Source organism: Cupressus sempervirens, chromosome 3 (genome assembly GCF_028749045.1).
Source record: "Cupressus sempervirens isolate cs-2001-9-10 chromosome 3, ASM2874904v1, whole genome shotgun sequence".
Classification (NCBI taxonomy): domain Eukaryota; kingdom Viridiplantae; phylum Streptophyta; class Pinopsida; order Cupressales; family Cupressaceae; genus Cupressus; species Cupressus sempervirens.
In genome coordinates this window covers 1,118,637,055-1,118,781,233 of record NC_143120.1, presented here as the reverse complement: position 1 = coordinate 1,118,781,233, position 144,179 = coordinate 1,118,637,055, and the positions used below count along the sequence as shown (strand labels likewise).

General features: G+C 37.5%; 1 protein-coding gene across 2 annotated transcripts; it reads left to right on the top strand.

The window, feature by feature from the left end:
• Nucleotides 1-26,831: 26,831 nt before the first annotated feature.
• LOC149570722 (uncharacterized) lies at nucleotides 26,832-129,430 on the top strand. 2 transcript variants are annotated; one of them, XM_089823256.1, is made up of 9 exons: nucleotides 26,883-27,123; nucleotides 57,426-58,142; nucleotides 59,023-59,220; nucleotides 59,360-59,671; nucleotides 126,395-126,603; nucleotides 126,698-126,746; nucleotides 126,863-126,952; nucleotides 127,110-127,172; nucleotides 127,298-129,430. In XM_089823256.1, exons 3-9 carry the CDS (start codon nucleotides 59,053-59,055, stop codon nucleotides 129,023-129,025), a joined length of 2,619 nt encoding a protein of 872 aa, XP_089679382.1. In that variant the 5' UTR covers nucleotides 26,883-27,123; nucleotides 57,426-58,142; nucleotides 59,023-59,052; the 3' UTR covers nucleotides 129,026-129,430. The 2 variants fall into 2 exon arrangements, with proteins under 2 accessions (XP_089679381.1, XP_089679382.1); XM_089823255.1 differs by lacking the exon at nucleotides 57,426-58,142 and having other exon boundaries at nucleotides 26,832-27,123.
• Nucleotides 129,431-144,179: the final 14,749 nt, after the last annotated feature.

Below are 144,179 nucleotides of genomic sequence, written 5' to 3'. Positions count from 1 at the left end.
CCATTTCGATGTCATCAAACTTTCCTTTTAGGTTTTCTCTCTTTACTCTCTAGACATTATGATCTCCTCCATAGATATCTGATAAGTCTTTCCACATCTTGAATGCAATGTCACAATCTTTGATGTCATCATATTCCGCATGAATAAGTGTAGAGGCAATCTCTAGCATTGCTTGATTGTGCTCCTTCCTTTTGCTCAAATCATCTGTCGTAAGAAGTCCTATTGAATTTACAAGTTTTGTTCCAATTGAGGTTTGTGCATAGTCACCTATTGATCCAAGGTGAAATTTCATCAGACTCTGCCATGCAGAAAAGTTGTCTTTGTTGAGCTTGGGAACTTCTCTCTTGGACATCTTGGTCTTCTTGCTTCTAGTACCTTGAAACTAAATCAGCAGATGCCTCTGATACCAATTGTTAGAAATGCTTTAGAATAACTGAGAGGGGGGGGGGTTGAATTAGTTATTCAAGATCCAAATGTCCTATTCAAACTTTTCACTAAGTATAGTGAGCCCATTCAACCATTCATTCATCCAAGCTTTAACTTTTCTAACCAGCACGTTACTATAAATCAACATGCAAGCATAACAAATAAGAAATCAACACATAACATAGTGATTTACGTGGAAACCCAATTTGGGAAAAACCACCAGTAACATGCTACTCAATTCTCACTCTTCTGAAGTGATGCCATGTGAAAGGCCTGCCCTATTAAAGGCTTACAACACACTATTAAATGTGACCTTGTTAGAGGATTTAACCACCCTGTTAGAAGTGGACCTAGTTAGAGGACTTTATAACATTCACTTGGAATGCCACCCATTGCATGGCCTTCAATCTTTGCAACTCTAACACCTTGACCTCCTTTCAAGCTTAGTCTCCTTAAGTCTCCATGCTCAATGTACTAGTGCAATCATCTCTTCTTGACCACTTGTAGAAGCAAGGCCTCTATGCTCTTCCTTCTTCTAGATGTCTCCTCCTTGACACCCTTCTAACCACTTCGCAATTTTGGCTCTTTGGTAGCAGCAACATCAGCAACATTTGCTTCTTAGTCCATGACTCCTTAAATAAAAGTCTTGGAGTTCTTTTCCCACTCGATTCTTCCTTTCTTTTGATTTCATTTCATATGGGTTAGGTAGGATTCATTGTATATAACCCATATTTTGTTTCCTCTAGAAGCTTCTTGAATAATCTTCTTGAATTCGCCTAAAAATGGTTTACATAGAATTCTATGCCACTAGCTCATCATCCTTATCTTCCAACTAGTTCACAAATTTCAAGGTAACCACTTTGTTAGCTTAGATTTAGTGAATCTTCATTATTTAAAATAATGCAGTAGCTCGGCACTATTAAAATATTAGTGCTCGGCACATATTGTGTTACTCGGCATCAATTGTGTTTTTTCTGATGCTCGGCATCTGAAGATCACTCGGCACCAACTAAAATTTTCTGATGCTCGACACCTAAACTTCACTCGACACCTAAAGATCACTCGGCACACACTAAAATTTCTTGTTATTCGGCTCCAACTAAGAATTTTCTCGGCTTCAACTAACTTGCTTGGCACCCACTAATGATCTTAGTTTAAGCTTTGTAGTCAACCTTGTTACAACTTGTTCCTTCAATTTTTCTAATTGTGACCAACCTTTGTATCTTTGGGTATGTTATTAATACATCATTTAATCATCGTCTTAACTGATCCTTTCACTTCATTACAACATCATAACTCAACCTTTCCCTTAGGTAGTCTTGTTACATCTTGTTGATCAAATCCTCTTCATCAATCAATTAAGTGATAGTACTTGGATCTTATAAGCAAATGTCATTCCTACAAATAGAAGGTTTGACATCAATGATGATCTGTAAACTAGGATTTACAAGTTTTATAACTTAATCCAAAATACAAATTTAAATTCCTGATCCTTGTAGTAAATGTGTGGTTATATATCTTAAACCGTTGAAATTACAAGGAGATTTATGCATTAAACACTTAAAATTAACAATGTGTTTAATAACATAAAACAAAGAACATAACTAAAAATGAAATGAGAGAAATAAGAAAGAGATGGAAGAGACACAAACAATTTGATATGGAGTTCGTCCGGGTAGGACTACGTCTCTAGGTCCGCTTCTCAATCGGGGGACTGCTCTATTAATTCTGCCAAGAATAATACTTTGTTACAGAATCCAAGCTTCAAACATTCACAGACTATTCCATGCACTTGAAAGCACTATACAATGCCTTTGTGTTACAATTTCTCTCACAAGGAAAACTATTCCTTTACAAAAAAAAATCTCCCTGCAAAAATTCTCCAAGACTAATATTTTTCTTGCCACAAAATAATTCCCTTCCCAAGAATTTACAAAATTTCTCCCCAAGAATTTACACAAATTCTCTAATACTCATTGTCATTGCAAGAGAGAAATAACCCCCTTTTATACAAGCTTATTTTCCTATTATGGTTAAAACCATAATATTTGACAAATCTCCCGTTTTTACACAAAAATCTCTCCGTTATAACAAATTCTTACAAAATAATATAATTCCCAAGGAATGAATGATTTATAAGTAGATCATGAAATCCTTCTTGGATTTATCTACAACAATTATAAATCATTTTAATATTTGATTGGCTACTTAATATTTTAAGGATTTGTATCCTTAATTATAGTGGAGAATAAAGCTTGCTATTTTATAGGGGTTCATAATCCAACCCTTTAAACTAGGGATGGTAAACGACATTTTTTTAAAAAAAAGTTTGTGGCTAATTTCTTAGAAAATATAAACCCACAAAAATTGGGGCACTTGAACATAGGTAGCTCCTTTTTCTAAGGTAAAAGTAATTCTGCAATATCTTCCACATTTTATCTCAGATTTTGATGAAATAAAAACCGTTGAAAAGCTCTTAAAAAAATCTTCACAATGATACCAATATTGACCATTTTCCATGACTTTATCTTTTTCACCTTCTTCTGAGCCCTCTAATTTGTCGATTTCACCAAACCTTTGACTGACCATAACTTCTACATATGAGCTCCTTTTGACTCATTCCAAGTTATGTCGGGTCTATTTTTTTTGAGATCTTTAGAATGATGTTGAATTTGAGAGATTTTGAGACTATGAAAATTTTAGTCTTGCTAGATCCACCTGGATCATTCCTCCCCACTGAGAAGCTTTTGGACCTCCAAACGTTTATTTTTACATAGAATGAAAGTGAGGGCATGTTTGTCTCACTTGTCCAGTATCACTTGTACAACCTGTAGGAAGTCTGAATATCTGACTCATCACAAACATAATTAAAAATGAGATATTATTGTTGACACAGTTAACCATACATCCACCAAGATTCATTGTTGCATCCATCACCCACATAGTACCAACTAGTAGAAAAAGAAGCAACAACACTGAATAAACTGATGAAAAATGAAAAGTATCAACTCTTTGGATCCCTTGCATAGGAATGTCATTTTAAACTGATGAAAAATGAAAAGTATCAACTCTTTGGATCCCTTGCATAGGAATGTCATTAGAAAATGAATCATCCAAACCCTCTTTTACCATCACTGGTTGAAGACTTGATTCTACTTGCATCTGATCCTCACTTGTTGTGGCAGACATGAGAGTTAGTCTACTGCTTGCATTTACAATCATTTTCAAATGTGCTGTATTTACAATTGATCCTTCATTCTTCATGTGATGAGCCTTTACAATATATTCAATTCCATCCTTAAACAAATGATACTTATTATGCTCCCTATAGAAGATAGTTTTTCTATCATATAAGCATGGGCTACCCAACACAATCCCATAGATGTCAAGTGGAACCACATCAAAGTCAACCTCATCTATGTATTTGGATGTAATTGCAAATCTTAACCTACATTGCTTAGTTACTTGCAATCTATTATCATTGCACACCCAACCTAAAGGATAAGGTCTCTTATGTGGCTTAGTTTCCAATCCCAATTGTTTAACAACTTCCTCTGAAATTAAATTAACTTGGGACCCACTATCTATCAATGTGTCAATTTTAGTGTTCTTTGAAATCACCCTTATATGAAATAATTCACTTCTCTTACTATCTTCAGGAACATCATGACTTTTGGAAGAAGAACATCAAACATTAGTTGAATAATCAGCAAAAGTTTTACCTTTTAAACCTACAACTGATATCTTTGTTTCATCATCAAAATATGATCCAAGATCCTGAACAACAGTCGTAGTCTTTTGCTTTCCTTTGTTATTATTCTTAAACCACTTTGGTTTTAACTCAGGATGCAGTTTCCAACACTTTGCATCCACATGCCCTTTCTTTTGACAATGTGAACAAGTAGGCTTTTCACTTTCCTCTTTTTTCACTGTGGCTGCTTTCTTTCCCTTCTTGTTGCCTTCAAGAGGAACAAATTCCCTCTTTGAACTGAAACTTGTGTTTCCTCCACCTGCTTCAATATGGGTTGCTTGAACACACACTTCATCAAAGTTAGAAGGACTAAACATCAATATTGTATGTTTCAAATAAGAATTCATTCCACCTATATACTTTAACAAAGTATCTTGCGTGTAAAGAGGAATTCCAAGAGTTAGTGCCTTCTTCCTAAACACCTGTGTATACTCTTGTATAGACTGTCCTTTACCTTGCCTTAGATTTTGCCAATCCATAATTACTTGTTGCATATGACCCAAAGGATAAAACTGTTTCTTCAAAGCAGAAGTAAATTCATACCAAGATGAAATGATTTTACCATGTGTAGCAAGATCATCTTGGATCTTTGTCTCCCACCAGACTAATGCAGTGCCTCCCATTTTGAGAGTAGCTAGCTCGATTTTGGAAGAATCATCCAAAATATTTTGAACCCTGCAGTACACTTCAATCTACTTAAGCCAATTATCCAATTTTTTGGCATCTAATTCACCATTATATATAGGCAAATCAAACTTTACATCAAGCTTTAACAAGGGTGTCTTCACAGAATGTTTCTTTTTAGAAGAAGTAGATAGAGAAGAAGAAGACGATGAAGAAGATGAAGAAGATGGGGATGGAGGTTCAAGAGGGCCACTACCACCTTCTACTCCTTTGCCTTTGTCATCTTTTGATGAAGATTTAGCTTCTTCCTTCTTCCTAGCCTTGTATGCCTTTCTCAACTGTCGTTCATGCCTTTCTTGAAGAAGAATGTCCACCAAAGCCTTCAATTCCACAAAAGCTCTATGGAAGGCTTCTACATCAAACTCAGGAAGATTTTTTTCAATTTCCATGATTCATGGAAAAGATCTTCTTTTTCCAATCTCTAGGTTGAATTTTGCAAGTTCACCTTCTCCTTGCTTTAACCTCAACCTGGTTAACATTCACCACCTGCAATTTCTTTGCAAAAAGAGGCTCTGATACCAACTTGATCTGTAAACTAGGATTTACAAGTTTTATAACTTAATCCAAAATACAGATTTAAATTCCTGATCCTTGTAGTAAATGCGTGGTTATATATCTTAAACCGTTGAAATTACAAGGAGATTTATGCATTAGACACTTAAAATTAACAATGTGTTTAATAACATAAAACAAAGAACATAACTAAAAATGAAATGAGAGAAATAAGAAAGAGATGGAAGAGACACAAACAATTTGATATGGAGTTCGTCTGGGTAGGACTACGTCTCCGGGTTTGCTTCTCAATTGGGAGACCGCTCTATTAATTCTGCCAAGAATAATACTTTGTTACAGAATCCAAGCTTCAAACATTCACAGTCTATTCCATGCACTTGAAAGCACTATACAATGCATTTGTGCTTACAATTTCTCTCACAAGGAAAACTATTCCTTTACAAAAAAAAATCTCCCTGCAAAAATTCTCCTAGACTATTATTTTTCTTGCCACAAAATAATTCCCTTCCCAAGAATTTACAAAATTTCTCCCCAAGAATTTACACAAATTCTCTAATACTCATTGTCATTGCAAGAGAGAAATAACCCCCTTTTATACAAGCTTATTTGCCTATTATGGTTAAAACCATAATATTTGACAAATCTCCCATTTTTACACAAAATTCTCTTCGTTACAACAAATTCTTACAAAATAATATAATTCCCAAGGAATGAATGATTTATAAGTAGATCATGAAATCCTTCTTGGATTTATCTACAACAATTATAAATCATTTTAATATTTGATTGGCTACTTAATATTTTAAGGATTTGTATCCTTAATTATAGTGGAGAATAAAGCTTGCTATTTTATAGGGGTTCATAATCCAACCCTTTAAACTAGGGATGGTAAACGACATTTTAAAAAAAAAAAGTTTGTGGCTAATTTCTTAGAAAATATAAACCCACAAAAATTGGGGCACTTGAACATAGGTAGCTCCTTTTTCTAAGGTAAAAGTAATTCTGCAATATCTTCCACATTTTATCTCAAATTTTGATGAAATAAAAACCATTGGAAAGCTCTTAAAAAACTCTTCACAATGATACCAATATTGACCATTTTCCATGACTTTATTTTTTTTACCTTCTTTTGAGCCCTCTGATTTGTTAATTTCACCAAACCTTTGACTGACCATAACTTCTACATACGAGCTCCTTTTGACTCATTCCAAGTTATGTCGGGTCTATTTTTTTTGAGATCTTTAGAATGATGTTGAATTTGAGAGATTTTGAGACTATGAAAATTTTAGTCTTGCTAGATCCACCTGGATCAAATGACAAAACAATGATTGAAAACAATAATCTTCCTTCTTTGCAACAATCTCCCTTTTTGATCTTCAACAATGAGTTTTTCGATCAGATTTCCAACAGATCCTTCTTCAATTGTTGTAAGGGAACACCCTAACCCTCATGATTCTTTACTTGATCTTTCTTTTAAATTTGACATGATTGTGGATATTTTCTTACAAAATTTGCAGGAGGTCCCTTTCACTTCAAAGATGACATTTGAGTCTTTGGACATTGCTTTACATGAATCTCAAACTTCACTTGAGATGTCAGATTGAATGGTTGATCATACTCATGTGTTGCAAATTCCTATGAAATTTCCTAAGAAAAATTACATTCTAAGAGTTCTTCCTATTGATTGGGAAGGATTCTTTTGTACACCCATGCCACCATTTCTTCCTCGAGGGAGAAATATCATTTGGTTTTCATGGTGCAGCTTCTACATTGATCCTGGAGCATATTTCATAGGTGTAGAATTTACATTGAGGGGGGGCTTCTTTGTTTCTCTTCCTACTTTTGTTGAGGAGGCATCTTGGTCTTTGGAGTTTGATCCACATTCCTATATGAAGCATTTACCATTGGTTCCTTGTCTATCACCTTCTTCTATTGGACTTGATCTTGATTGGTTCCTGACATCTACAATATCCAAGGACATGGTGACACATCTTTAGACTTCAGAGACAACATACTTCATATGGATTCCCCTTCCATCTTCCTATCCACTGTAATGTCGCCATCATAAAATAAATGTTTGGTAATGGGCTGATTGATTTAATATATCTCAAACCCATTTTATTTTGTTTCCATAGTTTGTATCACCATCGGCTATCTTTGTACACCCTCATAAAGTTTCCTGATGGGTATTTAAGCATGGCTTGTAGGTAGTCTTTAGGTATGCATTTTGGATTATTTTCTCTATATTGCAAATTCTTGTTGGGATTCTCTATTGTTCACCATTTTGGAAGTGAAAGATCTTCCCTATTTGGTCATCTCGATTTCTATGGGAATCAACCCTCACCCTATTTCGTCGCCTATAATACTTCGCTTGGATCTGGCAAATTGGAGCATCATTTTTGGCAAATATTAATCAAAGGATTATTTGTATTCAAGTCTCTATTATTGTCTAGAGTTCATTTAAATTTGTTATTATTTTTGTATGAGCGAGATCCCCATCATAGTTGTGGTTGTATCACTTCTAACACAAATACTCACTAATAATTTTCCTCCAATATTTTGTACTGCCCTTCATTGCACCATACAACCTTTGATCTCTATCGTACAACCTTTGATCTCTACCATATCGGAGTCACCTTGACACACCCATCGTACAGCTCCTACTCCTTCACCGTATGACCCTTTTGTGGATACCGTACGACCTCTCCTACACCTTGCTCTGGCATTGTATGAACTTCTCAGACAACAACTCTGTACTGTCTCCTCTTTTCTCCACTATACGGACGCCCATTGCATTGTATGACTGATCTTTTCATATGTGTATGGGTTATCTGAGCTTCATCTCCACCACTTGTCCAATCCTCTATACTTGGGAACATTATAGTGGTATCAGAGCTTTTGATCCTGCCTGCCTATGGAAGTGAATGCAAGTTTATACTCGAAGGAGAAGGTGAAATAACCCTACTGATAGAATGGTAGATCATTAGGATTCCACGACATAACTCATGAATCTTTTAAGTGAGCTAAATAGAAACCAAATACAAATCAACAAAACCCAAAGGCTTATGTAGTAAACTCTACAAAAATTGGTTGAGAGAAAGACAACAGGTGAACAAAATAGGCATAGTGACAATTCTATTTTGGGAAGGACAAACTTTCAACCCTCTCGCTCTCGACCGTCAATACCCATCTTCCTTCCAAGGATGGAAGCACCACGCAAAGGAAGAGAGCCCACTTTTGAGGAAATGCAAGAAAAACTTTGGGAAGATTGGAAGAACGCGAATATGGAAGGTGATATATCTTATAGAGACTATGTTGATCTAAGAATGAGATATTTTGGTGGGGGAAATCATAGTTATTTTAATGATGATCTTAGGAGAAAGATCATAAAGGTAAACTTATTGCCATTTGATGGATTTGGAGTCATTACCGCACTGTTATGGGTTCTAAAGGCAGATACCTATTTCCAACTCAATCCAACGCCCAAAGAGGAAGCAATCAAGTTCACAATACTTCATCTAGAAGGAGTGGTGGCATCATGGATTAGTCACCCTCGGTCATGATCAAGTGACCTCTTATGTCGAGTTCACTGAGAGACTCATTGACCATTTCGATGGGAAGGATCTTGAGCTAAATTTCAAAGATCTAGCTCAGCTAAAGCAAATGGGCATAATAGATAACTACATCATTGAATTCCAAAAGCTATTAGTACTAGTCATAGACATTTCTGAAAGATGTTGAATTGTGTTATTCATGGATGGGCTGAGAGAGCCTTTGAGAGGTTGGATCAAAGGGTTTAACCCATGTGCACTCAATGAAGCTATTAAGAAGGTGCGTGACATGGCTACATCTTTCTCCAAACCTCACACAACTAAACCAACACCATCCCTACAAGAAGACAAGGACAAGGAGACAGTTCAGAAAAAACCTCAGATTGATGAAGATTCTTGGCAAGAACTCTAGAGGAAAAAAGCTCTATTTCACATGCAAAGAACCATGGGGATCTGGTCATCGTTGCCTTGGGAATAGAAAGATTCATTACATTGTGGTGATGCCTAATGATGACGAAGGATAGATACTTGTAGCAACTGATGAAGACATTACCCAGCAAGAGGGAATAAATGCCCTTATACAAAAAGGGGGTTCCATTGCTACCCTCACTACATCTATTAGAGGTAGTATCTTTAGGGTTTGCGACACACTTCACAGAAAATGAGTCCCAATCATGATTGGTAGTGGTGCCACACTCAATTTTGTCAATTCATCTTTGGTCACTAGTAAAGGCCTCTACGTAGTTGAGCATGAAAGATTTGAGGTTAAGGTTGCAGGAGGAACCTTTTTACCTTGCACTCATGTGATCCCATGACTATAAATTACCATGGGAAACTCTACCATGGCAGATGATTTCTTTGTCATAGATTTGGTTGATACTGATATCATTTTGGGCATCTAGTGGTTGGAAACTCTTGATCAGTACACCCAAAGTTTCAAAAGGATGGACTTTTCATTCAAGATGGATGGAAAGAAGGTGTTGTTAAGAGGAATGTCAAATAAAGGATCGAGGGAAGTCACAATCAAGAAGATGGAGGCAATTTTTAAACAAGATTTGGCCCTAGATGTTGCAAGTAAAAACAAGATAGTCAACACCTCACCACATTCCTTGGATAATTGGCGGGCCCATCTATTGGTTGAGTATTCCAAGAACATTTTTGTATGTGAGTTGATGGATGGTTATGCATGCGATGAAAGATACAAAGTTATTGATGACATCATTTACTTCGGCAAGAAGATCTACTTAATGCCTGACTTAAAACTAAAGGAGCTGATTTCGAAAGGTTTCTTAGAATTGGATTTGCATTTTCTTGAGGACAATAAAATTTGGGACGAAAGGATTATAATGTCCTCGTCATAAAATAAATGTATTTAATTAAACCTTGTTAATGGGTTGATTGATTTAATATATCTCGAACCCATTTTATTTTGTTTCTGTAGTTTGTGTCACTATCAGCTGTCTTTGTACACCCTCGAAAAGTTTTTCGACAGGTATTTAAGCACGGCTTGTAGGTAGTCTTTAGGTATGCAATTTGGATTTTTTTCTCTATACTGTGAATTCTTGTTGGGATTCTTTATTGTTTTCCATTTCGAAAGTGAAAGATCTTCCCTATTTGGTCATCTCGATTTTGGTGGGAATCAACCCTCACCCTATTCCATCACCTATAATACTTTGCTCAGATCTGGCAAATCAAAGCATCTTCTTTGGAAAATATTAATCAAAGAATTATTTGTATTCAAGTCTCTATTATTTTTTGGAGTTCATCTAATTTTTTTGTTATTTTTGTATGAGTGAGATCACCATTGTAGTTGTGGTTGTATCACTTCCAGCACAAATACTAACTGACAATTTTCCTCCTCCAACATTCCATACTGCCCTTTATTACACTGTACGACCTACCAATTCCATCGTACGACCTAAAACATACCTTCACCATACAACCTTTGATCTCCACCGTATGACCCTTTGATCTCTACCATACAGGAGTCATCTAGACATACCCACCATAGGACTCCTGCTCCTTCACCGTATGACCCTCCTATGGATACCATATGACCTCTACTGCACCTTGCTCCAGCATGTACAAACTTCTTGGACAACAACTCTATACTTCCTCCTCTTTTCTCCACTGTACAGACCCCTGTTGCATTGTATGGCTTATCTTTTCACATGTGTACGGGTTATCTAAGCTTCATCTCCACCAGTTATCCAGTCCTCTACACTTGGGAACATTACATCCACAATGGGAAGTCTTCTTGCATTTGTATTTGGTGTATCTTCTTCCTAAAGGGAGAGATGTTTTTTGTAGGCATTGGATTCTCTTTTGTCTTCAAGAAATCATCATTCTTGTAGGAGATCATTCACTATGGGGAAAATTTCATTTCTCCTTATTTCCTTCTTATGGAGGGATTCTCTATTATGTATGCATGATGTATATCATAATAGGGGGGTCTTGATTACTCCATCCATACATGCATCTTACTTTATTTTTCTTCTCTCTTTTTGGGAGAGGGTTTTTCCCATGTGGTTTTCTCTCTATCTCCGCTTTATGAGAGATTGCATTGCATATCATTTGCACTTGCAGTTTGTACACGAGTACCTAACATGGCCTAGTAGCCGGGACCCATCTTACATTATCATCTAGCTTTTGTGAGCTTAAGTGCATTCCCCTAAGTTGCACTTAAGGGGGGGTGTTGGTGTAAATAAGTATTTACTATTTACACTTTACTAAAGTTTACTTAGGTTAATGCATTAGCATATTAGGTGTCATGTAGACACCTAGGAGTTTGTATATTCACATGAGTTGTCACGTTGACAACATAATAGTTTGTACTCCAATTGAGTATATGTTGTCTACTACATCTCTTTATGAGATACACCTTTGCATTCTTATGCTCTCATTATTGCACGTACATTCATGAACAATGGAGAATAATCTACTCTTGGTGGACATGCACTTAGTTGTTATTCTTATCTCTTTGTTGATTCCTAGTCATATCAGTTGCCTTTATATACAAGGCACTTCTATAATGTATTCATCCAATTATCTGATATCCATTCTCATTTGATCATCATTTGTCTCTCTTTTGCCATCTATTGAGCCTCTTGATCTTGGCATTGGATTATTGCCTTAGACAAATTTTTACATGGTATTAGAGCTATACCAAATTTTTACACCTTCCAACTGTCATAGTTGGCCCCATCGAATCTTGGACTATCCTTCTTGAACATATTCGCCATTGATCTCCCAAAACTGTTAAGTTTTTCCTTCAAGAACCTAAAGTTCTAATACTGATTGTTAGAATATATAGTCCACTGAGGGGGAATCAATTATACAACTATTATCACAAATAACAACTTTAAACAATCTTAACCATATGAGTAATATAAACTAAAACCACAACAAGATACTCATACACAATAACACAAGATATGTTAACTAGGGAAACCCTTGATCAGAGGAAAAACCCCGATGGGAATGGTACCCACAAGATGATGCACTAATATAAATATTCCTTGTAAGATGATAGACCCTATTAGGAGTCTGTTACAACATTCAATACATATGAGTCCCTGTTAGGATGTTGGAATATTCAAATATGGAAAGAGTACTTATGAGAGGCGGGGGGGGTGAATCAGAAGTATCACACTTTAGCCAATAAAACTTTTAGGTGGAAGTAAATTGCATACATGTAAATACATCAAGTAAACATGAAACTAAACACATGCATCAACAACACATAACACTGGAATTTGGTAACCCAGAAACCCTCCAGGAATAAGAAGGTAAAACTGGAGTGGGGATGATACCCACAAAAATTACTGCAGCAATATTGTTCAACCACTTTTGATGGTCTGCCCTGTTAAAGGCTTTACACTGTGTCAATAGTGACCTAGTTAAAGGATTTCAAACACTTAACATGAAGTGTCACCTTGTTAAAGGATTTAATCACCTTTTGATAAGGATCTAAAAATAGTTGTTAAGCCAACCTATCTACATAAGATTTTCTTTCTAATACAATGGTAAGAGAGTATTAGGTATTATAAACCTGATTGTTTGCAATCCTTGATTACTAAATGTAGGAACTTGTTCTGGCTCTTTCTCTGATTTCGATCCTCTGAGATCTGATTTTTGTTTGTCTACCTTGCTTTTCTCTGATCAACTGATTAATGAATTGCTGCTCTTACTTTCTAAGTCTCCTCTCATTTTTTTAATGAACCTTTCGTCTTCCTTAAAAATACTTCAAAGACTTAGGGTTGGATATGGATCTATGATCCACATTGAATCTCAATTTTTCGCTCAATACTTGTCTTTTGTTGATTGGTTGCATGCCTTTCCAAGTTTTCCAATTGGTTGCATGCAAATTGCATAGGAAATGTAAAAGATTCGTTCTTATCTCTATATCTTTCGAGATTTATCTTATGTCGGCTACAAAAATAGTTTACATCATAGTTTGTGCAATCACAAACTCTTATGCTGATATCCTGAGTTACTCGGCTCCTGAAGCATTGCTGATGCTCAGCACATGTTGTTTCCTGGATAGCTCAGCACCTAAACAAAACTGTATCACTCGGCACCTACTGTTACTCGGCACTTGTTAACACTCGACACTTGTTAACACTCGACACCTACTGTTACTACTCGGCACTTCATATTACTCGGTACCTACTCTTTGTTCGGCATTGTTTAGTGGAAAAATGGTTAAGTGTATTAACACTCAGTTGTCAAAATTATTCTTTAAACTAACAATCTCCCCCTTTGACATGAGTGGCAAAAACACTTAACTAAGATCCTTATGACTCCTTGTTAGTTGATCCTGTATGTACACTCAGTGATTTCTGTCCTGTTTCTGCATTCTAACTAATCAAAATTTGTCAAAAAAAAAGTCTCCCAAAATTTACTATCTCCACCTTTTATCATACTTATCATTTCATTCCTGTACTTAACTCCCCCATACTTAATCTCTTCTTATCACTCCCCCATACTTATTCTCCCCCTTTTTGACACTTATGTCAAAGGTCTTACAAGGAAATGCCATACTTGGCCAAAAATGTACTATTTACTTCAAGGAGTACCTTCAGAGCTACATCCCAATTTGCTAGTGCAACATCCAATGACTTATGCTGGATGGCAATCTTTGCTGCTAGGTTTACAAGTCCATCAGATGAAGAAAGATTGGGGTCTTTCTTGAGGACTGTCTTTGCATTTATCTACTCCTTGTGAAGTAGTTCCAAATGAGGATTTATTGAGGATTGAATTTGCATCAATTTAGCTTTTGTGGTTGCCTCCTCTACTGCTAAGACAACTAACTCTCTTTGTGTGTGAAGCGATTGGGAAAAATGCTTCTCACTCTGAGCTGGATTTGTGGGGAGTTGCATGCTAGAAATCTTCAGATTGCTCTCCAAGCTTAGTATTTTTCGGCTAGTGTCCTATGTGAATGTGGAAAAATCACACAACTTGTTGTACAGGGAAAAGATGTTTCCTAGTACAGTTTTAACTGTTTTAATTTTCTTTGCCAGTTCTACTTGTGACAGTGTTATATCACCGAATATTTTATAATTTACCTTGCCTTGGAACTTCCTTTCTGACCATTCGAGCAATTTGGCGTTTGTTTCCTGGTCTTCACTAGTCACCTGGTCAACTATATCAGATAGTTGCTCTGTTAGAAGTTGTAATCTTTCCTTGGTGTATTTATAAACCAAGGTTAGACCTCCTTTATTTATTATTATAATTTATTAGGATATAAGCCAAGGTATCCTAATATATTTCTTTTTTGTCCTTTTTCCACTACATCTTATTTTGTCATCTTGTGGAATATGTGAGGACAAATATATATTGTAATTTCTAATTTTAGATTATTCCTCCTTAAGAGGAATCTCACACTTGGCCTCACACACATATGAATGGTGGCATTCATAGACATGGGAGTTACATTCTAACTCCTCTCTCTCATCTCTATTTAAGAGATGACCCTCCTCTCTCATTCAACAACAATGAGGTTTCTTCCTCTTCTCAATTATTGTATGAGCATTGCTCTCTATCTCTCTCTCTCTTCCTTCTTAGGCTTTTTATGCCTCATTCATAATGTCACAAGGGGTTTTCTTTGCTTTCCCCTTTCCAAATATCTTGTCTCATGGTGTTGGAGCTTGAAGCTTTCTCTCTCCTATTTTATGGTAATATCTTTTCATGCATGTACTCACTTAGATTCTTTCCTGGTATTGTTTATTTACAGATTTCTTTTTCCATTTCTAACATGGTATTAGAGCAGTTTAATCTTTGTTTTGAGTGTTTGCATGAAGGTACGATTCGAAGGAGACTCTTGAGAGAGATTTCATTAATTTCTTCTTTAATCTTCTTAAGATGGAAGAAATTGAATTTTTTTTAGATTTGGCTGGTTTACCGCCAAATCCGATTAACTTTTGTTTGCTCTAATTTGTGCAAGTTACTTCTTATTTTCTATTAGTTTTTATCTAACCCCCTTTGGAAGGCTTGCCGCCAAAGGGTTTTCCTATCTTTTTCAAATTCATATCTTAGTCTACTCATATTTTAAAATATTTTTAATCCATTTCATTTCTTGAATTTAATTTTTTTAATATATCTATACCTCACTTGAAAATCTGTTGCAAATAAGAGCTATTTCATTGTCTTTAACCAAAGATATCCTCTATGATATCTTGCATGAAATAAGAGAAATCTGTCATAGAGGATATCAAAAAGACTATGCTTTTTTGTCTTTTCATGTCTGCACGTTTTAAGTTTCTAATTTTGTCTCTTGCATGTTTAGAATATTCTCTGTGCAATTATTATTCTCTATCTTTTTAAAAAAAACAGATCATTGCTCATCTTTTCTTGTCTTTACATGCAAGATTCTTTTTCTTTTTTAAGCTCGTGACAGAAGCATCATTTACTTTTATTATTGCCTCTTGTCAACCTATTTTTGGCATGTAATCATTCATTGTCAGACAAGTGCAATATTCTATCATTACAAGCTTTTATTCAAACTTTTTTTAGAAAAGTTTCTTAACTTTTTTTAGTATATTCTTATCTGCCAGATCTGACCTCTATCATTAATTACTAAGTTTTTTTAGTTATATCTTTCTTAATGTTTTATTTCAAAAAAAAATTCTTTTTGAATCTCTTCCAATCTTGAAGGCATAGTATGAGAAAAATGGGGAGATCTTTTCTTGCCCCATGATTTTATGTTCTTATTACCTTGAGGTTATATTTTTCAACCAAGGTAAATATTGTGATTTTTTATAAATTGTGACTTTCCAAAATATTAAGTATGGAAAGGTGATTATTTTCTTTAACCAATCTATTTTCGTATATTTATTTGAGTATATATGGGGGCCCACATATATGCCCAGATAAATATATAATTTATGACTATAATATTTCAAAAATTAATATATACCTTTGCAAAATGAATTAAATACTCATGTTTACACTCAATGGAGTTTTATACCTGATATCTATATTTAGTTGATCTTCCTTAAATCATTTTACTTAATTGGATTATGAGTAATCTTACACTATTGCCTTCATTATTTAATGATTTGATTTTATTGATCTATCTGCACATGGTTGCACTTTTATGCTTTTATAGCATTGTTCTATGCCCGTGTTGGCACTTTATGGTTTTATACCATTGATCTACATGATTTAAATAATATTTTGAGTTGCATAGGGAGCTTAATATTTTTTCAAGGTTAACTATGTAGGTCCCCTCAGTATAACTGATACATAGTTTCCTTATCTGGCCCATGGAGTATTCCTCCATCCTATATTGGTATGCACTCATTTTATATGGAGTTTCCCTCCATTTGATCCTATCTGTTCCATTTTGATAGGATAATATTTTTTATGGAGTTTCCCTCCATTTGGTTCTATTGGTTCCATTTTGAAAGATTATTATTTATGGAGTTTCCCTCCATGATTTTGTTCCTCAATGAAGAGGATGTTATTATTGAAATTTTCTCTCCAAATTCAGATGATTTGATCCAATTTGAAGGCAATATGTTGTTATATCCTCATAATCCATTCTTTTGATTATCCTAACAAATCATGATAATTCTACTTTGATCAGCGTGTCTCTCCTTTACTTTATTTTCATATATTAATGTGATAATGATCTGCATACTTTATTGCTTAGATCATGAGTCATGCAAGTTATGGTGTTGCAGCCCATTAACTTGCAGTGAGATGATTCATTAAGTGGACTGTCTATATCCACATGATTGATGCAATGTTGATGCACGTATCATTAGTTGGCCTTGTCTGTGGTCATTTGTGCATTAGTATAATATTCTTTTCATGAGAGCATTGATCAAGTTTTTTTTACTCAATTTGTCCTTGTTGACAATTTTTTTGAGCATATACTTTATCTTGATATCAGGTTATATTATCTCCATTGTTTTGTGGTCACATGTTTTACTCATTGTTTCTCTATGAGAGTTTTATTATCCTTATTCAAAAGGATTTCGAATTTGCATATATGATGGCATTCTACTTGTGGATATTTGTCTTGTCGTTCTCTTTTTTTCGGATGATCCATCAAGGAACCTTCTTGGTTTTCCACATATGAAGAGGTGTCTATGCTTCCACATGATCACATTCAAAGGACTCATGTACTTCCCTTGGATCTACAAATGTTCCATATGGCTTGAAGACAATCAAATTACTTCATATTGAAGATTAAGTTGCAAATTTTTGTAAAAATTATGGGTTTAATACCCTTTGATGTAATTACCCCAAGTAAAGATTAAAGGGGGGTGTTAGAAGTTGTAATCTTTCCTTGGTGTATTTATAAACCAAGGTTAGACCTCCTTTATTTATTATTATAATTTATTAGGATATAAGCCAAGGTATCCTAATATATTTCTTTTTTGTCCTTTTTCCACTACATCTTATTTTGTCATCTAGTGGAATATGTGAGGACAAATATATATTGTAATTTCTAATTTTAGATTATTCCTCCTTAAGAGGAATCTCACACTTGGCCTCACACACATATGAATGGTGGCATTCATAGACATGGGAGTTACATTCTAACTCCTCTCTCTCATCTCTATTTAAGAGATGACCCTCCTCTCTCATTCAACAACAATGAGGTTTCTTCCTCTTCTCAATTATTGTATGAGCATTGCTCTCTATCTCTCTCTCTCTTCCTTCTTAGGCTTTTCATGCCTCATTCATAATGTCACAAGGGGTTTTCTTTGCTTTCCCCTTTCCAAATATCTTGTCTCATGGTGTTGGAGCTTGAAGCTTTCTCTCTCCTATTTTATGGTAATATCTTTTCATGCATGTACTCACTTAGATTCTTTCCTGGTATTGTTTATTTACAGATTTATTTTTCCATTTCTAACATGCTCTATAATTGGTCTTGACTCATCTGGAGACTGTAAGCAGAAAGCTTCTGTGAATATGTCTTTGATTTCATTCAAGGTAAGCTTATGCTTGTGTTCTTTTCTTAGTGCTTCTTGTCTCCTTCTTCTGTCCAATGCACTCTGAATTTCATTGATCTTCTCTTTAGTGAGAGTGCTAGATTCATAATATGGGATCTTTATTTCTTCATCAAGCTCAGGAACTCCATAGTGAAGTTTCCTGACTGCCTTTGATGAGCTCGAGCTTGGTGTCCTGATTTGTAGTTGTAACCCATCAATGCTCGACTGCTGAAGAGTATGTGTTGGAGTACCAGATTTTGGTAATGCAACCAGTGTTTGTATTGCAGACTCCTCCTTCTTCTTTGTCTCATCTTTTTCTTCAGCTTGAGTATCCCTTTTATGATCACTAGGTGGGGTTGAACTTGTTTGTTGTTCAGATGTTTCTTTTATTTCCCCTACTGCTGTACTCGGCATTTGAAGTGTATAAGTGACTACACTTGGTGGAGGTGGTGGTGGAAGAAATAGAATACCAGTAGTTTGTGTGGTCGAGGGTGGCACTTGTGCTTTTACCTTGACTATCTTTGTTTTAACTTCTGGATTCTATAATTCATCAACACTGACCAATACAGGATTTGAACTTAATTTTGCTACTAGTGATGATTGGTCAAGGATTTCTAAATCCTCTGCAGTTAACGGATTGATGTTTGGATTTGAAGTGTCTGTAGCATCTTTTATTTTTATAATATCTGTAGGTGTGATGGTGGCATGAGGAGGACTAGGAGGAGATACCTGGGTGTCTTGCACACTTTGTTCTTGTGGCTCGGCTGTATCTTTCTCTTCCTCTTTCTCCTCTGTATGTGCCTTTTCTTCGTTTTCTTCTTCACTCTTCTTCTCCACTTGTTCCTTCTCTTTTTCCTTGGTTCCTGACACCTTCTTTTCCCTTATCTTTGCACTTGCCTCTGCCTTATATTCTTCGTTATACACATCTTCTATTTTCTTGTAAACTATTTTTCCACAATCTTGTGGATTTTGTAACTACCTCTTCAATTTTATTCTGTAATATGCTGAATGCTCTATGCTTGGGAGTGAATCTATTATTGTGCCTTTTTACTGCATTTGTTACTTGATCTCTAGACAAATCAGGCGACAATCTAGCTAATGTTGACTCCCTTATCTCCCTTTCCATTTGTAAACAAAAATGCCATTTATCCTCTACAATTTTGTACAATTCTTTAGGCATATGATTCATCTAATTTTAGAGGTGCGTGTTTATATTCAGCCATCATAGCATACACAGATTTCTCTAATTTATTTTTCTCTTCTTTGGTGAGCTTAGAAAAATTCAGGTTCTTTAAACCTTTCAAATCATCATTCCTAATTTTTGAACATAATCTATCAACAACAGTCTAAGGTTTGTGTCTTACCACTTGAAATTGACTGTTGTCCTCTAACTCTGTCTTCTCCTCATCTGTTTCAAGCTGGGCAACAAATTTTCTTTTCTTAGACTTGGCAGCAGTCTTCTTTAAGTCTTTCTTCTTTCCTTTTTCCTCCTCTTGGGCTTTTTGTGCTGCAGCCCTTGTGGTAGATCTCTTTGGTGCAAGAGCAGCTACTTTCTTTCCCTTGGATTGAGGAGCAGCAGGAGTTGTGGCCTTTCTTTTAACTTGTGCTTCCTCGGCTTCTTCTTCCTCAACACTTTCCTCTTTATCTTCTCCTAACCCTTGAGTCAGACCTTGAGATTTATCTCCCTCTTCTTCAATGTCTTCTCCTTCCTCTTCTGTTGTTCCTTCTTCTTCAACACCAAATTTTCTCTTGATTTGTCTCACAATTTTTTCTTTCTTCTTTACTGTAGAAGTAGTCTTCAAATCTGTTATAACCCTTGATTTAACAACATCATAGGTTCCAAAAGCTTTTACATTTTTATCAGCTTCTTCTACAAGGAGGGCTGTTATCGCCATAGAAGCTTGATCAATATCAAGTTCATAACCTAGTGGCCTAAGCCATCTTACTCTAGGTATAACTGCTTGTATATAGGTATAATCTATATCTACAAGAAAACAAATGTCCTTTTCAAATTTCTCAGTCAATGAGATTGGAATCCTCATTCTTTGTTTCATGGACTTTTTGAAGTCCTCAAAGTAACTAGTCATTTGGGCATCAAAATTTTCACCCATCTGTTCAATGTATCCATTGATTTGTTCAACAATTGTTTTGTCTGGACTCCATCTTACCTTACCCACAGAAGGGAATTCTTTCATTAGATAGAAAAATATGCACACCAAAACTGATCCAAATTTGCACTGAGCTCCCTTGCTCTTCCTTATAGCTCCTAGATTCTCATTAATTTGTTGAAACATAAGCTTTGCTAGATCATAAGTGTGATCCTTTTTAATTATCTTGTATGCAACATCAACTGCTATACAAGGTACATTGTTTAACCTTCTTAATTGATAGAATTTGTGTGAAATGATTCTCACAACAAAATCTAGTAGGGGATCTGTGACTATGTCAATAGTCATTCCTCTATTATTCCATTTAGCACTTGTGTTTTTCTCTATTACTTCCCTTTTGTCACTTCGCAGGGTCTTTGGCCGATCTAGGGTTGGAATACCAGTAACCCTATGAACAGTTTTCTTGGTAAATTTTACTGGCCCTGACTCTAACCAAAAGGCTCCATCATGTATTCTGCTCAAAACTATCTGTACCCATTCAATTTTGAAAACAATAGGAAATTCTAGGGTTTTGGTTAATCCTTTTCTTTCTATTATTGAGAACTCATCTTTCAGTCTTTTGTTCTCACATAGCTTGTCATATGCATTTTAGATCTCTAAATCTCCTATGGCTCCAATTTTGCAGTTATAACATCTGTGAACATCTTGGACCATAACAACTTTATCAAGAATAACTGATCATTCTTGTATGCTACTTCTGGAATGGGCTTGAATTCAGGTTGTTTAACTTCATTGCTAACCAGCTATATTTCATGACTCTCTCTACCCTTAGTGGTTCCTAACCTAGATGCCATTGTTTTCCAAACTAGGATTTATGATTTAAACAAGTTTATAAATTCTACGTAGCTCGGCACTTAAGTAAAATACCTCAAATCGATGGAACTTGTCCTAAATCGCTGTTGAAATCTTCACAAATGACTTCTGAGCTGACCTTGATCTTCTCCGCTCTTCTCGACTTTGCTTCTCATTTGAATGGTGGGAAAATGATCAAAAATCAAATTTATGTACCTTTCAAAATAGAGTAATTAATGCTTAGTGCACTGACAACTGTCTACTCGGCACCTGAAGGGTTTCAACATGACTCAGCACCCATTGTGTTTCACTTTGCTCGGCTCCTATTGATATTTCACAGCTCGGAATCATCTATCAACTCAGTTGCTGTTAGCAACTCGGCACCTGAAGACAACTTTGACAGATCTTGCAAAAACTCTCAATTTTGACTTAGCATCTTTGCTTATGCTGATTTTTTCTTTGCAGTTCTTCTATGTCTTGGAACTGATGTACGATGTAACTTGGTTTATTAATCCCACACACCTATTCTTTCTTAATTTGATGAAGTGTGATCACTTGACCTATTAGGTGAAGTGATCTCTGCACTTGATGTGCTATACTCATCTTTCTTCTTCCATGTCTTATTCATTTCACTTCTGATATATCCAACATCTATCTTTGCCTTTCCATTGCTGAACTCAGAACTTGATGCCTTTGACCTTGTTGGGCAATTCCTACTGACATGACCAATTTTTAAGCAACTGAAACATGTAGTTTGACTCAACCATCTTTTATAGTTTCCCTTAAAATGTGTTCTTATGCAATTTTGGGGTGTATGTCCATATTCTTGACAATAGTGACAACTGTACCTGGTGTTGTAATCCCAAAATTCATGGTTTGATGTCTTTGCTGGTTGATTTAATGTCCACATAGGCTTTGATCTACATTCAAAAGCTCTATGTCCATATTTTTTGCAATTACGACAGTGACCCTCAAATCTTGATGTCTTAGTAGTTTTGGTTCTGCATTCATATGCTTGATGACCTTGCTTCTTGCATTTATGACAATGGTTTATACTTTTAGGTTTATCATGCTTATGGGCATTCTTGCTTCTACATACATTAGATGTATGTCCTTTCTTTCCACAAAAATGACATGTAGGTTTAACATCTTTACCTTTATCGCTTCTTTGTTCTGCACTCTTTGATGATTCTCCAACTTCAGTGCTGTTGTATCCAAGTCCTGATGTATCATGGGTTGATCTTGGGGATTTTAGTAATTGCTCAAAATATTTGTTGGCTTCACTTGACTTGTTGAGATTCTCTGCCACCTCTTTTTCTCTGTTCAATTCATTCTGCATTTGTTCATTTTGCATCTTCAAAGTAGAGATCTCAATATCTTTCATATTGAGTTTATGATGAAGGTTCATCATTTGGGCAAGTGTATCCATCTGCATGTTTGAGATCCTTGTCAATTCAGTACATTTTTCTTCAAGTCTGTTTGCAAGATTTCTTTTGTCATTTTCCATCATGACCTTATCATCAACTGCTCTTTTCTTTTGTTAAGTAATTTCACATATCATTATGGCCTGTGATTCATGTTCCATCTTGAGAGATCTTATCTCCTCTGTTTGAACTTTGTTTTTCTCCATCAGTTTTGCTATTGCTGCATCAAACTCTTTAGTGTCTCCGTTGGAAAATATGTTGGTGGTATCAATCTCCTTGTAGTTTATCTCATTTTCGGTAATGCCTAGATCCTTCATTTTTTTTAATGAATTTCTCAACTTGTTTCTAAATTCCTCCAAGCTATGCAGAGCAAGTTGCACATCTATCACCCGATTTTCAATGATCTTTCCAAGTTTGAAAGCTTCCATCTTTAGATCTTTTCCTCCAAGCTGTTAGGCTTTTCCTTGTGAGAACCTGGATTCTCTCTGATACCAACTGTTGGAATATTCAAATATGGAAAGAGTACTTATGAGGGGGGGTGGGCGGTGGTGTGGGGGTTTGAATCAGAAGTATCACACTTTAGCCAATAAAACTTTTAGGTGAAAGTAAATTGCATACATGTAAATACATCAAGTAAACATGAAACTAAACACATGCATCAACAACACATAACACTAGAATTTGGTAACCCAGAAATCCTCTAGGAATAAGAAGGTAAAATTGGAGTGGGGATGATACCCACAAAAATTACTACAGCAATATTGTTCAACCACTTCTGATGGTTTGCCCTGTTAAAGGCTTTACACTATGTCAATAGTGACCTGGTTAAAGGATTTCAAACACTTAACATGAAGTGTTACCCTGTTAAAGGATTTAATCACCTTTTGATAAGGATCTACAAATAGCTGTTAAGCCAACCTATCTACATAGGATTTTCTTTCTAATACAATGGTAAGAGAGTATTAGGTATTATAAACCTGATTGTTTGCAATCCTTGATTACTGAATGCAAGAACTTGTTCTGGCTCTTTCTCTGATTTCGATCCTCTGAGATCTGATTTCTGTTTGTCTACCTTGCTTTGCTCTGATCAACTGATTAATGAATTGCTGCTCTTACTTTCTAAGTCTCCTCTCATTTTTTTAATGAACCTTTCGTCTTCCTTAAAAAGACTTCGAAGACTTAGGGTTAGATATGGATCTACGATCCACATTGAATCTCAATTTCCCGCTCAATACTTGTCTTTTGCTGATTGGTTGCATGCATTTCCAAGTTTTCCAATTGGCTGCATGCAAATTGCATAGGAAATGTAAAAGATTCGTTCTTATCTCTATATCTTTCGAGATTTATCTTATGTCGGCTACAAAAATAGTTTACATCATAGTTTGTGCAATCAAAAACTCTTATGTTGATATCCTGAGTTACTCGGCTCCTGAAGCATTGCTGATGCTCGGCACATGCTGTTTCCTGGATAGGTCAGCACCTAAACAAAATTGTATCACTCGGCACCTACTGTTACTCGGCACTTGTTAACACTCGGCACCTACTGTTACTCGACACTTGTTAACACTCGACACCTACTGTTACTCGGCACTTGTTAACACTCGACACCTACTGTTACTGCTCGACACTTGATATAGCTCGACACTTCATATTACTTGGCACCTACTCTTTGTTTGGCATTGTTTAGTGGAAAAATGGTTAAGTGTATTGACACTTAGTTGTCAAAATGATTCTTTAAACTAACATAGGAGACTTTGAATCCTTGTTAGGAGATTCCAAACTTGTTAGGAGTTTTGGAAGCTAGCTGGACCCACTGCGCAAACAACTTTGAGGGCAAGACCAATGAACCCACTATCCAAATGATCTATGTATTATTCCTTGCAGAATAATAGAACTGAATTGTACTTCTTTCCTCTGTCTCTTTCCTGTCAACTGAACTTTTGTTCTTTCGAATCTTGTAACTAGATCTCTAATTGCGCATCCAATAATCACTTGGACCGCTTACACGCATTCAATAAGCACTCTACTTCTTTTCATAATTCGCACTTGAACAACAATCACAATACTTCCATACTCATTACAATCAAGGAAAACATCTTTCCTTTATACCATATCTCCACAATAATTCCTTGAGTTGGCCTTGAGACTTTTCCAATTAATTATAACAAGATAATTAATTAATTACAATTCCAATAGCACTGTTGGCTCACAATCTATACAAAACTTCATATTGTGATACTAGGACTTGTGCACTCGTTGACATCATCATCCAACTATCCTCTGTCACTGCTTGACCCTGCATCACTTCATTGCATCTTAGATGTAAGATAGACAATAATCATTAGGAACTACTTTCCCAATACTTTGTCTCTAAACTACTCTCTATAAAATAGGTACAACTTATGTATGCCATCGAATTAGACTTTGCGCACTTAACCACGTCATTAGGACATTGTGTTGTACATGCCCATAAATGCGCATGACCAGACAATCAAACCATTGTCTGTACCATCAAGATCTCTATCTGCTACTTTGTTAGTCTTTACATAAACAATGCTATGTTGACATTAATGACAAACACAGTCATGAATGCAACATATCAATACCCTTCAATGCTCAGGATACTCCCCCAATGTAGTATCATCAACATTCATGCTAACATAGAGTCACCTTCAAAACCTCTAGTCAATACCTACATGATGAAAAAAGGAGCTATGCCATCAAGTTTTAATTGAATATTACAGAGAAAAAATTACTAAATGTAAAACAATGGTGTATATCCATGAAGGATTTGCATGGTGCAATATCACAAAACAAGAAGAATGCAACCATTAACAAATTTGTTTAGAGACTAGTTATTGTGGTGAGCATGTTTTGGATTAACACCTTAACTTGGAAAGACCTCGAGTGAACATATTCTGGTGTGAAATGATTTGAAGACTTAAGAAAACAAATGAGAGAATGAACGAAAGTTGGCTCAAATGATGAGTAAGGAGCATAGAATATTTTTGTTCTCAAAAATTGCAAGCAATGCAACAAAAGTAAGGAGAAGGTACGTGCAATTATTGCCACTTAAAGTAATAGTACATAGTGTCATTGATCAATAAATGAGCACAAGTTGATTAAAGGGTAGCCACATGATAGAATGCCACACAACCACACGTTTATTTTAGATAGTACACCACACAAGTTATGAGTGTGGGCCAATATAAGTTTTAAGATTAATGTACCAAAAAAACAAAAAAACAACACCTTAGTCATATACATATTATACATGTGATTAACATACTTGTAAATAAAATAAAAAATATTTTTTTTATTAATCCACACAATACTTAGAAATTCATTTTACGTATCCATGTAGCACTCCACACCACATGAACCCCCAAAACTAGGCTGCACTTGTTCTCACTCCCATCCCCTCCCCTAATAAAAAAACACACCCTCAAGCGCCAATAATTATTAGGACACGAAACTATAGCATTCAATGCACTTCAACTTTTTAATTTGTTTGTCCAATTAGAACAATTTATTATTCAAATTTTTTTGAGCTATAAAGTTTTTATATTTATTGCATGAAAATAATTCAGCACAATATATTTATTGATACTTTGATTGGTTGTTTTTGCTACGCATCTTCTTGATATGTTTGTCCAATCAAAATAGTTTATTATTCAATTACTTTTTGAAACTATAAAGTTTTAAAAGAAAATTGTAACTGTAGACTTTTTGTTCACATTTTTAACATTTTATTTTTCAGCATTTTTTTTGTAAGCATATAGTTTTAATTTTTGTTATTTTTTTAATAATTTGGAAGAAATATAGTATCGAGCATGTTCGTAAAACAAATCTATCCTCAATATTTGGTACCTTCAAGATAATGAAAAATTCTAAAAACATTTTAAAAAAAGAATAAAAATAGATAACATTTATTTTAATTGTTAAACAACACTATAAATAAATATTTACTTCTTTTTATTAAACTCAACAAAACTCAAAATTACTACAGGCAACACAAATCAACACTAAACTACTGTAGACAGGTACTAAACGCATTGCTTAACATAAAATAAAATATCCGAGTGGAGAAACTATATAGAAATGGTCAAGAAAGAAAAATAAAAAGCAACGTAATAATTTGTTGCAAAGATGTATTCCGTCTTGGTATGAATCACAAAACTCCCCTTCAAACTCGGAAAATTGGCCCCAAATGTTTTGGAGCGATCCATTCCAATAACTCTAAATCTGTTGAATTGCTCGGGTTTATTCTCTCTATTGATTGTTGTGGATTTCTTTCAATTAGGGCTTTATTTCAACCAACAAATTGATCTGCAAATCAGCTAACCAACTTCGATTTGAAGATTTTCCGTAAGTTCTTTTCTACAGTTCTGGATGTCTTTGGGCACTTGCGAAAACTAATGTACTCTATTTTCTGAAGAGGTTTGCTTGATGTTCACTGAGATTATACGTTTGTATGATTGCATCGGATATTCAGATACATTGTCACGAATTGGCATGCCAATTTGGTTGTTTAATCATGATTGCCGTGTGTTGTATTTTAGTTGTTAGATCTTGCTTGGTTATGGATGTGGAGACAATCTTGAACAATTTTCTTAGTTTTTGGAAACACGTGTTACATTGTCATGACCCATTAGGCGAAGAGAATTAGGGAATTTATACTCAAGGTTTATGCTATATTGTATCGTCACCACATGTGGCATAGAGCTATTGATTGCCTTATTTTTTTGCTAGGATTCAATTCTAAACATGGGTCACACTTTAATGTAATGTATTATTTTTGCTCCTTAACCTTGCCACGTGATCTTAACTACATGTACGCTAGAGTAATTAGTACAGTGAAGGGTTTTTGGAGTGTAAATGTTTTTCGCTCCAGAGCTGTCATATCACAACCTCACCATACTTATGCTAGAGTTATAAGCTACCTTCTGGTGTAGGGGAGGTAGGAACGGGGGGTTCAATATTTTAGGTTGAATGTAGTCCAAAGCCATTCCATCCCATCTTCACCATGTCTAATATTGTCGTAAGCAGAGAATCAAAATTTAAACATGGGTTGGGATTCTGTGTTCCACAATATTATTCAACCATAACCTCCCCATAGATTGTCGTAAGCAGAGAATCAAAATTTAAACATGGTTTGGGATTCTGTGTTCCACAATATTATTCAACCATAACCTCCCCATGATTGCTAGAAATATGGGTTGTTTTGTTGTGATGAGGTTTGTTCAAACTATAGTGACGGGTCATGCATGAGTGTTCAACATCAATCATTGTACCAGAACATTACGGTATGTCTTTGGGGCTACAGACTATCTTATCACGGTGGCAAGGATTCGAATTGGATTGAGCTGTAATGAATTGGTTTTATTATAATCATCCGACATCGATCCCTCCAACACCTGTCATAGTTTGCTACTACTATTATTATCAATATCCCATAATTTAAGCTTGACATTTAACTTTGGTACGGCCTTAGATCCTCATATCTTTTTACAGGGTTGTTATTAGATGTTTTGACAGGGGGGAGGTTCTGTTTGAAGGTTGGGGAACTATATCATTTTCTCCTAAATGTGAATTGGAACTTATACAATTTGATAGAAGATGAATTGTAGAGGTATCTTGACTTTCATTTTTTGGGGTTATGGTCCATAGTCCAGGTAAACTTTTCAGTTCATTGTTTATAACTATGCTTAGCCTATCAAACCATAAATGGCGACAAATTGAAAGAATTCAGAAACACTTCATTATGACGAATCTGAAAATCAAATCCATAGTCCCATACGAGATTGTTTTAGTGGAGGCAGGCATGTTCTTGGCGGAGGCCTTGGCAATTGTTAGATTGCTGAGCTATCTAAAAAAGTGAGTAAAATGGATGCACATCGCTGGCCTAGTAGAGTGGTTGATGGAGAACTAGCTCGTCGGAAGAAGACATGGAAGAAACAAAACGATAAATGGTTCAATAAGTGGAACATTGACTATCTATGTCCGAAAAACAATTCTGAAATTAAAAAATGGGTGGCAGGAAAAATCAGATGTGTCATGTGGGCAAACCAGCTAGGTAGAAAAAAAGTCTATTATGTCAAAAAATTTAATCCCACATTCGAACATGACGACAAAGAATATTTATGAGTTGAGATCAAAGGAAAGGCAAAAATCCTAATCCTCAATTGAGATCTGGTTCCCACCGTTTGAGATGTGAAACTGGTAGATGGAAGGTCCCTAAGAAAGAGTGGGAGCACAAAATTTGTAGATTTTGCAATAAGGGTGTGGTGGAAACAAATTGGCACTATTTGAAGGATTGTACAGCATACGAAGACATTCGCAGCCAACAAAAAGAAACGTTAAAAGTGAACAACATGAAAGACCTTTTTGAAGCACCAAGACTCTTCAAGGGGGCCATTTTACTTATGCAGATTCACAACAAAAGAGACAGGCTGGAGAAATCTCATCAGACTGACTAGGAGTTTTATGTGGGTCCCTTAGGCTGATGGCCTTGTGGACGTCATTAATAATCTTTCATTCATTCATTAGCTGAAATTTTAGAAGCCTTGAAAGTGTAGTGAAAATTTTCCACATAATATAAATTACTTTTGAAAATAAACAAGACAAAGAAGGATATGTTCAAAAATGCCATTAATGTTCTTCTGTACAAACTACAAAGTGAATTTCATGATTATTGTTGCACACTGCTAGTTCTCAAAATGACTAAATTTTATCCACAAGGCTAGGGTTGTCAACAAGGGAGTGCAATCAATTCATCCATGAAACTATGGAGAACTCAGAGCTAACTCAACAAGAGTGGTTTTTTCTTATACCCTTGGAGCTCAGCTTGGACTAGGTAGGGGTAATTCTAGGGGCATACCTGATCAGGTTTTATGATCAATTATGATAAGAAACACTGAAATGGATAATAGCTGAATCCAACTCATATAGTATGCCCCTAAAATAGCCAGTAATTAAGAAAACCAGATATCTCTAACCCCTCTAATATGACACTTTGGACGCATGGGCAACGTAGGTTGAGTTTTGTGATTCACAAAAAATGGTTTTCTTTACTCCTTGCAAACAGTGAAACTGTAATGCTTCTTTTTTAAAAATAGGATTTAATAATAAACAATAATTAAAAAATCTAAAAGAACAAAAGAGCAGGAATGATGAAGGGTTGTGACTCTTTCAAATGGTAATAATTGTTAAAGGTTGTGACACTTGCCAAGGGGCAGACCTGATGAAAAGACGTGACTTCAACCTCACATGGGAAGATATAAAGGAGAGGAGGTTTCATCTGAGGAGGATCTAAGGAGATCAATTTGAGGGAATAATATATTATACTCAAAGGCAACAATGAAAAGTGGTGACCCTTTCACCCATAAATTAAAAAGGAGAAATCATTCCAAGCATCCAAGGGACTTACCTATCATCACTTACCAATACACCAAATCAGCACTCACTCAATCATCACTTGTCACTCTGTGAATTCCCATTTATTTAACCATCATTCAATAATATATCAAATCAGAGGAAATCATTCAATCATCTGTTAAACATCAAGTGGGAATCAAGCAAACAGATGAGCAATCATTTCTTCTATCAAATCAATCAGTCTGAATTAATCATTGAAACATGGAAGAAGGGAAATAAGCAATCGGTTAAGGAAGAAACTCGCACTCTCATAACCAATAAATTTAGTCAGCAGATTGATAAAAAGTTAAGGTGATTGGTATGAGACACAATGTATGAAATCTCGATCTTGCTGAATTGTTATATTGCGTTCCACTTGATAAGTAGGAAAGTATGCATATATTCTATTGCTTCTCATGTATGCTTCATTGATAATGAAGTAGGAATGTACGCATAATTAATGATGATGACAATTCCCTTGAAGCTTATAACTGATTCTCCATCCCATTATGGAGGGGAAAATGTACATACACGGAAGGCAAGTAGCATAAGGGTTGGTTCGAGTAGTAGTAAACCTGATTGGGGTCGGAAGGCCGAATGGTGGGTGTCAATCAATGCTCTTGGGCTTGATGGATAGGCTCGAGGTGCCTTGTATGATTTCCTTTGTTGCTTCATAATGTGGATGGTTGTTGGGAAGAGCCTTAAAGAAATCCCATGTGTACATTATGTAAATTTTAATGATGGTAGAATTCTATTTGTAACTTTTCTAGGATGATATGCTTAGTTATCTTTCTTAATGATAAGTAACCCATTTGCAAGATCTAAATCAAGATGTTGAATTGACAATTTGTATTCCTAAATATAGTCCATACCTTATTTGGGAATTATATGGTAACTTAGAGTAAGTTCCAATAGGGGACATTAACATTGGGTATTAGAGCAGTAATCTTGCTAGCTTGCAGGACAAATCTATTTTAACGATCATTTAATTAGGGTTAACTATTCAGCCCTTTTCTTAAGTAGGTCAAAAATAAAAATGAGTAGGTTAGCATTGCATTTTTATATGTATGTGCTTTTAATTGCTTCATGTCTAATTTATGCATGCTTACTCTATGTGTAATATATGCACGCTTTTCAGATGTATGCTTTGTGTCTTTGTGTATTGCTTCACGCCTAACATGTGTGACGTGTATTGCTTCATGCCATACATGTTTGGTGTGTATTTATGTATATTGCTTCATGCCTTACTTGTCTGGTGTTTATTTATGTATATTTCTTCGTGCTTTACATGTCTAATGTGTATTAATGTTTGTTGCTTCACAGTTTACATGTTTGACATGTATACTTAATTTGCTTCAAGCCTTACGCATATTTGTGCCTTTTTTGTATGATTTATGCCTTCACATACTAATGTGACCAATGTTTATAATTCATTTCTTGCATATATCTAGGTATACGTTCAATGCCTTATGCATATTCATGTGTATGATTCATGCCCTACATGTATACTTCATGCTTCATGTGTATCATTCATGCCTAAAATGTATGCTCCATGCCTTACAGATATTTATGTCTACGCTTTGTATGCATTAATGGATATGCTTCACATCTCTTGTGCATTTCTATGTTTTCTTCATGTTTGAAGTGTTTTTTCAGCATGGTTACTTCATGGGTTTGCGTGCTTTTCTAATATATGCCTCATGTCTGATGTGTTCTCAGCAAGTTATTTCTTGTGTGAATACTTATAATTGTTTATAGATCTGAATTCTTCCTTTCCAATCAAAATGAGATACACATGCCCCATTTTTTTAATTTATTTTTTGATTGGTAGTCGCTTTTGACTAGAGCTATGAACCAATGGAACCATAGTTGGGGGCCCCATCCTATGCTAATTCCGAGGTATTAACACCTCTATTATTCAGCTCTAAATACACCTAACTTCGCATTCAACCATGAAATCACATCAGTTTAGAGTCAACACCGTCAAGATTGCCAATCACCTTATTGCTGCAATCATATCTCCTTATGCCTTCCAATCCCTTATCACTCCATGGCGACTCCCCTTATAATTCCTAAACACAAGACGACAGTAACAGTTGCACGAGCACGTAAACCCCAAGGAAGAAGCACGCGAATCAACACCAAGTAGACACAGCGAGCACAATCAGCAACGAGCACGGTGGGAACAGTGGGAACGATGGGTGTTTCGAACCCAAGACCTTAATCAACTAAGGCTTGTGACATTTACCGTCACACTGTAGGGTGAACCCCTATACACATGCTCCATTTTTAACATACACAACATTTTAGATGTATTTCTTGCTTCTAATTCTCATCTTAATGTATGAAAAGCATACCCTTGCTATGATTCAAGGAGGTATCCACGCCAGTATGAAAGTGAGAGAAAACTTCTCTTTATATTATAAATTTCCAATCATTGGTTGAGATAACTCACAATTGAATTGAAGACAAAGATATATGAGATAGAATCAAAGTTGCACAATAGAAGCTAAATATTTCACAAAGATTTGGGGTTTAGTTTAGGGATTCTCACATCGAAAGGCTTGGATATAATTGACATTGCTTGAGGAGGACAAGCAATTTTGCAAAGGACAAACCATATTGTTCCCTTTTTTGAAATATGATCCAATGATAAACAATAAACAATAATAATAAAACTAAAATATAAAAGAATAAAACTAAAACATAATAAAATTTTAGTTAAGTTTAATTAGTGGTCAAAACACATGAGATGATAATTTGTGACTTCTTCAAACATGAGATATAGAAGGGAGAAGAGAAACTCATTTGAAAGGAGGAGAGGCAGGAACAGAAAAGAGAAGGTGTGGATCGAGAAAGAATCAATAGAGAAGAAAATAGGGACTGGCTCCTTCAAAAGACAGAAGTTATGGAAGGTTGTGACTCTTTCAAAAAGGGTTGTAATATAGATGAAAAATGTTGTAGATTTCTTGGTGAGAAGTTTTATTTCGAGAAATTCTTACTTTTACACGTCAATTTTTCTCTCTGAGTAGTAAAAACACCCAGAGTTTATGACAACTTCTTGTTGAGAAATTGGTGAGTCCATGCCATTTACTTGGTGTCAGTTGTATAATAGACTTTGATGTTAGACAAAAGTTTTTTTTTCATTTTATGATTTCTATTTTGCTGTTCAAGCTACAAAAAACCCTTTTAAGATATTGCAAGGTTATTTGCAATGATTAGGTCATTTTGGAGTAGATTTTGAATCAAAATTGGATTTTGAGGTAGGCTTTCAGATTTTTTTCTTTCTTTAAAGAAAACATTTTATCTCCTTTTTGTCACATCTAGGTTTATAGAAATTCAATAATGACATTTTCTAAGTACTGTAAAATTGATATAGAGTATAATGAACAAAATTCAGTACCATTTTTAACATACTTTTTCTTGGTTTTTTCGCTGTATTATCAAGAATCTCAAACTTCCCTAAAAATTTCAAACCATAACACTTTTTTTTTCAAATTTTAATCGTCTAAAATTATTTAAACTAGTTTAATTTGTTTTCTAATATTAGTTTGTAATTTTGTGATTTCAATTTGTACGTGTAGGTTGAACCTTAATTGATAATGACAAATAGAGATTCTTCTACAATTGGGTCAGTTTTAGGGTCTGCTAGTACCTAAGTAGTGGCATGCCCATCTAAATAGCATCCTAAAGGGGCTAGAGACAGGGTTTGGAAGTATTCTTTTGAAGGACCAAAACATAATACCTTAATTTGCATCAAGTGTGAAAAGTAATTTATGGAGGCATAAACCGCTTGGAATACTACCGTTCAGGCATCACAAAGCATAATGCAAGGGTTTGTGAGAGGATCACAAATGATATAAAAACCTTGCTTGTTTCTTTAGAATATAAACAATTACAAAGGGGGAACGCAAAACGATGAAGTATTTCACCACTGGATAGTATTTCTTTTTGTGACACCCATCTGAACACTAGTGAAGGTAAGGGATGACCATAGTTTGTATAGGTATTCATTTTTGCTCCTGTCCACTCGACCTATTGATTGGAACACCCTACTATAGATAAAGAAAGGGCTTTACCGGTGTTAAGGCTCTCCCTTCTCAACTAACCCAACAGGCTCGAGGCCTGGCGAGGGGGAGGGATTAGAGGCAGGGGTTGGAGATGGCGGTTGGGAACCTCCCCCTCCCCCTTTCTCACCCGCCCTCCCTCCCACCATTATAGAGTAGGAAACTAAACTATATAAAGCCCCACCCCCTCCTCCCCCTTTATATGGTTTAGTAGGGATCGACCCCTCTCCCCTCTCTCTAGAATGGGTTGGAGGGGGAGGAGGCCGCCTATCTATAGCCCCTACTATAGTAGGGGGAAAGGGGTGGATGGGGACTATGGTTTAGATAGTCGACCTGACGGGCATAAATGACCTCACATGCCCTCGGGGTTTGAGCCTATTGATCCCATTCGTGGTGACTAAGGAGTCTAGATCAACATAGATGGACCATGATAGACGTTGCACACTTGTCAAAATGAAGACATGATCAATTTGAAAGTTAATATATAGCCCCCTCGCCCCCAATCTTTGCAATCAATAGGTCTTATCTGCAATTAAGAGGTCTGTCTTTTATTACTCTTGAATCATGTTGGGTCATTAGAGATAGAGGGAATGGGTAGATGATCAAAGACGTTCGACTGATGCTCACTCATTACTTCAATCTAGCTAGGTCAGGAGATCTGATTTCCGGTGCATGTAGAGGGCGCTTTTGCCCTACTCAAATTCCTGGGGGTGGGCCCATGTGAGGTAAACTAGTTGTTCCAATCCCACATACGAAGGACTTATCCTATATCCACCCACCCCAGCAAACCAGATCCTAGAAAGAATACAAATCCTGATGTGGATTTCCTATCATTAATAGATCTTGCAGTTTGTCTAGTCAAGAAGAGCTGATTCATTTTTATGCATGTAGAGTTGCCTACTATTCTAAGGCAAACCATGTCTAGGGTATTTTTTAGTGGTGAATATTCATAATTTTGTGAATTTTAGAATTTTTTTGCTAATAATTTGGCTAATAATTTAAGATTTAATGCAACCTAAATCGCCACATTTTTATTAAATTTAGTTCTAAAATATTTAAAATCACTCAATAATTTATTTTATTAAGAAATCTAAACTCAAAGATTTGCCACAATATGCGATATATGATTAGATTTGATTCACCTAAATATTATATATTATCGAAGAAATTAAAATTAATTCACCAATAATTATCATAATTGTAAATTACATTAGGGATGTATTACCAATATTATTATTATTATTTTTTGATCGGTAAACGGTCGAAGCCTAGATTTTTTATTATTATTTGTTGGAATTAATTATTATTATATGTTAAGCGGAGGTAGATTCGAAGCCAAGACCTCCCACATGAGAGGCTCGCAAGTTACCGTTGCGTTGTAGGCTTTTGCCTATGTATTACCAATATTTAGTTTTCACTATTGATTTAAAATATAATGTAATTATGCTCATTTTTGCTATGAGATAAAACATGTTCAATTTTGATTTGTAATATTTCATGACGATTAGCTAAATTCCTATTATTATTGAGATTTGTCAATATTTTCTACTCAAAAATTATGATTCCAAAATAATCGCCAATGCAAATAATATTTAAAATAAAATAATTGAGAGATTCGCCAATAAAAATAATTTGGTCTTTCAAAATAATGAAAGATTCGCCAATAATTTAGATCTTTTTCTGGAGGAGGGTTTCTTAAAGTTTACCCTAACCATGTCTCATAGTACCACAAATATATCTCAATACCTACTTTGCTGCTTTTCGATGACACATCTTTGGTTCTTGCATGAACTGTGAAATAGAATTGACAGTATAAGTGAGATGTGGTCTGGTGTGGGTTAGGTAGATCAATCCTCAAATCAATTGTCAATAGAGGGTTGCATTTACTATAGGAGATGGATCAGAAATAGAGAATTGCAATCCTAATTTCGTGTTTGTAGACATGGGTTTGCATTCAAGCACGTGAAACTTCTTGAGCAAGGTCTTCATTGGAATATTGGTTCCTTGAGATACAAAGATATGGTGATTTGTTTGCCATACCTCTAAGCCGACACAATAGTGTAGAAGACTGAGATCTATTCAAATGCCACTTTCATTCTTAAGACCATTCTTGGTTGTTTCAATTCTCTTTTCTGAATCGCATGTGCATGCATACATGATGACCAAGTCATAGATGTATACATGTTGAATCACAAGGGAGGGAGATTGTAGTGCTTGAAGTAGAGGTTTGGATCATATGGATTTCAAAATAATTTCTATAGTGCAAGGGGATCAAAAGTTCATCAATTTTGATATACCAAACTTTGTAACTGTTTGAGACCATAAAGAGACTTCAAAAGTCTGCCTTTTCTTCTTTGCCTGGTACAGTGTATTCCTCTAATCGGATCATTTAGACATCCTCTCTAAAGTCTTGAGGCTCTCTTCACATCAATTTGAGACACCTTTCAGCCTGTGCATGTAGCCCCTTATGGGCAAAAATCATTTTGATGGTTTTGATGCTGTGGGAGCCCTCATAATCAATCACATAACCCTTAGCCGTGGACATGTCTTGCTCTATGCTTATCCATACTGCCATTTGCCTTATATATTTGGTCTTGAAAACCCCCTTTAGAATAGTAGGGCAATCAATGGCTTTCTTCCGCCATAGAATTATAGGGCTTCATGCTTGCCCAATTCTTAGTTCCTACCACTCCGACCCTACTATCTATAGGCCTGGTGGAAGATCAACAAGCTCCCAAGTGTTTTTAATTGAGCATTAATATTCCACATCCATAGCCTCCTTCCAAGGCCTCCTAGTGCTGAACAATAGAAGGTTCTATGTTATCCCCTTATAATAGTAGGGCTGAGCTCATAGGTGTGCTAGAGTTCCCTCTTTCGAGTCATGTTTTGAGTCCTTGATCCTGCCCACGGGGAGAAATCTACACTGCTTTGGATCGCGGATGGCAATAGTGTACCACATGGGTACAAGTCGTGTGATATTTGTGGGTTTTGATTCAGATTGATCATCGACATTCCCATCTGAATCATCTCAATCCTTCTCACTTTTTTAATCCAAGTTGAATATAGGAGCACTGAGTAGGTGATGATGTGGAAGGTGAGTGCATGCAGAATCATTGTGCATTTTCATCAAAGATCAAATCTTTTTTGATGTATATCTTCTTTGTGGTATGATCCATAAGTCAATAAGCCTTTTGCATGCATGCATGCATGCAAACTCATTGCTATACCCAATAATAATGCATTTCATGGATTTCTCGCTTCCACACTAAGGGCTTGGGAATGTGGGATCTTATTAGCTACTTTATAAAACCAACTTTTCGCTTTTTAGCTTATCTAGAAATCTAGGTGTTTATGCAAACAAATATTCCTTATAATAGTAGGGGGCAAACATGCAGGCACATATAAACCCAAAATAGTAGTTTGAGATTTCTAGACCCGTTTTCGATAAGTCACTCATAGCAATCGCCCTATGGGAAGAAGTTAAAATCAAATTCGGGGCCTAAGGGAAGGTGTCACCTACAGGGCTAATATTTACACATCTGCCCCTCAAAAAATTGAGAAGATGCAAAGGGCCCCAATGGTCTATTTATTAGTGGTGAACCAAAGCAGTTAGTTCCTATTGATTTGTAGGGGTTATACTAAAACACTTTAGCCAAATCAATCATGAGTGCCGACTATTACTTGTAAGGGTGACCATTAGGAGTCATTAATCGTATTGAAGAGCACTTTCTAGATAATAATGAATGCGATAATTGATCATTAGAATTTACATTATTGGATCATTAGTAGGGTTCATTAGCGAGATTATTGGTGTAGAATCGAGAAAGAGCCTGGATAATAGTCATTAGCCAATTTAGAAAGAATGGGTGGGAACAACAGAGCCCCTTAGAACAGTAGGGGCCACCCACCCCGGTTGATCTCCTCCTAGAAATTAAGAACTCTCAGGATCTTGAAACAATTCCAAGTCATATGTGTATAATAGTAGGCTCCCCTTTTTTGCCTTTGGAGTATCCTTGGCTACCCCCAATATAGATAGAGTTCCGAGGCTTGGCCAAGATCGAGAGAGTCCATTTATTTAATCACCAACCTCAGGGGGGTACGTATAGATTGAAGACCGAGAGGGTGGGTCCCTACTACTGCCAACAAACTTGTTACTCTCGATTATTTAAGTGAGGAAGAAGCTAAAAGATTCTTTAGAGAAAGTGTCGCCCCCATGACTCCTATACACAAGAACAACAAACTCTTGTAAGAGTCTGCATGTAGAGGGTTGTCTCAATAACCTGAGGCACCCTATATTTCCCACTCACTTAATGACATCAATTAATTAATTCGCCCCTTTAGAATAGTGGGGCTATGCCCTTATACAAACTCCCCACCCCTCTGCTCAGAGAATTAGTTATCTACCTTTGCATGCATTAGCGATATACATACCCTCCTAAAGAATAGAATAATAAGGGCCCCTTATCTTAAAAGAGTAGCCCCCCCCTTCTATATTATTGTAGGGGTATGTAGGGGCCCTAGTATTTTAGGGATAGGCACCCTGCATCTGCATGCATGGAAAATATAATAGGAGCCCTTTCTATGCATGCACACATTGGGGGGCCAGTGCAGAGGGTTATTATAGAAGCCGGTGCATGCAGAGGGTTAGTATATTGCAGTGAATGCATGCTTGCAGAGGGCCCCTACTATTCAGTCTATCTGCAGGAGCGTCATTATCTATTGCCTGAGGAGGAAGGGCACGTAGACTAGCTAGGGAAGGATTCTAAAGGCCCTACCAGGGCGAGATTACAACCAAATTTAGAACTAGCTGCAAGGTAGGGATGATCTACCCATAGTAGCTTAGAGATGATTACCAATGCAACATCATCCTAGCATAAAGGCAGTATGGATTAAAACCTAGTATAGAGGTGGGGCTTATCACCTTGCCCCTACCCCTACAATAATCTAGAAGGGGGGCTCCTACTATAGACGTGTAAGGGTTGGGAAAGGGGAAAGGTAGGAGGTGGGGATGACAACCAGACTGACTGGGTTAGGTCACTGATTGGATTCAAACTACTTGCTTGGTTTGTTTAGTAGCCTGAGTGAGTAGCACATGGGGGGATTTTCATCGAAGAGTAGAAGGAGGACCAAGGTAAAGGGAGCAACCTATCAGTTGAACCCCAATAGTGTGTACTCAGTAGGGCCCCTTCAAGTCTATATCATCCAATGATGTTTAGAAGCTAAAGATGTTTTTCCGGTTAACCCAGTTTGCTGCATTAGTTTACTTTCCTTTTTTTATGCAAGCACAAGTTCAGTAGCTCTAGGTGTTGGGCTGAGCGTTGTTGGCGTATGTCCCCCAAGAATACGAGATCTCTTCCTCGAATCATTATAATAGTGTATCAATAAGTTTTGAGTACTGTTTCCTTTCAACGACCATTAGAATAGTAGGGGGTCCTCATGAGGATGCGTAGTTTAGGAACAATCATTGTAGGAAGGCAATGTGTTGCTGTGTTTTGATAGTAAGTGTGCAACTATTTGGCTCCTATGACTGCCCCCACATGGAGGTTTAGATTATCATGACCTACCAATGGTGCACCAGATTCTATATGTAACATTCCAATAGAGAGATGGTGCCTTCTGGTGCATCTAGAAGGGCCGACATTCTGCATGTAGTCTGGCTCCAATGGCTGCCTACAATGGAACTCAATAAGGTGACCCGACTTGATAAGTTGTGAATAGTAGGGGCCAAAACTAACCCACTCAATAATCTGAAGGAGGGGCCTTACCCCTACTATTGAAAGGGGAAGGGCATTTTTGTCATGAGTATGGCTGGTTAAATGGAAGACCCAACTCTCCCATATATCTGCGTTGAGATTACGGGATAACCGAATTGTAGGGCCCTAATCTTTGCAGGCAAATAGGGCGGGGCATATGCACCTCCATTGATTTGCCAGTCTGGCTTGTTGGGTCATATGACTGGCAAACTGACCCATAGGCCCCTCTGCATCATTATAGGGAGCCATCTTTCCATTTGAATTTTGATCACTTACCCTTGAAAGATTAGTTGTATGTCCTACTATCCTATAGTAGGGGACCTTTGCATATTACATAGAATAGTAGGTGCCCTAAGAATCCATCTCTCGATTAATCACCATAGAATTTTAGAGGTATAACTGTGCATGCCCTACTATTTTGTGGGGGACTTGCCGTGGGTATGTTATATATAGAATTTCCAAGAATCATCCTCCGCACATTTCATGAAGATTACGAGCCCTAATATCTATAGACGCCATAGAACATTATAAGGAGGGCTTCTCGTAGGGCATGCCTATGCACCATTTGGCTAGGCAATGCTGAAGCCTTTGCCATTCTATGGGGGCTTCCTTCCACTGCATTCACCCTAGGCCCTTCAAAATAGTAGGGGGTTTGCATGCAGAGGGTATGCAGGGGTGTTAAGGTTACAACCTATAGATAGTAGAGCTGAGGCACTTTTTAGTCCGTTACAGGTTCACCTCACCCACTAGAGTTCCCACCCAACCTGGCCCACCCTTCCCCTTTTAATAGTAGGGGTATGCATGCAGGGGGTTCTTGAGGATGGAGGGGAACTTCCTTAGCCAAATTGTGGGGCCATGTGAGCACCAACCCTCCCTTGTTAATATGCGAGCACCAGCCAGGGGTGCCCTACTATTGTAAGGGGAAGAGAATAGAAGAATTCATTGGTTCCACTGCGGAGGTATGGAGCTAGCTAAGTCCTTATTCCTACCCCATAAGTGGGACATCAACCCATGGATGGAACCAAACCCTAGACCCCAGAGCAATAGGGATCAACCAGAAGAAGGCAATTCCTTGTAGGGCCGATGGCATGGCAGGGGATTGATCCATAGAATGAATAGCCTTAGAACTATAGAGGGAAGGTTGGAAGCAAGGCCCTACTTTCTATAGGGATCCGAGCTTTGATGTAGCGATCCCCCATAAAATTCCCTTTTTTGGAGAGTTCAACTGAGGCCTATAAATAGTAATTGCCAATCCATTGACTTGTGTGAGAGATGCCCACGACTCAACCCCCCCCCCCCCCCCCCCACCTTTTCCCGAGTTAGTGTAGCAACAACTAGCATTCTTGAGGAAATTGGAAGGATCCTTAAAGGGGCCCTATAATTCTATAGTGGGAGGGTAACAAAATAGAAATGGTTTGAACTCCTCGAGACATGGAGGAGAGGGGGAGAGAGATGGATATAACCACTTTAAAGCGTGCCTGGTTTGAGACGAGGGATCTCAAAGGGTTCAATAGGGAGTGCCCCTACTATTCTAAATAAAGAGTTTCAATTCCAACCAATACCGAGTGGTGGGGCCCAAGACTTAGTTGATTGTGATATTAATCTAAATCGGGGCATTGGATTCATACATTCGAATAGGGAGAGCGGGCCTCTAACTCGACATTTCGTAAGGAATAACATTTGAGTTGGGTGGGAATAAGAAGCGGGGGCTCCCCCCCCTCTAACTGGATAAAATGACATGAGGCCAACCTCTTCTCATTCCTTATCAAACCCCCAAACATTGTATTCATTTCCAATTAGAGTGTTGTTCACATTTGATATATGAATAAGCCTATTCCTCCCTAACTCCTCTCTTAGATCAATGAGGTTTAATGTGGTTGTAGGAAATGATTGCGATTGGGCCATTGATGGACTAGTTGATAGGCCCCCTCGACTCATTTAGCGATTGAAATGATTGGTTGCTCTAGGATCCACCCGCTCTTCATAATAGTTGGGCTTGAGATTGACTTGCAATAATGCTGACTGCGAGCTTTGTATTCCCAGCCAACCCAAACGTTTCCAGCTGAGCGTGTTTGTTGGGAGAGAACATTGCCTATTATAAGTAATATATCTCATTAAGGATGATAACTAGCCATTTGTAGGGTGGGAGGCCCCTACAATAATATACCTCTCAGTTGGGGGGTCCAAATACCCAATAATAGATATGAGAGGCCAATCTATTCCTTCTGGACTGCGAACCGCAATATTCACTGGGAACAAGGCTGCACGAGGTGGGTGGGAGGCCCTTCCTACTATCCTCGATTGGTTTTTCAAAGTGACTGCTCTACCACTCCTAGCAAGGTATGACGTGCTTCAAATCACAACTTTGGATAGATGGAGGGAACAACATATGCACGATGTGACACTATGGTCAGTCAAAGGAATTATGTCAAGGAAGGTGGTGTGTGATATTGGTCGGGGATTATCCTCATGAACCAATCATGTGATCAATGAGAGCACTACAATACGTAAGCCAATTAGGAAGAACTCATCCTTTAAGTTAGTTTCAAAGCTCGAGAACAAGGAGCCATAGAATTGTAGGGTCACTTGACCAATCAGGCGTGAGATGATGGGGGGAAATGACAACATTGGTTAAAGTTGTGGCCAAGATCAAGAGCAAGGGGTTCTCGTGGGTAGAACTACGTGGCTAGGATGGGGTGTAGCTTAAGTTGGAACAATGATTTCTAGCTTGCTTGTAATCAATTCCGTACGCCTTGCTTGAGTAGTTTGCCATATGCAGCAATGACCACACTTATCCGGAGGGCGGGCAATTTTTTTAGCCTTGATCAAAAGAGTTCTCTGCAACTATCTTTCCTAGAAATCTCCCTCAACTATACTTAGCGAGTTGTCGATGGAGAAGCTAGAGTTTATGACTAGCCCCGATGTAACATCCCCTTTTTCCGAGTCTTAGCTAACAACTAGCATATCATAGAAATACATTTACGTCTTCATATTTATGGGAAGGTAGGTATAACAGTTTTGTTTATGTGAGTGAGATTAATGGTTACAATTAGTTAAACAAAAATTTCATATCTAACAATTGATGGCATCATCAATAAATCTAAATAAAGAATTTGAGTTTTAAATACCGGAATTTGCCCAGGCAATATCTGCAAAACCCAAGTTAATCCACATATACCACTTAGGGCACAAATAGTTATACCACTAGATCATAAAGACAAATAGCATTTAGGGCATCAAATACCATTGTATCATGACGATAAATACCACATCAAATATTTCTATATCATCCCTTTTCTTTCTGTTGCTAGCTATGGCAATAACATATAATTGGAAGATATGTTTATAATCATTATTCACATAAATGAAAGACAGAAATAACAACCATCAGATAAGCCTATCTCATGTATACAGATACATTTCATGTTCAAATGGAAGATCAACTGATCTAACGGTTACCAAATTACATTGATGAGAAAAGTTGATTTTATTGAAGAGAATAACTGACTCAACGATATAATTATATCTAACATATCTTTAACTTGTAATTTCAAATATCATAAAAGTAAGATACTTGTTACCAAAAGATGTACGAATGCATAACTTATCTTTGTCTTGTGCATGTCTTGGTATCAAGTGGAGAGGGGAAACATTGTTAGGGGCTTAACCTCCCAACTACGGACCCTTAACTATCCCCACACAATCTTATCGGAGAAAAGCCCTCCTTACCCGGAAATAGACATAGAACACTTTATCCACCCATTGAGCATCCTGGTACTTAATTCCACCACTTGACTTGACAACTGAGTATACTTGGACAAACATGAGCTGACTTGATTATTAATAACCATCTTTAAAATTTAATGTTTGTGTATGGAAGTTCTGATCGTGTGTTTCTTTCCTTTACGGGAATCCTCTCCTCTCCACCCTCTGTCATTGGCTTCCCTAGCCTTGGGCGAGTCCTCGAAGACTATCACATCATATTGAGATATTATCACATGTTTTATTGGAATGATTCCCACAGCTGGTATACATCGAGTACTAGCATGTATGTCAGTACATCCTGATTTAAAATCAGATTATAGTTCTAACTCTCTGAAAGAAAGTACTTTGATTTCAGAAAAAGAAATATAAGAGGCCCCCTGCATATCGAGCCTCAGAGATGTACATGATATCATGCTTGATAGAGGTGTTTTGAATGCAGCTGTAGCCAGATTTTATTAGCCAAGACACTGAAATTTAAACTTAGAATGAAAGGAAAACATAACTTGAGCAAATATGTCAATGGTTGTTTGTAAAACCGGCTTTGTATAGTGCCACCACCGTGTGGTTTTGATGGCCGATATCTGATGGAATATGTGAGAGAGAAGAACGATAAAGAATATAAGGTAGTTTGCAGGTTTGATGTTATGCGCACAAAGGAATACTATCTTATGCGTTTGCAACTGCGGAGCCTTGTAGCTCCCCAACTCCGTACCATCATATCGGTTTCCAAGATCATCAGTTTTTAAAAGATCATCGTTACAAAAGATGGACACCAACTTGAGATGGCTGCCTCTCATTGAGAAGAAATTATAAAGTTTATATTTTCCAAAGGTTCCTTTTATTTTATGATATTATATATATGTATATATAATTTAAATATAAGGTATCATCATGCTATTTTGTTATATCTACAATTGTACCTATATATATATGTATATATATGTACATCTATGTATGTGTGTGATTTAGAGAATATATGGTTTATTTCTAACATCATATTCCCTTTGTATATGCACATGTTTATATATATACATATACTAATAAGTATGATTTATAGATATCATCTGAGTATCATGGTAACATCATATATTTATATATATATATATATATATATACACATGTATAATAACTTATAATGATAATATTGTTAGGGTCTTAGAACAACAGAGAGGTAATTGTTCTAAACAAGAAATTTAGATGTTCACTGATTTTAAATGTTTGACCAAGTAGCTCATGGTATTGCCCAACGTACACTCTTCCTTGCCTAGTCGTTTACCCTTAGCCATGGTGGTTCAAGATTTGTACCTATTTGCCCAGTGATGGTGGTGCCTCTGTGCTCAATTCTTTCTGACAATGCTTCCACCCCTTGACGTGTTCCTGTGAGGAACTTCACAATTATATCATATTCCTCAATATAATAACAATTACCATAACAAGTTATTAATCATAAACTATCATAACGGCTAACCGCCATTTCACTTCCTATGAATTCATGATGAATAACCAACTTTCCAAGATAACATTAAAATATCATCATAATAGTTAACTAGCATGCCAACTTCATATGAAATTATAACAATTAACCTTCTTACCATTTCACATGATCATAAATAATTTTACCTGTCAATTGACTTCACATGAAACCTCAACAGCTATATGAACATTTCAATTGGAGCCAAAATTGGGATGTAACACCCAGGTCCATTAGATCTTCTTTCTATGGCTCCCGTAGCATAAGCCCTTCTACTTGTATCTTACGATGCGGGGTCCCTAATAGGCAAGTATGTTAGCCTTATTACTACTATTGGATGTTCAGGATCTCGAGTTGGGTGCCCTATTTGTTGCTGGCTTTGTCCCCGCCCATGCTTTCTGCTGTGGGTGCCAAGGGTGGGAGGAGGTAGGAGTGCCAGTTGTGCTGTCAGTAGATAGAACTTAATTGTTCTAGGTCCTTCATAAAAGAACAACAACTCTTCTTTCTTGAGCGCCCCTATCCATAGCCCCTACCATACTGTAGAGAGGGGGGCCAGTGGGGGGTGGGGGCACTTGACCAAGAAGTCTGCATGCAGAGGGGAGTCCTCTTCTCTTGGTCGAGCGGCTCGCTACGCTCACACCCCCTATCTATAATGGACTATTGATTGAGAGCACCCTGCATTAGGGGTCGTTCGTTTGGGGGCGGAGCGCACAAACAATGATTGAAATAGAATAAGTTTTATTATTTTTGTTCAAATGTAAGGACATGGAATACATTCAAAGAGTTTGGTGGATTTTCTAGGGTAGTAAAGTCACAATTAATCAGTGAAAATGATAAGTAAATGTGATATTTAAAGGTGATCTACTTATCTAGACATCAACAAGACACCAACAAATATCATTTTAGCTTTATCTACTCTATAAATCCATCAATCTAGTATCCGAAACTAGATGCAAACATACAAAAGAGCTTTTACAACACGTATGTAATAGATTTAAAACTTGTCATGTTCCTCTAATGGTGATAACATTCACAAGTACAAATGTGTTGAAGAAACTATCTCAAAATAATTTTTTTTTTTGAGTTTAAATACATATCAATGGAGACATAAAACTGAAAATAACATAACAAAATTCCTTTTATAGTATAAAAAAATCTCCTTGCCTCCTTACAGTCAGTTTGCAATTGATTTTTTGCAATTTATGGCTTTTGAATATTCTATTGCTACACTCTTCTTTATTCTATTTCTATTGTCCATTTTGAAAATGATAGCCATTTGGTTAATGGGCCCTTTGCTGGTGTAATTAAATGGCTTCAAATGAGCCCTCTTGGGATCCAGTCTTATTGAGTGCAAAGCTTTGACATGATGAGGGATGAGGCTAGGATCGTGCCTCAAGTGAATTTTGCGGAATGGATACCCCTAAGTCCTTGGCTCTTAGCCAAAGAGGTCAGCCTATAGGCTTGTGCTCTCGTATCGTGTAGCAAAATTTTTTGTTGTGGCCCTTGTTGGGGTGGTTTGCTCGTACGCTTCTTGCCTCTGCTAAGCAGCCATGCTCATAGGTCTGAAATTCTAACAAAAAAGAAAAAAATGATACCCATTTGCACTTGCAAACATATGACTAGGGAAAACTCCAATCATACCTCTACAGACTCAAAAATAATGACCAAGGACAAATCTTGTCCAAAATGGACATCTAGATTGATCAATGTTTGACATTGACACTTGCAATAATGCTTGGTAGGTAAGGAAAGTGGCGCCATTGATTACAGATAAGTGAAATAGTCATTGCAGGGCAATAATGGTGCAATTAGACTGCAAAAACCACATTATGTGGTCATTGTTAGGCTATTGACCGTTGGTGTACAATTTGGCCATAGGCAAGTCATTAAAATTGTCACTTCCTTGCAAATTCCATCTAGTCAGACATCAATCTTTAGCTAAGTTGCTGATTCGTCAGGGACAAGTATGGGTGTGGAATCCAATGCGGACGAGTTCTAGATTCGTTCAGAAGCCTTGTGAAATCTGGTCAGAAGCCAACCACAAGCTTTTGGCCAGCTTCCACAGGGCTTCCAGATGCATTCGGGAGCACCGGTGGGCTCAACAGCGAAAAACATATAAAAAATTCTGATACATATTAGTTGATTGAATCTTCAATCATTAACTAAGTTTTTATTTTGTTGGAATTTTGAACATGACCTATTTGAACTTATTGTCTAAACTCTAATGTTGGACAAACACATATTGATATATCAAATGAATTTTGAAATATCTTGAATTTTGATAAAGGGTTAAGTATCATAGTTATACTATTAAATGATTTGTTTTTGTATGTTTCTTGCATTTATTTGCATATATATTATATTTAATTATGTATATATATATATTTATTTATTTATATTTATATTTATATACATGTTTCCTCCCTCATCCTCATCCAATTTTTTTTTCCTGCATCTCGTATCCACTTCCAGAATCCACATCCGAATCGGTAACTTAGATCTTTAGACTTAACACAATCCCCTTGTCATCCCCTAGTCATCCATGTAACTCTATAGTAATATGAATGAAATGTTTTTTCAAACTATGATGCTAATGTTCCTTTGGATCAGCTGGCATTAATAGATTTCGGTGCCTAGAAATATCGGGCAAATCAAGTATAAATACATCAAGGAAGGGTGTGAGAGTGAATGGGCATGTCTCCAAATGGAGACATGACCATTCACTGTCACACATGTTTGGTGATTGACTATCATACCCGTTATGGTATTTGTTAGACATAACAAAAGTTTAAACTTAAATTATCGACCCTAATGAACTCATTTCAATCATAGCTTGATAGAGATAATAATGCAGATTGATAATGATCTTAAATACACAGCGATCAAAATATATCTTGATCATTACTGAGATACGATCTCAGATGTAATTATATATATGAACATCGGTTAGAAGCAATGATCATATGCAGAATATTGTTTAAATGGATTATATATATGTATATATAACAATATGTAATCATATATATATATATATATATATATATATATACTTATGTATATACCATTGATCACAAATATGTATGACCGAAGCTACATACTTTAACACTCTCTCTTAGCTAGGGAAGACAAAGTACATATATATATATATATATATATATATATATATATATATATATATATATATATATATATATATATATATATATATATAAGTTCTGCTTAAGAAAATCAAGTCTCATGATATTCTTTACAGTTATGGAGTGTGCACAGGCATCAAGTCTCATGATGTCTACCATAAGAGATCATGGTATATTACGTCTCATAATATCCACCATGATAAGTGAACATAATGATCTTCTACAGATATCACGCCACATGATATCTATCAATATTTTCTTTTAACTATCATGACTTGTCCTTGAATATCAAGTCACATGATATTCATCATGACAGTAGTCTAATCATTATAAAGTCATCACCTTGTAATGTTAGAGTCAACATCTCATTATAAAAGATTGTCACCTTTTAATAATGTACATAGGATAGGCCCATAAGTCATAGAGTCACACATATGACAAAAGAGTTTACACTTTAAACATCTTTATTTATATTAATACAAAATTTTGCAATGTTGAGACTCAATCTCATACACTTACATTTCCACCATACCAAGTTTCTTTCTAAAATGATCCACTTTGACCTTTGGAAGAGGCTTGGTGAGAATGTCAGCTGTTTGATCACTTGTATTAATATATCCCAATTGAATAACTTTTCTTTCCACCGTGTCTCTTGCATAGTGGTAAGAGGTTTCTATATGCTTTGATCTATCATGAAATACCAGATTCACGGATAACTTGATGCAGCTTTGGTTATCGCAATGAATAATGGTAGGTTTTTTCAAAGGCTCCAAGAATAAACTCGTAAGCAATTTTCGAAGCCACACTAAACTTTGAAGCAAATCCATGAGATCATAGCTGATCCTAAACTGAAACAACATCTAGATGTGCTTTTCCGGTCTTTTACACTTCTGGCTCAATCAAAATCAGTGTATCCATGTAACTCCAAGCTGGTATTCTCATATTTAAGTTCATACCGAATATTGCTTTGAAGATATCTTAATATATACTTAAAAGCAACAAGATGTACTTCTCGAGGTTCACACATGAACTAACTTGATGCATTTAAAACATAGCAAATATCCGGTCGAGTATTCACAAGGGACATCAAAGACCCAATTATCTATTTGTATAAAGTGGGATTAATAAGTCTGGATTCAGCAGTTGCTTCCTTTAGCTTGTGTAAGTTGGTTTCCATAGGTGTTGACATAGGTCTAGTGTTCCACATTCCAAATCTTTTTAGAATATCGACTGTATATTTCTTTTGATGTAGAAAGATGTTTCTTGATTCTTGACGAACTTCCAATCCAAGGAAGTAATGAAGAATCCCTAAGTCCATGTCAAATTCAGAAATCAATTCTTTCTTACATTGATTAATGAGATGGTCTTCTCCTGTAATCAGAAGATCATCAACATAAAGGATTAGAATCAACATATTACCTTTAATTACTTTAAAATAAAGATTTGGATCAGCATCATTCTTGGAGAATTCCTTTCATACCAGGCTCGGGGGACCTATTTGAGTCCATATAGAGCCCTTTTTAATTTACACACATAAGAGGCAGCATTATGAGTCACAAACCCTTTAGGTTGCTCCAAGTATACTTCTTCCTCAATAGTTCCATTTAGAAAGACAGTTTTCACATCCATTTGATGAATTTTCCAATCTTTGGCTGCTGCAATGGCTATTACAGCTCTGATTGAGGTATACCTAGCAACTGGTGCAAAAGTTTCTTCAAAGTTTATTCCTTCCTTTTGTGAAAATCCTCTAGCCACAAAATGGGCTTTATGTTTTCAATGCTACCATCTGCAACATACTTAACTTTGAAGAGCCATTTAGATGAAACAACATATTTTCCTTTAGGTCTAGGAACTATGTCCCAAACATCATTTTTTAGTATTGATTGATATTCTTCTACCATTGCATCTTTCCAAACTTGATGCTTGAGAGTTTTAGAAGCATTGGAGAGTTTAGAGTTTGGAATCTCACACATGAATGCATTGTATGTTAGTTTGTGAGGTCTTTTGTTTTCTCTGAATGTCCCTAAAGGTGCGGCAGATTCATCTCCTTCCTCTATTATTTTTCTTGCCCAAAGTGGGCTCTTAGAATTATTGTCAAGACTCTCTTCTTGAGTCTCTGGAAGGATCTTAGTTTCATTTGAAGCCTCTTCAGGGTACTTCCTCTGAATCTGAGAAGTAGGAACTTCTTCTAGGGAACGGGGTGAATCATCCGTATCTAGTTCATCTGAAATTTTGGCTCTTTTGAAAGCAATGTCTTCTTCAAAGATGACATCTTTGCTAAGTTCAATTTGTTTTTGTCCAGGTATGTAGATTCTGTAACCCTTTACTGTTTCAGTAAAATCGATAAGGATTCCTTTCCTTCCAGTAGGTTCTAATTTTGTTCTTTTCTCCTTAGGTACATGAACATATACAGGACATCCAAATATCCTCAAATGACTAATGTCAGGTTTCATACTTGAAATGGCTTCTTCAAGAGTTTTGTTGTCCAGATGCGAATGAGGACATCCGTTTTGAATATAGATTGTTATATTAGATGCTTTAGCCCAAAATGACATGCTCAAGTTTTGATCATATATCATAGTCTTGGCAGCTTCTACAATAGTTCTATTTTTCTTTTCAACAACTCCATTCTGTTGAGGGTTGTAACGAACTATAAACTCCCTCTTGATTCCAACAAGTTTGTAGAATTCTTTAAATATTTTAGAAATGTATTCTTTCCCATTATATGTTCTTAGAATTTTAATATTCTTTTATGAGGAATTTTCAGTGATAGTTTTGAATTCTTTAAATTTAGAAAGAATCTCTTCAAATTATTTGCACTTAAGGAAGTATATCCATGTCTTCTTTGAAAAGTCATCAACAAATATCACATAGTACCAAAAACCTTCCAAGGATGGTATAAACATGGCTCCACATAGGTCAGAGTGTACTAGTTCTAGCACATCTTTAGTTTGCTTAAACTATGAGGAAATGATTTTTTTGTGTTTTCCCCAAGGCCAACCTTTACAAGATTCATTTTGAATTTGACTTAATTTGGGCATTCCAGTTACCAACTTCCCCATAGATGTTGGGGCACAAAAGTTGATATGAGCTAAGCTTCGATGCCAGATTTCATTTGAATATGAGGTCTCATGAACAAGTGCATGGTTTGTCTTAGTGCAAAGTTCATATAGCAGCCCTTGTCTCACTCCTATAGTTTGAGCCTTCTTTATAGTTGAATTCTTTGCCCATGCTAGTACTTTACCTTCCATAAATGTGACTCTATAACCATCATTTTCATGTGCTGATATAGATATTAAATTCTTTTTAATATCTGGTACATATAGAACTCTAGAAAGCTGAATAGATTTTCCTAATTTTAATTTGATGGTACAGGTCCCAATTCCTTTTACAGAATGTGCAGAATCATCACCAATTGTAACTTCTTCATTTGTTTCTATTTGCATGCTCTCTAGATTATCTTGATATTTAGTGATGTGTCTTGAAGATCCATTGTCAACTATCCAAATGTTGGAGTTGGTTGATATTTGACTAGAGAAGGCTGAGTAGAAGGCACACTTCTCAAGATCTTGACCTTCAATTGATTTATCAATTTTGGCAAATGATGCTTGAAGTTTTGATCGATCAAGACAACTTAGTGCATAATGTCCATATTGATCACATCTGAGACATTGAATTTTAGATAGATCTTTCTTCTGTTTTGAAGGTTCTTTTCCAGGAAAGTTTCTTTTCCGTTTGGAGTTTTTCTTCTTACCCTTCTTTTGAGAGTTGGTGTTAAGAAAATGAATGTCTTCATCTATATTCTTTTGTTTTCCTTTAGTCATTAGTCTCGACTCTTCTTGAAGACAATCAAATCTTAATTGATCTAATTTTGGAAGTTTAGATCTTGCACTTATACCTTGTACACATGACTCCCAAGAATTTGGTCATCCTCCTAATGCTATTAGGGATAACTCTTGGTTGTCAATCTCATAACATATTGAAGATAATTGATCTCTTAATTCAGTGATTCTCATGAAGAAGGCATTTGCTGATTCTCCTTTATTCATGCTAGTGTTATTCATTTGTCTTTTAAGAGCAAGTTTTCTGCTAGTGTTATTTACTATAAATGCGTTTTCAAGAGCTTTAAACATGCAATATGTTGTTACATGTTTTGCCACAATAGGTACTATATGTAAAAACCCTGTCTAGTGAAAGCTAAATCAACCATCAATTTCTTTCACATTGAATGGTTTGACATTACATCAAACACTTTCCTAGCAAGCATTTGATACCACTATAAAAATTCTACGTATGCTCTGATAGAATTATTTATGCCAATGAACAATGTTTCTATGTATTTTTGTTTTTATTAAATTTTCATAAGATATACTAATAACACAGCTCCAACATTATTTATAATTTTAAATGGAAAAGGAAATACAATTTACATGTATCAAGTTCCAATTTCTATTTAATACTGGAACCTGATTTCTTCCATAGCATATTCCTTGGTGCTTCCAGCTGAAAGGAGAATCCAGAATTTAAACTAGAGGCTGCTAGAACACTCCCTATCCCATCAACGCAAGCCAATACTCAATTGCACCAGTTTGCTATGATTGGTATTGCTTTGAATGCCGGTCATAAACAGTATATTCAGTAACGTCCATCTATAATGTAGATCGTAGACTACACAAGCTGGCCGTAGGCCAATTCCTGTGTGCCAGGTCTGCAGTAGATACTTGCCCTATTGTCCTTTTCAGCAACCCGCCAACTTGTAGATATGGTGTTCAAACAAACATCAACCCCACATACTGCTTGAGACTTGAAACTGTAGTCACAAATATGCCCCAAATTGAATCTTAATTTGAACTGCTAAGTCTGTAACAAAAATTCAGTCAACTTCCTTCAGAATGTTAATCTCCGTAGCCACAGTGATTATAGTTGGAGAATTCAACAACTGTATACTCCAGCAAATGCCAATGAGAATCTCAGAATTATAACGCCAATCTCCTAGACACAGATAATGACAGATAGGAGATTTGACCAGTGAAACCACTATACATCAGCAATGACTTCAAAAATCAGAAACTTAGAGACCTTTATACTTCAGCAAGGGCTCACAATTCAAAACTCAGGAAAAAGCCACAAAGGCAATAAAAAACAAATATATTTTCAAGCGTTCTTTTACCAACAAATGGGCTTGTATTTATAACTTCCAAATTTCCTTTTGTTGCCAAAATGTAACTTCACTCAGGAAGCTTCACCACACAACATTAATTAGAAGCTTCTTTTAGATTCTCTCACTTGACTTGGCTTAACTAATTAATAAATGACACTTTCCAATGACAACTCAACTCTTAAGTGAAATTATAAAGTGAAATTATAACTTCATAATAAGCCATTTAATAATTAATAATAATTTGGCCACTAAAAATATAACAACTCCCAAAATACTCATTATTTAAATATGCCGTCTGAAATAGGAGTCATACCTATTATTTCTCCATTTGACCAAATGCACTTCCAAAAATAGAAAGGGTCCATCTCAATCAACACCAACTTACCACAAATAGTATGTACACAAAACTAAGCCCAAATAAAGTTCGATCTGAGCCAAACGAAGACCAACCTGTAGCTTACTGAAATGTGGAGAAGATAAGACCCTCCCAAGCCAACCCATTGCCACATAAGACTCTCTATCCATAATAATTAGCCTATGAGGATCACAATAATAGGCTAATCCCTGAAACTCCAATGTTGGGAAAAATGGGGACATTACAGTCCTTCCTCTCTAAGATTGCTTGTCCTCAAGCAATTCGGCAATACAGTGAACTCCAACCTCTACCTGGATCCCAAATGAAGAAGTTCGTGACATCTCTGTAAACACTAAACCAACTACAATCAAGCATCATCAAGACTAAGCACATGTCCTGCAACCTCACACCCAAAACTTGTGCAAATGATGTAGATGTTAGAATGTCACCAGAAGGCAACTCCATAGAAGATCTATCCATCCCCTTCTTCCCTACATCCGCCCACATAAGAATCTTGATCATCACCAATAATCGTTGAAAAAGATGTAGCTACAGGCGAACCATAAGCACTCATGCCAACTATATCAACAATAGGTGTAGCCACATCAAAATATGAGGACACAGGAATAATACTAACTGCCGTAATAGAAAATTGAACCGAATCTGTTGTTGATGAAAACTCATAATCATCAATAGGTGCGCCATCATTAGAACACACATCAACAATTGCATGCATATCACTAAATTCCTCCATAGATGGCTCAATCGGCCCAAAAGTAGCCACCAACGTCGATATGACTGTATCATTGCATCACCATCAAATGCATAATCCTGGGGACTCATGCCAACAACTGCATCATCCGACTTTACAATACCATGTATCTTAGATTCTCCATCCCTAGGCAGAGAAGTATGTCTTCTACGAGTATAATATCTACCTGGAATGAATCTCCTATCACCATCCATGACACCATACTAATGACAAAATTAATCTAACAATCTCAGAAGTAAGCACCAACCAAAATAATAACTTAGCCCAATTCCTGTATGCTGGCAGGAAACCACTTTGATACCACTGTAAAAACCTTGTTTGGTTAAAGCTAAATCAAGCATCAATTTCTTTCACATTGAATGGTTTGACATTACATCAAACACTTTCCAAGCAAGCATCTGATACCATTGTAAAAATTCTACATATGCTCTGATAGAATTATCAATGCCAATGAACAATGTTTCTATATCTATTTATTTTTATTAAATTTTCAGAAGATATACTAACAACACAGCTCCAGCATTACTTATAATTTTAAATGGAAAAGGAAATACAATCTACATGTATCGAGTTCCAATTTCTATTTAATATTGGAACCTGATTTCTTCCATAGCATAATCCTTGGTGCTGCCCGTTGAAAGGAGAATCCAGAATTTAAGCTAGAGGCGGCTAGAACACTCCCTATCCCATCAACGCAAGCCAAGACTCAATTGCACCAGTCTGCTACGATTGGTATTGCTCTGAATACCAGTCATAAGCAGTATATTTAGTAACGTCTAGTTGTAATGCAAATCGTAGACTACACAAGCTGGTCGTAGGTCAATTGTAGTGTGCCAGGTTTGCAGTAGATACGTGTCCTATTGTCCTTTTCAGCAACCCGCCAACTTGTAGATATGGTGTTCAGACAAACATCAACCCCACATGCTGCTCCAGACTTGAAACGACAGTCACAAATATGCCCCAAATTGAAACTTAATTTCAACTGCTAAGTCTGTAACAAAAATTCAGTTAACTTCCTTTAGAATGTTAATCTCCGTTGCCACAGTGATTACAGTTGGAGAATTTGACAGTTGTATACTCCAGCACAATTGCCAATGAGAATCTCAAAATTATAATGCCAATCTCCCAGACACGGATAATGACAGATAGGAGATTTGACCAATGAAACCACTATACATCAGTAGTGACTTCAAACATTAGAAACTCGGAGACCCTTATACTTCAGCAAGGGCTCACAATTCAGAACTCAAAAAAAAGCCACAAAGGCGATAAAAAACAAATATACTTTTAAGTGTGCTTTTCTCAACAAATGGACTTGTATTTATAACCTCCAAATTCCCTTTTGTTGCCAAAATGTAACTTCACTCAAGAAGCTTCACCACACAACATTAATTAGAAGCTTCCTTTAGATTCTTTCACTTGATTTGGCTTAACTAATTAATAAATGACACTTTCCAATGATAAGTCAACTCTCAACTTAAGTGAAATTATAAAGTTAAATTATAACTTTATAATAAGCTATTTAATAATTAATAATAATTTGGACACTAAAAATATAATAACTCCTAAAATACTCATCATTTAAATATGCTGTTTGAAATAGGAGTCATACTTATTATTTCTCCATGTGACCAAATGCACTTTTCAAAAATAGAAAGGGCCCATCTCAATCAACACCAACTTACCACAAATAGTATGTACACAAAACTAAGCCCAAACGAAGTTTGATCTGAGCCAAACGAAGACCAACTTGTAGCTTACTGAAATGTGGAGAAGATAAGACCCTCCCAAGCCAAGCCACTACCACATAAGACCCTCGGTCCACAATAATTAGCCTACAAGGATCACAACAATAGGGTAATCCCCGAAACTCCAATGCTGGGAAAAATGGGGACATTACACTATATGATCTCGAACAACATCCACTATTATTTCATGGCTTTCTCATTATTCTCATTCCATAGAGTTTACTTTGGATCATCTTTTGGTTCTTCCTTTTCTTCTTTTACAAAGGATTCTAATTTGCTCTCTTTTAATAGCATCAATATTTGAAGTTGTCTGCACTCGTAAGGTGGTATTCAAATCTTAACATGTTTGTCATTTTTGAAGAATAGTAAGAGACTGCAACTCAATGTGAAAATCTGATCTCTTAAACTTAGTAAGATCTTTCCTTAACAAGGCTTTGATACCATGTAGAGTTTCTATCAGATTTCAAAATAGCACTGACTGATGTATGATTTAATTTGCAGGTTCAAACTCTAATCAATGGAACTAATTTATTCCAGAATATATATAATACTCTACAGTAATATGAATGAAATGTTCTTTTAAACTGTGATGCTAATGTTCCTTTGGATCTGCTGGCATTAATAGATTTCGATGCCTTGCAATATCAGGCAGATCGAGTATAAATGCATCAAGGAAGGGTGTGAGAGTGAATAGGCATGTCTCCGAATGACCATTCACTGTCACACCTGTTTGGTGATTGACTATCATACCCGTTATGGTATTTGTTAGAGATAACAAAAGTCTAAGCTTAAATTACCGATCACAATGAACTTGTTTCAATCATAGCCCGATAGAGATAATAATGCAGATTGATAATGATCTTAAACACACAGGGATTGGAATATATCTTGATCATTACTGAGATACAATCTCAGATAGAAGAAGTGATCATATGCAGAATATTATTTAAATGGATTATATATATGTATGTTTATATAACAGTATGTAATCATACTAATATATTTGTATATACCATTGATCACAGATATGCCTGACTGAAGCTACATACTTTAACAAATATTAAAGACAGTATGTACAAAATTTAATACGCATGCTATGCTCCAGGATACTGTGCCTAAATATTGTTCTTCACAAAACGGTAATACAGATTCCAGAATACTCGGCGACCTGCGACCTGCAAAAATCTTGAATTTGGTGACCTGCGTTCAATATTTTCTTTTGTGCTACAGTCGAAGTGCTATTTCCCTTTGTGTGGCGGGTCTCAAAAAAATGTTGAAAACGGAAATGATAAATGTTAAAACCTAAACCACTAAACTTCAACATTTTGGTTTGACCGATATTTCCAGCGATTTCAGGGAAGGAACTTGAGCAAAACATAACATGAGATTTGAGCCCTGACACAGTCTTTGCAAAAAATTCTCACGCTTGTTGAGAAGGAACACTACCCGTAATGCATTCATAGGCACAGCAGCAAAATCTCTCTTGGGAGTAATTAGGCAAACCAAATAATGAAGACTCTTCAGTTATCAAGGATTAAATTGGGAGAAAACTGGGTTAAGTTCGGGAAAAAATCAGAAAAAGTTGCTGCAGAGATCAGAGGGAAAAAAATAAAGAAAATCAGTTAGCGAGTTCGATCCAAGGTGACCCAGTTCATTGCAGATTCACCAGTGGCAGGGATAACGCTATAAGAAGCAGCAGAGGAAGCAAGGGTAGCCCCAGAACCACCAATAGCAGCATCCGAGTAAGCGTCTGAGCTCCCATACCTTCCAGTCTCAGCTTCCTTCGTCTATAAGTGTGATTTTTTTATAACATATCACCTTGACAAATTTTATTGAAAAAACTTGTGATTTTCATGAGTTTCTCATCTTTAAGTACATGAAATTTTCCATGTCTTGAGGACGGAGTTCCTCCCTTGGAAAATGATCCTAAGGATTAGGAGATGCTTTCCCCTGTTAAATTTATGTAACATATATGGGCTATTGATTTCTGACAACATGAAATTTGCATTCTGCTGGATGGGAGAATCATAACTGCTACAGAGAAGAAAATTGTGATTTTTTTGATAATGTAATTTTATTGAAAAAACTTGTGATTTTCATAAGTTTCTCATCTTTAAGTACATGAAATTTTCCATATTTTGAGGACGGAATTCTTCCCTTGGAAAATTATCCTAAGTATTAGGAGATGCTTTCCTCTGTTAAATTTATGTAATATATATGGGCTATTGATTTCTGACAATGTGAAATTTGTATTCTGCCGGATGATAGAATCATAACTACTACAGAGAAGAACATGACATTACAATTTTAATGTGAATTGTGTATAAATAACAACTCTTTGACCATCATTATCCATGGAGAGATAGCCACCACACTGGTGAATTGCAAAATTCTAAATTGATCAAATAAAAGCCCTTTTAATTCATTGCAAATTAAAGCCACATATTTCATACATCTTTTGATAAGTGTGCCTCACCAACTTAAAGGATGATCCATCACTGATTGATAGGGGTACAAAACATTGTATGTCTTTTTTATATTTGTTTACCTTGATGTAAATCCTGTTTAATGCCCAACGAGATACCAAGAGATGATTAATGGATTACTTATTTACAATTTCAGAATTCAGTTGAGATCTCAGTCGTGAAAGGAATGGAAGACTGCTGTGCTGTTTGTGCAGAACCGCTTGAGTGGTTGGCATATGGTCCATGTGGCCACAGTGAAGTATGCTCAACATGCACTGCAAGGTTGCGTTTTATACTTGATGACAAACATTGTTGCATTTGCAAACAAGAGTGCCTAACTGTTTTTGTAACTAAGGTCTGTATTGATTGCTATTCTCTTTATAATATTACCTTTTCATCTTCGTAATGGATGTAAAGATTCTCTGTGTGGTAACATTAGTAATTGAAGTTTTGTAACTTTCATGATGAACAAAAGCTGTATGGTATGTGAACAGGCTCTAGGAGACTATACAAAGTCCATAAAGGATTTCATTGCCCTGCCAGCCGGTGCAAATGATGGGAAAGTTGGTGATTATTGGTTTCACTCAGACACTCTATCTTATTTTGATGACGAGCAACATTACAAAATGATCAAAGCAATGTGCAGGTTGAGCTGCAGTGTTTGTGAAAAAAATTCCATGTCTAAAGATTCAGGAAACGAGTTGCATAAATGGGAAAGAGAGTTCAAAAACATAGATCAGTTAAAGGGGCACTTGTATCATGTTCATAAACTTATTATGTGCAACTTATGCCTGGAAGGCCGAAAGGTGAACTAAGTCAATATCTATCTAGACACATGATCACTAGAAAGAGTGGATAATAAGAGAGCATTAGGTTTTCTGTCTTCCCATTTATCCAGAATGCATTGCAGGATGTAAAAACTTTTCTTTTTCATGATTTATGTACATTTTGTGATAGAAAAGATATTTACTTTAGTTTTATCATTGTTTTAGTGCATAATTGGTTTCATTTGCTTTCCTATACGTCAAAGTTTTTATTATTTTAGTGATTCTTGTAAATGGTGTCAAATTTTAGTTTTTCTTAGTTTAACACTGGTAGACCAATGTCAGCTATTTGTTATTTGATGTATATCGTTTTCTTTGACTGGTAATTGTTTGATTTGTATTAATAGAAAATAAAAAATACATCATTACATCAAAGCTTCCACTATTCAAGTTGGCATATCTGTCATAACAGTCTAACACTCCCACATCTCTGTCTCCTATCTGTGCTTACAGTTAGCTTTATATACATTACCAATATCATCAACCAAAATGTGTTTACAACCCTAGACATCCATTACTCAATGCACTAATAATCCCAACCTACTGCCAAAGTTGGGCTACATCTATCTGGACAGAGGTATAATATTAGACAAAGCTATATACTTTAAAAAACCTGGTGCTGGAGTATCCCATCTAAGCCTTCTGCATGGCTTCCCTGCTCTTAACCGGGATAGACATTCCTCCCCTTTGTCAAGTGTCCTTTATTTTTCTTCCTTGTTGGGGTTGTTCCCGCTTCTGCTATCTGGCCTCCCTCCTGTGTCTTCTTCTTTCCTCTTTTCACCACCCTCGGCTGCCCCTCAACCTGATTTCTTGCTCTGCCTCTCTCGAATGCAGAAAAATCAACAGCTTTTCCAAGTCACCCCATGCCTCTCCAATCTGCTTCTCCTTCATCTTGGTGGTGCTCCACCCCAAAAATGGTTGAAAACTTTGATTTGAACTTTTCCACTTGTTAGGATCAAGCAACACTTAGAGCGGGGAGCTTGGGGAGGGTGGGTTGGTGAATGAGTGTTGCAACACTATTAAACCAATTTAATATTTTACAACTTAACCATAAACGTCCACAACCCAATGCATAAAAGTAAAGCATACATCAAAAGAGAACTCATAACACCATGATTTTGTGCTCGAGGAAACCTTGGCCAAGGGAAAACGCTGGAGGGATTTGAACCCATAAGATGATGCACTACTCTGAAAATGTTTTTGTTAGATGACTTGACGCTGTTAGAAGTCGTTACATAGCATTTAGTACATATGTCCCTGTTAGGAGACAAGACCCTGTAAAAGGTCTGCAACCCTGTTAGGAGTTGAGAGAACAAAAAGAGAACACACTGCTCAAGGGTGAAGGTCAAAGCCACCTTCCGGACTCAAAATCCAATACAAAGTATTACAATGAAAGTAAATATTATATGTAGCATCACAATGCCAGATAAGTTACAATGAAGCTCACATATGCTTTGATCCAATATTGTAATAACCCTCAACCCGGTTATAGCTTAATCAGACCTCAATTTCTTTCACAATTCGATGGTTTGACATTTCGTCAAACACTTGGCAGCATTTTCCCATACCAGCTAGTGCTACTGAATATATAAGGAGATTGCTCTAGTCTGATTTAATCAACAAATTATGTATTTTTAGCTAGTGATCATTTATAATTAATTCCAATGCCTTTGCTCAACAAAACAATTTCTTGTACCATTCACTGTTTGCTCAAAGCAATTAAAAGTTACATTTCATTTATTAAAAAAGAGAACATGGATCCTGGAAATGGTATGCATTATAAGCATTCAGCTTCACCACAGATCACAGCCCTGGAATGATATGCTACAGCAGTCAAACGTGGCAACTGTTATAATGTTGAGATTGTAACACCAGAAATGCAAAAGTCTGCCCAACAAAATCTTCCTAGCTCCACGTGCAGCTACCACAGTCCTGATATTACCTATAATCATCCAGGATAGGCAGATCGCTCAAGTCTGCTGGCCTTCATTCTAAATGCAACTCCCAATATATGCTGCATGGGCTCTAAATTACGCACGCAGGCTCCAAGAAAACAACCAGGCCCTTAAATTCTTGACGCAGGCTCCCTATTTCTCAACGCTGGCCCTTGGAATTGAAATGCAGACCTTCCAAGGATAAACACAGCCCTGTGTAATGTCAAACCACTGCCTTATAATGTGTCAGTAGCCCTCCAGCATTCAGGTCGAACTCTCAATCAGGAAATGCAAAGGTATTGAATGCAACTCAAATTCAGTCTCAGCCTTCAATTAGATCTCAGAATTCAGTCTTAAGTTCTTAACCACTTGCACAATCAAACTTCTCAATAACAGTAATCACAGATAAACTTCTGTATTCAACAACCCAAACTCCCTTCACAAATCAATTAATTCTTCATGCAAGAATCGAATTCTTAGACACAATAGGATTAGTAGAGAAGCAAAGCAATTTGATATACCTCAGCAGCTAAATTGTAAAATGATTGCAAATACAATTCTCAGAAACAAACCCTTATACTTCAGCAAGGGCATTAAAAATCAGTGTTGTCGGTAAACAATCAGAACCCTCAGAAATGGTCACCAAGACAACAAAAGCAAATAAGATAATCAGATAATTAGATAATCGGATGCTTATCTCATGAAATAGGGTCACATTTATAATCTCCAAATGACACAAGTTTCCCAAATGAACTCCATTTAAGAAGCTTCCTCAACACAATATTAAAATATAATAAAGTGCCATTATAATATTATTTATTAATTGCTTTTGGCTCCCAAAAATGACCTTTTCCACCATAATATAATATTTTCCCACACAAGACCACTGTTCAACTTGGTTCCAATGAGCTATGATATTGAGGTGACCGACATACAACAACAAAAATAGCAACCGTAACATACCTAGAGGAATAATAATAATAATTCACTCGTCTTGCAAAAACAATTGAAGAAGCATCAGAATCGAAATCTGACTACACCAGAGTGATCTCGATGAAGAAAGATGATGAATGAATCTGACGGGGTGACTTACGATACATAGACGCTCTCTCCAAGATTCTTGGAGCCCAAACTAGAGGCTCGAAATAAAAACTGAGAGCATCACTCAACTCCTCTAACTCAATTGAACTTATTGGAACCAACAGTTGACTTTGTTGAGTAACTAGGGATCGTTTTCTACAAATGTTATAACACTGTCATTGTTATATTTGTGTTCCAAATGCAAATTTGACTACTTATAAATATGAGAGGAGATATGTCTCTATGGTTAATCATCATTAGATAATAATAACATATCAACAATAATATAAATAACCATATGTATATAATATAATATATATGTGTGTGTGTGTGTGTGTAATATTTTATATATAAGAATATTTGTCTAAATGATGATTTACCATCAACTATGTATCTCATGATCGAATCAATCCTAATTAAAGCTACAAACTTAACACTCTTTCTTAGCTAGGGAGGATTGTTATAGAACATGTTGGTTCCCAAAACCGCAGATTGGAATCCTACAAGTCTTGCCAACTCGATGTTGGGATATCCAACTGGTTATGACCAACTTGATAGGATCAATCAATTTGATCTGGATCCTCTGCACTTCTGGTTTTGCAAAACCAAGGCAGGTGCACCTGATATTGGACAACAATCTTAGATCCAAGATGTTTAAGGCAGATTGAACAAATGCAATGAAAGTCTCCCAAAATGGCAAGAAGATTAGGAAACTTCTAGATTGCTTAAGTGAATATAATTCTTGAGTAATAACTTTGAAATATGATTGCTTCAAGCTTGTAAATGTTGAAAAGGGAAAAAAGATAATGTTTAAATAAATGCGAGATTGTTTTAAATAAAGAGATATAATGGAGATGACAAATGAATATATTAATTCTCAACTGATAGATATGAAATGTTTACTAGCATATGAATTGGAAACTATAAGCAACTTAACGACTAGTGCCGAGGCTTTAAAAGAGGGAGAAATCAAGTCAATATTACAAGCTTCAATGTACAACTTTATGAAGTTTGATTTACTAAATTGCAGACAATTTGATTATCAGGATGCAATTTAATCAATTATATCTAAGCACATTCAGACTAGTCTATTTGGTTTTAACTCTCAAAGAGACAAAATAGATGCAAGCACAGAAGCAATTTAATATTCCACTGACTTTTTGATTATCAAGTCTAAAAGTATATAATTGATCAGACAATGTATCATTCACAGAAGAAACAACAATCTTAAAGGATAGAATCATATAATATTTAATATCTAAAACTTTGTAGAAATAAAAATAAAAACTCCTTACTGATATGCCTTAAATAAAATGCAATGAAGACACTCTGAAACGATGCTCTATTCACTGCAATTTGACTCCAGATAACGCATAAAAATATTTGCCAATAGTTTTAAATTCACCAGCTTAGATCAATCATTCAATTCTTGCCAATAAGAAAATTATATATCATGAATGCTTAAAATTTTGAGAAATATTGTATTGGGATTGTCTCATTTGTACCTTGTGCATCTGTATTTATAAACAAAGAAGAGGTGCTATATCCTTCTCATAACAATGCACGCAGAGGCATCCTACCACTATTAAATAAACATCCTCCCGAACTTGGATTACATGATATGATTGACAAGATAAGCCCCTCGTGCTCCATTTCAGTAGACTGTTTCTCTCATTAAGTTTCATCATAAGCCAGATACGGTGCACTGTCTGTGAATACACACAATACTCCTCCTGATATCCAGAACATGTGATAAGAATCGCATCATTCTAATGCCTGATCACATTATCTAGTTCTCAGCATGCATTTATTCTTCCAATTTCTGACGGCTCCTTCATCCACCGGGGGTCTGAATGTCAAATATCCACGGCGTCTATATTTTCTTCTCTGTGGTTGTACTGGAAATTCCACTCTCTATGGTTCGAGCGATTTGCATAAGCTCTTCTTCAGCATGTCTACCTGCAACAAAATCACAGAAAAAACGGATGTTAGTAATCACACAAAATGCAAATCAATGATCCTAAAACTTCTTGTGGCTCCCTATATATTTCCATGATCGAATTGTGTGCAATCGCTCCCTCTCTTTATTGCTTCTCATCACAAAAAGAATAAGAGGATACAACAAAGATTTCTGATGCACGAGCACACATTATAATCTCCAATACAGTCAGAACACACACTTTCATGCTCGGGAAATTATCTAATCTCTATTGTTGTCATTCTTCACATATTTTTTGAAAGCACGAAGGTTTATTTTATACAGTTTCTGATCATATGTTTGGCCCTAACATGACTCTGCATCACCACATGGAGGTGTCCTGAACCAGTGGGATTTCACTTGAAGGTATTGATTGGTCTCCAATTCTAATTACTTTGTGAAAACACTATCAGTTGTGCGCTCCATACCTGCTCAGGCTCATTCCTTGGCTCTGTTGGGACTGTTTTAGGCAGAGTACAGAAAATGCTAGGCATTTTTGCTTAATCATCTTGATGTAATGGGTCTTTGCTGGCATACTTAGTCCCTAATGTAATTGCTAACCTCCTTAGTCTTAAATCTCTAAGTGCCATCATCAGTAATAGACAAAATAATCTCTTGTTGGATTTGTTCACAAGATCTTTTTAGATCTGCCAGAGGTTTCCCTATTTATTGAATTCTGTTTCAAACTCTTGGCAGCACACTGCCATCATTTTCTAGATGATTGCAACTGTCATACCAATACCATGGATGTTTCCTGTTAGACATTGGGGGCTTTCTTTTCTGATTCATTCTGTCCAGAAAACTCCTGTACCTCTTATTAGAGCAGCCACGTATGTTGCTTTGCCTTAAGATGCATCTGTTATATCCAGTGCTAACCTTTTCTTCTACAGAAAACATATAATCTGAATAATTTCAATACTGTATAGTTTATCATTACAATTGTATGAAAAGGTATCACGATGTCTTAAACTTAAGAAAAAGAATATCACAATTAATAAGATATAGAGGATTCATCCCAAAGATAACAATTTAAAAGATAAGGCAGATAAAGTTGAGTGAAAATATAGCATATAAATGGAGGCCTTAATTTTGTAAAAAATTAGAGCTCCATCAGAACACATTATGCTCTCAAGTATATAAAGAGATATCATCTCAGTATGATATTCCTGGTATGGCATATTTGAGGATATAAACATATATCCATAAATTTAGATGTTATCTTTCAATATAATCCGAAGTATGTTTCAACCAAAGTAACAAGACTTGGACTCGGCTCGGACTCGGCAAGGGTAACTTGACTCGTGACCCGGCTTTGACTCGTGGCCCGGCTCAACGGTGACTTGGCAAAGTGAAAAAACCCCAAAATTTTGAGATTTTTTAGGATTTAAAGAACATTCCATGCACCCATTATTGAATAAAGCGTAAAGACACAATAACATCATTAAATAGAAGATAATTTGATCATAATGCACATACTTAAAGTTAAAACTTAAAAGTCAAACATCGATTACATAAGTACAATACTACAAAGGTAAATTGCTAAATACTATATTACTAGTAATTAAAGTTTAAAGTTTAACTTTAAAGTTTAAACAGTAGCTGAAGCTTGAAGGAAATATTATAAAAGTAAAAGCGTAAAACATAGAATCATATATAAAATGATAAATCCATGCAAACCATCAAAATGTATATGTATTATGTATTATGAAATCCAACACATCAAGATTCAATAGTCATCCTCAAATTCAAATGTTCCAAATTTTGATCATATATTAAGTTAAACAAAAAGTTAAAACAAGACTATAAGTCTACAGCTATGGCTCCTAGTCGGAGTCTTCATCATCATCCTCATCCTCATCGTCATTGTCATCCTCATCCTCATCCTCAACCTCAGGCTCAGTATAATCTATAAAATGCCTCTTAGTAAGGTGTCTAAGGTAGGTCCTAGATGTCTCAGTAGCCATAGCATCAACCTGTGAGGTGCCTCTAGGATCAACTGTAGTCTCTGCCTTTGGCTCTACCAATGTTTGTGAGGTGCCACTAGGAACAACTGGAGCTCTCTAGTCCTCTGCTGCCATGGCCACAGCTTCAGCGTGGCCCTCTCTATTTGCCTGGTCAAGCCACTGTAGGTCCTCATCATCAAAGACAGGATCATATATAAAAGTAAAAGCGTAAAACATAGAATCATATATAAAATGATAAATCCATGCAAACCATCAAAATGTATATGTATTATGTATTATGTATTATGAAATCCAACACATCAAGATTCAATAGTCATCCTCAAATTCAAATGTTCCAAATTTTGATCATATATTAAGTTAAACAAAAAGTTAAAACAAGACTATAAGTCTACAGCTATGGCTCCTAGTCGGAGTCCTCATCATCATCCTCATCCTCATCGTCATTGTCATCCTCATCCTCATCCTCAACCTCAGGCTCAGTATAATCTATAAAATGCCTCTTAGTAAGGTGTCTAAGGTAGGTCCTAGATGTCTCAGTAGCCATAGCATCAACCTGTGAGGTGCCTCTAGGATCAACTGTAGTCTCTACCTTTGGCTCTACCAATGTTTGTGAGGTGCCACTAGGAACAACTGGAGCTCTCTAGTCCTCTGCTGCCATGGCCACAGCCTCAGCGTGGCCCTCTCTAGCTGCCTGGTCAAGCCACTGTAGGTCCTCATCATCAAAGACAGGATCAGAAGCCTTAGTGATCCACTCAGACTCTGGATCAACCTCCTCTAGAGTAATCAAAGAGGTGTCACTATCCAAAATCTCCTTGATCCTAATGCGCAAGTTGTAGTGCACAAAGACTAGCCTATTCATTTTCTCCACACACAACTTGTTATGCCTCCTCGAGTGGATGTGCTCGAACATGCTCCAGTTACGCGCACATCCAAAAGCACTACTTGGTTGGCTCAAAATGTGGATGGCGATTTGCTGAAGGTTTTTGGTTGAAGGCCCAAACATTTGCCACCATCTATCTGAATTTTGAAAAAAGGAAAACAAAAAAATATTAGTCTCATTTCAAAATTTGAACTTTAAGTTTAAAGCTAAAAATTTAGAAACTAGATTGTATAAGGCTTAAGCTGCAATTTTTACTTGGCTGCAATTTTATACGACCTTCTTTGCAAATTTGACTTGAAAAAATGGCCCCTGATGCATTATTATAGGCATCCATCTCAAGCAATATATCTGTGGAATTAGGGGACATCTTCGATATCACTGTGTATAGGCCACTAAGAACCTTCTCATCCGCCTTAAAATCATCACAGAAGTGGTATGCCGGATTGAGGTAATAGGCTGCTGCATGGATGCGCTTATAAAGCTGATTTTGCCATCTCCTATCAATTATCTCCCAAATAGGGCCATAGTTTTTCTCAACTCCTACATATTTGGTCTTAATAGCCTCCTTGGCTCTATCCATGCCCTCATAAATGTAGCCCATAGAGGGCTTCTCGCCATCAACAACTCGTAAGAGGGATACAAGGGTCTCAGTGATCTACAAAACAATTAAACAAAAAAACAATTTAGTGAATGATGAAACTTTGTAAAGTTGCACAATGAAAATAAAACAAAAATATGTATGAGATAAATTAATTTATAAAATTTTAAGACTTAAGCTTTTAAAATTTAAAATTAAAATTACCTCTACAATCTTCGAACATGGCTCCCAAAAACCTTCATCATCATAAATGCATTTTGTTGCATCTATCCCTGCAAGGCTGGTGGCAAAGGAGGAGGAACTCCATTTTGGACCAACAAACATGCACCTCAACTCTAACCTTGAAGTCAGCAAGGATTTTAGTGTGATAAAGTTAGAGGCAAATCTTGTGATACCAGGACAAGCCAACTCCTTCCCTTCATATATTGCCTCATAGTGCTAATGACCAAGGCATGATTGTAGATGAACTTGCAAAGATTTTTGGCCTTGGTAACACATGATTTCACTCATACAAGCTTGCCAATATCCTCTAACATGAGGTCGATGCAATGGGCAGCACATGGAGTCCAAAAGATTTTTGGGTGTCTCTTCATCAAAAGTTTTCCTGCAGCAATTTTAAATTAGTGAGTAAACAATGAAAATTTTTGATGTATTAAAAGACTTTTAATTTCCAAAATTTAATGAAAAACTGAAACAAATTTTTTAGGAGTAGAACTTAGAAAGTTAGAAGTTAAAATTTTACCTGCAGCAACATAATTAGCTGCATTATCAGTCACCACTTGGACAACATTCTCTTCCCTCACCTCCCTTATGACCTCCTCAATAGTCTCACATAAGAATGTTGCATTTTTCACACGTGAGGAAGCATCTATGGACCTCAAAAACATGGTGGATCCCAAAAGTGAAAATTAAACAAAATAATTATCATTCAAGAATCAATAGTCAATTAAACAAAATTTTCGTTATTCAATAATAGTATACATTAAATTTTAGACTTCAAGAAGTAGAACATGATGAATTACCTTCGCTAGAAACAAGAAAGTTTAGGAGGGTTCTATTCCTCTTATCTGTCCATCCATCCGTCATAATGGTACACCCCTTTTGGCCCCAAATCTTTTTATGGTCCTCCAACTCAAGTTTCATCTCCTCAACCACATCTAGTAAGAGGGGGCCACTCAACTCATCTTCAGTGGGGGCTTTGAACCCCGCACCACAGATGGAAACTGCATCAATCATCCCCTGCCAATAAGGAGTACATTTATAAAAATATTTTAATTAGCATATTTCAAATTTTCAACATCAAGTTAAAAGTATAAAATTGAATATAAATTTTAAAACTTAAAACGTAAAACAATCAAATATAAATAAAGTTGAAAACTTGAGTACCTGGCTGCTATAAATGGAATGTTGCAGAAAAACCAAAACTTGCAAATTGCTCTTACTCCAGCTTCATGTATCTCCCTATTCCGGCCCATGCTCTCAAGTGAGGGTTGTGCACCAGGAGTGGTACGCAGTACAAAAAATTTGTCCAACCTACTAGATTTTCTGACTCTAGGATGAAAGGTAAAGCTAGTACTACTTGAAGGGGCAGCAGCAGTAGCATCACTAGAAGTGCAAGGAATAGATGTAGAAGAAGCACGAGCAACAGAAGCACTAGGACGATAGGGGGGACGGGAAGAACCTTCAACACAGCCTACTGACTCAGAATTAGAAACATTTGCAGATGAGGGTGGAAGGGCACTAGAACCAATATGAGCTAACTCTTCTAATTGTGTTCTTTTTAATTCTTTTTCTTGTTCATATTTTTCCAAGGCTACATAACAAAAACGTTGAGCCTCAATAGTTGCAGCTCCACAAGGCTCAGTATCATGACCACGTATGTCAGCAATATGGTATTTTAATCTATTTATCCCCCCACTGTTAATGGTTTTGCAAAATAGGCATTTTGTTTGGGTTCTCTTTCTACCCGGAAAGTCTATGATGAACGTCTAACGCTCATCTTTTTTGTTGCCTTTAGAGAGCTTGGGTTTTTTACCTTTAGAAGCCATTATGACTTAATTAAGGAAAAGTATAAAGGTTGCTGCAATAAGACATTTTAGACCAAATATTATCATTTCAGCATTGCATTTTATAAAGATCTAAAGTAAAAAAAACTCATAAACAAACAAAAAAAATTCATGCAAAAAACCCATAAGCATAGACAAAAAAATCATCAAAATCTAAACAATCAAGTCTTACCTATTTCAAATGCTTTGAGAAGTGTTGAGGAGAGCTCTTATAAACTCCTTGATGATCTAAATGCAAGCTCCAATATCACAAATGCAAGCTTTTCTCCTCTTCCTTTCAGCTGGTTGCAAAACAAGAAAACTCTATTTCTCTTCTACCTCTCTCTCTCTCTTTCTTCTTTTCACTATAGACTGCTATGGGAGCCCTTTTAGGGTTATATGAGTGAGAAATGTAAAAAAAAAAAAATTTTAAAAACTTGTAAAAAATAATATTTTAATGGCCGGATTTTAAGTCTGCCGCAGTTGGGTCAAGGAGGGCCGGGTCACGCGAGTCACTCCGCGACCTGCGGGTCACGTGAGTCACTCCGTGTGACTCGCCGCTCGCGGGTCACGAGTCATTGTGACTCGGCGAGGTCAGCGCGGCTCACTGACTCGCGTGACGTTACCCTGGTTTCAACAAAAAATATCAATCATATGATATTCATCATACTTCTATGCTTTTGGTATGTGCACTGACATCAAATCCTTGATGCCTAGCAAAAGAATATGTTATATCCTAGTAGGATATGAGTTGTTTGATTTCCGGTACTCTGAGATAACAACTAAATGAAGTCAATTAGATAAGTAGTAATCAACATGTCATGAACTCTATCATGACAAAAATCATGATCTCCGGCACTCCGAGACAACAAGTTAATGTAGTTTGATCATGATATGTTCATTATGATGACTACCGGCACTCCAGGACAGCAACTTACTGTAGTCTGTCATGATAACAAGTCAAGCTATTGATAAGATCGTCACCTTACAATAGTGACCCTCCATATATATATATATATATATATATATATATCAATGAAAGATAATCACCTTTCATGACATAATCCACATATGCAAAATAGTAACCACCATGAACCAAGGCAGAGGGTGGAACAAGGGCTTTCACCTCAACTTCTCTCACAAAGAAGAATGCATTACAAGGAATTTCACTTAGAACTTCTCCCTCATAGAGAAGATATCAGTCACAAGGGATTGCACTTCAAAATGCTCCCTCTAAACAATGATCCTGGGAAGTCAGGTCCTATAGTTACTTCCTTAGAGGCTCTCTTTGACCAAGGATGCCTGTTAGATTCCCTCTGAATCTGATATCGATCTTCTGACTTTCTGGTGATAAGTCATTACTTCCTCATGTTGTACATAGGAGTGGGCCCATCAAAATTATGCAATCACACACATGTATTTCTAGACTCTCAATCATCACAAATATTTGCTTCAAGAGCCTCACTTTATTTAGCCTGATTATCAGAAGACTAATGAATTCTAGATCAAAAAACTTCTTTGGATCTATTGTCATATGATTGAGTTTGCAAAATAATTGGTAGCATGTGTGAAGAGATAACCTCCTTTTCTTGCAAGAACATCCCTAGACACAAAGGAAAAGATCAAGACAAATAACTCTTATAGTACATATGGAAACACAATTAAGAGAGAGACTACAATAGGTAGATAAATGTAATATTCAAGGATAAGAAATAGTTATTTGCACATTGTTAGCCCTAGTTTTGAGTTGCCATTGTGGTTTTTCATTTTCTTCCTTCACTCGGAAAATCCGTGTCAGCAAGTTTTTCATATTTTCTTACTGTTCAGGTGTCATCTTATCTTACCTTCGAAAGTCGAGCCTTGTGATGCCTATTCGTGAATTTTACTTCGAACTTCTTTGGACCTCTTTGAACCCTGGTTCAAAGTAGTTCAACCAAAGTTTTGAGATTGACTCTTGATCTTGTAGGTGAGACCCATTAAGCGCGGCGGAGGTGTTCTTTTGAACCACTTCGAACCTCTTTGAACCATGGTTCAAAACAGTTTAAAATGGTCCTACTACTAAGGATTTATGCACATGAGTATTATTGATTCTTAAAAAGACGATGGTTCTCAAGGTGTCACTTATAGTGTCAGAATAATGATTAAGACGTCCATTTCAATTCATCATCACTTGATGTGGATGGTGAGTTGGCATCACGAGTGATAAAAGGGCAAATCTTTCACTTTGAAGCTAGATCAGTTGTTAGGGGGTTTGTAATTATTGCAAGGACGTTCCCTTAAGGTGATCATTTAATAAGGAAGTCTCATCAGTGTTTTAAGCGTGTGTGCTAGGCTGCGATGATCTCATCATCATTACCTCATTATGAGGCAGTACTTTCGCCAATATGTTAACTGACCTGTAAAAGTGCCAAGTTTACAACTTAATTGTTTTATCCTACATTGAGGTGAATTGAAGGCGTAGCAATTGCTGAAGAAGCGAAGTTTTCTAGTTTTCTTTTAGCGGATTATAGGTGAGAATGTGAAAAATCTCGTCTCTCCTTCTGTGTTGTTTTGAAAAACAGGAGTGGTGTTGGGGTGTTTGTCTCCTTTTGTTACATTGTAGTCCGTTCTGCATTTTTTTGGGAATGTTTCCAGTCTTGAATGTGAAGAGCCTGTAATTTCCGACACCAACCTAATGGGCGTCAGGGTTGTTAAGTTACAAGAGAATTTTTTGGAACTGGCAAATGAGGTTAAAGGGTGTTTAGATGTTCTGAAGAGTGGCTTGCTTGAGGTTGTCGCTTTCCCTCCTGCTCTTTTAAGCCCAAAATTGCTTCAGCTGTGTATTGACCGTTATGATGCCAGAGCTAGAAGTATTTTGAATGGGAATGGAGAGCCAGTATTGTGCATTACTAGGGAAACTATTTCATCGGTCTTGCGTTTACCCAAATGCACCTTTGTTGCCGATGGCCATACCCAATCCCTGATTCAGTATCAAGAGAACCTTGCAAAGTATCGCAACCTCATGGCCTGAAAGTGGATGGAAACAAATTATAAAAGAAGTTCAAGGCTACCCAAAATAGTTACCAGAGACCATATGAAACCTCATATCCATGACCTGGTGGTTCTATTGCACCGAGCTAAGGGGTTTATTGATGTCTTACTTTTTGAGGACTGGATGTACCGTTACATAGACATTATCCTAATTGGGAAGCAGTTTCTAGATTGGGTAGATTTGATAGATAGCTTGCTAAGAAATCAACTCAAAACACTCGAAGACCTCAAGATAGGAATTCTATATGTCCTCTTACTTGACTTATTGCATTGCATGTGTCAATAATATTACTTCTATCCCTCATGAGCCTTGGAGTGAGGATCTCATTGTCTATCAATATTGCCCCTTATTACAGAAGGACAAAGTGTTAGAAGAATTCAGAAAAGTACATGATGTTTTGATAGGGAATGTGCACCTAAGTCTCAAAAAAACCCCAATGCCGAGGATATCCCCAGAAGCTCAAAAACTAATCCAAACCTATGGGATCTTTTACATCCAATTTCCAAGGTTCACATACTTGAGAGTGGGGGGATTTGAAGAAGAGCCTGTTAAATTGCCTCGATATGTCCTAGATTGCTTTGTCATCATAGAGATATGCAGGCAATTGTTTTCTGTAATTAAAGATAATCTTCCTTAGGAAAAATGAGAGTATGTTATCCCCATCAAGCTCGGTTCTCTAGCCTATAGCACTATGATCAACGCTTCCGTAATCATAAGTAACCTGCTCAGCTTTAACCTTGGGTTTTATCGAGGAGGGATTTTGACAATAAAGGTTTCGCAACATCAGTGCGCGGGATAAAGGGTCAATCTCAATTGGCTCCTCACCTGGAGGATTTGTGGGAAAATTGTGGCGACGAGACCATTCGAGGTTGACGGTCCCCTAGATTACCTCATTAAAGCTAAAGTTCAAGTTGGAGGGAATGACTGAAGATGATTCATAAATCATTGAACCAAGCTGGGAAGAAGCGAATGAGCAAATTTAACTTGAAGTAGATTGGAGCAAAGCCGAGGAGGATGATATAAGTCTTAGGACTAGATCCATTTTGGCCTGTACAGACAATTGGTTGAGGAAGAGTATGAGATCAATTAGCGAGAAACAGATTGCAAAATCTCCCAAAGCAGTTTCTTTCTCTAAACTATTAACCTCTGACATCCCATTTTCATCTCATGGTGCAGGGGACATTTCAATAGCTAAAAAGCAGGAGGGAGTGGCATCCCCTAAGTGGCTCACGACTCCCAGAACCAGGTCTAAAACCAAGTTTGCGACACTTGCTCAGGAAATGGTTCAAAGGACTACCATGACTTAAGAGTAGAACAAAGGGAAGAACTTACTCTATTAGACAACCAAGACGATGATGTGGAATTGATAGAAGCTCCAAGTGCAATGCAGTCTAGTTTCATGACTCCTCAAAACAGTCAAGGAGTAGCGGCCACCTCTATCATTCCGCCCTAGCTATCCAACTTAGTAAGTAAAAAGCTCAGTCTCTAGCCCGTGTCCATGCCTGTTAAAGACATAGTCACGAAGTATGTTGCTTGCGTCTCAAAGAATAAGAAGGTGGAGCGACGCGCAGTTAATCAAGGATCCTGTAATGGGTAAGGTTACAACGGAAGTGGCTACCTATAAGCAAAAAGAAGGCTCTGGGGAAATTGATGTTGAGGACTTCAAGGTTACTACCATGGACTTGGGGGCCATCTCCAGAGACACCGGGAATCATTTTTTCAAGTTTTTTGTAGACCATATGTTGGCTCAATCCGAAAAGGACAGTAAAGAAAAGAAGGAACTAAAGAAGTTGATAATCACCATGGCCGAGTATATAGACTCCTTGATGAATGTTGGTGCTCTTCCGCTGATACAAACACCACAATCTTTTGATCCTAACTCATTAGATAGTCAACAATTGATCAGGCAAATGCAAAGAGGAAGGTTGCTTTCAGAAGCAGTGAATGAATGGGTGGAGTCCATTGTGAAAGAAGGAAGCAAATTTATTCTGGACTTCACCACTACATATGTGGAAGGAGAAGTATTGTTAGGAGAAGTTCAGACCCTCATTCTAGTATGGGAGGCAGATCAGAATTGGTGCCAGGCAGTTGTGTTTCAAGTACATGAAGTGGAGAAGTATGGTGTATTGAAGTTCTAAGTGAAAACCCTATGAAGGCCATGGACGCCTGCATGCTATTCATCCTAAAAAGCAACATGAATTGGAAGGATTCTATCTACAGGGCAGCCATAGAAGAAATGCGAGTAGTTGAACTTGAAGTTACTAGGATGCACAAGGAGATATTGAAAGATATGCAGATCATAAACCCCATAGGTATCTTGCAATTTGATGATGGTAGCATGGATTCTGATACCTTAACAAAAAGCTTCAGTGACACTATGTCTGGGATCAGAGATAACGATAGTCCTACCTCTTGAGACTTCACCACCATAGCTAATATCGAATTGATGTTGTACCTAAACAAAGAGCTTATGCCTAGGCAGAGTCGGAGGATCAAGGAACTAAGGTGGCAGAAGGATGCCTGCAGATCAAAGTTGCTTAGTTTGAAGAACCCCCATTCTCATGCAGTCCAGGAATTTACAAGCACCTTCAGGAGCTAGAAGTTGGTTAGACAAACTGTGGTGGACGGGGAGAACCCCAACGAAGAAGTTTAGTTATGGACAGTTATCTCTTGGATTCTAAATATTGAAAAAATTGTTTTAAATTGTTTTCATCTATAACCGTTTGTAACTGAAAGGTTGGGTTTTGATGGAGGCCTTCTCGGATTTGTAAAAAAAACTATAAATGTTGGGGCATTAGACTAGGAAAGGGTTAGATTTTAGTTAGATAGAAATACATTCATAGCTTAGTATCTTTTTGGAAGCTTTTTGCTAAGATAGTAATAGACAGAAGGTGGTGATATATGCAACTGTTATTTCTTTAAAGACTTGGTGCTTGAGAAATTTACTTAAATATATAGATCTATCAGTATTTTGCCATGGTTTGAAACTTGGAGTTTGAACCCAATCATTTGTAGTTACTTTGAGAACTGTTATGATTAATCATGGATAATATCTATTACTATTTCTTGAGATTGTTGTACCTATTTCTTTCTTTGTATGAATCAGTTTATGTTGTTGTAGAATTCAAATTGTTCTTAAATCTTGTTCTATTGTGGAAAGATTGTTTGCTTTTTAGTTATTTGCTTAATCTCCGAATTTGTGAACTTTACCTCCGTACCTAAGAGTATGTGAGAGATCCTTAAGCACTTTCAGGCAAAAGTGTGTATTTTGTTATTCTTTAGTTAATTCAGATTCATTGACAATCATTTGGAAAGGGAGCTGTACCTGTAAAAACTCAGAGGGAAACGATTAACATAACATTTACCCAACTGTTGTGAGCACGATTGATTTCCTACCTTGGGCATAGATTGAATTATTGAATTTCATAAGGAAAGACAATCTGTTCACTAACACACATGAAGGTCCATATGCATTAAATCAGAAAATGTGTGTAATGTAAGCTTTAGTAAACAACGGGAATGGAACATTGGTTATTATTCCCCCCCGCAATGTAAGATTCTCATTCTTATATCATTGAACAATTTTGGAATAAACATATTTTTTTAATGCTTAATAGATCTCAGAACTTTGGAGAGACACTAGAATCATTTCCATGTCTATCCCTTTAAATACATTTGTGACAAATATGTTATAGTTAAAACTCCAGATAAATTAAGCTTCTCAAAGCGCCTTCTTGATTATCAATTCGTAACATTTTATTGATTTATGATGTTGCCAATTGTCATGGCTACTAAGTTTGGGACCATTGGTAAATTGTGCTTTTGACAATGTTTATACCACCACTTAGTATTCGATTACTAGTAATAACTCTTCCTTGCTTGATTGCCAATTAATTTCACATTATAACATTGTCATTACCGATTCTATTATATTGATCAGTCTTTCTCGACATTCATCATTTACCCTTGGTATAATGACCCTTGAATACATATCACTTCAACACCAGCAATACCAAATATATATTATAGTTCTCTTAATATATATTATACTTTCTTATTTCATTCCCAATGTAGCAATCATATCATTGTTTACATGTCTTGCATATGGACTATATTGTTATCTAATACTTCTTTTAAAGATCATATCATTGTATATATATTTTGAGTGCCATATGCATGTCAGTTGTAAGTAATGACATGATCTTGTAAATGTTTAGCAGTGACCAAGAGGCTCAATACTCCTTTTGGCAATCTCCACTCAAGGTTTGACAGTTTTGTATCTTCCTTGGACCCTTATTCATTGTCCCTAGGGATAGGGGTTCATTTTTCTATATATCCTGTGTCGAGAGCCATCATAAAATAAACCATAATGGAAGGACTTATTTTTTGTTCCATGTTCAATCTGCTGACAGGATTAAATTATATATTCTATTTTGATATCATATGTTGCTGATGTCTTACCATTTTACACCCATTTCTCTAATAGAATATCATCTATTTTAATAAAGTCTTATGCGTTCTCTTGAGTAAAATCTGATTGTTGCTCATTTCCTTACAGTCTATAGTGACTTCGAGTTTGGTTCTAGCTTTGTTGTGAGACTTCAACTCGTGTACAAAAATGAAGCTCTTAATTCGACAATCCTCCCGGTTCATATATGGCTCCTGTTTGGAATGTTATAGATTCCTACTTGCCTCTTGTATAGTGTGAGTCGCTCTTGATAATGCTAAAAATGGAGTACGATGAATTTTGTCAATTCCCTTTAGGTCTATACCGCTTACATATTTCTATGGTCCATTCACCAAGATCTTGAATGCTTTCTTTCAACCATTGATTGTTCTTGGTGCTTTGGTAGGAGATACTGTGGTGTTGATCGAGAGATTAAAGTAGTGGACTTGTAAGCATTTAAGATCTCTCTGAATTCTCCCTTCCTTGTTGTCTATTTGAAATTTCCTTATCTAATCACTTAATATATGTTTCTCGTGTTTGCTGCTTGAATTCCCTTTGTCTTCACGGATGTTTGAGTGTTTGTGTGTAATCTTCAATATGTTGATTTCCTACTTACAATGGTTTGCTAATTATCTTTGCCTCACAGTATAAGGTCTCCTTGTTTATCGTCTCTGACTCACTCCTTCGTACTTATTCCTTCAATGATCATTTGCCAAGTCAATGATGTCCTCATGTTTGTTCGTCTTATTATTTCTCAATAAGTCTTTATCACTTATTGCTCCATGCTCTGCCAGATGGTTCTTGTATCGTTTCCCTTTAGGCTTCAATGTTCATTAGTATTGTCGATACTCATGGTGGAGGCTACACCTAATGCAAATGTCTTTCTCCAAAGTCAATGATCTTTGCAATTTGTTTGTTTGCAATTCAAATGTTGGATATCTCCTATTTGTTGCGTATCCTTTGTCTTCTCTCCATTCAATCTTCTATGTCGTCTTCAGCTGGACTGCATGTATCCTTTCCCTTATTTCTTTGTCGACGGTGCTTCTTCCTTCATTCTATTCAAATAATGCATAAAAACCCTAGTATATTCATTCATCTCCTTCCAAATATCATAGTTCTTCATTGCCACCATTCTCTACACTATTTTCTGCATATCTTTGTTATTGTTACCCTTAATTTTGGATGACGAGTATGGTTCCATGTCCGTTGTGCAACTACTATTTCGTGGCTTGTTCCAACCTTGTACTAGTGAGCCTTCCGTTCGTCTCTATCCTCCGTATAGCTCAATCTTTTTTCCTTTCTATGCCTTTTCTTCACAAAGTTGGCATTAGAATAAGGAAAGATCTGAACTGATTACACTGGACATAACAGAAAATTATAAGTTCTGTCATTTCCTATCGTCTTTTTTACGTCTCCAATTTGGCTTTCATACCATGTTGAGTAAATAGGGATCGTTTTCTGCAAATGTAATAACACTACCATTGTTATAGGTGTGTTCCAAATGCAGATTTGAAGACTTATAAATATGAGAGGAGGCATGTCTCATGAAGAGACATGTCTCTTTGGTTAATCATCATTAGATAATAATAATGTATTAACAATAATATAAATAACCATGTATATAATATTATATATTTATATTATACATATAAGAATATTTGTCTAAATGATGATTTATCATCAAGAATGTATCTCATGATTGAATCAATCCGACTAAAGCTACAAACTTGACAAACTTACTATAAATAATAAGTAACTCAAACGGAGTCAAAACACATCATAGGCTGCTGGAAAGCCTATAACCCCACAACTGAGACCCTCAAATCCCACTGTTAGCTCAGGAGGGTCACGATGGTGAACTGATGAAACCAACTGTAGGAACCTACTAAAAATGGAGGCATTACAAATAACAACACACACATAGCTTTATACCACATAGATACATCCTTACATACCAAAAAGACTTTCCTGGAGTGTAGACTTGGTCTGTGCAAATGTGCAAATCCTAATGTGGCTTTGTGTTGACCTCCACCGCGTCCTTGATCAAAAGTGTTGCCTCCATAGCCTATGCTTCCTTCTATGCATAGGCGGCTCTAGCTTCCTCTAACCCCTTTTCGTCACTTTCCTTCTCTTGTAAGAGCGTTGCTCGCTCTGCTGCCCAATATGCCTGCTATCTACCAATTGATTGGCTAGCTCCTCTCGGGACTTCGCTTCTACCTCTCTAGACCTCTAAGCTGCCACTTTGTCTGCCTCTGCACGCTGCTGAGCATAGTAGGTGCCTTTGTATGCCTCTACTATCTCACGGGCTAGCCTCTCCATCCTGCTGCTGCGTGGTCCCAATTCAGGTTCTGTGGCCCAATCTGCCAGCATCTCAATGGCCAGCCATCCTGGCACCTCGAAACAAGAGTGGAAGCGGTCGGGGCATCACGTCCGGATGTAGGCTAGGACATGCTGTAACTCCCTTGTTCGAGTCAATGCATTCTGACCAATCGCCTAACCTTTCGCCAACACAACCTCCATGGCCTTAATGTAAGACATCGTCCTCTCATTATCCGATCCGTACTCTATTTTATCCTCTTCTGCCTACTCAACATCTGCCTCCATGCCTCTTGTAGCCACTATTTCCGCCACTATTTCCACATTTGGTGTGAGCTCATCATCTGGCGCATCCTCAGACTATGGACTCCTTACAACCTGTGGTGCTGTAATCACTGGCATTTGAGCTAAAACAGCTTCCCTTCTTGGGGAATGAATGGAAGGTTCAATGTCTGTAGGAGTAGGTCGGAACTGCTACCATAAGAACATGCTAGCATGGTCCATCACCTGCACATCCATTGCCTTTGGTTGCGCCATACTCATGGGTCAGTCAATAAAGTGGAATCAGTGGTCACCACAGCCTTTGTACCAATTACCTATAGCCTAACTTGAGATGTCGACGTTGTACTTCCCTTTGATTGTGGGATGTGCATCACATCACCCTCAAGGTGCATATTTGTCCCTCCTACTGCTGGGACCATGTCAACTACCATTGAATCGGCCTCATCGGCCTAAACAACTGGAACTGCATCCCCTTCATGTAGTACTAGCTGGCTCTCCTTTTCCGAGGCATCCACTGAGGATGTCACTTCAATTTTTGTCCTCCCTGCCTATGGAGAAGCTGTCTTGGTTGTTGGGGAAGTTGTCTCTCCGAGAACTGATTGTGTGGTCACCTCAACTGCAGCCTCCGTCACCACTGGTGGTAGTATCATAACAATTGTTGCTCTCATCTGGCCAAATGGTAGGATGGAAGGTGTGGAAGTGGTAGGTACCAAGTGTGTTGTAGTGGGCAACATAGGATGTGCGAAGAATAATTTAGGCACCAACTCTGCCTCACTATTGTTGTCCTCGTTTTCCTCCACTGAAATGTTGTCTCCCTTCGAAGCATTCCCACCTCTCTCCATGGTATTCTCTCTGCCACTATCAGTGTCACCAAGGGCGTCCAACTCCTGCATTAGCCTCTTTTGGCCAGCCATCGTTCCATCGATGTCTAAATGTCGCCAATAAAATATGGGAGGCTTCCCTAGTGCCAACTTGCCTTTCGGTGGTACCTCTAGCACATTGGCAGGGATCTGGTGAAGTGTAGCCTCCAAAAACAATCCGATGGAGTGGTGGGGTATGTAAAAATTGTGGTGTTGCAACATCATAAACTCCTCCATTCAATTTGCTAGGAGAGATGCCCAATCATACACTAGTTTGTTCATGATTCCATTCATAAAAACAATCTATGGTAGAGCAATATTCGAAGCCCTGCTTGCTCCTGTTAGCTGACTTTTCATGATGCCCATGATACAATGCCAAGGCCCTTATTTGACAAACTCTCATCTCATCCCTCTACTCCTTGTGCCTTTTACCATAGAATCAAGTTCTTCGGGTGTGAGTTCTCGACCAACCTGCTTAACCCATTATTCCTTTTGGTCCTATGGAAGCTTGTGATTTTTTATTGCCACCTTGCATCCTTCTTGCCTTGGAATATCAAAAAATCTGGTGAAATCGGGGGCTTTGAACAAGATGGTGATAGGGTATGAACTTCTCCTACTATGCCTGTCATACAATTCAATCATCACTTGTAGTACATGCTTGAACATCCAAATAGAAAAGGCCGGTGTTTGGATTGCCCAATGCACCTGTGCTCGTTCCAGTATCTGCTTGACTAGGTGTGTGTCTGGGGTCTCTTGCCACCGTCGTCGACATTCAATGTCATTTAGGCCTTTAAACTGAACAACGCGGTGGGAAATGTCTTCTTTTTGGGAAGTTTCTTGCACCTTGGGATGAACCTTTTGCTTCTTACTACTAGACGTGGCTAGTTGTGTTTGGCCTGGAACATAAACACCTGAATCTAGAACTCTTGCATTTTTGTCCATGCTAGAACAATTTGCTTTCAATTGATCCTTACATAGTCTCCTTTTATTTGTTGACTGCATAATAACCGTTTCTTATTTTGTCTTATTGTGACAAAACGATTAGGGTTGGGTTGGTCTCTCTACGCGGCTCTTTTCCTCTTTGTGAAGGCTTTCTTCAAAAGTCTTGACTATATTTTTGTATTTAGGAAGACAGATCTAATGTTCCTTTTCTGTAGGACACTGAGAATGTGTATGTTCTTTCCCCCCTTTGTTGTAGTGGTGTAACTTGCGATTGGGTCGATATTGTCCGTGGGTTCCTTTATGTCATCCACGCGGCCTTATCCTTTGTCTTTGATGGGCCTCCTTAGGTAACACTAATCTCTGTCAGGTCACTCACAAAGATGCGCTAGGCCTCCTATAGGCGGTCCGTCCTCCTTCGTGTGTGCTTGTTCGCGGGGTTATTCTCAGCGAGGCCTCTTCAATTTTTTCGCCACTTGATGATTTGATTGTGGTGCGGGTGCTTCTTGCTCACTACTTGCAATACTTGTCTCTTGTGTTCCGCGGAAAAATGTCTAAACATAATTGAGTGCGGAGGTGGGAATTCCACTTATGTTGTTTCAAAGTGTGCCTTTGTATCTCGCGAGTGTTTGTTTGGTGTTTGCAGTTATGCCTTCCCGCGCTGCCCCTTTTCTCTCTGCGGTTGTCTTCCCTTCCCCACGGACCTATGGTTTCTGCGGGCCTTCGTGCCCCATGTGTCCTCTTTCCCGTTGACCTTTTTGTTGTCTGTGGGTGGCACATCCGCAACGGACTTTTATGTCATCAGCGGGTGATACATCAGCAAACTCTTTTTTTAATTTTTTTTTTGTTTATTGATTTTTTTAATTTTTTTTTTAATCTAAGTATTCCTATCTTCTGGGTGACCAATGTTAACTCTACGACCCTCGTTCCTCTGATTGTAGATCTTCAATTTTGAACCATTAACCGGATCCACTATCTCCCATCCATTGAGAGTCCAGAGCTTAATCTTTCCATTGTCACCAACTTCCTATATTTTGTAGGGTCCTAACCATTTCACCTTGAACTTCCTAGGTTTAATCTCATTACACCCATTGTACTTTAGCACCAACTGTCCAGGTTGAAACCTTGTCCGCTTTAGATGTTTATCATGCCATGCTTTACGATGAGTTTGTGTTACATGCATTGCCCGTAGCGCTATTAGCCTTCGTTCGTCTAGCTTGTTCATACTATACAATCTCTCTTGAAGACTTTACATATCGCCAAGTCTATTTTCAGTCGTTATCCGAAGGCTTGGAACCATAAACTCTGTCGTCACTACTACTTTTGCCCAAACATTAGTTGGAATGGTGTTTGTCCCATTGTAATTTTGTACGTTGTGCGGTACGCCCAAAGTGTTGATGCCAGTTTCTCTTCTCAATCGGCTTGCTCCACCCCACATGACTTGTAGATGACCGATACTAAGATTTTGTTCGTTGCCTCCGCTTGGCCATTGACCCTCGGATAATATGGGGTTGACAGGGAGTGAATTATTTTTTACTCGGTTGTGAGTAGTCAAATCACATGATTGACGAAGTGACCTCCCAAGTCGCTGGTCAACTGAATAGGGATGCCATAAGGCATTATGATTTGCTCATAAATAAACTTTGCTATGCTTATGGCCGAGTTGTCGAGCAACGCTCGTGCCTCCACCCACTTCGTCAAATACTCAGTTGCTACCACAACATAGCAGCATCTCTAAGTCCTACTTGGCTCGAGGGGCCCCACAAAATCTAAACCCCATCGTTCGAACAACTCTTGGGCATGTGATGTATTGAGCAGCATGAAATTCCGTTTCAAGGGTTTACCCACACGCTAACAAGTGTCACAGCTGACCACCCACTCTCTGACATCATTGTATAGCATAGGCCACAATAGCCCTGCCAGGAGTACTTTCCTTGCCGTTGTGTTAGGTCCCATATGCCCTCTTGTCGGGCCGTTGTGGGCTTCCTGAAGGACACTTTGTACTTCCTTCTCCATGACACATCTTCTCAATACTTGGTCTGGACCCATCTTATACACAGACCATTAATCAAGGAAATCATTCTACTCCTTAGTACCAACTTCCATCGTTCGCTTGGTGGCATCTCCTTAGGGAACTGTGAAGTGGATAGATATTTGCCGATGCTTTTGTACCACTCCGAAAGGATGGCTATACGAAATAAATGCACATTTGGGAAGTCATCATTGACTCCTTTTGGCGACTCCTCTGATTTGATCCAAGATAGTTGATTGGCTATAACATGACTCTTCCTCGGTTGCACGACGATGGTAAATGTAAACTCCTAGAGTAACAACAACCATCTACTCACCCTCCCCTAAATGGTGGGTTTTTTCGCTAAGTACATCAACGCTTAGTAGTCTATGTAGAATGCGAAGGGCATTGCCAACAGATAATGTCTGAACTTTTGTAAGACGCGCACCATTCCTAGAGCCTCCCACTCCGTTGTGTTGTAGTTCTTTTTTGCCCTCAACACTAATTTGCTAGCAAAATAGATAGGATGATCCAGGCCATGATCACTTGTTTGTGCAAGTGTTGCGCCAATTGTAAAGTTAGACGCGTCCACATGCACGTGAAACCCTTTATCCCAGTTCGGGTATGTCAGGATTAGTGCCCCTAGCAATCTTGTCTTCAATTCCTTAAAGGAGATTCCTTGCTCCATACCCCAAACATAAAGTTCCCCTTTTCTTGTCAACCTGTTGAGGGGGCATGAAACTTGAGCAAAGTTCTTTATGAGCATTCTGCAATATCCAATGTGTCCTAAAAAGGATTTGACTCCACTGAAATTGGTCGATGCTTCCATCTCCACTATCACACGTACCTTCTCTAGATCGGTTTTGAGACCTGTCTTACAAACAATGTGCCCCAACAACTTACCTTGGGGTACCATGAATCTACACTTCTTTAGGTTCAACGCTAGCCTAGCCCGACGACACCTTTCCATGCACTTCTCGAGTGGCTACCGAATGTGTGTCTTGTCCACTGAAGATAAGACCAATCATCCAAGAATGTGCGAAAGTTTCCTACAAACATTTTATCAAAGATATGAAGAATTATTCTTTGGAAGGTTGTTGGCACATTGCACAATTGTAAGGGCATCTGGTTATATGCATAGATGTCACCCTCTACCATGAAAGTGGTCTTCAACTTATCCTCATCCACGATTGATATCTAGTTATAACTAGAGAACCTGTCCATAAATGAGTACATTTCGTCTCTAACAACTTCATGTATTGTATCTGGAACTTCTTCAAGTATAGTATCCATGAACAAAATAGGGAAGGGGTACTTTATGGTGACAACATTCAAGCAGCGGAAATCGACACAAATCCTGATCTGGTTTGCCTCCTTTAACAATATCACAATGGGTGAGACCCATTTGCTTGTCTCAATGTTAAATACGATTCCTACCTCAAGCATGCATTGGATCTCTTCACCAACCTTGGTTGTATAATTCTTGTTCATCCTATACGGTCTCTTCCGCATAGGTATAGTTCTAGGTACTAGGGGTATATGGTGCACGCACAACTTTGGTGGTACACCCTTCAGGTCCTTGTAACTCCAGGAAAACACATCTTTGTATTCTGTGAAGATTTTGAATGTTGGCACCTTCGACACAGGATCCCAATCATCGCTAACCAGTATGTTGCACGGGTTCTCTTCATCCCCAATATTCGTGACCCATATAGATGGCTCTTTGTACTTGAATGGTTTCCTTGCGTCAAAGCTGTGAGGACTTTCATTCACCCGGACATCTCCTTCTTTGTATTCCCCCAACTTCGGTGGAAACATGTACTCTTCTCCATCCATTCCTTCCATTCCTAACATATTGCAACTCAGAAATAACTTGTAATCTTCCATTTGCCAATGGAAGAGTTCGTTCAAGGAATCCAAGTCATCTTCCAAACATCCTTCGAGTTCCAACATGCCTTCATCATTAGGCTCCATCCGGTCTCTTCCCTCATCCATCCCACTAAACTCTCCATCAGAACCATTTGTGTACGAAGGTCAATAATGAACTTCCTTCTGTCCCTTTCCAATGAAAGCATGTTTTTCTTCCAATTATGGTTTGCCCTTTTTGCTACTAGCCATCCCCTTCCGAGAATGGCATCATACCCCCTCTTTTTCAATGGAATCACAACAAAATCTAACACAAATGATTGGGTTCAAATGGTGATTGGCTGAGCCATCAATGTTCCCAGAGGTTTAATACCATGCTGGTGTGCATCGAGTAAGTTGAAGGTGGGGGGCCACAGGGTAGGCTTCCTAAGTTTCTTCCACGTCTCCTCCAGAAGTACATTTACCCCTGATCCACCATCAACTATGGTATTAATGAGGATTGTCTTGAGGATACCTATCTCAACAACTTTGGGCATTGTTCAACGCGAGTAACATAGGGCCTATTGCTGGTCCTCCCGAAAGTTTGGCTGTTGTGTGGTGCTGGTACTTGGTTGTACATTGCAAGTATTTAGTAATGTTGTCTTCAATTGGGGTAAGGTGTGGAGGTCTTGTATTTTAATTGGAACCTCCATTTGCAATATTTGTCATAGTATGTTATTCTTGGCCTCTGTTCATCCAGAGGTACTTGTAGCCACACATGAATCTCTCTTCACTTTCATTGCCTTCTCTATTTCCTCTTTCACCTCTCGTACTCTTTGCTTCTCTGTACAGGGATTAGGGTACACGACTTGTTTTGCCTGATTACGAGTGACTGTTAGTACTTCTTCGCCTTCAATGTTGAGTAGGTTCACACGAGGCTTCGGGCTATTGGCTTCTTCATGGTCCTTGGGACCACACCATCGACACAACTTTTGCGATGTGTCATTCTTTTTGTAGTCTCGGGCGAAGTGGCCACATTGGCTGCACACCCGACACTGAATCATCGATCGACCCTTCAAGTTGTATTGTATCCGACTTCTGTTCTCATTACCTCCTCTTCCTCCTCACCGGTTATTTCGGAACCTATAATGTTCCCGTTATAAAATAAATCATTAATGAAACTATTGTTAATGGGCCGATTGATTTAATATATCTCAGACCTGTTTTTATTTTGGTTTCCGTGGTTTGTGTTGCCGTCGGCTATCTTTGTACACGCTCAGAAAGTTTTCCTCGACGGGTATTTAAGCACGGCTTGTAGGTTGTCATTAGGCATGCAATTTGGATTATTTTTATGTACTGCGAATTCCTGTTGGAGTTCTCTGTTTTTCATCATTTTGGAAGTGAAAGATCTTCCCTACTTGGTTCTTTTGGTTTCGGTGAGATTCAACCCTCACCCTATTCCGTCGTCTGTAATGCTTCGCTTGGATCTAGCAAATTGGAGCACCATCTCTGTAGCAGATGCATTTTTATATATCTAAAATTATAGTGAATCACTTATTCTCTCATTTTATAGCATACTTGGTGAGTGTATTGTTTTAATCTTAGGTACAGATCGATCTTCACTCTTCAGAGGGCTTCAAGCTTAATCAAACCCATAGGCCTATTGTACGGTCTCCCAGTTCAGCCGTACGACCTCCCTACGTACCATACGGCCTTTGTCATATTTACTTGCTATACCTAGATTGTCCTTCACCAATCGTACAAACTATCACCTACTTGTCGTATAGCCATCTAGCTAATACACATTCTCTGCCGCCATACATTCCTTCCTGCTTGCCGTACGGCCCATTTACCTCCAACGTACGGTCAATCTGGTCATTTCTTTCCCTTCCTACATACCGTACAGCTTCTCAGCTAACGTATGGCCTTCCTTTTCGTAACACACAGCCTCCAAAGAAAATTAATAAGGCACTGTACGACCTATTTAGGCCTTCTCTATTGCACATGATAGATTGGATTCGAACATTCTTCAAACACATGCTTCTGTTAGTAAGGGTCAGTGGGACATCGAAACATTACAGAACTCGCCAGATGACACATTGTTTGTTTGCTGGTTGGCAATGGCTGCCCGAGAGGTCTACCTACGAAGACGCACGCAGGATTTCAGGTCAAGGTTGCCAGAGGGACCCTCCTGCCCTACACACCTTGTTCTGCAACTAAGTATCACAATGGTGAATCACACGGTGACCAAGGATTTCTTCATAGTGGACATTGATGATATGGAGGTTATTCTAGGCATACAGTGGATGGAGACACTTGATGAATACACTCAGAGTTTCAAACAGATGTACTTCACTTTTATTGTCGATGGAAAGAAGGTTGTTCTCTGTGGAATGGCAAATGAAGGTTCGAAGGAAGTTTCTGCACATAGGATGGAGGCAATTTTTCAGCGTGATGACGTTGTGTGGGCTGCATATTGTTTTGTCTCGGCAGAATCTATGAAAGGGCAACAAACACCTCCCCAGGATGATGATCTCTAGCATATTTTGAGTAAATATGATAAAGTTTTCATTGTCATTCCTCCTAGCATACCACTGCATCGAGGATTTGAACATACTATCGAATTAGAAGCAGGAGCCAAGCCGGTCATAACCACACCATACTGCCATCCCAAGAAATTCAAAGATGAGATCGAAAAGACGATTCAAGAACTACTAGAGAAAGGATGGATCCGTCCCAGTTCTAGCCCTTTCGCGTTGTCAGTAGTATTGGTCAAAAAGGACGGGACGATGCAAGTGTGTGGACTATCGTGTGTTGAACAAAAAAACAATAAAGAATAGATATCCCATTCCAAGGATAGATGAGTTGATGGATGAATTACATGGTGTGGTCTATTTTTTGAAAATAGATTTATGTTCTGGATACCATCAGATCCGCATGAGGGAGGAAGACGTAGAAAAGACGGCATTCCGTTGTCTACGAGCATTATGAATTTCTGGTCATTCCGTTCGGATTGACAAATGCTCCTGCTACATTACTATCATGCATGAATCGCATCTTCAACAAACAATTGCGTAAGTACTTATTGGTATGTTTTGATGATCTTATTTATAGCAAGACATGGGAAGAGCACCTGAAGCATTTGGATGAAGTCCTAAGGATCATGGAGGGGCAGTCTTTGTTCGCCAAGCAATCCAAGTGTGAATTTGGTATGACAGAAATATTGTACCTGGGGCATGTTGTTAGTAAATATGGAGTTAATGTTCATCAGGAGAAGATTCAGGCTATCCTTGATTGGCCTCCCCCAAAATCACTTACAGATTTGCGAGGGTTTTTCAAGCTATGCAATTATTACCGGAGGTTCGTTAAAGGATTCTCTCAGCTCAGCGCACCCTTAACGGATCTAACAAAGAAGGGGTCTTTCCAATGGAACAAAAAGGCACAACTCACTTTTGATAAGCTGAAAGAGGCAGTGAGCATTTGTCCCATACTTACATTACTTGACTTCACTCGACCGTTCATTTTAGAGTGCGACGCATTCAGAAAAGGCATTGGTGCGGTATTGATGCAAGATAGACACCCCCTAGCCTATGAGGGCAGGTAGCTTACACAAATAGAACGGCTCTATTCCATCTACGACAAAGAGATGTTGGCCATCATACATGCACTAACCAAGTTCCAGTAGTATCTGGTAGGTGCCAAGTTTGTCATCTGCATGGATCACAACAGTTTGAGATATTTTCTGGAGCAACGGATTTGAACGAGAGGCAACATAAATGGGTAAGCAAGGTTCAGGCCTTTGATTTTGACAATGAATATGTAAAAGGAAAGAACAATGTGGTTGCATATGCTTTGTCCAGAAAACCCGTCGTCTGCTTACTAACCCAGATTTCAATGGACTAGAAAGTACATTTGTTGGTAGAATATTCCAAAAACACACTTGCCTATGAGCTAATGGATGGCATCGCGAAGGATGATCGGTAGAAAGTGGTAGATGACATCATTTACTATTAGAGTCGGATATTCCTAGTTCCTGAATCTAAATTGAAGCAAAAAATCCTGAAGGAGATACACAACTCACCCTTGGTAGGACACCCGAGCTTCCTCAAAACATACAGAAGTCTCTGGGAGAGGTTTTCATGGAAAGGACTTAAAGGAGATGTATTGTAGTATGTAAGAGAGTGTGTGGTCTGCCAGCTAAACAAATCCGAACATACTCTACTTGTCGGGTTACTACAACCTCTGTCGATTCCAGAACATAAGTGGGAAAGTATCTCAATGGATTTCATAACGGGGCTTCCCAAGGTGAATGGAAAGGATTGTATTTTCATGGTGGTTGACAGGTTGACAAAGTACGCACATTTCTTCGCCATCCCCTCAGATTTTTAGGTCGCACAAGTTGGTGAGCTATTTTTTAGAGAAGTCTTTCGTTTGCATGGGTTACCCCAAAACATTGTTAGTGATCGGGATGGGCGATTCATCAGTATCTTCTAGACAGAACTATTCTGATTGGTAGGGATAGAATTGTCACCAAGTGCTAGTTACCACCCACAGACAGACAGACAAACGGACATCGTGAACAAGTGGCTTGAAGGTTACCTTCGAAACTATGTTTTGGCACAACAACAGGCGTGGATCAAATGGATACACCTAGGAGAGTATTGTTACAATACCACGTATCACATGTCCATCGGGATGGCACCATTCAAAGCTCTGTATGGGTACAAACCCCTCTCCTTCATCGACACAGTATTGGGAGACAGCTGTGCACCAAAGGTGAGGGATTGGCTTCAGGACGGACAGGACATCTTACGATACCGGAAGGAGAACTTGCAATGAGTACAGAATCAACAAAAGATGTACGTCGACAGACATCGAATGGAGAGGAGTTTCAAAGTAGGGGACTTGGTTTATCTCAGGCTCCAGCCATACCGACAATCTTCATTGAAGGAAAAGGGAAAAGAAAAATTGAAGCCGCGATTTTACGGCCCCTGTCGCATAGTTCGTCGCATTGGCGAAGTTGCTTACGAGCTGGAACTTCCAGAGGGAAGTTGTATTCATAACATCTTTCATGGTTCATGCCTGAAAAAGGCCATGGGGCAGAACGTCACAATAGCCACAAACCTTCCGCTGCCCAATGAAAAAGGAAAACTCATATTGGAACTAGCCGAGATCATCAAAGTACATGAGAAGACCCTATGGAACCGCATGGTGAAGGAATATTTGGTGCGTTGGAAACACCTGACATTGGATGACGCAACATGGGAGGGTGAGCATATTCTCTAGTACTAGGCATTGCATTTGCTCAAGGACAAACAAAATTTGGGAGGGGAGGACTGTAATGTTCCTGTTATAAAAAAAATCATTAATCAAACTATTGTTAATGGGCCGATTGATTTAATATATCTCGGACCCGTTTTTATTTTGGTTTCCATAGTTTGTATCCCCATCGGCTATCTTTGTACACCCTCAGAAAGTTTTCCGTGACGGGTATTTAAGCACGGCTTGTAGGTTGTCATTTGCCATTTCGGAAGTGAAAGATCTTCCCTACTTGGCTCTTCTGGTTTCAGTGGGATTCAACCCTCACCCTATTCCATCGTCTGTAATACTTCATTCGGATCTGGCAAATCAGAGCACCATCTCTATAGTAGATGCATTTTTATATATCTGGAATTATAGTGAATCACTTATTCTCTCATTTTATAGCATATTTGGTGACTGTATTGTTTTAATCTCAAGTACAGATCGATCTTCACTCTCCGGAGGGCTTCAAGCTTAATCAAACAACCCCATAGGCCTACTATACGACCTCCCAATTCAGCCGTACGGCCTCCATACACACCTTATGACCTCCCAGTTCAGCAGTACGACCTCCCTACATATCGTACGACCTCAGTCATATTTGCTTGCCATACCTAGACTACCCTTCACCAATCGTACGAACTATCACCTACCTACTATACGGCCATCTAGCTGATACACATTCTCTGCCGCCATACATTCCTTCCTGCCTGCCATACGACCCATTTACCTCCAACGTATGGGCAGTCTGGGCATTTCTTTCCCTTCCTACATACCGTACAGCTTCTCAGCGAACTTACGACCTCCCTTTTCGTAACACACAGCTTCCAAAGAAAACTAATAAGGCATTGTACAACCTATCTAGGCCTTCTCTGTTGCATGTGATAGATTGGATTCAAACATTCTTCAGACACACGCTCCTATTACTAGGGGTCAGTGGGACATCAGAACATTACAGATGACACATTGTTTGTTTGCTAGTTGGCAATGGTTGCCCAAGAGGTAGATGGTTGTTCCTAAGTGAAAAGCACTTGTAACCCTCTCGTCTTTAAGTTATATGGGCAGTCCTTGGTGGAATAGCCCAGCACCTAGCAGATGTGACATAATGATTTTATCGGACACACTCCTTTTGTGTGCCCGCTTTCTCTGCACTCTATGCACCACAATTCTCCTTCATCACTCTGCCCTACGCCTACTTTTATCGTTTTGAACTCCTACATCATGCATTCCATATCCTTTTGTAATGGTTGCACCTTTTTACTGGATTCATCATCATTGCTACTATCCTCGTCTGATGATCTATCACTCTTGGACAATGACTAATTTTTCTTATTCTTTAATGTTTTACTTTCGCTTTCCAAATTCATAGCTCTGTTATACGCATCATTGTACGGCGTCGGCAGTACTATCCTCATTTTTCATCTCAAAGATGCATTCAATTTGGCGACAAACCAGCTCTTCAATTCATTCGCCGGTTGGGTTTCCATCTTCTTGAGTAATTTCTTCAATTTTCTATTATAGGCTCATATAGTTTCCTTCTTCCCTTGTTTAGCATTGTAGATTTTTGTGACAATCTCATTATTGTCCTGAAGCAGTTTAAATTTTGCGTGGAATTAATTTTATGAGATCGTCTCCTCAACCTATTTTCATTTTGTCCATGTCTGAATACTAGTCGATGGCAACACCTTGTAGGTTTGTAGGAAACTGGTGAACCCATTTGTCTTTATTGGCAACCTCATTTGCCATCTAGATAGTTTCGCACGTATGACAATGTCTAACAGGATCTTCCTTCCCGTCACTAGTAAGGGTAGGTAGTTTTTGTTTGTTCCCAGCCATGACTGCTAATTGTGCCATCCGTTGTATTACCGGTGTTGCCAACTGCATTGGTACATTATGCTGCACACCCACATTACATTGTGGTGTGATAGGTTCACAGAAGAGGTTTGTTCGGTTATAAAATTGTACTCGTTCATACAGTGTGTGAAGGAAAAAGTGGTCACCCCACACTCATGCTCCTTCAACACCTTGAGCCGCGTTGGTTTCTTCACTTTTGTTCGGATTCTCTACCTGTGGTGTACACCAATCTAAAAATTCAACCTTTGTCGTGTCTCTTCTAGTGAATCCTCCATATTTCTCGATCGCGTACGGTTAGGCAAACTATGCTCTCCATTCAGTGCACCTCCTGTGGCACGATAGTCACCCTTCGTGACCCCACTGTGGTAACCATCAACTTCTTGTCCGAGGATCTAAGCTTGATGGGCAGCGTGGGCATCATCATTATTTTGTTCCCTTCTATTCCTATTCTTATTCAATTGATTTGGCATCAATTCTAAAAAACACAATATAAATAACAAGAACACTTTTATTTATATAGTCTCCGTACATCACCATGGGTGGTCTATGTGACCATTACAGAGTTTCAATGTCTTTTTCACACACTCCATTTACATTTCCATGGCCGAAGGCTCATGGGTTGGATCCCCTGTAGTTTTCATCGCGATCCTCTGATTCATTCCTGAAAGTTCGTCAGAGTTTGTTGTCTATGCTATTCTCTCTCAACTTCCTATCTTCGCCATGCTTGTGCAAGGAATGCTTTTGCAAATAGTCGAGGGAACTGGAGCAAATTTGAGTTGGCTGTAGGGCTGACGTTTAGAGCGTCTCAAACTATGTCCTCTGGAACTTCCTACCATATGGCTTGTTTACGAATGAATGTTTCAATCATCGCACGAAAAAGTATATGGAAATTCTTCGCCAGAGCGTGCTCACCCTCGTACAACTCTATCATGCTGTCGTCATTAGTTTGGATGTTCCGTGGTGTGGGTATTCCCATTTATGCCATCCACTACATTACACTTTTTGGATTCAAATTGGCAACGACGCCAAATGTTTACCCTCGTGGGGTAATAAAGACTAGTTGCATACAGAAAGTAAAGTATGCAACATAGAATGGAAAGGGAAGACCATGATATTATTATTAATTGATTGATCACTGTACATAAATGTACCTCATACAATCCCCTCCCGATCAAAGGGCATAATGCATACAAATAGTGTTCGAGGGGTTGTGAGGCAAACTGTCGCAACCATGTAACTCCCTCGGATGGACCAGTCGTCTAACTACCCAATATCTCGACAGCATCCTTAACCCAAAATACTTATTTCCTTATCATGCTCTGTTTTGCCTATACAATGCTGCAACTCGTAAAATTATTATAACTCTGTCCGTACAAATCTGTGCTCTTGCACACATCATCATGACATACTGTAGTATCTCCAGATAATTGCACACGTGCTAATTCTTCCTCTGTGAATTGCACGGATCAAAACTCCAACTGATAAAGTGTGTAACATTTAGACAATTTTCTAAGTCCATATCCAAAACTTTACTTGCAAAACCTGCTCACTTCATATGACTTATATGTTGCCATAAATGGCAACATCATAATGATTAACCTAGCCAAATTGCCAACATATACAACATATATAACAACTTCCCAAAATTGTAGCCTTATCTACTAAGTCCTCTGTCGTTGCTGACCAAAACCGTCCTTCTGTATATTGCATTCCTTTCCTGGACTTAGGTATTTTTCACATTCATATCATATTGCCAACATAAGCAATCATGCCAATGAGTTATGTTGCCATTAATTAGAACATCGGATCACTCACCTATCACTCACTTGCCAACAATCTCCTCCTTGGGCATTTGATGGAAACACTTAAAAATGACCAAGTGTCTAATGCCAAACACAAAAATCTGTTTTACAACTGATCTAACAATACTTCCATTTTCATCATAATCTATAAATCTACATCAGTATTCACTTTAACTCTCCCCTTTTGACATCAATGACAAAGGTGAGGTGCCAAAAAATTCTAACTATATATAACAAACCAAAATTTTGCATCTAGGAAAACATATCTATAGATGCCTTTAAATGTCTGCAAAATTTACTTTGCTTCTCTTCCTCTTCATCTTCCTCAACCATGTCCTGAGATTCAAGCATTATCTCTTTGATTTCTTAATTTGAAATGAAATTTCCCATGAAGGCATTCTTATCTTGCTCTTCCTTATATTATGGTAAAATAATGAATGTGTTATTAAACAGAAATCACGAATCGAGCAAAGAGAGAAATAGAAACATTCTGAAGAGACAAATAGAAAATATTCATATTGAATAGAGACAGGATATGGAAACATAGAAGAAGAGTGATCATTAGAAATATAAGTAAATCTATGGAAGGGAGAGAAAAAAAATTAGAGAGATTTTACTCTAATACCCTCCCTTAATGGTCAATCTAACCTCAAAACAAAACATTTGTAGGAGAATCCTCAAAAGGCGTAAAAGGTTGACTCAGGCTGATCAGTGAGCTCTACATGTTTTGTTAAAATGGTCTGTGGTAGCATTGACTGTGGTAGGACGAGTGTTAGTACCCAGAACAAGTGCCTCAAGACGACGATACTCGAAGATCGTCATCATTCTTTGTTTCCAAGTGTTGTAGTTCTTTATGTTGAATCGCTTACTGCCTTCCAATAAAAGATTGGTGAGAGATGCCATGACACATTTTGGATGCAAAAAAAAAAAAAAAAAAAAAAACGTGAATATGTGAAAAAGGCACAAAGTTTGAGGTAGATTGATGGAAAACCCAGAAAAATGGAAGGACACCTAGAAGTGAGCACAAAAAACCTAGAAAGAAGCTGAAATTAGATTTTGAATCTTTTGGCTCAAAATTTGAGGCACGAAAAATGATGCACCCATAAAAAACGAAGATCAACCCAGTTGAGATTTGGAAAAACCCAATTCAATTTTGCAATTAAAATAAAATTTCAGCTTGATCTGAAGGGTAGAAACCCTAGCAAAAAGTGCAGGAATTAGAGGCGGTCATGAAAGCTTAGATATTTGTAGAAAAATACGCTAAAAAAAAGGTGGTCAAATGTAGGCTAAAAACACTGAAAAGCTAGTTGTTTTTTAGAGGAAGCTAATTGTGCAAGCAGGGGAAAGGCAGATGACGTATGAGCTGTAGAAGAAAAGCCGCAAGGAGAAAAAAATATACAGATACTCTAGACGGATTTTAGAAAATATCCCTACAAATAAAGTTTTTGAACACACCCAGGCAAAGGATGTTGAAAATCTTATGAGTCTAAAAATTTCATGAAATCAAAGATTTTCAAAACCTAGTTCAAAAAATTACTTCGGAAATTTTAATAATGAAATTATTATTTTTCAAAAAGAATAGCTCTGATACCATATTATGATAAAATAATGAATGCATTATTAAACATAGATCATGAATGATCTATATACAAGTATACACAAGAATGTTTCTATAACGAACAAAGAGAGAGAAACATTCTGAAGAGAGAAAGAGAAAGTTTTCATATTTATTTGATGAATTGTAATGTCCCCTTTTTTCAGCATTCATAGCATGATGTTGTCGTTAGCCTATTTCCCCATGGTCCCGTAGGCTAACCAGGACATTAAAGGGACTTAGAGGCCATTTGGCCTAGTTAGTTTCAGTTGCAGGTCTTTCTAAGGGGTTTTGAGGCAACTTTGGGCATACTTACTATTTGTAGTAAGTCATCTTGGATATGGTCGGACATCCAGTGGCAGCGGTATGTCGATGGTAATTGTTTAAAATCGACAAGAAGACTTGTTTATCATTGATAAGATTTGTTATGCATTGATAAAGCTATTTTATGAAGTTAAATTTAAATATTTAACTTTATTAATGCATAAACTATAGTTTGTGGAAAATATTTAAATTAAAAGAATCCCTTTTATTTTATAACACATTGGAGACATAAGTTACATAAAGGGGGTTATCTTTTATCCCACATTGAGAAAACGAAAGATGGAGCTCTTGTGAGAACACTGTAAAAGAAATGGAAGAGCTTCTTTTTAGCATGGTTGGAAATATCAAAGAAATTGGGGAATTTGCTGGAGATTATGTCTCAATAGTTTGGAGGATGAAATCCCTTCAAGCTGGAAATCTTGACGCCATTGAAAGATATGGTCTTGAGATTGAACATAGTAGCAATCCGAAAAAGCAAATACGAAAAAGCAGTCCGAAAAAGCGGAATCGGAAAAGCAGGCTAAAAAAGCGGATACGAAAAAGCAGTCCAAAAAAACAGTTCGAAAAAAGCAAAGCAGAAGGGGCAGCATTGAAAGAAATTATTACAGCCATCTACAACCAGGTTCTTTGTTAGTATTGCTTTTTAGGGTGTTATAAGTTTCAGCTGTAAGTGTGCATTATACCAGCATTATCATTTGGTAATCCATGTAAATGCCAGAGTCATGGCCATATTTCACGAGCATAGTATTTTTCATTGCAATTAAGAAGATAATAGTTGCTGGTGTCATTTAAGCAATTTACTATCATTATTTATCAGCTAGTTAGTTTGCATACCAACTGTTTGTAAAAATGCCAGTTGGTTGTAAGTGTTCATTTCTCATGCTTAGATCATATATATGCACTGAATATTGTCAAAATTAGTAGCACACTCATGTTAGGTCATTGTGTAGTCCATTGTAGTCTTCTAGCACAAGATTCTCATTGATGCAAATTGAAAAAAAGTCATTTAAAGCCAGCTGAAATACTATATCAGTCATACGTCCCTTGCATGTGAATTGTTTGATGAAATTCCTTGAGCTTTCATCAGCATTTTTGAGAGCAGATTTGAAGAGGGTCATTACAGTGGTATCAGAGCTTGCTTCCAAAGTGTTTGACGAAATGTCAAACAATTGAAGTATAAAGATTTTTGGTGTTTGAAGCAGTTATAACTTGTTGGGGTCATTACAGTGGTATCAGAGCGGTTTCCTGCCATCCTGTGGAGGTCTTATTGGGAATTTGGATTAGCCAAATAGAGAGAAAAAGGTTTGACAAAATGAATGCCGGTCCAGATCAGGGAAAGGAAAGATTCTTACAATTATTAGACACCTTAGCACAGGGACAGCGATCAGCAGAGCAAAGAGCACAGGAACAGAGTCAGAGATTTGAGCTCATGATGCACATGATGGCTTGTCAAATGGGGTTGAATGCTAATGTGGTTGGAGAAAATAATCAGAATGGTAATAATCAGGATGGGGCACATAATGGAGGCGAACAAGTTGAGAACAATTTTGGTCATGCACCCCAGCAAACTAGGACAGTGAGTTCGAGGCCCATGGTTCCAACATTTCCTCCTAGAGCTCCAGAGCAGCCCGTACCAGAGCCCTAGATCACTGATATACAGGACCAGCTGAGGAGAGATTGGGAAGCCGGAGGTCCAGATTTTATAGCTGCAATTACCTTTAGGGAGTATATAGATGTGCGGATGAAGCATATGCCATGTGGACATGACAAGAACCAAAGCTATGAGCTACGGAAGAGAGTAGGGAAACTTTAGTTACCATATTATGATGGCTCGGGGAAGTCTACAGCAAGAGCTTGGGTTCAAAAGCTTGACACATATTTTCAAATGAACCCTATGCCTGAGGAAGAAGCTATTAAGTATGCAACAATTCACCTGGATGGGTTAGCACACAAGTGGTGGCATCATGGTATGGTCACTATGGGTCATGCACACATTACCTCCTATGTGGAGTTTAAGGAGAGACTGATTGAACGTTTTGATAGGCCTGAGGATCGTACCTTCCCTATGACAGGCAAAAATTTGTATGAGGAGTTTAACAGACATGTTGATTCAATACAAGGAGACATTAGCACATCCTCAGGTAATGGTTTATTTGCATCATTTTCATAGGTAGAAGGGGTTTCAGATGTTGTGCAGGTTGAGCCAGTTGCATCAGAAGGTGATATCATAGGCACATTGGATTGCGTGATTGACACAAATAGTGATTCCAGTATAGTTGTGCTGGATGAAGTTATAGCTGTTGAGGATACTGTCATGTTTGAGGATAGTACAGTTGATCAGAAAGTGAGCATTCAGGACTTTGCAGAAAATGAGTATCAAGCACAGTTGGATGCTTCTTCACATGAGATAGAGGCTAGTAGCTCTTCACTTGGTTTGGCAAGTCAGCTGAAGACAGGGGACAAGGATATTGTCACGGCTTTATCTCATCATGGCAAGATGCATGGATTGATTGAGAATCACATTTGGATGATTCAATTGCAGGAGAGACAGAAAGGAGTCACAACAGGTTCTTCTTGTGATGACTTACAGCAGATCAAGGAAGGCATGGAGGCAATGAAGGTAAGTTACATACACCTACTTTCAGATCGCGATCATCTCCTTAATCTTGCAGGGATCTGTTTAGATGCATTGAAGAAGGAGGAGGTTGACCGGCTTTCTCATGAGCTGGAGGATACTCGGAATTCCTTGGTGTGTATTCAGTTGGCTCTCTTGGATTTTGAGAGACATGTGGACGAGCTTTGTCTTGAAGTGAGCTCAGTTCGGGAGTTAGCGCATATAGCAGGGACTCAGTTTCCTTTTACAGTCAGGGCATATGTTGATGATTTCTCAGAGATGACAGAGTTTACAGGAGAGTCCCAGGATCTAAGTATTACAGATGATAGCTATTCTGAGGTTGCTCCTTTGGACAGTGTACCAGGGATAGAGTATAGGAGTTCGACCAATCGACACAATCATGTGTCTAGTCAGTTGAGAGTTGGCAAGCAAGACATTGCTATTGCGTGCGAACATTTTGATGCTGCTCGACAGTTGTTAGCAGTTTATGGATGGGGTTCTCCTACTAGTGATGAGCAGGGAGGCAGTTATCTTTCCTTGACAGAGATCCACTCTTTATGGAAGGCTATTCGGATTTTGAGACATAATTATATGCAGTTGGTAGCCGACAGAGATTATCTTATGGAGTGGGGGAGTACAACATATGAAGCATTATTGGCCAAGGAAGATGAGGTGAGTGAGCTTACTCAGCAGCTCGAGATGACTTCTGAGATTCTTGAGAGTACACAGTTGGCTTTCGAGGAGTCGCAATTTCATTTGGTTAAGGTGACCATGGAGTTAGAGCGACTGTAGTCTTTACTAGATTCTATACAGTCACAAGCTGTGGTGTCTGGTGATCCGAGGATGTCCATGGTCGAGATTGTCAAAGACAGTGGAGATGGGAATGCATCCATCCTTGATACTAACATTGGCATATCGGGTTCGTTCCCACTAGAGTCCGGATCAGTTGAGTTGGGTGCTGCAGCAGATTGTTGCAGTATGCTTGACATGGTGGTGGCCTCTAGTACTGATGGCACGAAGACTAGAGATGTTGTATCAAAGATCATGTGTGATATTGGTGACCCCGCAGTTGGCATGGTTCTTGCTAGTAATACTACTCCCTTATTGATGTCTTCAGAGGTAGTAGTCAGTTCCAACATGGTTAATGATCGATTGCAGTCTAAGCCACTGACTAAGATTGGCGCATTCTAGCGGCATTACACTGTGAGGTATGCTCATCAATTTACCTTTGATGACCATGTTGATGAGATGATGATACAGAGATGTACTTTGGTTCCTAGTGCTTGTCATCAGTTATGGGACGGTTTGACGCCTTGGGATGAGAGTTGTGATGGGCATGACATGGCGATAGGTTCTGCGGTTGACAGCTTGATAATACATGACTTAGAGCAGGAGTTTGGGAGTGATGCTTCAACGGTTGTTGTTATTGATTCTACACCTTTGGCTATGACATCTCCTGACTTAACTGGTGATCAGTCACAGTGGGTTGTATCACTTGTTCATGGTGAGTTGTTGACTAAGGTTGGTTCTTTTTATCAGTATTATACTGCAGGGTATGTACATCAGTTAGCATTTGATCCTTGTGTTGAGGAGTTGATGGCAAGCAAATTTGGTTTGGGTTCCATTTCTTGCTGTTTATCTTGTGATGTCTTTTCACCATCAGCGGTACAGGGGAGTTATGGTTATGAGACAGTGGCCGGTGATCTGCAGAGTTGTGTTGACTACAGGAGTTGTACAATGTGTGGATTCTCCATACTTGGTACAGTTTCATTCGGGAGCGTTCACCATTATTGCAAAGTTGGATTATACATTCCGTATAGGCTAGTGGGATGTGTTGATGGTATTTACTATGTTGGCAGTTTGGGTTATCTACTCTACTTGGGTTCTGATATTTCGAGAGCTTGTTTCTCATGGGTTCCTGACTTTGGAGTTTGGGTGAGTTGTATTCGCCAATTTGATTATGGATTCCTCTTGGTTAATTTTTAGAGGGTGTTGCAGGAGCCTATGTTGATTGATAGTAGTATAGTTCATGACTACATTTGGGATCCAGGTGGATTGATTGGGTTGTTGTTCGACCATTGCTTGGGGACAAGCAATTTTGGGAAGGGCGGACTATAATGTCCCCTTTTTTTAGCATTCATAGCATGATGTTTTCGTTAGCCTATTTCCCCATGGTCCCGTAGGCTAACCAAGACATTAAAGGGACTTAGAGGCCATTTGGCCTAGTTAGTTTCAGTTGCAGGTCTTTTAAGGGGTTTTGAGGCAACTTTGGGCATACTTACTATTTGTAGTAAGTCATCTTGGATATGGTCGGACATTCAGTGGCAGCGGTATGTCGATGGTAATTGTTTAAAATCGATAAGAAGACTTGTTTATCATTGATAAAGCTATTTTATAAAGTTAAATTTAAATATTTAACTTTATTAATGCATAAACTATAGTTTGTGGAAAATATTTAAATTAAAAGAGTCCCCTTTATTTTATAACACATTGGAGACATAAGTTACATAAAGGGAGTTATCTTTTATCCCACATTGAGAAAACGAAAGATGGAGCACTTGTGAGAACACTATAAAAGAAATGGAAGAGCTTCTTTTTAGCATGATTGGAAATATCAAAGAAATTGGGGAATTTGCTGGAGATTATGTCTCAATAGTTTGGAGGACGAAATCCCTTCAAGTTGGAAATCTTGACGCCATTGAAAGATATGGTCTTGAGATTCAACATAGTAGCAATCCGAAAAAGCAAATACGAAAAAGCAGTCCGAAAAAGCGGAATCGAAAAAGCAGGCTAAAAAAGCGGATACGAAAAAGCAGTCCGAGAAAGCAGAACCGAAAAAGCAGGCCGAAAAAGCAATTCGTAAAAAGCAAAGCAGAAGGGGCAGCATTGAAGGAAATTATTACAGCCATCTACAACTAGGTTCTTTGTTAGTATTGCTTTTTAGGGTGTTATAAGTTTCAGCTGTAAGTGTGCATTGTACCAGCATTATCATTTGGTAATTCATATAAATGCCAAAGTCTTGGCCATATTTCATGAGCATTGTATTTTTCATTGCAATTAAGAAGATAATAGTTGCTGGTGTCATTTAAGCAATTTACTATCATTATTTATTAGCTAGTTAGTTTGCATACCAACTGTTTGTAAAAATGCCAGTTGGCTGTAAGTGTTCATTTCTCATGCTTAGATCATATATATGCACTGAATATTGTCAAAATTAGTAGCACAATCATGTTAGGTCATTGTGCAGTCCATTGTAGTCTTCTAGCACAAGATTCTCATTGATGCAAATTGAAAAAAAAGTCATTTAAAGCCAGCTGAAATACTATATCAGTCATAAGTCCCTTGCATGTGAATTGTTTGATGAAATTCCTTGAGCTTTCATCAGCATTTTTGAGAGCAGATTTGAAGAGGGTCATTACAGTGGTATCAGAGCTTGCTTCCAAAGTGTTTGACGAAATGTCAAACAATTGAAGTATAAAGATTTTTGGTGTTTGAAGCAGTTATAACCTGTTGGGGTCATTACATGAATAGTCCCTCTTTTATTAATTAAATATTAAAGTTACATATTCACAAAAAAAGGGCCAGGGGATACAGGATCACCTTGCAAAAGTTCACACGACAGAGTCAGAAATTGTACAACTATTCATAAAAAGAAAAAACATAAGAGCAGCCCTCAGGCGGCTAAAGCAGCGCTGACCGAGACAGGAGGATCCTGGTGATTATGAAAAGCCCAAGCATTAGAGAATATGGACACATAGAAGAAGAGTGACCATTACAAATAGAAGTAAGTCTACGGAAGAGGCAGAAACAAAATTAGAGAGATTTTACTCAGATGTATCTAGAATAATCGGTATACTAGTAACAAAGAAATCTGGTTGTTGGGTTGTGCTAAAGAATTGATTAGCATCATCAATGCCATCTTTCCTTTGCTCAATAGGTATTGCTGACTACTCTTAAATGGTGATTCCTTTTTCTTGAGGTGCTCATGTAGGTACACCAATGTAATCAATTTCCTCAACACTTCAGAGATGGCTCTCTCAGTTTCCTTTCCGATCTCTTCATACTTACCTACCATTATTTAAATAATTCTTGTTTTAGATCTCATTTTGTCCTTAGCTTTTTTTAAATTCTGTGCATTTCATCATAGGTAATCAAAGCCCACAAATTATGTAATGTTTTCTATTTGATTCTCTAATCTTCTTTTCATGCCCTTAGTCTTCTCATGTCAAGCTTCTCGATTAGGTCATCAGGTAGAGTGCCTTCAATCTCCATTAGAGCTGCAAACAAAGATACCAAGTCTCCCATCCTTGACTGTCCTTAATCCATGCTCGCATGTCCTAATTCTGTAATTCGGTAGAAAAATAGTTTTCTACTCAAATGCTCCTCCTAAGGCCATGCTTGGGCATTCAAGCTGATGAAGAGGGTTCACTACCAGGCACTGGAAGGATTAAACTGAAAGGTTCCTCCTTGCCTATAGAATCATTCCGACTCTTTTCTTTCCGTACTGTCTCACTGCCATTATTCATTCCTTCTTTCACAAATGTATCATTGATGTTCTTATAGTCTGTCTGATTAGATTCATTATTTCTTTTCCATTATTCCTTCTAACATTAGGTGCTCTTTTATTGTGAACAAATCCATTGATTCTGCAATATCTAGCTGTATGACCAAGGTTATTGCATTTAAAACATGTAACTACTTAATTTCCATACCTTGGTCCACCTTGATTCACTTGCAATCTGCAATTTCTAGCAATATGGGCAAAATTGTTGCACTTATAACATGTAATTCCTGATGATATGACTTTATAACCTCCAATAGGTCTTCTAGCATTAGATCTCTTATTTGTCCTTTAATTTGACTTAGATTTACATTCATGTGACTTATGCCCATAAGGCCAATAATTGAAACAATAACCAGTAAATGGTTTTAGGATCAAGATTATCTTTGCAATCCTTCTTTGTGTTTCCATACTTGTTGCATGCATGACTTTTGCCTTTAATCTTCCTGATCTGATCTTTAGGTGCTTCATTGTGAGCAGATGTCTTAATAGGATTTTGCATTGGTCTTTCCTTTCCTGCCGTAGAACTTTCAGCGTCATGCTAACCAATTCCAGTCATGTCACCTTTTAGATTTCTGTTGTTGCAATTGCTCGTCAAGTTTGTTACTGCTTGAATAGAGTTTCTCAAGATGCAACTTTGCTTCAACAAGTTCACCTTTGATAATATTGGTGTACTTTTAAAGTTCTTGATAGTTAGATATTGAATCTTCAAGTTCCAACTTTACCTTTCCAAGCTGAGTGCTCAAATCATGACATTCATTGGATTTAATCTTCAAGGTTGCTTCAAGCTTCTTTTTATCGTCCTTCCCTTGTTCAATCTCTTTGGCCATCTGAAGAGTAGTGATTTCATATTCATGCTGAAGAGATTCCTTTTCCTTTCTAAATTTCTCAATCAGATCTGACGAAGGTTCAATCTCAACTACGTTAGGCTCATCTTTCATCTGTTCAACTAGTTCCTTTCCTTTGATTCTAGAAACATCAATTGTTCCTCAAGCCTTCTGATATAATCTTCTGCATCTTTGATTTCCTTATAATCGCACCTGGCTTTGATTTCCCTAAAATAGAAACCATTCCGCCCACCCAATTGGGTAGAACACACTGTTTCATAACCCAAAGGGCCTCTTCCATGCTTTCCAATTATTGTGAAAAACCAGTCAAAATGAAGGGGTACTGAGGTATCCGGTCTAAGTCCAAACACTTTCTCTATGATCTATACTATTATTCTAGCTCCATATGCCAAAACTTTCTCCTTGAATGCTTCTAAAGTCCTCGACCATCTCCACCTTTCCCTGTTTTGACAAAAATACTCATATATTTGACATCTTGTCTACCACTTCATTAGCCTTCCTCTTTATATGTGTGATTTTGAATTTTTCAAATGCCTCCAGCAAGGGTTTGATCCTGTGAATGTGCTTATTAAAATACCAAATTCTGGATTCTCCCTTAGTAATGTCATTGATGATTACCTTCATATCCCCTTCCAAATGGAGCTTCCTCACTGGCATTTTTATCTCCATCTTAATAGCTAGCAGCACTGCTTGACTCTTTGCCTCATTATTGGTTCCTATTGGTAATCTTTTCACTCCTATCATCTGTTTATTCTCTCTCTCATCCCTAGCTACAATTTCTGCAACTGGTGGGCTTGGGTTACCCTTTGAAGTGCCATCAAAATTGACCTTTGTCCAAACCTTCCTTTGGGAGCCACCACAATTTCTGTTTTATTTTAGATGGAGGTTGAGCCCTCGTAGGTCCATGAACGAGCCTAAAAATAATCAGAGGCCAACTATATTGCATTCATGAATCATTTTGATTGAAGGGTATCTTGGCCACGTTAATATGAGCTGCAACATTACTTACGAGCTCCGATATCCCCCTTTCTAGTCTATCCAAGAATCCAGTCAAGTCTTCCTCTTTTTCTTGAAATATCCTTCTGTTCTTCTCCTTGCATACCTCCCATAACTGTTGATGGACGAATTTGCCAAAAGAGTTGAAAATGTAGATTTTCCCTGTGTGATGAACCAAGCATTTATCAACTCCCTAATGGAATGAGGTAAGGGGCCCAACCAACTCAATTTCTTATTACAAATTTCCAATACTCCTGCGAATTCACAATTGAGTACAAGATGATCCAATGTCTCCTCATCTTTATTACACAAGAAGCATTTAAAAGGGCCTGCAAAACCAATCCTTCTCAGCCTATCACCTATTAGAGAATTCTACTCTTGCATGCTAACCAAGCAAATGCCCCTACTTTGGCAAACAGTGACTGTTTCAGCACAATGTTTCTAGCCATTCCTCCCTTCTGACTTCATTTTGCAACATCTTGTACCCAATCTTCACCGAGTATTCACCTCACCTAGATCTGCACCATTTTATCTCATCTGCAACCTCAGATAGTACTACACACCCGCTCTTAAAAGTGTCTTTGAGCAACAGCGTATTCTCATCACTCAATCCAAAATTATCTGGGTCTTTCCAACAACTTTTCTCTCCCAGCTCTTCTCCCCCCTCTACCATATAGTCACCAACTTTTGAACCCCATACCTGTTCTGTTTTTTGCATAACATGTTGATAAATTCCCCTATCTGCTAGCACCTCTTTTCCATCCCATGAATTAGACAAAAAATTGGCCTCTTGTTCACCAATTGCCACAAAATATGGTTTATTATCACTGGGCTGCAACTCATCAGAAATTTCCATAGTGAGAGCCTCTTGGTGGATCCTCTGTTAATGATTGGTAGCGTTGGTCGGATTAAATCAAGTTGACAGATTCAATCTTGAAGAAATCCATTATCTACCATCTGCATTCTACTCAAATTTATTATAAGTATTTGATGCTATAATAGTTGATTAATAATTACTTATATTACCTTCTTGATATCATACACACACACATATATATTAAGTCAATACGTATTAAATATACATATACACATATATGTATTTGGTTACTAAGTAATTATTAATCATATTATGCAACTTAAACTGATATATAATCAGTTTCATTTTGAGTAACATATAATCTCTGATTATCGATTCTAAGAAATCAATGAGTTCTGAAGATCTTTGTTTTAATATAAACAAATTTAAACTAGGCCTATTCATATGGCTCGAATGCTCATTACCATTGGCTGCAAATGCTTGTTGGCTGTGATTTCTAATGCAGCGACTCCACATAATGAATTGGCATTTTGTTTTTTTAATGAAGAGACACCCAATATGGATGGGACATGCCTCATGTAGAGGCATGTCTCTACGTGGACATAGGGACATGTCTCTACACGAGACATGCCCCTTGAATTTTATATATATATTGGATACCTCATATCTTGGAAAGCACAGAAAATACAAGTGTGAATACAAGACACAGTAGCAGCATATGTAGTCAAGTAAATGCAGTCAATATACTTAAAGTTGATTCAAGTCTCTCTTCTTATTCTGCAAAAATCACAATATTAGTGATAATATTAGAGATACTTCAGTCAAGGATATATTTTGAAATAAAATTTAAAATTTCTTACATCTAAATCTGATATACATTTTGATTTAACATCCTCCACTGTCCATAATCTCTCCCTTTTATCACTGTCCAAGTACTTTGCTTGCAGGATTTTGACCCATTTTTGATGTGGGATCTTATACATCTAACCTTATCAGATTTCCACTATCCATTTCAACGCACAAAATAGTTTCTTGATTCGATGAAAAAAAAAAAACATACACAATCAAATCCAGAATGTATTTTGTGCATCTTATACATCTACCAAACTAGCTTCACACCCATTGCCACATTCATCAATTTCCAATTTCTCATGCCTGCCCCTTCACTTCCTTTGGATTTGCAAATCCGGTCCAATGCCAAGAGAGGGATTTTGTCTTGACTCTGGCTGTCATTCTAAAAGAGTTTTCTCACCTGTTGTTATCTTTATCACCTTACCTAGTATCCTTAGACATGTCATTGAGAACAGTGGCATAGCTGATAACTGTTTTCAACATTAAAATTCTTCTAGCCAACGTAAGCCAGTTACTTTCCATCCTTCCATCTTGCCTAAACAAACGCTACCCAAATCTTTCCATAGTGCCGAGTTGCAGACCCGTGCGAAAAGTGGTAATCCAAGCAATTTACTTGGAAGTCTCCCCTGTTGAACACCAAAAACACTAGCAATCTCTCTCTGGATATTTGGATCAGTATTGGAGAATAATATTTCTGATTTCCTCCGATTGGTGATTTGCCCTGAAACCTGACTATATTTATCTATAACCCTCCTCATCATCCTTGCTTCCTGTAAGTTGGCCTCCAACTGTTAGAAGCGTGTCATCTGCAAAGTGTGTATGCGAAATTGGGTCAACACCTCTAGCTAGCTCCACTCCTTTTCATAAACCTTGTTGTGTGTGTTTTGTAATCATACTCCCCAGCACCCTGACCATCAAAATGAACAAGAATGGGGATATTGGGTCAGCCCGCCTTAATCCTCTAGAAGTAGAGAAATAGCCTTTTGGGCAGCCATTGACCAGAATTGAAGCTCTATAATTTGTTGTCATATCTTTAATCCAATCTACCCATATCTATTTAAATCCAAATCGTCTCAACACTTTATACAAGAATTTCCTATCAACTGTGTCATAGGCTTTATGAACATCTTCTTTACCTTCCCTGCCCTAATAAAGAGGATTTACTTCATGTGCAATCATTGTTGTTAGTAAAATCTATATTGTAGCCGATGGGTAGAATTGTATCCAAAAGGGCGCGTGACGGTTGAGTCACTCCTTTGAGAAAGTATATGTACACCGTCTGAAAGGGACTTTAGGGAAATCATCATAATTATATTGTAAGCATTAGAGTGCATATTGCGTATATGAATAAAGTATCTGTTCTATGTTATATCTTACTGTACTACATGCGATAAGTATCCTTTTACCTTGTACGATAAACATTTGGCATTGTTGCCAGTCAAACCTGGAACAAAGGAAGTGTCATGAAGATTAATGCTGAATCTACTTAATAAAGATAGGAATAAGATAAAAGATAAGGATGAGATACGCATAGCACAAGAAGTATTAATTTTAGCACAAGCAAAGCGCAGATAGAAGCTTCAGTAGCTTACCAACAGACATCGAGGGGGTGAAGGAGCACAGATGGAGGGAGTGCATTCACCTTGCAGACCGAGGAGTGCCGAGGAATTGCTTGAAGAAACTTGACAACAATTGTATTTGGTGAAATAGACAAGGGAGGAGTTCCTTAACTTGTATACGCCGAAGGTAGAGAATCCGAACAAAAGGGAAGTAACTTGCATGGCTCGAAGTGTTGAAGGAGCACGAGCATGGAGTGAACTCTTCATTCCCGATACACCCGACAAACAGATACAGGCAGAGAATCGAACAACTCCGCTTGAAGAAGACCTTTTCACATCGGGTAACGTGGTTGTCCAAAGTAGGGCAGTTGTCCGAAGCAGCACGATTGTGCAGAGCAATGCAGGTACTCAAAACAATGCGGGTATACAACAAGTACCATAGAATCAGAAGAAAGTAGCAATGGTAGGACCAAAGGAAAAATTGCCACAAAGTTCAATGGTGATGGGACAACCGATCCAATCAGACATTGCAAAACATTTGAAACAATTTGGATGGTGAATCGTGTAACGGACCAAGATGACTGGATTCAACAATTTCCGGTGACCCTACAGGGTGTAGCAATTGATTGGTTTGCAGATGCCGATCCTCATAAATTAACTACATGGTCGAATGTTAAGAAAGAATCCATAGCAGAATTTCGACTACTGAGGGATGATAATGAAATAGTAGCGGAAACATACAGTATGAAAACAGGGGAAGAATGAAACAATCTAACTATAAGAAAGAAGCCTGAAGGAGTAGGTGGGGATATGGAAATCCAACCAACAGAAGGATTAAAGAAAAGATGGTTTGTTGAAGGGCTACAGTCGATACTAAAGAAAAAGATGAAAATTGTACCCCCAACGTCGTACATAGAAGCGTACAATCGGGCAATGGATCTGGAGAGTGAGTAGAAAATGAGCAAAAAGAAGAAATACAAATCGTAGGACTCAGACGATTCATCTTCTGAAAGTAGCAGCAGCGAAAAAGAATCAAGTAAGAAAGTTCGAGCGTTGCAGAAGGATATGTTTCAAATGATGAAGGAATTAAAAAATCTAAAAAAGGATCCCGACTCAGTAAAAGGGAAATTATGGTGTACGGACTGTAAGGAGGACCACACAAAAACAATTTTGCGATATTTGCCAGATTGCGGGACATTCCACAAAGGAATGCCCGTTCAATATGAAGACAAAGGGATATCAGCAAGTATTACTCATGCAAGAAGTGTCCACTGTAGGAGCAAGAATGAACACAAACAATGACGCAACCTTAGACGAGGTGGTAATAATAATAATAACGATGGAGGCCAAAGTGGGATACAATATGACTCGAGTGGACGGCCGACGATATAATGTCGTGCATGCAACCTCTGGGGGCACTTCGCCAAAGACTGTACCACAAAAGAAACGCCATAGCTATTGTGCAGATGGTACGGTCCGAGAGACCACGAGGATTCAAAATGCCCTAAGCAAGGGGTGAACTTGTCAAGCATTGAAACATGTGATGAGGAGATACTAGCCATCACTCGCAAACAAGCAAAGAAGGCAATCTACCCAGATGCAGAGGAAGAAAAGAAGAGGTTGCAGCAAGCATGAATGGAGTTGGAAGCAGAGAAGGTGGCACGGATGGCTATCAAGGTCAAACTGGCTAAGGGAGAGTATTGTGTTAGTAGAGGCTACAAATGCAACGTGTTTTTCGAGACCAATTTGGTGAAGGCACGGGAGGAATGTGAATGTGATGTGAAGGAAAAATATCTATCCTGTTATAGTTAGTCACAGTTAATGTATTCCATTTTGTTAATCTGTCTTGGACATTTTTTAATTGTCGTTTGGAGACGACTTTACTTTTGGGGGGGGGGTGATGTTGTTGGTAAGTTCTATATTGTAGCCGACAGGTAGAATTTGTTAAGAATTTAACCTTGATAATCCTCAGGTCTAATGGTGCAGATCATACCTGACTCTTCTCCCTATATAAACTCAAGAATGGCATTTGTAATAATTTATATATCCTCTATAGGTGTTGGCGATCTAGAAATAAATGTTTTAGTTTGTTCTTGACTAATCTTTAGTTAGATCTAACATACACTTGTCTCATAGTTGCCGGCTTAGGGATAATTAAATATTGGTTATATGCCAAGGGTTATGTCCCTTAAGGGACATACCCTCTAAAGAGGATATATAGGCGGGTTATGATTGCAATTTGGAGACACACAACACACATACAGTCTAATCTCCAAGCTGTCATATTCCCATGGGTTCAAGAAGAAGTTTATATCATTCAAGTTTGTGATTACAATTTGGATCTGTAGTTGTCATCTATATCTGCCTATATATATCTGAACATAGAATTTGAATTAAGGTTCATTCTAAGCCCAACTAAGTTTTGATCTTGAAGTCTAATTTATATCTTAGAATCTGCAGAATTGTACATGGTATCAGAGCCTTGTTATCAGATCTAGGGCTCTGCAGATTTTCAATTATTAGACTTGTTTATATTCAGAAGTTGTCTTCCATTTCCAATGGCATATACAATTAGGCTTGAGGACAGATTTGATGGAAAGGAACACTTTGAAGCATGGAAATTAAGAATCTTGATGGTTCTTGAAGAAAATAATGTTAGACAGTTTGTTGATGGCGCATCCAAACAACCACTTGTTGAACCTCACAAATCCATATGGACCAATGAAAACAGGAAAGCCATTCAAATCATCTTGGATGGAGTTAAGAATGATATTGTACCTATGCTTACGAAACACCAAACTGCCTACGATATGATGAACACATTACAAAATGCATTTGAAGTAAATAATGCAACGAGGGTCCTTGCACTAAAGAGACAACTAAATCACATCTAGATAAAGAAAGGAGAATCAATAAACTCTTATTTCCTAAGAGTTGTTGGCATCAGAGATGAACTATCAAGCATAGGAACCATCATTAATGACATCAAACTAATGCTCATGGCCATAGATGGATTGCCAGAATCATGGGAAACATTTGGACAAGGAATAAGTGCTAGAGATCAGCTTTCAGATTTTAACAGACTTAAGAATGATTGTCTTTAGGAAGAGTCAAGAAAACTAAAGAAAAGAGGAAAACCTAAAGTGGAAGATGAAGAACTTCATGTTGTTAATGCCAACTCTTATAAAGGCAAGAAAAAGCATTTCAAGAAGAATAAAGGAAATCAGAAGAATGGAAAGCCCAAGAAAGACCTTTCTAAAATAAAGTGTTTCAAATGTGAAAAATTTGGACACTATAGATCAAATTGTCCAGAAAATTTCAAACAACAGGCAAACTGTACAAATGTTACTAGAGAAGAAGAAACTTATGACCTTGAGTGCCGTGTCTTATATTCCTCTCTATCGAATGAAATCTCAAATAAAGCATGGGTAATAGATAGTGGATCCTTCAGACATATAACGGGATACAAAGAAACTCTAGATTTCTTCTCAGAGAAAGTTAACGGTGAAGTTACTATTGGTGATAGCTCAGCACATTCAATTGAAGGAATTGGTAGTTGCACTTTGAAGCTGAAGATAGGAAATACTCTTCTTCTTAAAGATGTACTATATGTACCAGGGATTAAAAGGAACCTAATATCAATTACAACGTTAGAAGATGATGGACACAATGTTGCATTCGTGGATGGCAAAGTATTAACTTGGGCTAAGAACTCTTCCATCAAGAAAGCTAAAGTAATTGGTCAAAGAAAGGGATATTTGTATGAACTGAATATGGAACCCATTCAAGCCCTTGTTCACAAAGCAGAAGATTCAAATGAAATATGGCACAGAAGATTAGGGCATCTAAACTTTAGAACCTTAGCAACTATGGAAGAGATGGTTACCGGATTACCAAAATTAAACAAAGATCACCCTAGTATTTGCAAAGGGTGTGCTCTGGGTAAAAGAACTAGAAGTCTTTTTCATGATGGTACTAGAAAAACAAATAATGTACTAGAATTAATTCATTCAGATTTATGTAGACCCATGTCCGTTCCCTCCCTTGGAGGATTCTGGTATTATGTCCTGTTCATAGATGACTTCTCCAGAAAAACATGGATTTATTTTTTAAAATGCAAAGAATCAAAAGAAATCTTACAAAGGTTTAAAGAATTCAAAGCATTAACTGAAAATTTTTCAAGACAAAATCAAAACCCTTAGAACAGATAATGGAGTAGAATATACCTCAGACTTGTTTAAATTTTTTTGTAATGAATTAGGGATCAAGAGGGAGTATACTGTTCCTTATAATCCTGAACAAAATGGGGTAGCTGAAAGGAAAAACAGGACAATTATAGAAGTTGCTAGGTCGATGATTTTTGACCAAAATCTAGAATACTATCTTTGAGCAGAAGCCTCTTGTACTGTTGTATACATTCAGAACAGAAGCCCTCACTCCTATCTTAAAGATAAGACCCCTGAAGAAGTATTTACTAAAATAAAACCTTATATAAGTCATCTCAGATTTTTTGGATGTCCTTTATACATTCATGTTCCAAAAGAAAAGAGAACCAAATTAGAACCATTTGGGAAGAAAGGTATCTTTGTAGGGTATAGTGAAACTTCTAAAGCGTATAGAATTTTCATACCTGCACAGAAAACTATTGAACTTAGCAGAGATGTAATCTTTGAGGAAGATCTTGCATTGAAAAGAGCAATAAGTTCCAATGAACCCTCTTCTTTATCAAATTTTGAAAGAATAAGTGAATATGAATCCCAGAGGGAGAACTTAGAAGAGGTCGAAGATGAAATAAGCCTTGAGGAAAGTTAAAAGAAAAGGCCACTTTGGACCATAAAAACAGTTGAAGCAGCTCAAGATTTTGCTGCACCTTCAGGATCAGTCAGAGAAACTAAAAGACCTAAGAGATTCTCTAGTTATACAACAAATATGATTGATTTGTCCAAAACAGAGCCAACCAATCCTTCTGATGCTATTAAACATCCAGCCTAGAAAGAAGCAATGACAGAAGAATATCAATCAATTATGAAAAATGATGTTTGGGAAATAGTTCCAAGACCAAAAGGAAAGTCCGTTGTTTCTTCCAAATGGATATTCAAAATAAAACATGCAACTGATGGGAGTATTGAGAAATATAAAGCCAGATTTGTAGCTAGAGGTTTTTCTCAGAAAGAAGGGATTGATTATGAAGAAACCTTTGCTCCCATTGCCAGATATACTACCGTTCGAGCTGTCATAGCAATTGCTGCATCTAAGGGATGGAAAGTACATCAGATGGATGTAAAGACAACATTTCTCAATGGAAAGATTTCAGAAGAAGTCTATCTGGAGCAATCAGAAGGATTTGAAACCCATGATCCTAATGCCTTTGTATGCAGACTCAAGAAAGCTCTTTATGGGCTTAAACAGGCTCCCAGGGCCTAGTATGAAAGGATTGATAAATATCTCACCGGTTTAAGATTCTCTAAGAATGAAGCTGATCCAAACTTATATTATAAAAGAGATAAAGTTGGTATGGTAATATTGATATTATATGTTGATGATTTATTAATCACAGGTGATGATCATCTTATAGATCAGTGCAAGAAAGATTTAATTAGAGAATTCAAGATGAAAGACTTGGGTCCTCTTCATTACTTCCTAGGATTGGAAGTGCGACAGAATGCTGATAGTATCATACTTAATCAAGGGAAGTACACTTCAGATATCTTAAAGAAATTCGAAATGTGGAACTGCAAGTCCATGTCTTCTCCAATGGAGACCAATTTACATAAACTTAAAGAAGCAGCTGCAGAATCACCTCCAATAGATTCTACTCTCTACAGGTAGATGATTGGGTCTCTGATGTATCTAGTAAATACAAGACTTGATATTTGTTATGTTGTTCATGCCTTAAGTCAGTTTATGTGTGAACTTAAGGAGATTCACCTAGTTGCTATAAAACACATTTTGAGATACAAGGCACTCTTAATTATGAACTCAAATATGGGAGAGTTGCTTTAGATTCACATGGATTGACCAATTCAAATTGGGGTGGAAGTGTTAAAGATAGCAAAAGCACTTCAGGATGCTGTTTCAGTTTAGGATCAGCTATGGTTTCATGGATATGGAGAAAGTGGTCTTCAGTAGCTCAAAGCTCCATAGAAGCTGAATACATTGTAGCAGCAATGGCCTCTCGAGAAGCAGTATGGCTGAGGAAATTACTTGTGGGATTATTTCAGCAAGCCATGAATCCTACAGTTATTCGTTGTGATAATCAGAGTTCCATCAAGCTCTCAGTGAATCCAGTTTTCCATGATAGATCCAAGCATATTGAAATTCCTTACCATTATGTAAGAGATATGGTAAACAGGAATTCTATTAAATTGGAATACATTTGCACTGCAGATCAGACAACAGACATACTCACCAAACCTCTATCTAGAGTAAAGATAGAACATTTCAGAAAGAGACTAGGTATGGTTGAGTTGTAATTCATTTGTACTCTTTGATTATTAATAAAATAAAATAAAATTTTGTCAGGCTATTGATTGTTATGGGCTCCACCATGTGTAATCATTATTTAGAGGTGACAATCTTTGAAATAATGAATACTTGTGCAAAAGGCATTATGAGAGGTGACGATCTCTTAGATAATGCCCTAACAGTAGATTTTATTGTAAGATCCAGGTGAATTTTAGATCGTCTTTTGACATGAACATTGCTATGTTCATGGGTCACAAATTGGATAAAGGAAGAATTCTAGAAATTCTTCAAGTTTATCTTGTATTCTGGTAGATCCTAAATTCAGGATCTAGTTGTGATTTAGAAATACCAGTTTCTATTAGTCACAACATGTGTCTTATCACTAGTAGTAGTGATTTGTCATATCACAGGCTTAGTAATATGACTTTGTATCATGTGTTCTATGATACTACATACTGAGAAGAGATAGATAGATAGAGTATTAATTCTTGCTTAACATCTGTACTGATGTTGCTAGATATGATATCTCTCTATAGGATTATAAGGTTAAGAGGGAGTGTTAAGAATTTAAACCTGATAATCTTCAGGTCTAATGGTGCAGATCGTACCTGACTCTTCTCCCTATATAAACTCAAGAATAGCATTTGTAATAATTTATATATCCTCTATAGGTGCCGGCAATCTGGAAATAAATGTTTTAGTTTTTTCTTGACTAATCTTTAGTTAGATCTAACACAAACTTGTCTCATAGTCGCCGGCTTAGGGACATACCCTCTAAAGAGGATATATAGGCGAGTTATGACTGCAGTTTGGAGACACATAGGACACATACAGTCTAATCTCCAAGCAATCATATTCCCACGGGTTCAAGAAGAAGTTTATATCATTCAAGTTTGTGATTACAATTTGGATCTGTAGTTGTCATCTATATCTACCTATATATATCTGAACATAGAATTTGAATTAAGGTTCATTCTAAGCCCAACTAGTTCTGATCTTGAAGTCTGATTTATATCTCAGAATTTGCAGATCTATACAGAATTGTATTCGAAAGGGCGTGTGACGGTTGATTCACCCCTTTCGGGAAAGTATATGTACACCGTCTGGAAGGGACTTTGGGGAAATCATCATAATCATATTGTAAGCGTTAGAGTGCGTATTGCATATATGAATAAAGTATTTGTTTTGTGTTATATCTTACTGCACTACATGCGATAAGTATCCTTTTACCCTGGATACTTATCGCATGTAGTACAGTAAGATATAACACAAAACAAATACTTTATTCATATACGCAATATGCACTCTAATGCTTACAAGGATAGGTAAAAATATACTTATCGCATGTAGTATAGTAAGATATAACACAAAACAAATACTTTATTCATATACGCAATATGCATTCTAATGCTTACAATATGATTATGATGATTTCCCCAAAGTCCCTTCCGGACGGTGTACATATACTTTCCCGAAAGGGGTGAATCAACCGTCACACGCCCTTTCGAATACAATATTACGTGTCAACTACAATATAGAATTTACTGACAACAACCATAATCCCCTACACAATTGACCTATTCATGGTGAATCCACTTTGTTCCTCCAATATCAAATTTTCCAGTATCTTCTTCAATCTGCTGGTCACCTTAGTGATTATTTTTTAAATCATATTGTAGAGGTATATAAGGCGAAAACCTTCAAAATAATCGACCATTTTCCTTCTTGGGCATTAGTGACATTGTTGTGTTCTTGAAATCCTATAAAACAAATCCTTTTTCCCGAGACTCCTCTACCACCTCACAACTCCTTCACAATTTCCCAAATTTTTGATTAAAAAAGGCCTAAAGGCTAAAAACCATCCAATTCAGGTGCCTTGTCTCCATCCAAAGCAAAAACTGTTATTTTTACTACCTTCATCTGAATATGCACCATCAACATATCATTATTTGCTACATTCACAATGGAAGGAATCGCACCCAAGACTTCATCACTCCTCTAAAGAGACCACATTGTTTAAAGACCATAGTGCTGAATAAAATGACACCGCTTCCCTGTTAATTTCTTCTATTTCCAATATTTGGTGACCTGGTCCATTTTTAATTGATGAGACTCTGTTAATTGATCTTCTCGTCTTACCCTTGTTGTCGAAAAACTTCGGGTTATGATCCCCATTCTTTAACCAATTCTCCCTTTTTTTTTGGGTGCCAAAAAATTTCCTTTCTAGCTAAAATCTCTTCATACTGGTGCTTCAATTCTTTTTCGTTAGAAAATCAAACTAATTCATGCTTTCCATAATCACCTTGCTATTTAAACTTAAAGCTTCTACTTGCCCCTCCAAAGTTCTTTTATCCACAAAGATGTCTTTAAAGTGAACCCAATTCCAACTCTTTAAATTGTTCTTGATGTATTCAAGCTTCTTAAAAAACAGAAATCCCTTGTTTCCTTCAATAAAAGGAGTGTCCTCCCGTCAATTTGCCACCATGGCCCAGAATCCATCCTCACACAACCACATCTCCTCCATCTTATAAGGGCACCTTAGCAGTACTGAATCCTTTTGTACCATTAAAGCCACTAGGAAACGATCGAAACTAGTGATAGGTAGTATTTCAGCCTTAAAAAGCATAGGAAGAGCACCCCATTCACCTACTAGAAAAAAATGATCCAATCTTTCAGCTGTGTTTGAGAACCCTTGTCCTCTATTTGTCCAAGTAAACATTATATTTGTAATGTTTACCTCCTTAACCTATTTCTAGTCACAAAAGTTATATTGAGTCCTGCGCATAGAACCCTTCCCCCTTTCTTATCTGCCAATTCCAATGTTGTGTTGAAATCACCTCCTACGATGAAGCTCTCCTTATCCATAACATTCATTACATGTGAGGTACTACTCCAAACTTCTTTCTTATCTTTTGTTCTACTTGGACCATGTACATTAAACAAGTACACAGAGGTCTTCAGATGCAACATACTGACCTTTTCTATCTGCCAATTCCCGGTTTGTGCTATAGCTTCTACTTGGGCCATCCGCAAGTTCCATAACACAACTAGTCCTCTTGAAGCCCGTTTAGAGCTCAGAAAACATCCTATTTACCGTATGGGGTAAATATTTTAATGCATACAGACAATAGACAAGAACATGTAACACAACAGTACTCCTTTTATTATTTGCATATATGCCGAAGAGATTACATAGTGCTTCCAATGATGATTACCACAATGATCCAAAGTCCATTTCGGACAGTGTACATATACCATTTCAAAGGGGTGACTCAATTGTCGCACCCATTCGGAAATAATTAATTTTACTTGTCGGCTATTTTATAACTTTACTGACAACATGCTGATCTACCCATCGGCTATTTTATAACTTTACCAACATCATCCCCCCCAAAAAGAAAAGTCGTCTCTGGACGACAATTACAAAATATACATTCGTGCCGCTTTCTTTGCTTCCAACTCTTGGGTACACTAAGCCAAGTGTTGTTGTACTACCTTCAACTGGATGATCGGCTTCTCCCGAGCTCTCTATGCATCCACCAAGACAGCTTCACATCCAACACCTACTCCAAGTGCCTCAAAGCGTATCACCCCTCTTGAAAGGCTTACTCTGTTGTTCTCTTTATCTCTAGTACACAGACACTCAATGCTTGCAGCAACTCCAGGTCTCATCAACTGGTCATACTTCCCATGACTGATGACTGAAGCGACTGGGGGTCTAGGGGGCGGCGCCCCCGCTACCAAGACCAAATTAGCACTCTTAAAGCCACACAAAATTCCATGGAATACACCATTTTGTGATTTTCTTCCGATCCCAAACTCTTTCTAGCAACTACTTATGTTTTAGTACCTGTTTATGTCTTTCCCTTCCCTTGGGCATCATGCGTTATTCATTCTGAACATTTTTTATTTGTCTTTTTTTTTTTTTTGCTCCTCTTTTGACTACTTTCTTTTGCCTTCTCTTCTGATTGCTTCCTTCTACTGATATGTGATGGTATTATTTGCAGAGGCCACACAGATAATACTTGTGGGTGCCTACTTCCTCCTCTTCGGTCACTCAAAAGATGTCTACAAAACCCAAACCAAAATAGCTCTCCCAACACGACAACCTCTGCTTGTGCATGCTCGTACGGTGGTAGTGCCTTTCATCTCCTATTTTTCGAGACTGTACGGCAACAATGCCTTTAATTTATTGAATTTTGCGAACCGTATGGTGAAGAAGGCGTGTGTTAAGGAGGTGTACGGTTTCTAAGATGCCTGCATCATGATCCAGTTGTGGCATAAGATATGCTTTACCATGTTACTTTGAAACTCTCTTCCCTGCCTTGTGCCCATTAAAATAACAATAGCTGTTGTTGCCTGGAGTCGTTGTACAATGTACGGTGTTTTCTCGACGCTTTGATAGACCTTTGTACGTTAACTCCCTGCTTGATGTTCGTACATGAGCGCCGAATGGTGTCTCTATTCGTGTCGTACGGTGGGAGCCTCTGCGAAGACTTCGTATAGTGTTCTTTGTTGACACTTCTTCCTCTTATGTTTGTCGTACGATTATGGTGGGACCATAGGGAGAATGCCGAAAACACCATACGATTTTTACAGAAGGGTCTCTTGCCATACGATGACTTGCAAGTTGCTAGAGATACTTGCTGGGGGGTGTTGTATGGTTACCGTATGGTGATTTTATAACACCCCTTTTTCTTTTTTCTTTTTTTTAATTTTTAAATCAATTGTTTGTTGACGGGGAAGTATTCCTTTCATGATAGATTCTTAACTTTGACCCATTCACCGCGTCTGATACTTCCCATTGAGCATCCATAACTTAATCGCCCTGTTATCACCAACTTCCCGTATTAATAATGGTCGTTCTGTCTTTTGCAACCCTTTGATTGATCGTATGGCAATGCCTCCTTCATTCTCCCACCGATCCTGCAAGGGCCGTATAGCCACTTCTTTCAACTCCTAGGCGTACAATCCAAACTTCTCTTTCTTGGCCGTACGGCTTTTGTACTTTTCACTTTCATGTATGTTGATAATGTACAATGCTTGATGTTTTCTTTCGTTGAACGGTATGGTCATACGGAATATCTTCATATGGCCACTTTCATGTCTTTTTGTTGTTTTAATTGCTCCTTCGTACGACATACGGTACTTTCTTCCTCTCAATAATGCTCTTATATGTTCGTATGGCCCTATGTTTATGTTCTGTCGTATAGAAGGCCATACGGTGCTTTCTCCTTCACAGACAGTGCATGTATGTCCGTATGGTAGCCTCTTTTGGTCGTTCGTACGGTTGCCTTGTTTGTCCGTACGGTGTTGTCTGGCAATGTGTATCCCCCTTTGTGGCCGTACGGTTTCGTTCATGTACCGTACAATGATGTACTCTTGCCCATACGGTACCCTAGCTGGTTCGTATGGTCCTTTCCTGAACCCGTACAATTGCTTTGTCTAAGCCGTACAGTACTTCCTTGCTTGCTTCCAGAAGGTCGTACAGTGGTAGCTCCTTGTTCGTATGGAGGCTCTAGTCTGTACGGTATTTTTCCCTTGCCTTGTGCTTGTCGTATGGTGCACCTCCAGGTCTCTTCCTGCAAATTTCCAGCCATATGGTGTATTCTTCTCTTCTCCGCGTGGGTCAAAGCTCTCTCTTCTCCCACTGTATGTTTTTTCGTTCAATATCATCTCCGAGATTCATGGTTTGCACTGTGGCCTCTTCATATTTTATCGGCTTATCTTCACTGAACATATGGGCTAGTGTTTCATTCACCTACACTTCTTCCTTTAGTTCACTATATTCCTCCGAGAACTCGTTTCTTCCTTTTTCTTGGATGCCCAACATGTTGCAGCTCGTGAAGAGTTCATAATCCTCCATCTGCCAATGAAATAGTTTGTTCACCGAATCCAAATCATCGTCCGTCGATCCACCTTCCAATCGGAGGACTCCTTCCTCATCCGGTTCCATTCGATGCTTTCCTTCATCCTCTTCTTCGGAATCAGATGATAGAGCTTCTTCGCCCACCATTTGTGTGTGTAAATCAATAATGAATTTTCGTCCTTTGCTTTCCATTGATAGTGTATTCTTCTTCCGGTCATGCTTAACCTTTGCTTGTACAAGCCATCCTCAACCTAGAATGGCATCATATCCTATTCAGCGGGATGATGAAGAAATCGAGTAGGAACAATTGTGTTGCAATAGTCAGTGGTTGTGCCATTAGGATCTCGAGAGGTTTAATGTCGTGTTGGTCCGCTGTTAGTAATTGGAATGTAGGTGGCCACAATGTTGGCTATCCCAACTTCTTCCAGGTATCTTCTAGTAGGACATTTACCCCTGAACCTTCGTCCACAATTGTGTATGAAAGGACCGTTCCTAATATACCCATTTCTACGACTGCTAGATGCCGTCCGGATGTGAGGGCTAACAACATTGGGTCTGCTGCACTTGCTCCGCTTTCCTTTTCCCTTCCATGTTCTCGTGGTAGTTTAGCAGTTGGGGCTATGTTTGTGAGTGTTGTCTGTAGTTGAGGCATTGTGAGGATCAGATCATTTAACTTGACTGGTATTTCAGTTTGTAATATTTGCCTTTTGATGTTTTGTTCTGTGCAGTTCTTCATTGAGGTATCGGTAGTGTCCTTCAATTGTGATTTCTCTGCCTGTATTGCTTTCTCAATTTTTGCGTGCGCTTCGTCCAATCCCTTCTTTTCTTTCATCGGGTCAGGGTACAGTTTTTCTTGTTTTTGGGTGATTGCTAGGACTTCTTCTTTGTCCGTGCTAATGCTGATTAGATTCACTCCTGATTTCGGGCACTTGGCATTTTCATGATCTCCAGGACCACACCATCTGCATAACAACTTTGGTGTATTCACTGATGTACAGTTTCGTGCAAAGTGGCCCCACAAATTGCATGCTCGACATTGAACCATCAAGCGGCCATTCGCATCGTACTGAATTTGGCTACAACCCCCATTATTATTGTTGGTATTGTTGTTTTGCCCTCTTCTATTATTTTTGTACCCACCCGAAGTGGCATCATCATTGCTTGTGTTTTCGCTCCCTCCTGACGCAAAAGCCTCCTGTGTCAGGAGCACTTGCTGATGCCCTCTTGTTTTCATATTGAAGGGCATTCTTTTGTGGAATGTCCCATAATCTGATAGATATCACAGAATTGGTTTTTCGGACAGGATCCCTTTGTGTGACCTTCTGTCTTACAGTCCGTGCACCATAGCTCATTTCCCTTCGTCTCTTTTTGCATATTTTTAAATTCCTTCATCATTCTGATCATATCCTTCTGGAAGGCTCGGACCTTCATACTGTCCTTTTCATCACCATTGCTATCTCCTTTCGAAGACGAGTCAGATGAGCTACTTTTTTTCTTTTTCGTTTTCTGTTCACTCTCTAAGTCCATCGCCCGATTGTATGCTTCGGTGTATGATGATGGCAGCACAATCTTCATTTTTTTCCTTAACTCCGGGCGTAGTCTTTCAACGAACCATCACTTTTTCAGCCCATCTGCTGGCTTACTTTCCATTTTATTTATTAATTCTTTTGGTTTTTTGGCATATACACGGACTGTTTCATTTTTTCTTTGCTTTGTGGTGTAAATTTCTATTACGATTTCATTGTCATCTCGTAGCAATTGAAATTCAGTGATAAACTTCTTTTTTAACTCCCGCCCATGTAGTTAATTTTTGGGGATCGGCGTCGGCAAACCAATCAATTGCTACACCCCTTAGGGTTGCTCGAAATTGTCGGACCCATTCATCTGTGTTGGTTACGCCTTTCGCTGTCCAAATTGTTTCGCATATCTTACAGTGTCTGATTGGATCGGTCGTTCCATCACCATCAAACTTTGGCGATTTTTCCTTTGGTCCAGCCATTACTATTCGAGTTTGAGGTACTTGTTGTGTGCCCGCCCTGTTTTGTACACCCGCACTGTTCTGCACACTCGCACTATTTCAAACAGTCGTCTTATTTCCAACAGCCGCATTACTTGGTGAAAAAGGGTTTTCCTCAAGTAAAGTTGTTCGTTTCGGAAGTGTATCGTGGACGAAGAGTTCACTCCATGCTCGTGCTCCCTCGGCACTCTAAGCCATGCGAGTTAATTCCCTTCTGTCTGGATTCTTTTTCCTTGACATATACAAGTTAAGAAATTTCTCCCTTGTTTCTTCCACCAAATTCAACTACTGTCGAGTTTCTTCCAACAATTCCTCAGTGCTTCGATGTCCGTCGACAATCTGGCGAAACCTCCTGCGTTCGGCCTGTTGTGCCAAAATTAAATTCCTTTGCGCGGTGCGTATTTCATCTTTTTCCTTTAGCTTATTATTATTTTTGTTAAGTTGATTCAGCATTAGTCGTCATTTCGCTGCCTTCGTTCTAGGTCCATGGGGCAACGGCGCCAAATGTTTATCGTATGGGGTAAATAGTCTTATACATACAAACAATAGACAAGAACATGTAACACAGCAGTACTCCTTTTATTATTCGCATATATTTCGAAGAGATTACATAGCGCTTCCAATGATGATTACCACAATGATCCTAAGTCCATTTCGGATGGTGTACATATACCATTCAGAAGGGGTGACTCAATCGTCATGCCCATTCGGAAATAATTAATTCTACCACTGACAACATGCTAATCTACTCACCGGCTATTGTATAACTTTACCAACAACACATCATGACCATCCGATCTTGTCTGATCAAAGCACCTTTTGATCAGACCGCTCTTGTCAAGGGCATTGCAGCCCCTGACATTCCACATAAGGAACTTCATTGCTTCCTAGGAGAGAATAAGTTTCTCTCGGATCTGAATTTACTCTGGTCCTTCATTTTGCCAGTATGTTCCAACAATATCTGAATAAAATTTGTACCTCTTGACCTCTTTGCCTCCTGTGTTAATCTTCTGAGATTTAGCTTTAGATTGTTTAATGGTTCTTTTCCCAAGACTCCCTCCCGATCAGTCAATCCGAAATTATCCTCTCCACCTCGTTGGCTTAACTCTGCGTCCTCCTTAGCTGGATCTTCTTCACCCGTAGAAGCCAGCTCACAGATAGGGGACGTGTATATCTTTAAAGTCTTGGTCTGGCACCTCGTGTACAGCCCTTCTGGGTATCTCTTACAAAAATGGGTAACCCTACCTTGGTTTCCTGCACTTTTAAAGCTTCTTCCTCCCCTAAGGCCCTTGGTGTTGTCTCTATCCCTTTGCCAAACACTAGTGTGTTACATGAAATTATTCCGTTGGTTCTCCTTTGCATTGCTTTGATGCTCCTATATTCTCAAAGAGGAAGAGCTATGATCCTTATCCTCACAATGAATTCCCTGTCCTTGGTCAGTACGACTCTGAAGAATTTCCTCCACCATTAAAGGTTTGGTCTGTTTATTCTGTGGCATCTTCTCCTCATGTTTTAACCCATCCAACAAAATCTGACTCACTGGTTCAGTCGCCTTTTGCCTAATACTCACATCTTCTGACAAGTCCAGCTCTTCCAGACTCTCTGTATTCAACTTTTCTGCATTTCCATCTTCTTTTGGTGTTGTTGCCTCTTCCGACTGCTTTCCACATTTGCTTCCTTTTTCTGGGTCTCCGCCTCTCCTGTATTGGCTTGTTCTCCCATCCGTTCTTGTTTGTCCATTAATGCTGCCAACCTTGACTCCAACATATCATCTTCTAGTCCTTCACCTTTTTTGTCTCTCGAGCATTCCTCTGTCCAGTGATCCCAAGACTTTCATTTGCTGCATTTTTCATAATCTCCTCCTACCTCAATCTCTTGCCACCAATATTGCACACTAGTCCTCACCTCTATTGCATGGGGGAGTGGAGGATGTGCTAAGCAAATCCTTGTGAACATACTGAAATCCTTTTTCCTATGGCTTTGTCTGCCTTAAGAAATTTGCCAAGTCCGATACCCAGGATCTTCAAGGTTTCTTCACTCCAATATTTATGTGGCAGATTATAAAGCCTAACCCATATTGGCACTTTCTTAATCGAGACTTGCTTGGGGTTGAAATTGTGAGACTACTCTTTTATGAAAAATCCAATACCCCACACCATAAAATGTCCATTATTCATTACCCATTGTTTTTAAATTTTTCTTGCATTAGCCATGATTACCAAGAAAAAATCATTAGGCAAAGATTTCAAAGAAAAATGCTTTCCCCAATTCTCATTGCTCCATTTGTGAATGAGGATAGACAAACCATCCCCAACCCCATTTTATAATGAAAGCCCTCTCCTTAAGTCAGCTTGCAGAGTCTCTCCACTCTTCAGACTCGATGCAAACCGAAATCACCTGATTTTCAACTGTTGCTGGTTTTTCCTCAACAGTCTGTGTTGGTTGAAAGGGATCCTTCAGTTTCTATTCCCTTTTTCCAACAGTTTAAAACCATCCTTGTAGCTGTTGAAAGTCCTCGGAAAACCCCACCGGATTCTCTCTTCATTTCTGTAACTATCTTCTCCTTGCTAAAAATCTTGATGTCTACCCACACCATCATTTTTTGAAATCTCCCAAGCCTTGCTTGGGGGACGCTACAGCAGACACTTGCCCTTTCTCCCTCCACTATTGGCAGGCCACTGGTGCCGGCTACCCCAACCATTGCTACCAAGAAATCCCAATGCTTTCCTCTCCACCATTGATTTGTATATCATTTTATTATTGCTGTGGGCTAGTCGGCACACTCAGAAGGTATTTGGAGACTATGAGATTGATGGGTCTCCTGCTCTTTTTGGGTTTTTACCTCTTTTATAAGATCGTAACCTTTGTAGTAAATATCCAGTTTTTTTCCTTAAAACAGGGTGATCCTCATGATTTTAAAATTGTGAAAGTTAATGCTTTCATTGCATTGTTATTGCTTTTTGTACTGCTGATATTTACTAATTGCTATGTGGTTCACTGCCTGTTCCAACAATCAACTCAGGTCTTTGTTGGTGAACAGAAGCTTTATAACCGGGTACAGCTAGATCGGCATTTATCAAAAGGTGATTCAGAAGTGGATGGCAGTGAAATAGAAAGAGGGGGTTTTATGGGCCATCCAATTTGTAGTTTCTGCAGGAGAAGGTTCTATGGAGACAATGAACTTTATATGCATATGCAAACAGAACATTATACTTGCCACATATGCCAAAGGTGAGAATAATTTGACACAATGTGAAACATGATCACTTCATTTGGAGTTTGATTTCTTACAAGCTCTAATATGATATATTATTACAAGCTGCAGACGCCACCCTGGCCACTATGACTACTTTCAAAATTACAATGATTTAGAAGTAAGTTTCTATCAGCATTAAGACCTGGAGGGATGTGTTCATAATGGCTTATCTAATTTGTTCTTTATTATTTTCTAAGGTTGGATCATTTGAAGTTTTTAGTGTTGTTATTTTAGGCACACTTCAGTCAAGATCACTTCCTATGCGAAAATCCGGATTGTCTTGCAAAAAAATTTATTGTCTTTTCAGCAGAATCTGAGTTGAAGGTTGGCCTCCTTGTAATTATTTATAAATACTTTTGAAATCAATTGTAGGTGCTGTTAGTATCAATCTTGTTGTTGGTGAATACATGCCTTCATTTTCTTTTTGGATGCTCCATTAGGAAGGATGGAAGCTATATTTATTATGCCATTGTAATTTCAGAGGCATAATGCAATTGAGCATGCTGGAAATATGTCCCGCTCTGAACGCAATGCTGCACTTCAAGTATGTACCAATTCTTTTGCTGCATGCTTTACCCATCTTGCCAGTTTCCACTTTTCAATTGTCAAAAGCTTTTCGGCAGAGATCAATATATCTGGTAAACACTATGATTGAATGTTTGGGTACAGATTCCTGTTAGCTTTGAGTATAGGCGGCCAGGAGATGAGCATGAGTCCCATCGAGGCAGTAGAGGACAGGGATGGCGACGTGGACGTGGAGGCAATGTGAATGATCACCTTTCTGCGACTAATATATTTAGCACTGAGATACAAAGTATACAGAATGCTATTCACAATTCTATGTTGACTGCTTCAGCTGAGCATGTAGTTGATTCCATGAGCCATGATCCAATGCCTTCATTGCTTTCTTCCGAGGACGTAGGAAGCTCTTCTACAATTCCATTGACAAATGCACCTCCAAGATATCTTGCAGCAGTAAGTCAAAGAGCGATTAATTCTCTTTTGGAATCTGCCTTCCCTCCCCTTCCAGGAATATCAGAAAATACAGAGCACACTTCAAATCGAAGAACACGTAATCCCTCTCTCAAGGAAGCTGCCTTCCCTCCCCTTAGTGGAGAGCCTGAAAATGTGGGGCAGACATCTAAAACCAGAAGAAAAAAGTCTGCGAAGTCTATGGCTTCAGTTTTGCGTGGCATTGAGGGCAATGCCAGAGTTCTTAATGTACCAAGATCAAGACGGACTGTGGATCCAGCAGTTCTTTCCTCACAATCTTTAAGAACATATGTCAATCAAACAACTGTCAGTCGGACAACTGTCAATCTGCCAAGTAGTCAGAATATGAACAATTTGGAGACACCAGTATTGGCTAATGCTAATAGAGTACGTCCAAGACTCTCTGCAATTGCAAATGATAGAGATATGGTGCCAAAGTCAGATGAGTTTCCTCCTATTCTAGTGATGCAGAGTGTGCCGACTCTATCTGTAACTGAAAACCAAAGTACTGTTACAAACAATATGCCTTTGCTAAGCATGGAGGAGATACGTGCCTCAAACAGAGGACTAAATGAGAGTATTCAATCAGGTTTGGGAGGTGATAAAAAGCAATTTAAAGCATTTAAGAAATTATCTGCTCAGTTTCGCAATGGCACCATCAGTGCTAGTGAGTATCATACACATATTTCACAGCTGGGCTTGTCACATCTTGTACTCGAGCTGGCAAGGTTATGTCCTGATAAAAATAAGCAAAGAGAACTTGTAGAGGTTGACAATTTTGTGATGAAACATTCGCAGAGGGGTGTAAGTCAAATTATGAGATTGGATACTTCAAATAGCAGTAACAGCGATTGGAAGGGAAAGAAAGTTGATGCCAATCATAGTGAAGAAGCAACATCCCATTTGGCTCCAGATACTTCTCATCGTGTCGGAAATGTGTCTGATCAATTAGAGGTACCATCTAAGGATGGGTACCGGACAAAAAAAGGAAAATCTAAGGCATGGGAAATCAATGCTTCCAGTAAGGTGTCTGGAGTTAGTGTTTCTTGTTCTGATGAGCAAGCTGATCGGCATCAAAGGCCACCCCCTGTACCTGACAAGCTGGATTCATCCTTTGATGAAAAATGGGTGTGCAACATATGCACTCTACTGAACAGTCAACATAGCATGCTTTGTGTTGTCTGTGAGTCAGAGAGGCCTGATGATGAAGTTAAGGAACCACATCATGGAGGAAAACAAAAACAGAAAAAAAAGACATCTAAATCTCAAAGAGTTATTTTAGCTGATTTTTCAGCGAGTGAGAGCAGTCAAAACTCATCTGGTGGTAGTGTCTGGGGAAATGGTGGTGGTAAAAGACTTGTATCTATGGTTCAAAAAAATCCCGATAGTTATTCTAAAAGATGATGTTAACAGGAAATCAAAGGAGTTCCATTTTCTGAATAGTTATGCGGAGAACTTTTTTTGTGCAGTTTAATATAGAGGTGCCCGTGTCTATTGTACAATTGGAAAGCAATTGCCATGTTAAGTGAATTGGTCCTAAATGATTATTAAACGTTCAAGGTAAAGTGATAAGTGAGATGGAGTGAACGAAAAACCAGCATACAATTGCATCATTTGGTTTGGCAGCATTGCTAAGAACATTTTGGGATGCCATTATTCTGTGCTGTTTATTGGTGGGAGATCATGTTTGGTAATGATATTTTTACATGCTGCTTAAAGCCCAGGAAACTGGTAAAAACTTGTTGTTTTTTCTCACTCTATTAGAGAATTAATGCTTTTAAATGATATTGGTTGTTTGTTTCATGGCAATTATGTGTAAGATTTCATTCAAACTTGTTAAAACGGACACACCATTTTTTGAAACAAATCAGGTTCATGAATTTGTTAGTATTATATACCATTACCATGGAGTGTATTTTAGTCATACTTTCAAGAATCTGTTCCTCCAAATGAGCACGTGTACTAACGACTATGTTACCAGTTCCATAATATTTGACCTGGGTATGCATGTGGGCCTGGTACTGCTCTTGGTATGGTGTGGATTTGTACTGGTCCTGGTATGGTGCGGGTTTGTCCCTAGGTATACCCGGGCCTGGGAAGTGCCCTGGGTGTATCCAGCAGGAGCCTCACAGTCTAAGAAGAGAAAAACAACAGCAGTTACAAAATTGGTCCATGAAAGGAGTATGACACCACCAATTATTAAATATGATATTGTTTTCTAATGAACTTCAAGATAAAGTTGATATTGTCTTGGCAGACTAGGAATTTATAATTACCGTTTAAAAACAATGAGGGTGGTTGTTTCCAATTGAACATGTAGATAGTGCCTGGGCGTACCTGGGGCATATGTGGAGTGTACCCAATAGGAGCCCTGTAGTCTAAGAAGAGAAACAATAGCAGTTACAAATTGGCCTACGGAAGGAATATGACACCATGAATTACTATATATCATATTATTTTCTAGTGAATTCCAATATAAGTTGATATGGTACTGGCAGGTGTGGAATTTATAACTGCCATTTAAAAAAGTTGGGTCTACTGTTTCCGATTGAACATGTGTAGATAGCATTAAGTGATCTTAATGAATGCTGTATTAGGCAGGGAAACAAGGTTGGGCCAGACTAGAAATCTGACATTGTTCATGAATGAACACACCTTATCTTCAGCATGGAGTTATATACCTGCATTGACCCTTGTCTGATTTACTCTTATTAAATGTGGTTATCTGATTTTGTTGACCAAAGAGCTCTGTTATAAACTTATATTGACTGTGTTGACCAAAGATCTTTGCTACATAGGGGAAGAGACCCAGTAGCCGTTAGGGGGTCCAATGACCATGATAGAGTAAATGTCATAGATATGCCCCAATATCAATCACATGTGTACTAATAGTCGATCATTTTTAAGACTTTTTGCTTGGTGATTGACCCATTTGTTCACCACTATTGGGACATTTCATAATGACTACTGGGACATTTTACCACAAGTGCTAGTGGTTTTTTGTATGGTGAGCGACCATTGTGGGGTGAACATAACGGGTATCGATTGAGTGTTTTAAATGGCACTTTTTGACAACTCCACAACCTCTATAGAGAGATCCATAAATGCCCAAATGCCAAAACTTTAAGCTCTTCAGTCACCTATGAAGATACACCCAAAAAATTGGCATATTCAACTTACAATTTAGGAGATCTAGGTGCATGAAGTTAGCCTGGGCAGCTACTGGGTCTCTTCCCCAAGTCTGCGTTAACTTCTTTACCACTTTCATCGACTATTTTTGATGCAGTGAGTGCAATATTCTAATTTTCACCAAGTCAATCAATATTCTAACCAAGAAACTATTGAGGCCGTGTGAAGTGGTCATGAATTGAACCGTCATTAGTTACCATGTCAAAAATTATGGTGTATTCAATTTATTGACAACTATGAGTACCACTGTACTTAAAATTACATCATAGGCTTTTGTCTTTCTGAACTGTATGACATGCCTGAATAGATCCATGCCTGTTGTGTCCACAGAAGAGCAAGATGATTGAACAAATCTTGTCTATTTATTTTTTTATACCTTCTTTCCGCGATTTCGGGGAAGGTATACATGTCTGCATATGTTGATTTTGACACCGTGCACCATTCAATCTATGTATGAAGGTCTTGAAATTTATTATATTTTCAAATCAGGTTTAATCATTGTGATATGATATTATAGATCATTAATTCCTGCCATAAAACTATAGGCAAGGGTTGCACATATTATGAATTATGAATTACTCATGTTAACTAGTGATTAAATGAGAGTTGTAGTTGGTCATTTAAATTTAATTATAACTCATGTTTTATTATAAATATTATGTTCCTTACAATATACATGCCAAACTTTTAACTTTAGAATTTGGACATATTATTTTTCTATCTTTTAATTGGATGAATCAATTAAAGTCTTATATACAGATTTGTGAGATGTTGTATTTTATATAATATGTTTTAGCCACTATTCCATCCTTATTGTTGTTCTGCTGAACCTATATTTTGTGAATTGGTTTGTCTTTTTTGTTTATAATTTGATTAATTTATTAGACTATTTTTTTAAAATCTCAATTTTTGTAATACAATTATATAAAGTAAATTATAATTGTGATTATATAATTATATATGAGTTAGTTTTATACTATACAAATATAATACATTAATTGAAATTAAAATTAAAATTATATTTAATATTATAATTATAAAATAACTAAAATAGGCAAGTAGTAGCTACTATGTGGCATTGGTTTGTTTTTGTCAAGACATGAATATTGTTACATTCATTCAAATTAACTTTGTAATTACTTTGACCAATATAATTAATTTTTTAGCAAGATTTCTATAGTTATATTTAATTTTTCATTTTAAATGATTAAAAATACATTTATTGTGTATCCATTAATGAAAGCCAAGATACTATTAAGCTTCAATCTTTATAAATCTTGCAAACTCCGTCTCAAGCTATTTTCAATCCCAAAACACCTAAGTCTAGAGGCAGGCCAAGGGTTTTAAGACTAAGACTGAAATAGCAATAGGAATACAAATCACATTGGATAACAACTTTATTGTTTCCAAAAGATCGACAAGGAGAACAAGGTGTTCTCCTTGTCCACAATGAAAATAAACTCATGGAATGTCAAAGGTATTAATGCCTCTGACAAAAGACATAGAATTAAACAAGTTGTTGATTCTATGCAAACAGACATTATTATGTTACACGAGACTAAGTTATCCCAGGACAATTTGGATAAAACCATTGCAAAATGGCAAAAATGGAAGTTTATGCATGTTCCCGAAATAGGAGCTTATGGGGGCTTGCAATACTTTGGAATCCCCTTACAATTATTGCATATCTCATTCATCAAGATAACAATTGGTAGGTGTTGCATATTTCCGCCTTTGAAATTTCTTTTATTTTGATTAATGTTTATGGTCCTTCATCACAGTACAAAGCATGTTTGTGGGAAAATATTACTCATTTCGTCCAAATTCAAGATCCATAAAAAGTTATTATTAGAGGTGACTTTAATGCTTTGCTCTCTCGGGAGGAGAAAATTGGGGGTCTTATTCCTCCTAAAACTCTACAAGATTTTAATTGCTTTGTAGATAATAATAATCTCATGAATATTCATTTGATGAATGGATCTTTCACATGGACAAACAAGAGGTCTAGGTTTGCACATATTGTTGCCTGTCTGGATAGGTTTCTTTTATCACAAGATTGGAAATTGAGTTGCTTGGATATTTCATCAGATATTCTTTCATTACCAGGTTTAGACCACTTTCCTATATCTTTAACTCACACAATCAGATAAAAGTATTGATAATCATTTTCATTCTTCTTTCAAGTTTGAAAGAATGTGGTTTTGGCATCCACAATTCTTGAATAATGTTCAACACTGGTGGAATGAAGCTCCACATGTTGATGGATTTAGGATGCATCAGTTTGCCATGAAACTAAAATTTGTGAAAACTCAAATTAGGATTTGGAATCAGCAGGTGTTCAAAAATGTTTTTTTCTCAAAAATCAGTAGTGAAACAATTGCTAGAAGATGTATATAATCATATCATTCAAAATGCTATGAATGAAGAGACATATGTATCTCAGAAAAATCTCGAGCGAGAGTGGAATGAATTGTGTGGGAGAGAGGAAACTTATTGGAGGCAAAAGTCTAGAGAGCTATGGCTTCAAGATGGTGATAGAAACACAATTTTTTCATGCTCCAGCTCAAAAAAAGAACGTCTCTAATTCGATATTCCAAATCAAAGATGCTAATTCAAGAAATCTTATTACAAATGAAAATCTCATTCGGCATGAAGGGGTTAAGTTCTTTAAGAATCTCCTTGCTCTTGCTATTTCACCTTCTCCTAATTCTTCACAAGTTAATGAGATTCTAGAATCCATACCAATTATGATATCATCTCAAGATAATGATATGTTGATGGCACCTTTCACCATCCAAGAAATTCGTAAGGTGGTTTTTTATTTTCCTCCAGATAAAGCCCCTGGCTCGGATTGCTTTTTTGCTTTGTTTTATCAAAGTTGTTGGGATATCATTGGTTGGGATTTATTAGCAGCTATTGAAGAATCTAGGAAGAGCAAAAGCATGCGTAAGTATTTTAATGCTACAAATATCTCAATTATTCCTAAGATCAAGTATCCTCAAACATTTGCTGATTTTAGGCCAATTTCGTTATGTAATGTGTCTTATAAGATTATATCTAAGGCTATTTACCTACGATTGTAGCATCTTATCCCTCAGATCATTTTGCCAGAACAAGGTGGATTTGTCCCAGGAAGAGGAACTATGGAAAGAGCTTTAGTGGCACATGAGGTTCTTCACTCTATAAATTCAAACCAGTCATCAAATTTTGTAATAAAACTTGATATGATGAAAGCATGTGATAGGGTTTGTTGGAAGTTTTTGCTTCAGGTGCTTATCAAAAAGGGTTTTTCTAAAGGTTGGTGCAAGTGGATTAAGGCATGCACCTCAGGTGTTTGGTTTTCACTGTTAATAAATGGTTAGCCAGCGGGTTTTTTCCCATCAACACAAGGGGTCAGGCAGGGAGATCCACTATCTCCAATTCTTTTCATCATTATGGATGAAGCTTTCAACAGGACCATTAAATGTTAACATGAGATCAGCAAGTGGCACAGTGCACATATTTCAGGTACAAATATTTCTATCACACATTCCCTATTTGCAGAGGATACATTATTATTTGGATTTCAAATGTTTAGGAGGCTCGACAAGTTAAACATCTACTCAATCTTTATTCAATGGTACCTAGTCAAGGCATTAATGCACAAAAGTCAAAAATCTATTTCTTCAATACAAACAAAGTGATATCTAACAAAATCAATCTAATCTTAGGTTTTATAGTGGATTTCTTACCATCCATATATTTGGGAATTCCTTTTTTTATGGGATCAAATAAAATTTGGTACTGGTCTTTAGTCATTTAGCGTATTCAGAGCAGAATTGTGGCTTGGAAAGTTAGATGTTTGTCATTGGCTAGTAGAGTTTTGCTGATTAAGTCAATCCTAGTAGCAATTCCGAACTATTTTATTTTTGTTCTTAAAGCTCCCACAAAAATTTTACTTCAAATTCAAAAAATGATTAAGAGTTTCCTTTGGATAGGTAATATGAATGATTCTTGAAAAATTCCACTTATTTCTCTTCAAGATATGTCACATATCCTAGCAGTAGGAGGGGTAGGTGTGCATGATCTAACCAAAAGAAATGAAACTTTTGGTGGAAAATTAGTTTGGCAAATGTACAACAAGCCTCAATCCACTTGGTGCAAGATTATGCAACAAAAATATCTGGACAATAATGACCCTTCCATAATTTTTTTCTATTTTGATTCCTTCAAAAGGCTCAGTTATTTGGGATTTCATGATAGTTTCACAGGATATTGTTGTTAAATATGTTTCTTGGGAAGTTAATAATGGTAGTAGAGTCAATTTTTGGAGGGACCCTTGTAATGGTCAGATTCCTCTCTCAAATAGTTTGATCTTTCCTAATATTATCAAGGTTTCAGAGTTTCATTGGGGTACCCAACTCAATCAGTTTGTAGCTAATGTTTGTGAAATTTCAAGGAAAGTGTTTTGGAAGAACCCGAATGTACTACCTTTGACATCTCAGGAGATTAATCAATTCAAAGACATCTTGGCTTCCAGACAAGTCTTCTTTTCTAGATGAATGCTAAGATGTTTGCATTTCACATACATTTCGGGAAGGAAACCAAGTTGTTGATTCCCTATCAAATTTAGGTTGTGATGGGTTGTTATTTTCATCACTTCATCCAATATCTATGATAGAAAAATATGATGATCTTAAAAGATTAATAGATTTTGACAAGACTGTCTGCTGGTGCCCGCATCAGTATTTTGATCATGTTGTGGTATAGTCAGTACATGCCACATTTATTAAATATGAGGTGTATCATTTGTGTTTCGTGTGTTATATTTCAGGCAATTATGGTAGCTTCAGGTAGTACAAAATACAACTTTACTAAAGGACATATTGCATGCGAATTCGCATGGCTCTTATGGTGCAAAATTATACCATATTCTAGATTTTACAGAAAGAGACTTGACGTTTTTCATTTATATGCCTTCTCCACATTACATTTCTTTCCAGATTATTAGACAACTCTGTTCTGTAGTCTCTTTCTTGTTCCAAAATGATGAAAGGGATGGATATTGCTACTTCCTGCGAGCTTTGCCACAAACAACATCAGGTTATGTTGCCAAAGAATTTCCGCATTTGGATTCCTCCAAGTCCTAGTGAAGGTGTTTTGCCTGCTGATGTAAGTGATGCGGTGCTCGATCTAATGTTTATAGTTTATTCTCCAACTATTAGGTGAGCTATTCAACATGTAATTAGTGAAGAATTATTGGCTTCTACAGTGCCCCACTTCCTTTATCCGTCGCACTTCGTCTCCATTTTCTTGTCCAACACCATGGACCTAATGCAATCTCCCCTACTTCAATCGCTGGCTCAAAAGGTAATTCGGGGTCATTTTATTGCTGATAACAAACTGTCTATTGCTATGCAACACTATGATCTCTGGAGTGGTATGGCTTTAGTGGGAGGCTTATTTTCTCATTCTCAATTACTGGTCAAGCACAATTGTTTTGTTCTGTTCGAAGCCATTAAGAAGGTGATAGATAGTCGCAGTTCTTTTCACATGAAAAATGCATTGCAAGCCACCTCTCGTGTCTTAGGTTTTCAACTTGAAGAGAGAGTCAAGAAAATGGGATATGCTCTCATAGATCTGCAAAGAGTCTCAAACTTGATTCATTCTTAGGGGCCAAGTTTGGGAAATGTGAACCTTCATATTAAAGAAAGGGATGCCTGGAATTCAGTTTTCGAATCAGCTATCCCTTCACACACGACGTCTCATGCTGGCTCGGGTTGGTCTCCCAACTTTTCAGAGGTGGTGTGTTCTGGCTGGGGACCTGAGAGCGATTGCGGTTGGGGTTGGAGTGCTACAGATGTCAATCCAGTATGTGTGCAAGGTGCTTCAATGTGTGACTGAAAAAATGCTTGGGAGGATTTGACTAAAATGGGTGGCAAGTGTTTTCGTGGCTATGGTGATATGGAAGAATGAATAGGGATCTGAACTTGGTTTTTTTTGGTATGATCTTGATTTTTGGCCTTTTTGATGGATTAAATGTTATTGAGAATTCTGAATGTGTTGATAATCATTTGATATAGTATCATCGGGTGGTAGTTGATACACCTTATTGTAATTATGCTTTTTTCAATAGTTTCAAAAAAACTATGTAAAAACTATGATGTTGGGTTTTCTTTACTGATTCTTTCCCAGTTGACCTATTTGAATCAGATTAATAAAATATTATAGTGGCTTGCCACTTTTGCCTTTAAAAAAAAAATACATTTATTTGTCTTTCTATTGCTCTCTATTGAAAATATTAAGAACAAAAATCAACGTACGTATCTGGAAACATATAATTCATCTATTCAAATGTCATTTATTTTATTGCTAAAATAGAATTTAGCTTTATGAACTAAATTTGTCTAGCCTCTCCCTATCACACGCTATAAATTTGTACCATACATGACTCGATAAATAAACAATACAGGGTAATGTTTTTTTAATAAAGGCTACAAAGAATCATACAACCATAGCAACAAGGAGCATAACATGTGAACATATCTATTGTTAGTTTTTCATTGTCCAATTATGGATTAATTGGCTAATAAATTTTACATACTAGAACCAAAACGATTCTTATGCAATTTATAACAATTAATATGTTGGGTTAATTAGCATATAATAATAGTAAAAGCATAAAAAAAAAGAAGTGAATCATAGAAACACTAACACAAATATACCTAAGAAACCCACATAAAATAGCCCATGGTGTTAACTCAACCTCAACTCAAAAACATTCCATTTTTGAATAGGAAACATATCCAACTTCAGTTGCACTTAAGCATCTCTATACTCTACATTGGCATGCTTATGGGCCTTTAATGGTTAATCCCTCTTCCATAAACATTGTGCATAAGGAGACTAAGGGAAGTCTTGGAGAAGAGTAATTAAAGGTGAATTTTGATGGGGCTTTCAAAGAAAATCTAGGGAGATGTGGCACAGGATGTGTGATTCAAGATGCTCAAGATAATATTATGATGTTAGGTCCGAAGTTGCTTCAGGATGGAACAAACAATGTGATAGAATGTTTGGTGACCATTTTTGCACTTGGATGACTAAGAAATGTGGGGGGAGAAATGTTCTTTTCCAGGGTAACTCTTAGATAGTGGTCAATGAGATAGTCAGAGATAAAATGGAGTCATGGTTTTTGGATAAACACATAAGAAGGATGAAACGATTGTAGGAGTTTGATACATTTAAAATTACTCATGTTCTTAGAAAGGGGAGCACAATTGCAGACAGATTGACCAATGTTGGTGTTAGTTTCCAAGATCGAGCTAAGGTGGTAAAGGACTTTAGGCAACTAAACATTAATTTTAATTAATTCCTTAGATTTAAATTTTTTAAAAGACCAAATAAGTTCAAAGTGATGATGAAGTAGATAGGAAGCCTGATAGGAAAGATCAAAATAGGATGAATGTTGGCACGTGCAGTGGATCTTAGAATGATTGTGTTGCGTCATGACTTGTGATGTAAGGAAGTGAAGCAAAACTTTCTAGATTGAAGAAGAGGATTTAAATAAGGCCCACTTACTAGATGGTGAATTGTATAAAATGGAGGTGAAATTATATTTATAGATGCTTAAAAAGAAGCAGGTGTTGGGCTTTCATGGAGAAATTTTGCAGACACGTCTAGTAGAGGTCTTCAAGGTGGATGAAGATGAATTCTATCACATCATATGCAGGCTTTTTGGGACAATTTTCATTGATAAGGTCTTTCATGCAAGGACAAATGTCGATATTTCCTCTCTTCTACGCTCGGGCCTTCCTTCTCTTTGAGGGTAAGGTTGAAGTGAGGAAAATGATTGACACTTGTGTGGAGTCAGTCTAGTGTGGTGGGTTGTTGAGATGGTTAGAGATTGCAAAAGTTGGAATAGTTTTCTATGCTAATTAGGGACTATGGAGGCAAGTCAAGGGAGCCAGAGGTGGGATCCAACCTTTCATGGTGTTCAACTCTCTACTGCCTGTTGTTTAGTGTGTTGGGAAAGGTCGTGGAGCTTGGGTGGAGTTGTTGCAGTTTATCAAGTGGTGGGAATAGGACAACGGGTGGAAGAGAGGAGGAGGAAGGGAAAATACACTCCAAGCAAGGTTGGGGAGAGGAAGTAAGATGGGGTGTCCTTAGTGGCATTGCCAGAGCCAATTCCAGGCCACAAGAAAGGGAAAGTGGACACGATAGGAGGATTTTGGTAAATGAGTCTAGGGAACATATGATGTGCCAATGGGGACACAATGCTTATTCCTTCGAGTTGTTTGGTTGCAAAGTGTCGTGCCCATTTTCAGCAATAACTGTAGAATGCCAATGTTTTAGACATGGTATATGATGGTAGCTAGTTGATGTATGGTCTGAGAATGGGGTTTTTTTGTGTGGCTGCAATGTATGGGCATGTTGCTTCATCTAGCTTTTAGGCCTTTGCAAATTGTAAAATTTTACACTTGTGCATTAATAGAAATGTATAACACTAACCAAAAAAAAACTTTACACAACATATTGTGGAGCACATTTCCAGCTACAAAAAATCAACACTCCTTCTTAGTAAGGAAGGTGTTTTGTACAACACCCATCTTATCCTTGAAGAATATAAATTTACTCTTCATAAAGGCCTTGGTTAGGATATTTTCTATCTAGGATGCATTGTAGCTACATTGTCCCCTTCTCCACAATCTTTGATTAAGTAGTACTTGATCTCAATGTACTTTGACTTATCATGAAACATTCGATTCTTAGAGAGCTTGGTACAACTCCACTTATCAATACTGTATGATCTACGTTTTCCTTAAAGAACCTAACTAGAAGTTTTTGAAGTAAGATACCCTCACATGTAGCCATACTAACTGCCATATACTCCCCCTGCACAGGACTTAGTGTAATTGACTTGTATTTCCTATTATACCTAGAGACTACTACTAATCCGAATTTGAAGTTGCATCTTGAAGTGCTCTTCCTACCAACTTTATTAGTTGCCCAGTCTACACTAGTGAACCCCTTGAGCTTCTCTCTATCCTCTTTAATATACTTGAAACCCATAATCAAATTTTCCTTATAGATACCTCAAAACATGCTTTGTGACTATCCTATGCACACATTTAGGTTACATCATAAAATGATTGAGTGGATTTATTGCAAAAAAAATGTGTAGCTTGGTGTAGACTAGATTGTTGTGACCTTTTTCACACCATTGCCCCATTGCAAATTAGGTATGCTTATTTTTGCTTTGGTAATTAGTAGCTTGTTAGTTTTAGTTTGGAAAGGTTTGAAGTCCCAAGGGATGATAAGGCAGAAGTTTGAGTTGTTAAAATTTTGCCTAGAAAATAGAGATAACAACAATAAGGGTAGCCAAAAAGAAACAAGAATGCACAGAAATATCCTGGGAAAACCCTTCTAGAGTGAAGGGAAAAACCCAGCCACACAACAAAAGGTATAGTTATCATAAAAATTCAAGTGGACAATGTCTATCGCTTGATGTGATATAAATAACTTAAGGAAAAACTCTTCACATTCCAACCGAAGGTTTCTCCAAATTCCTAAAACGAATCTCTTTATTACAAATACAATAACTATTTGAATTTATATGCCTCAATGCATGTCTAATGACACATGTCATTACATTTAATATTACAATTTAAACATAAGTATCCTTCTCAGGTGAAGGTATTAATAATAGTACTAACATTCATATTTCCAAAGATAAAGATCTCTATTGCAACTACCATCTTCAACACTCCCTCTTTGCTAGAGAGAGATCTTTAGTTGAACAATCACACAAGCTTGCAACCAAAATGTCAATGATAAAATCTCATCACGTAGATCCTATAAGATTCATGGAATCACTCAACATGAAAACCTATAATAATTACTTATATTCATGGAATTGCTCAACATGAAAACCTATAATAATAGCTCATATTCATGGAACCACTCAACATGAAAAGTTTTCATGGAATCTCTCAACATGACAATAAGAGAGCAATTTATTCATTGTTAAAAATCATGGAATCACCCAACATGATAAATTTGTAAGACTCGCAACTAAGCTTTGAATCACGGACTCTCTCAACATGAACTATCATGGAATTTCTCAACATGACATTCAACTTCCATCACAGAATCTCTCAATGTGATGACATCATGTACTATCTCAACATGATGTTCACTATCGCATAGTGAAATAGTTATCACAGTTAATCTTACAATCTCATTTATTCACACAAGAATAGAAATAGGTATAATAAAAGCAAGACTTAGTTCCATTCAAGTCTACAATTTTACAAATACCACAACCTTCACAATCATAAATGAGAATGAAGGGGATTCTATAAGCACTCCCTCTTAATTATGAAGCTTCCCTCTGAAGCTAAAATCTCCCTCTAAAGCTCAGTATCTCCCTCCGGAGCTATAATCCTTATCTTGTTGCATCCTGCAACTAAGAGGTATTATTAAAATCAACTACCAATGTTAAAAGTAGTCTCTTTCAAGCAATATAACTATAAATAGTCATCTCTTAGTGGTCTAATCTCAATAAACACATAGACACAGAGATTCATAATAATGCCTTTACAATTAATGTAAACCTCATAGCATCAATATAATTTTAAGAATATAATATTATCATCACAATAATACTTATCTCTTCAATTTCATGCAATACTTATCTCTGCAACCTCATGTTATAGTATTTCACACAGAGTCTTACTTTGTAGCTAAAGAATGCAATCAAAGTGTAAGTTTGACATAATCTTGCCTGAGACAATCACAAATATGTACCCACTATGGCCATGTATAAGGTCAAGTTTGCCTAAATCATCCAACAAACTATTGATCCTCCTCCAAAAACCAAACTATGAGAGATTGAATTCTATTTGAATCACACTGCTAGTGAAAACCTCTCAATGCTAAACACTAAGTTTAATAGCAATTCTTGATTCTATCATAGAAAATAACAATCTCTCAAGCTTTCCATCTAGCTGCAAATGATCTCATGCTACATGCTCATATTGGCAATAGTTCAGATCAAAATATTTGAATCTAAATAATCAATAACTCCAGTCATTCTATATGAATGATAACTCCAAAAAAAAAATCTTAACCTATGCAAGGCTCAACACTACTAACGCTAGACACATGAAAGATAATGATAGTTCAAAGACTCTACATGGAGAAATATATATTTTTAAAAAATCCTCAAAATCTTCTTGTTTGCATCAAGACAAAAATTTTGGAATTACAATAGGAAAGGTAGACTTCTAGGGGGGTTGGGTGAATCAGAGCTTCAAATTTTTAAACAATAAAATATTCACCACACATCCATCTCACATATTTAATAAGTAAACTGAAATACCATGTAAAACATGTAAGAAAGTAATCATTCACACATATAACACTAGTTATGATTACCCATAGACCCTCCAATGAGAAGGTAAAACTAGGGTAGGGATGACACCCACAAATCTTCACTACTGCAATAATAAAGTGTATCCAATGAAGGTTACAATGTTTGATTATGAAACATGATCTACCCTGTGAAAGGTTTGCCCTGTTAAAGGCTTACAAAGAGTATTAGGTCCTACCCTGTTAAAGGATTTCAACATGATGTTAAAAGTGTGCCTTGTTAAAGGACTTCGACTCACAATTAAGAAAGCATCTTGTTAAAGGATTTTCATACAACCTGTTAGGACTACTCTATTAAGAGATTTAACTAATTCACCTGTTAGAATGTCTCAACATTGATCCTATAGTTAGCACTTTGTTGCTTGATGACAGATCACCTCTAACTAATGTATACTTGACCCTTCTTGACCAGATGTCTCTCTGTTGTTCATTATTTCCTTCCTCTATTCTCCTTTAACTGATTCTGCAAAGCAATTTTAGATCATAATACCTTGGTCACCATGAATGTCCTAGTTTGTGCATTCAAAACTCTCCTTTTTCATTCTTTCATTCCCTTTCATGCGCACTTGAAAATTAGGGTTTGTCCTCCTTAAGACCTAGGTGACTTAGGGTTAGGTGTGAATCAACGGCTGTGATTCACCCATTTTATCACTTAAACCTTCCATTTACCTAACTGGATGCATGTAATGTATAAGGATTCCAACTTAAGATTCATCCTTATCGCCAAAATATCGTAATTCAATCTGTAAGTCAGCTCAAAAATGGTTTACATAGTAGTTTGTGCCAATACAAACAACTATGACAAAATTGTGTTACTCGGCATCTATAGTCCCTGATGCTTGGCATATACTAATTTCAATACTGTGACTTGGTATCTAAATGACTCGGCATGCACTGTTTTCTCGGCTCCTGAATCACTTGACATATATTGTATGCTCAGCACTTGAGTGACTCGGTACTCACTGTTGATTCAGCATATACTAATTTTTCAACATGAACTAAGTGTATAGACACTCACTTGTCAAAACCAATTTGAGATCAACAATCTCCCCTTTGACATGAGTGTCAAAAACACTTGGTCATGCATTAATACCTTCATTCTTATGAGCATAACATAACTAGTCAACTTCTGTACAAATTTTTAAAATATCAAAATTTTGCAACAACTTATACCTCAAAAATCTTATAACTCCCCCTATGTTGTTATATCTGTTATGTCTTGTATTTTGTAAGAAAAATTCTTTTGATAAGTAGATTTGCCTCAACTAATACTCTTTTTCTGGCTCTTTTTGCTCTCACTCCCCCTTTGCTCTTGCTCTCCCATGCTTGCTCCCCCATGTTCTTACTCTCCTTATGCTCGTACTCCCCCTTTTTGACACTGATGTCAATGGTTTATACACTGATAGTGTGTTTGTCCACTTAATTTGGATGGCTAGTTCGGCAGCAAAGTAGACTAGGCCATCTAATGTAGAAAGATTGGGGTCTTTCTTCATAAGAGTTTATGCATAGCCTAACTCCTTGTGCAAAATCTTCATGTGAGGAGTCAATGTAGTCTAGATGCTTATCAATTTATCCCTCGTGTTGGCTTCATTTGCAGATAGTGTTGCTAACTGACTCTGGGTTTGCAATAGGGTCCTGAAGTGTTTCTCACTTTGAGCTAGAGTCATGGGTAATTTAGCTCCAGATGACTGCATTTGACTTTCCAAGCTCAGGATGTGATTCCTTATTTCTTGTGTGAAGAGTGTAGGATTACACATTTTAGTGTATAGAGAGAAAATGTTCTCAAGTACCTTCTTCACACTGTCTATCTTAGTTGCCAATGCAACTTGTGTAAGTGCTATATTACTGGATATTTTTTCATTCACTTTATGTTGAAACTTATTCTCAGACCATTCTAATAACTTTGCATTAGTATCAAGGTTTGCATCACTTACCTTTTCCACTATGTTACTCAATTGTT

Bases quoted from the DNA above. Each gene is read 5' to 3' on its own strand.
- LOC149570722 (XM_089823255.1), top strand. From the start codon at position 59,053: ATGGAAGACTGCTGTGCTGTTTGTGCAGAACCGCTTGAGTGGTTGGCA. The intron at 59,672-126,394 runs GTGAACTAAGTC...CAATCAACTCAG, and splicing joins TATGCCTGGAAGGCCGAAAG to GTCTTTGTTGGTGAACAGAA. The intron at 127,173-127,297 runs GTATGTACCAAT...GTTTGGGTACAG, and splicing joins AACGCAATGCTGCACTTCAA to ATTCCTGTTAGCTTTGAGTA.